At 41.5% G+C, this 144,179-nt stretch overlaps 2 protein-coding genes across 4 annotated transcripts; one reads left to right on the plus strand and one right to left on the minus strand.

Moving 5' to 3' along the window:
• The first annotated feature begins 4,661 nt into the window (after positions 1 to 4,661).
• Positions 4,662 to 90,926, plus strand: EIF2AK3 (eukaryotic translation initiation factor 2 alpha kinase 3). Of its 3 annotated transcripts, none has more exons than XM_037806782.1 (17): positions 4,662 to 5,149; positions 25,438 to 25,567; positions 51,054 to 51,248; positions 52,684 to 52,814; positions 54,399 to 54,633; positions 54,837 to 54,999; positions 55,994 to 56,134; positions 56,751 to 56,873; positions 58,024 to 58,244; positions 59,899 to 60,011; positions 62,576 to 62,698; positions 68,364 to 68,513; positions 69,483 to 70,263; positions 74,356 to 74,523; positions 82,597 to 82,698; positions 88,479 to 88,541; positions 89,710 to 90,926. In XM_037806782.1, exons 1-17 carry the CDS (start codon positions 4,857 to 4,859, stop codon positions 89,908 to 89,910), a joined length of 3,333 nt encoding a protein of 1,110 aa, XP_037662710.1. In that variant the 5' UTR covers positions 4,662 to 4,856; the 3' UTR covers positions 89,911 to 90,926. The 3 variants fall into 3 exon arrangements, with proteins under 3 accessions (XP_037662710.1, XP_037662712.1, XP_037662711.1); XM_037806784.1 differs by lacking the exon at positions 89,710 to 90,926 and adding an exon at positions 88,785 to 89,703; XM_037806783.1 differs by lacking the exon at positions 55,994 to 56,134.
• Positions 90,927 to 109,642: 18,716 nt separating this feature from the next.
• Positions 109,643 to 113,651, minus strand: TEX37 (testis expressed 37). The gene is given in 4 exon segments (XM_037806430.1): positions 109,643 to 110,039; positions 110,041 to 110,063; positions 112,375 to 112,467; positions 113,625 to 113,651. Coding segments are annotated over 4 exon segments (540 nt in total).
• Between the last annotated feature and the right edge of the window lie 30,528 nt (positions 113,652 to 144,179).

Genomic DNA, 144,179 nt, shown 5'->3' on the forward strand with positions numbered 1-144,179 from the left:
ATCTTCATTTCTGCACTCTTCTCCAACTCTCTCTCTCCTGTCTTTTCCTATCAGCCTGTAGCACTCCCTTTAGTATTTCTTGTAGTGCCGGTCTCTTATTCACAAACTCTCTCAATGTCTGTTTGTCTGAAAATGTTTTAATCTCTCCCTCATTTTTGAAGGAAAGTTTTGCTGGATATAGAATTCTTGGTTGGCAGTTTTTCTCTTTCAGTATCTTAAATATACCATGCCATTGTCTTCTTGCCTCCATGGTTTCTGCAGAGAAATCTATACATAGTCTTATTGACCTTCCCCTGTATGTGATGGATTGCTTTTCTCTTGCTGCTTTCAAAATCCTCTCTGTCTTTGACAATTTGACCAGTAAGTGTCTTGGAGTAGGTCTATTGGGATCTATTCTATTTGGGGTACATTGTACTTCTTGAATCTCTAATTTTCTTTCATAAGAGTTTGGAAATTTTCAGTGAATATGTCTTCTAATACTCTTTCTGCCCCTTTCCCGTCTTCTCCTTCTGGGATACCCATAACACGTATATTTGTGCGTTTCATGTTGTCACTTAGCTCCCTAAGACCTTGCTCATATTTTTCCATTTTTTTCTCCATCTGTTCTTCTGTGTGTATGAATTCGAATGACCTGTCTTCCAGTTTACTGATGCTTTCTTCTGCCTGTTCAAATCTACTGTTGTGTCCCTCCATTGTGTTTTTCATCTCCTCCATTGTGGCCTTCATTCCCATGAGTTCTGCCATTTGTTTTTTTTTTAAGTTTATGAATTCTTTATGGTCATCCAGTGTCTTCTTTATGTCCTTCAGCTCTTTTGCTATATCTTCCTTCATTTCATCGAATTTATTTAGTATTAGTTGCCTCCGATCCTGTGTCTCAGTTGAGCTATTAGTTTGTTCCTTTGGCTGGTCCATGTTTTCGTGTTTCTTGGTATGGCTTTTTATCTTAAGTTGTCTAGGCATCTGATTTTCTTGATTAGTTTATTTTGGAGCTTGTTTTCTATCTGTTACCTAGTGGTTTTCTTGTTGGTTGGCTTTGTTCTCTGGCCTCTGTTATTCAGTTCAATTTATTCTAGACCTCTAACTTAGGTTCTATTTAGTTGATCAGAACTTTTCCCCCCTTGTTTTTTCTGTTTCTTGCTCTGCCTCTATGTAACCTTTTTGTGAGTGGGTCTCCTCAGATATAGTCGACCCTAGTCAGATTTTCCCAGTCTAGTGAGGCCCAGGTCTCATTGGGAGGGTATGGAGTTTTCCTGAGAATGAGACCCTCCTATGAGGCCTTTAGAATTGGTGCTTCTCCTCTCCTCTCCAGCAGGTAGCGCTGGCCAGCCCACAGCTCCCCCACCAGTGTAAGGAGGTATGGAGCCTTTAGTTCTCCTGGTGACTCCAATCCTGTCAGGGGTGTGGCTGACTGAAGCTGGAATCTGAATTCCAGCCCCTGGGGTCTGAATTCCCAGAAGGAGGACTGCCAGTTGAGCTGGACCTCCCTCCACTCTCCCAATCCTCAGAAGTCCAGTTGTCTCTCAGGGGCACTATTCCCTTCTCCCCTCTCCTCTTTGGGGCCTCTCCAGGTAGATTCCTTGGTCAGCCTGAGTTGCCAATTAAAGATGGGGCTGGAGACCTTCAGTAGTGAATATGGAACTCAAAGACACGGTGGGTACTCTGTCTCCCCCCAAGCCCAGCCTAGTCCCTCAATCTGGGCTTTCAGATAGAAAATAACCACATATATTACTTTTAGATAAAAAAAAAAAATAGAAAAGAAAAAAGAAAAAAAAAAGAGTCTCTTTTAAAAGTCTTTTCCCAGCCTGGAAGTTTTGTCAGTGTCAGAATGGAGCATTTAAAGATATGCTTTGGGCTATTGTCTGATATTTATTCTCCAACAGCTTCAGTTCCACCCCTGCTGGGGGCTATTAAAATGCAAAAAGATAAGGGATCAGTGAGAAGCCAGAAGGGACAAAATGTAGGGGAAAAAAAATGGCTTTTTTGGAGTCTGGGAATGGGTGCCCGCTTATACGTGCCCCCACTTCTCGGAGCCCAGCCCTTCTTTAGCACCTCAGCTCCCAAAATTAGTTAATTAATTTGTTAATTAATTCTGCAGTTGAGGCTGGGTTGAACCTCCCTTCTTGCCCTCAGCAGATTGCTGTTTTTTGGGTTTTTTTTTTCCCCCCCTTTCAGGGAGCCAGCAACAAGACAGTCTGTGAGGTCTGGGTGGGGTGCCGCGCCAGACCCCTGGTCTGGGGAACTTAACAATATTCGCTGTGATCTTAGCTTTTCCTCCAATTCCAAACTTGGGTCCGATGTGTGACTGGTTACTCGAGACCCCAAAAGCGCTGTTTCATATAGTTCTTGGGTAATTGCCAGCTGCTCTAGGGGAGAGACGAAATTCTGCTCCTCACCACTCTGCCATCTTGCCCCACCTCCCACAATAATTTTTTGAAAAAGTTACAAAACCATGAAGACCCAGTCCACTAAAGTGTATGTACTAGGTAATTTCAAATGGGCCATTATAAGTAGTCAACAATCACTTTTCATCTCATGTTAAATTTTCTGATTCCTTCCTCATATCCTCTGTTATAATCCCTCATTTAGGCAGTAGATCTTACTGTTTTGTAGAGAAGATAATGGTCAGTTGATTTGAGCTCTCTCATCTATTTTCTCTTCATTTCAAAATAACTTATCATCTAGGGGTACTAACCAATCTCTCCCTCAACATGGAAGGCATAACCCTTGTGCCTCCTATTCATCCACTCCGTCTACAGCAACTACAATGTCTTCCTTTGACTGTCTCTTTCCTATATCCTCATGTATTCATTCAACAAATCTTTATCAAATGCTTACTAAATATGCACTGTTTTAGGCTCTTGGAATACATCAGTGACCAAATTCTCACAGAACTCATATTCTAGTAGAGATAGACAATAAACAAAACAAATATGTAAATTACAGTATTTAAGGGCTAAGGAGAGAAATAAAGCAGGGGAGGAGTACAGAACATGAGGTGGGGGAGGAAAGGACTTCAATATTAAAACAGGTTGGTCAGGAGAGGTTTTGAATAGAGGGGTAAAGGAGGTAAGAACAAGCCTTGTGGGTATCTGGAGAAGCATTTCCTAATCAGAGGAAACCGCTAATGAAAACCCCCAATGTGGGAGCCACTTGGCCAGCTTTCTAACAGCAAGGAGGCCAGAGTGGCTAGGATGTAGTGACCATGCAGCAGTCATTAGATGAGGTCAGAGAGGTAATGGTAGCCAGATTGTGTGGCACCCTATATTCTACACTAAGGACTTCGGCTTTTATCCTGAATAAACTGGGGAACTATTTAAAGGTTAGGCAATTAATGCCATGATCTGTCCTATGTAGAAGCAGAAAAACCAGTAGAAAGTATTTCATACATGAAAGACTCAGTTACTGGGTCAAATGGAGCTGATACATAAGACAAACCCAGAATTATCCTTTTAATTTAGCAATGGTGGTCTCCGCATGCACGATTTTGGTGGAATCGTGGGTGTGAAAGCCTGACTATATTGTGTTTGAAGAGTGATTGAAGACAGGAGTCTGGAACATCCGCTGAGGAGTTTTGCTGTACAGGGGAGCAAAGAAACGTGGTGGAAGCTTGAAGGGAAAGTGGAGTTTTTGTTCGTGTTGGTTGTGGATGGGAGAAATGAGAGTACGTGTCTACGCAGACAGGGATAACCTAGGTATGTACAAATTGCCCACATCATGGAAAATCTTCACTGGGTTTGGAGGGGCCTTGAGCCACCCAGCCAGTCTCCTTAGTTTTGAAGCTTCTCCCTTTTCATTCTGAATACGCCGCTGACGGATGCCATCTTCACTTATCTGCTCAGATCGGAGTCCGCAACTGCGGTATGAAAAATTCAAACTCCTTAGCTAAACATTCAAGACCTCTTCAGTTAGGGCTATTGCAGTCTCGTCGTCCTGTTCGGAGGGAGCCGGACAACAAGCAGACGACTTGCGGCCTTTGGATAAATCACGCGGCCGCGCCGGCCCCGGCTCCTTCCCGCTTTCGAGGACAGCGCGCGGGGAAACCCAAGAGGCGCTCGTCCCCGCCTCTCAGGAACCACGGCACTCCGCGCCCCGCCGCCACCAGCAGGGCGGTCTCCTGTGACCGCCGCGGCCCTTCACCGCCGTTTGTTTGGCCACTTATTTTTCCTGCTTCGCGTCTGTCTTTCCGGGCAAGGCAGCGTCCGTGGGCTGCCGCCTCCACGCCACCAGGGACTCACCTTCTGCTGGCTCCCACTAGGGACCCGCCTCTTCACACTCAGAATCCGCCACGTAGTAAGCGCGGCTTCCAACCAATCAAAACAAAGACGCCTCAGCACTCTGACGGACATGCGCTCTCACCAATGCTTTTCCAACCTTCCTCCGGAGACTCGCCTTAAGGGGCGAGGCCGAGCGCCTCGATGGCCAATCCCCTCCGGGCAAAGGTAATCCAGGAACTGCTGAGCCTGCCAATCAAGCAAGAAGGCCGCAGGGAGCGGCATTTCTCATTGGGTAGGCTGTCCGGAAGAGGGCCAGGCTTCGGGCGAAGAAAGTGCGGGTTGATTGGCCAGCGTGATGTTGACAACCGGGAAAGCCCGCCTTCCCTGGTAGGGCCCGCCCGGGTTCCCGGAGTGGCGGTGGCCCCAGCCAATCGGAGGACGCAGGCCCGCAGAGTTGGCTTGATGGGCGATGTCCGAGCGAGGCTGTCACTCCGGAGGCAGCAGCGGCGGCCGGGCTGAGACGTGGCCCGGAGAACGCTGCTGGCTGCCCAGGCTATCCTCGCCCGGGTGGCGGCTCCGAGCCGCGGCAGACGCGGGTGCGGACGGCCGGGCCTCGATGCAGGCCCCCGGGGCGGGCCGCTGATGGAGCGCGCCGCGCGCCCGGGGCCGCTCGCGTGGGCGCTGCTACTACTGCTGCGGCTGGCGCTGGGGCCCGGGGCCACCGCGCGCGCCCGCGACCTCCCGGGGCCCGCTGCCCACGCGCCCTTCAGCCTGGGGGCGGCGGCCGCGCCCACCTCCGCTACCCGGGTACCAGCGGCGGGGGCTGCGGCGGAGGTGACGGTGGAGGACGCCGAAGTGCTGCCGGCAGCAACGGGCGAGCAGGAGCCGCGGGAAACCGGGCCCGAGGATGACTCGGAGCTGCAGCCGCGTGGCAGGTGAGGGGCGTGGGCCGGGTGTCCGGGCTGGGGACCGGAGGTCCGGGCCAGGGATCAGGCCGGGGCCGGGGTCGGGGCTGGGGGTCCGGGCTGGGGTCGGGCCTGGGGATTGGGGCCGGGGTCCGGCCTGGAGGTCGGGTGTGGGGTTCCGGGATAGAGGTCGGGGTTGGGGGTCGGGGCCGGGGTCCGGAGGTCCGAACTAGGGGTCAGGGTCGGGGTCTGGCCCGAGGTCGGGGGTCCGGGCCGGGAGTGCTTGGAGAGCCGGGCGCAGGGCTGGCAGGGAGCGTCACTTCCCCTCGATGGCTTTGGGCCCTCCTCGTCCTCCCAGGTTGGTGTTGATTTGACAGATGTTTGGGAAAAGGAGTTTTTTGTTTCCCTTTTAAACACACGCTGTAGGGCCCCCAGACGGGGGTTGAGGTCAGTATTTCTCTAATTGGGATGCGCCGAACACCTGCATCGAAATCACCCGGGGACCCTTGGTGAAAGGCACGGTTTTCTGGACTCCACTGCAGTTTTACGGACCGGGTTCTGGGCAGTTCTTGAAGTTCTTGAGAGCACTGAAGTTTGAGAGCTATGGATGGGTTCCTGAATATTGGCAGTTGTTTGATATTTAGAGGTTTGGCCATGTAAACATTTATAGGATTGTCTTGGCTGACTTGCTAAGCCTGCTTTAAAATGCTATTTTAAGATTCATGTTTTTAAGCACTTTTCAAAGTATAGAAACAAATGGAAGGCATTTTAATTGCTGAATGTTTTTCAGACGGCTAATTTCACTCACCCAGGGAGAAAAAGATGGAATGATGAAAGGAGCATTAGGTAAATTAAACCTGAGAGGGTTAGAATCTGCATTAGAAAATATTGGACATTTATAATGTAGTAATTACAAATTAGATTTAATTGTTAATAAAATATCAGAACCTTGACATATGTATACCTGGAAACTACTATAAAGAGTCTAGGCACCATTCGAATATTTACAAGTAGATTTTTCTTTTAAAAAGCAAATGTTTAACCAAGTTTTCTTAGATTTTGCTGATAAATCAACTCCTGCAAGAGTGGTTGTTTTTGTATGTGTGTGTGTTTGTCTTAGATAAACTTCTGAAGCACCTGCTCAAAGTAAATTGCATGAAGTAAAGTGAGATGCTTTGTTTTTCTTGGAATACAAATCCACTTGAGCACATATTATTGCCACTCACAAGGGAGCAAGATGTCCTGGTGATACAGAGGTTAGGCAGATAGTCCCTGCCCTCCAGGAGCTTACAGTGTGGCCATGGGGATAAAATGAGGTGACCTACCATTGCATTACAGAGCACAGGTGCTGCAAATTCAGGTTTCTGTGGGCTTCAGAGGGTGGGGTGTGAGGGTGATGTAGGGGAGAAGATAAGAAAAGGCCATGGCAGAATGAGTTGGTTCTTGAAAAGTGGGTTTAGCAGACAGGACTGAGGAAACATCAAGAGGCTGTAAAGTGTGTCCAGGGAACATTTTCTCTGTATGTACATCTCTCTGTCCATATATGTGTGGTCTTTGTGTAAGAGAGAGAGACACCCTGGAATGCTGTGCTGTGCAGAGTAGAAGATGAGTCAAGAAAAATAGGTTGGAGCCATTTTGTATATACAACTTTACTGATAACATCGGTATCATCAGGCAGCATGCTGGAATTCCGGAATCAGACACCACCCCAGACCTACTGAATGGAAATCTGCATTTTTAACAAGATGACCCGGTATTTCACATGCACCTTATAGTTTGAGAGGCATTGTGTAGAGTGTCTGGAAGGCCAGACATGATCAAAGTTGTCCTTTAAGAATGTTTCTCTAGCAACAACATATACTAAAAATTTGAGGTAGGAATACTAAAAGGAGAGTGTTATAGCCATTCAGATGAGAGGTTTAGTGTTGAGTGGATATAAGACACAGAGAGGACAGATCTGAGAGTATAAGGCAGACTCTTGGTTGCTGGCAAGTGAACCGATTCCTCCTCCCTTGGGACCCTGTCCAAAGATTTGCACTGAGTGACCAGGGGATGAGAGCTCCCATAGGAATATAGAGTGGTTGAAGGGGGCAGAGAAGAAGAGGTAAGGGATTTAGCATGGGCCTGGTAACTCAGAGGTGCAGGCTGGGCGGTCCCACAGAGACATTTGGTGAGATCCAGCGACTGGGCAGATAGTTGAAGCTGTAAGAAAGAGAAGACTCGTGACAGAACCTCAGGAATGCCTTATATTTGGGGAGGAAGATGAGTCATCAAAAGAGACAGAAATGTAGCTGGCCAGGCTGGAGGTGCTGGATGAGGACTGCGAAGAATGAGGGTTGTGGTGATGGACACACTTGAAGAACTTAAGTAAAACAGTAGAGACCATACTCAGATTGCCAGAGGTTAAGGACACATCTCTTTGTATCCTACTGCCCCTTTCCCTCACTGCCAGGCCTGATGAGAGACAATTTTTAGGACAAGGAACTTCTGATCTTATTTATAGGCTGAGAGGAGGGAAGCTGTATGGACAGGTTGAAAATAAAAGCAATGTACGAGGTGGTGAAGGGAGTTGGTGAGAATCTACTTGGTGAGCAGGAGGAGCACTTCTTAGAAACAAGAAGAGTGAAAATAGAGGGATTTTTCCTGGTAAGACAAAGTGATCTGCAAACAGAATTGGTGAGGTTTAGGGCTCTGGTCCTGATGGATCTGCCTGGAAGTGTGGACTTGGGAAAGTTTGAGAAACCTTGGGTGAGTAGATTGATAGTCAACCGGGGATAAATATGCAAAGTTTATAAAACCTTCTAAGTGCTCTTAAAAAACAAAAGTCAAAAACTAGAGACTATTGGTTCCATATTAATAGACCCGTATCCTGTTTGTTTCAAGAAGGAGGATTAGGGGAACAGATTTGAATTAACCAAGCGTTTGCTGCAAACATCTGTGAAGCTAGATTTGCAGACTTTTTACAGAAGAGGTGGGGAGTTAAGATCTTGATTTTTGCATGTTGTCTTTTAATGTTCAAGAAGTGATATGAGACTGGCTTGTGCTTTTTTTTCTCTTGATGTAATTCATTGCTTTCATTCTGACTGCTTACTGTGTACCTCAAATGTGTGAATGAGTGAATTCAGTAATTTTCATTTAAAAGTGGCTAAAATAAACTTGCTTTTCTAGTAGCAGTCTATGTTGGTGCTTCTATGAAACATTGCATTTAGTTGAAATTTAAATAGCTTGGTCACTGTAGAAAGTTGGAAAGAAAATCTCAATCTCACTTGGCTGTCAGGCCCTAGGCTCATTGGCATAATCTATGAAATGCCAGTTTTCTGTCTGGAACACAAATAGCAATTTGGAAAGTGTCACTTGGGGTTCTTGGCAGTAGGGTGAGCATCTGTAGATTGAGGACATTCTGACAATCTCGGAAGTTCTGAAGAATCAGTTTTATCCTGACTGTCACGCTAATTTGCAAAGTATACGTCCCTTTTCTCTCCGTCTCTAATTCCCCTCTAACAAAAGTGTTGCTAAATTTAACATTAATCTGTGGTGCTTCTTCAGTTTGTGCATCTGTAAACCTATTTTTTCTGGATTAAGTGAGATAACATGAAAATACTTTGCAAATGTTCAATAATTTAGGACCTCTTTATTCCTTTCTCCTTTCTGTCCTTTCACAAATTGATCTGATGTGAAACAAAAGTACAGAAATCTCGTCTTCATATTTTCAGATTTGTAATCATGCTTTATTTTAAAAAAAACTAACAGGACCACTGAATAATAAAATTTCAGAATACAGTGCTGAAAGGCAACTCAGTCATCTAGTCCTAGCGCTGCTCACTCTTCTGATTTCAGACTCTTAAAGTTGACTGAAAACCACACTAAAAGAAGACTTTATGTATAACTTTCAAAGCAAGTTGTAAATAAAAATAACATAGTTTGGGGTGAGTAAATGATTTTCCTTCCTCTCCACATTTGTCTTTTTAGCTTGGTTGATGCTTGGACTCTGGATATAATGTACAACGGATGGGGGAGACTGTGCTCTTTATTCGAACCCTCCTCAGTGCCCTTCTGGACATTTTGTCCAAGGGGCCTGTCTTCATCAATTGCTGAGAATTTAGCCTCAGCCTGGCTCTGCATTCCCTACTTCCTGTCTGAGAACTCCATCTGCTTTCTTCCTCTTGGTAAAGCAGGAGCTGCCTTGTACATTTTTATGATAAAATGTTTTAAAATAAACATAATTTAAAAATTATGTGTCCTATTGAAATTAAGTTGGTATCAAAGAAAAACAAGATTATGTTATGGATTTAAGAGTTTAATTTTAAGCCCCACAGTAAACACAAAGAAATTATCAGAGAATATGACCATAGAGATGAAAAGTAGAGTATGGGTTATGAGAAGTGGGGGAAGGGGCAATGGGGAGTTAAGAAATGAGTATAGGGTTGCTGTTTGAGGTGAAGGGAAATTTCTAGTAATGGATGGTGGGAAGGTGATAGCATTACAACATTCTAAATGTGATTAATCCCACTAATGGAATGGGAAGATTTAGTCTGTATATATGTTTCCACAATTGAGAGACAAAAAAAAAAAAAAAAAGACAGTCTAAACAGATGACAATTGAATGCCAAGGATGATCCTGGATGGGTTCTGAGGATGGAGGACAGGAGGCTCAAAGGGACACAGTTGAGACATAAGGAAAAGGAAATGTAGAATGTAAGCTTTGTGTCTGTTGAATCTCTTGTATTTCTTAGCTGCACTTAATGGGATTGCATAAAAGAATGTTCTTCTTCATGGGAATTGTATATGTGAATTATAGTGTTTGTTCAAGGATGTGTGCAGCTAGCTCCCATATGTTCAGAAGACAGAGCAATAGATGATGGATGATAGATAGGGAGGGAGGGAGGGAGGGAAAGAAATAGCAGTGTGACAGCATGTTAAAGTTAGTGGATCAGGGTATCGGGGATCAGGGAATGCTGGAGTTCTGTGTATGGGGTTTGTATTGTTTTTGCGACTATTCCCATAACTTTGAATTTATTTCAAAATAAAATGTAAAAAAAGATAATAATAAAATAAAAAAATTAAAAAAATAAAATACAGAGAGGAGAAATTATAGGTCACAGAACTAAATGTGAGGGGGGAGATTTTTTTTTCAGCTTGTTCTGTTTGTAAATAACCATTTTGATTAAAAATATTTTATAAATAAGCCAGACACAAAAGGACAAATATTGTGTGATCAGATTGATATGAAATAATTAGAATAAGCAAACTCATGGAGTTAGAAACTAGAATATAGGTTACCAGGGGCTGGGGTGGGGGTAGGGAATGGGGAATTGTTGCTTAATTGGTGCAGAGATTCCGTTTGGGGTGATGGAAAAGTTTTGGTAATGGATGGTGGTGATGGGAAAGCAACATTGTTAGTGTAATTAACACCACTGGATTATATACTTGAATGTGGTTAAAGGGGAATTTTAGGTTGTATATATAGGTATAATAAAAATTTTAAAACAAAACCATAAGACTGTACGATACAAACAGTGAACCCTAATGTAAACTGTGAACTATAGTTAATACTATAATTATAACTATAATGTTTCATCAGTTGTAACAAAGGTACCTCACTAGTGCAAAGTGTTAATAATAAGAAAAACTGTGTGTGTTTGAGTGGGGGTTATAAAGGAACTCTGTATTTTCTGCATGATTTTTCTGTAAACCTGCAACTTCTCTCATTAAAAATAATAAAATTCATAGACTACAGTAGGAAAAAATGCTTTAGAAATGTTTTACTCCAACAGGAAAAGGTTATCTGTCATTCCCATTTTGGCTGTAACTAGCTGCTATCTCAAACTTATGCAGTATCATTGGTAATTTTTGACATTATATTTATTTTGATTTGGGGCATGGCTAGTCTTGTCATATATTTAAATAAAGGAGGTTTGACTTGAAGATTTACTTAGGAGATGAGGACTAGGAAATAAACTCCAGTTGGTTTTTTTTTAAACAGGACCAAATGCTTCCTTTAGTGAGAGCAAATGTTTGGGTTAAGGAGAATTCATGGATATATACATTAAAAAATATATATAAATATATATATTTATGTGTATATAATATATATACACATATATATAATGTATATATAAATATATACATTAAAAAATATATATATTTAACTAAATCACATTTTAACTCTGGAGTGTTTTGTTTGTTTTTTTTTTTCAAGAAAGGAAATGCAAAAATTTAAAGTAAGCAATTGTTAATGTGAGAACTATTCAATTCATATAATCTCCTTTCACATACTTCTCTGCTTTGACATGGGAAATTTCTACAGGAATAAAACTCCTTTAAAATTATTTTATGAAGGCATTCAGCGTACACCTATCAGACCCCGATAAACGTAATTTTAGTGTATTCTGAGAGACTTAAGTAAGAGCAAAAGAATTTTAAAATTGGATCTTCCTTATGACATAAGGTCATTTCTGCTAAATCAAGGTCCGAGTCAGAGCAATAGTAGGATAAATGATATCTTGGTGAGCTTTCTGGAAAGAAATTAAAAGCTACCTGTTATAATAATTTACCTGTTGTCACTTATGCACACTTACAGTTAACAGAATGATAGAATTAGAATTAGAAAACCTAAATTCACGGTCCTGTTCAAAGCCTCTTATTTTGTGCATAACCTTGGGCAAGTCACTTCTTTTTACATATTTCTCAATCTTTTTTGTTTTTGTTTTGTGTGGATAATAGTGTCTGCCCTACCAGGGCTTATTCATTAAACAAACGGTTGTTGCTCTTTAGTGGGGTTAGGCCCTGTTAGGTGCTGACAGTAGATGAAGGGGATGCTCATCTAGTTCTTGAGAGGCTTGAGGCCTGGCAGGGAGATTGTGTTAAAGAATTTACTATGATGGGTAAGAAGTGACCTAAAAGCAGTATGAGAGTGGAGAGAATGGAAAAGCTCAGTGAGCGGGTCCTTGAGTGTGAAAAGTGTTCAGAACTAGTAGGCGGCAGGTATGTAGTGAACCAGGCGCAGAGGATGAGCACACCAAGCAATTGCTCCCAAGTAAAGCTCTGGGACCCCTGTGTTTGTGCAAAGGTAAAACGGAGATCCGTGAGTGTGATGGTTAGGTTCATGTGTCAGCTTGACCAGGTCATGGTGTCCAGGTGTCTGGTCATGCAAGCACTGGCCTAACTGTTAACTGCAAGGACATTTGTGGCTGGTTAATAAACCAGAATGCTGGCTGTTGAATCATCAGTCAATTGACTGCACCTGTGACTGCTTACATCAACAAAGGGCATGTCTTCATCAATGAATCAATTCAGTCAGCTGGATTTAATCTGATCAGTTGAATACATTTAAGGGAGAGAGAACCTTCACTTCTTCTTTGGCTAGCCAGCGAAGCGTTTTCTGAGGAGTTCATCAGTAATCTTTATCTGAATTGCCAGTTTGCTGCCTGCCCTACAGAATTTGGTCTCGTGTATCCTGCCCTACAGAATTTGGACTCATGCATCCCCACAGTTGCATGAGGCACTTTTATAAAATCTTATATTTACAGATATCTCTTGTTGGTTCTGTTTCCCTAGAGAACCCTAACTAATATAGCTTGGTACCGGGAGTAGTTCTTGAGAAACAGAATCTTAAAATGGTCATTTACAATTGGTTTTCTACTCTGATTAGATTCAGAGACACTAATGACTCCATTTCCAATAATCAAGATGGCACTGACAGTTCATGGCATGAGTTGGCAATGGAGATACGCAAAATATCACCGTTGGATTCTCCTAATCATACTCTTGTACAAAGCAAAGCTCTGGGTGACAGTGTTTTTGCAGAGTTAAGGGGTATAGTGATGTTGGCTGGTTGCTCTTAGATACACTGGATAAAGTTATAAGAGGAAGGGACGAGCTAAAGGCTTCTAATTTGAAACTTAAGGGCTGTATGACAGATGTAAAGGTTTCTATGTGTGCCCTGAAAGAAAATCTTATTTCCTGTGGCCACAGACTTGAGATTTCTGAAAACCAGACTCAGAGTCCCATTGTGTGAGTAGCAGATTTACAACGTAAACAAATCTCAACCTCGCAGGGTGTCTGTTGTTAAAGTAAAGGCACTGGTTAGAAAAGAATGGGATCCTGAAACTTGGGATGGGGACATATGGATTGATAATAATGGCAGTGAGGACACTGGAACCCTGGATTCTGCTCAGTCTTTGCTACATACACCTGTAATGGTCTGCCCTGTGGACACAGCCTGTAACCTCCAGTCTGCCCTGAAGAGCCTGCCATACAACCTCTACCTAAAGAGATTAACCCTTCAGTGCCTGCTAAACCTATAATCACCTCTCCTGAGGAAGCAGCCCTCACTTCTCTGTCTGCAGAGATTAATCCTGTTTCACAAGATGAAACTACAACAGAATGACCTGAGGTAAATGGCTTGAGGGATACTTCTAATTCTTTTCATGACCCACCACCACCATCACTCTTTTCTTCGAGACCTATAACTAGACTAAAGTCCCAACAGGCCCTGAAGGGTGAGGTACAAAGTGTGATCTATGAAGAAGTACACTATATTCTAAAAGAACTGCATGAGATTTCTAATTTATATAGACAGAAATCAGGGGAATACGTGTGGGAATGGATGGTATGGATGTGGGATAAGTGGAAGGAATATAAGGTTGGATCAGGCTGAATTTATTGATATGAGCCCACTAAGCAGAGATTTCCTCATTCAGTGTTGTAGCTTGAGGGGTTAGAAAGGGCGTTAACAGTTTCTTTGGGTGGTTGGCTGAAACATGGATCAGAAGGTAGCTGACACTACCTGAGCTAGAAATGCCGGAACTGCCCTGGTATAATGTAGAGGAGGGGATTCAAAGGCTTAGAGAGATTGGAAAGTTAGAGTGGATTTATCATAGAAGACCTGCTCACACACCCCTGTAATGTCCAGAGGACACACCTTTTACCAGGATTGTGAGGAATAAATTTGTGAAACTAGCTCCATTATCCCTGAAGAGGTCTGTAGTTGCTCTTCTCTGTAGGTCAGATATTACTGTGGGAACTACTGTCACTGAACTGGAATCCTTAAACACAATGGGATAATTGGATCCTGAATCGCCAGTTTTTTCTAACTGTAATAGACAGATATTCTGGATATGGGTTTGCCTTCCTTGCACACAATGCTTTTGCTAAAACTACCATCTGTGGACTTATGGAATGCCTTATCCACCATCATGGTATTCCACACAGCGTTGCTTCTGACCGAGGAACCCACTTCACAGCAAATGAAGTGAGGGAATGGGCACATGCTCACGGAATTCTCTGGTCTTGCAAAGTTTCCCATCATCCAGAGGCAGCTGGGTTGATAGAACAGTGGAATGGCCTGTTGAAGACTCAATTACGGCGCCAACTAGGTGGCAATACATTGTGAGCTGCAACAGTGTTCTCCGGGAGGCTGTGTATGCTCTGAATCAGCGTCCACTCTATGGTGCTGTTTCTCCCATAGTCAGGATTCACGGGTCCAGGAATCAAGGGTGGAAGCAGGAGTAGCACCACTCACCATCACTCCTAGTAATCTAGGAAAATTTTTGCTTCCTATCCCTTCAAGCTTAAGATCCGCTGGTCTGCAAGTCTTAGTTCCAAAAAGGAAGAGTGCTTCTACCAGGAGACACAACAATAATTCCGTTGGACTGGAATTTAAAATTGCCCATTGGCCACTTTGGGCTTTTCATGCCTCTGAATCAACAGGCAAGGAAGAGGATTACTGTACCGGCTGGTGTGATTGATCCTGACTATCAAGGGGAATTAGCACTGCAGCTACACAGTGGAGGTAAAGAAGAGTTTTGCAGGAATACAGGAGGTCCCCTAGGGCGTCTCTTAGTACTACCATGCCCTGTGATCAAAGTCAGTGGAAGACTGCAACAACCCAATCCAGGCAGGATTACCAGTGGCCAAGAAACTTCAGGAATGAAGGTTTGGGTCACCCCACCAGGCAAAGAACCACGGCCAGCTGAAGTACTTGCTGAGGGTAAAGCGAACATGGAATGAGTGTGGAAGAAGGTCGTGATAAATATGAACTACGGCCATGTGACCAGTTACAGAAATGAGGACTATGATGGCATGAATATTTCTTCCTTGTTTTGTATGAGTATGTTTGTATTTGTCCATAAAACAAATATCTTTGTTTTCTTCTCTATCTTATCACCCTTATCATATGGCATAAGCTGTATTGTTTGTTTTGCAGTATTTAAGTTAAGGGAAATCAAGTTTAAGAGTCAATATCACCCCAGGACTTGTACCCTATTCTGGAGAGATTTAGTGCTTTTCCAGTTGTACGCAGGTCAGCTGAGTATTGTCAGGCAAAATATATGTCTATTATTGTGCTCTACTTAGAGATAAAGTATGGCTTAAGGTGATGTGTATAACTGCCAGGTTGACAAGAGGAGGACTGTGATGGTTGGGTTAATGTGTAACTTGGCTGGGTGATGGTGTCCAAGTTTCTGGTGAGGCAAGCACTGGCCTAACTGTTACTGCAAGACATTTGTGGCTGGTTAATAAACCAGAAGGCTGGTTTATTAAATCATCAGTCAGTTGACTGCACCTATGAGTGATCACATCAATGAAAGGCATGTCTTCCACAATGAGAGAATTCAATCAGTAGGATTTAATCCAATCAGTTGAAGACTTTTAAGGGAGAGAGACAGGACCTTCACTTCTTTGGCTAGCCAGTGTCTCCTGAGGAGTTCATCAAACACCTTCCTCGGAGTTGCCAGTTTTCTGCCTGTTCTATGGAATTTGGACTCATGCATCCCCATGGTTGCATGAGACACTTTTATAAAATCTTATATTTACAGATATCTCTTGTTGGTTCTGTTCCCTGAGGAACCCTAACTAATACAATGAGTTTGTTGGTATTTTAAAGAACCTAGTGGAAATTGGACATTTAATGAGGCTAATTAAAAAGTCAAGTTTCTTTGCTTTGAGCTAGAATTATATTAAACCTAATATAGTAATTCTATTATTTCTGTTCAGAAATCTTGCATATTTTGATTGGCACTTAAATGTTTCCTCTAAAGATGGTGGAATTAATTATAACTGATGTTCATTTGGCAAATGAAATCATTTAAGACATGGAACAAAAAAATAAAAAATAAATTGACAGGGTAACTTTGTTGAAAAGGCTAGAAAACTGGCGTGTGTGTGTGTGTGTGTGTGTGTGTGTGTGTGTGGTGGCGAAATGGGATAGATAGAGAAAGAGGAGATTGGGTTGGGAGAAGAGGAAGCGGCCAGGATGAGAAAAGTACATTGAGACCAAATGATGAAAGGCTTTGTGTCCCATTCCAAGTAGCGTGGACTTCATCTGCTGGGCACAGAGGAGCTTCAGAAGTTTATCAGATCTCTATCATAGAAACATAACTGTTATAAGGGAGAAGGAAAAAGAGGCACGAGGCAGGAAGATATGCCAGAAAACCTTTTGATGGTGTTCTGATGAGAAATGAGAATATGTTCTAGGTCAAGGGCAGTGGTATTGAAAAAGAGGGACAGATTTAAGAGAAGCCTCAGAAATAGAATCAGCAGAACATGGCTTTTGTCTGAATGCACAGGGTGAGGGAGAAGGTAGTTAAGGTTTGGTTTAAATGTTAGGTGACAGTGGATGGCTATATTGTCAGGGAAGAAAGAAGGAGGAGGAATAGGTTGTGGGAGAGAAGAGAAGTTCTGATATGTTATAGCAATAATAGCAGGTAGACCCTGATGAAAATGCGGAACTAAGGTCGGGAGAGAGATGGTGAACTCTGAATACTGTGTAGGTTTGGGAGCTGTCACAGTTCAGGTGGAGTTGAAGTTGGGGTATTGGGTATCTAGTAAGAAAAAGTAGAACAAACAGAAAAGCGCCCACGCTGGAGCTCCATGGGCTCCTTGCTGGTCTGAGAGCCGAAGATGGTAGGTGAGGCTCCAAGGGGCTGGTCCTGTAAGAGCGGGAGAAAGAAGACTGTCCAGAATGAGGAGCTGGCAAGTCAGAGTCACTGAAAACCTTTCTTGAGAGTACCTTGGAAGAATTGGATTGTGGGCGAGAGAACAGTGCTTGCTCCTGAAAGATCCTAACAAAAACTTTGCAAACTGAAGCAAGTTCCAAAAGAGTTAGCTGACAAGGTTGGTCAATATGCCTTATTCGTCCAAGAAATGTTATGATTTTTACTCCAAGGAAATAGCCCTATGAGGTAAATCAGTGTTTGCTGAATGGGCCTTATCACCTGGGCCTAAGACCCTCACCCAGGCACTCATTAAAATACAGACTCCCGAGTCGGGCAAGATGGCGGCATAGAGAGGAATGGAAGCTAAGTAGTCCCCCTGGAACAACTACAAAAAAACGGAAACAACTAGTAAATAATCCAGAATAACTGCGGGGGGACAAACGAGACCATCCATTCATCATACACCAACCTGAATTGGGAGGAATGCCCGAGAACACAGCATAAAATCTGTAAGTAAAACCTGCAGATCCAAGTCGTGAGACCCCCTCCCCCATAGCCCGAGCTGCAAAGCCTCATAGTGCCAGAGAGAAGCTCTCTCCCAGCAAGCGAATATAGCTCAGCTGAGCTCCAACTGGGGTTTTAAGTAGTGAGTGTGAACTGCTCACTACAGGTACGCAGCCCCAAAAAACAGACAGAGGCTTTGGGTGACGGCTGACCTGGGAGAGCTGGAGGGTCACCTTGGACTGGGTCGGAAGGGGACTATCTGTTTCTTTTTTGGCTCAGTGGAGAAAGCCCCAGTCATTTTCAGTTTCCAGGGCTGTGACTCCGGGAAGGGTGGAGACACCACAAGCAGAGAGAGAGACCATTGAAATGCTAATGACCTCCACCTGAGGAGTCTGTCTTCTCTAGGAGGAAAGGGATGGGGCCCTTTCCATTCAGAACCAGACCCCAGAGCCTGGGGGAACATGGCCATACCTCCTCACACCAGTCAAGAATTACAGGCTAACAGGCATCACCTACTGGGCAGAAAAGCACAGTGACCTGAGGCATCAAAGGGTGGAGCAATTTTCTAAGACACACCCACAGGGAAACCAGATACTGAACATTTCTTCCCTCTGGGACCTGAGCCTGTTCTGGTCTGGGAAAACCTGATTTGGATAACCAAGGAAACCATGCCTAGACAACAGAAGATTACAACCTACACTAAGAAAAACAAAGTTATGGCCCAGTCAAAGGAACAAACGTACACTTCAACTGAGATACAGGAATTTAAACAACTAATGCTAAATCAATTCAAAAAGTTTAGAGAAGATATTGCAAAAGAGATAGAGGCTGTAAAGGAAGCAGTGGGCATGTATACGGCAGAAATCAAAAGTTCGAAAAAACAACTAGTAGAATCTATGGAAATGAAAGGCACAACACAAGAGATGAAAGACAAAATGGAAACATACAACAGCAGATCTCAAGAGGCAGAAGAAAACACTCAGGAACTGGAGAACAAAACACCTGAAAGCCTACACGCAAATGAGCAGATGGAGAAAAGAATGAAAAAATATGAGCAACGTCTCTGGGAACTCAAGGATGAAACAAAGTACAATAATGTACGTATCATTGGTGTCCCAGAAGGAGAAGAGAAGGGAAAGGGGCGAGAAGCAATAATAGAGGAAATAATTAATGAAAATTTCCCATCTCTTATGAAAGACATAAAATTATAGATCCAAGAAGCGCAGCGTACTCCAAACAGAAGAGATATGAATAGGCCTACGCCAAGACACTTAATAATCAGATTATCAAATGTCAAAGACAAAGAGAGAATCCTGAAAGCAGCAAGAGAAAAGCAATCCATTACATACAAAGGAAGCTTAATAAGACTATGTGCAGATCTCTCAGCAGAAACCATGGAGGCAAGAAGGAAGTGGTGTGATATATTTAAGATACTGAAAGAGAAAAACCGCCAACCAAGAATCCTGTATCCAGCAAAGCTGTCCTTCGAAAATGAGGGAGAGCTCAAAATATTTTCTGACAAACAGACAATGAGAGACTTTGTGAACAAGACACCTGTCCTACAGGAAATACTAAAGGGAGCACTACAGGGTAATAGAAGACAGGAGTGTGTGGTTTGGAACACAATTTTGGGAGATGGTAGCACAACAATGTAAGTACACTGAACAAAGGTAACTGAATACAGTTGAGAGAGGAAGGTGGGGAACATGTGAGACACCACAAGAAAGGAGGAAAGATAAAGACTGGGACTGTGTAACTTGGTGAAATCTAGAGTATTCAACAATTGTGATAAAATGTACAAATATGTTTTTTTACGAGGGAGAATAAGCAAATGTCAACCTTGCAAGGTGTTAAAAATGGGGAGGCATTTGAGGAGGGATGCAATCAGCATAAACTAGAGACTGTAACTAATGGAATCATTGTATTATGCTTCCTTTAATGTAACAAAGGTGATATACCAAGGTGAATGCAGATAAGAGGGGGGGATAGGGGAGGCATGTTAGACACTTGACATTGGTGGTATTGTCTGATTCTTTATTCTACTTTGATTTAAGGTTATTTTTCCTTTTGCTGCTTCCTAGCTGTCATTTTTTTTTCCTCTTTCTTCTGCCTCTCTACCTTCTTTGACTCTCCCTCCTGCCTTGTGGAAGAAATGTAGATGCTCTTATATAGATAGTGGTGAAGGTGGTGAACACATAAATGTATGACCATGCAGAAAACCATCGATTATTTACCTGGTATGGAATGTATGGTGAGTGAACAAAACCATTTTTAAAAAAAAATGGGTTGATGACAAAACCTCGAGGACAATATACTGAGTGAAATAAGCCAAACACATTAGGACAATTATGGCAGGGTCTCACTGATAGGAACTAACTATAATATGTAAACTCATAGACATGAAATATAAGGCACCAAAATATAGGACATGGCTTAAGAATGGGGAGTGGTTGCTTAGTATGAGCAGAATGTTCAACTAGGACGAACTTAAATGTTTGGAAATGAACAGGGGTGTTGGTAGCAAGATGTGAGAATAACTAACAGCGCCGAATGGAACGTGAATGAGGTGGAAACGGGAAGCTCAGAGTCAGATATGTTACCAGAAGGAAAGTTGGAGGTCAAAAGATGGGAATGTATAAAACTGAATCCTATGGTGGGCAATGTCCATGATTAACTGTACAAATATTAGAAAACTCTTCCATGAACCAGAACAAATGTACGACAATACAACTAGAAGTTAATAATAGAGGGGCATATAGGGAAGAACTATATACTTATTACAAGCTATATACTACAGTTAGTAGTATTTCAACATTTTTTTATAAACAGTAACAAATGTACTATATCAATACTAGGAGTCAACAATTGAGGGGGGTTGGTTAGGGATAGGGGAGGATTAGAGTTTCCTTTTCTTTTTTTCTTTTTTCATCTTTCACTTTATTTCTTGTCTGGAGTAATGAAAAGTTTCTAAACATTGAACAAAAATTAAGTGTGATGGATGCACAGCTGTATGAGGGTACCCAGGGGCAAGTGATTGTACACTTTGGATCTTTGGATAATTGTATGGTATCTGAACAATCTCAATAAAAATGAAAAAAAAAACAGACTCCCAAGCCCCCTCTTGGGATGGGGCCTGTGAACCTTTAATGGTTTTTAACGGATTTAATAATCATAAGATTATCCTTATGATCAGGCAAATTTGGGTGATGCTGAGATAGGTGAAGTAGCCGTATTTTACCCATGAGCAAAACAGGCTGAGTGAAGCTAGAGGAGAATAGGAGCAGAGATATGGGGATTGGACCCAGATCTGCCTTCCAGGTTCCGATTCTTTCCACTGGAAAAGCTGCCTCTGCAGTTCCTTTGATTTTTGAATAAATTAAGGGTCTTGCATCAACTTGGTAGAGAACTCGGAATAGGGTGAGTGGATGATGAAGAAAAAAATGGCTTTCTTTTGGCCCTATTTTTTGGTGGGGTGGGTGAGCCCATTTCTCATTTCTGATGTTTGTTCTAAATGCCGTCCTCTGATTTCCCTGTGCTCAGCCTGAGGGCTTTGTTCTTCACAGTGTCTGACTACTTGGTGCACTTTTCAGTCTATATTATGCCAGTGAGCATCTCTCTCTTAGACTCTGATTAGGTAGTCTAAATAGAAGCTTATCTTTCTTGTCCTGGTGGTGATGCTCAGTTAAAGCCACAGCAGAAGGGGCACCTCCCATGCAGAGGCATGCTTGTTAGGGGACTCGCTGCTATTCCCATTAAGAGTGGTTAAACTAATTAAGGGTACCCCACTCAAAGCTAATTAAGAGCCAGATTACATTAAGTATCAATAGCAGTTACAAAAGTGAGGTACTTAATTGTTCCTGTCCATATGTTTGTATTTCTTTTAAATATTGCTCAAATTTACACATACTCTCTAAATGTAGTAGTTGATTTGAAAATACCTTGTTTATTTTAAAAAGCAGAATAGATGAGCTAAAAAGAGTACTCTTTGACTTAAATACTCCCTATGATAGGTTTTCAGTGAAAGAATAGATATTAAACCCTAAATTACTCATTCAAATGTGTTATTTCATACACATAAGACATAGATATGAATATTTTGTTGGATTTTCCTTGTTTTGAGGGTGAGAGCTAGAATTTTATTATTTTCGTCTGAATATACCTCTAGCACACAACTAACCATATAGTCAGCAAAAGTATGGCTTTTTGTTGTTGTTGTTATGAGTAGAATATCTAGAGTGATAAATGAACAGTGTTAGTTCCAAATCTTCAAAAATAATATCTGAAGTGTTCCAATGGTCTCGGTTCTCGCGGGTTAACACTGTTTGCTTATGTTTAGTTTTGTTTCAATTGGAGTTTTTTCATTCAGCCGTTTATTTGTGGTAATGATTATCAAACAAAAAAATTAGACATGTCTGTAATGGGACTAGGAAAGCGTTAACGTGGCTCTCAACCCTTGCTCTCAAACTCAATTAGATTTTATTCCTTTTATTTGTAAAGCAGCACATCTGAGGTATGACTATTTTATATCCTTCATTATAAAATAGTTTTCCTACTCAAGTATCTCCCTCTTTCCCCACCACAACTTCCAATAGATGCATTTAACTTAATCTTCAGAAAACAAAAGGATAAAATGTGGGGAGGGGAGTTGAGTTGTTCCCTTTCTTTTCATTAATCGAAAATTATTGGAGTTTGTAATTTGACAGAAGTCTTTGTTTTCACGAATTAGACTAAGTTATTTGAAAAATTCAAAATTAGAATTAATGTACAGTTTGGAAACTAAATGTAGTTCGTTATTTTATTCACTTGACAAATTGCTCTTTGAAATGTTTCAAATGGGTTTACTTGAGCTGGTTTGTTTTGTTCAAATTGTAGCTTTGCTTTAAATTTGTGTGCATTGTATATTCAGTAAAATAGAAAATATAAAGTTGTATCTTATAATCCTAACCAGAAACATGACTATACACGGAAGGAATTTACATGGTCTTTGAAGCCAACGAATATAACTAACAAATTCCTAGAACAACTCATTTTTTCATTTGCCAGATATTTATTGAGAACAACTATGTGTTTGGAGGAGTATGTTCCAGGAGAAGGAACAGCAACTTGTGAAGACCCTAAGGGCAAATAGAACATCAAGTGTGTGAGGAATTGGGGGAGTCAATAGAGGACAGTGATTCTGGACATGTTAACTTTGAGATGCCTGTTAGACAGTCTAAATCTGGTGAAGAGTTCAGAGGAGATGCCTGGACCAGAGATACATAGAGCTGGGGATTGTCAGCATATAGATGGCACTTATAGCTAAGACTGGATGAGATCACCAAAAAAATTACCTGTAGGTAAACATTCTTATAAGAAGTAGGAGAAATGAGGAAGAACTAGAAAATGAGACTCAGGAGTAGCTTAGAATGAAGAATTCAAAAGCAGGGCAGTACGGTGTCCTGTAAGCCACGAGAAGACTGTTTTTTTTATGGAGGGAGAGAGAATAAGTCTGTCAGATGCTGCTGGGTGGCCAAGCAGACTAAGAACTGGGTGAGACCTGACCACGGGATTTATCAGCGTGGAAGTCATTGCTAACTCAGACAAGAACAGCTTCCTTGGGGTGGTGGGGACAAAAGCTTGATCAGAAATAGTTCAAGCAGAAGGAGAGGAGGGCATTTGGAGAGAGTGTTTAACAACTCTTTCAAGAAGTTTTGCTACAAAGGGAAGCAAGAATGAATCGGGGGAAAGCGATTTAATCTGATTTGGTTTTCAAGTTGAGGAGGAATGCTGAGGCAGATGCTTCAGAAGAGAAGGAATAATTGATGATGTAGAAGCAAGAGGGGAGAGATTTGCGGGAGCCTGTCTTCAGTGCTCTCGAGGGAAGGATCTGCTGCCTAGGAGGAAGTGTTGGTGGACAGTTCACTGTCAGTAATAGGAAGGAGGGGAGGTAGGATAACTGATAGATATCGTGTGGGAAGCAATCTTTTTGATTGCCTTTGTTTTCTCAATGAAATAGGAAGCACAGTCACAGATGCATGAGCTTGGAAAAGGTAGTGTTGGAAGCTTGAGTAGACCCAGGCACTGGGATGGGGTATTACGATTGTTGAGCACCAGTCATGGCCTTTCGAAGGTTGGTGTCATGAATTTAAAGTGAGACCAGTCAGCCAGGTTATGTTTCTCTTCAGCTACATTCAGCTGCACAGATACAGGAATGGGAAAAGGCAGAAAGTTGGATTTAACCAGGGTTAGAGTTCTGCCAGGCGAGTGTGTCAGTCCAAGAGGGGATAGGAAGGTGAGGGTGTAAGAAGGAAGTGCTTAAAATGAAGGACTGTGGAATTTAAACCAGATCAGAAGTGTGGGCGTGGTGGTGGTGAAGGTCAGGGTAAAAGTGATTGGACCAGCGTAGGTTCTGGTGGGAAGGGGTGTGTTGAGTCAGGGATGTAGAGGAAATAAGCTAGAAAGAGGGGACTTTTTGAAGGAGGGGACTTTTTGTCTGGGTGTATAATGCTTGAAATTTACTGGGCAAGTGGGTTGTGGTGACTGGTAATGAACAAGGTCTGGAGTTTGACCATGGGAGGGCTGAAGCAAGGTAGACAGATAATTATAGAACAGAGAATTGAGGCAGAAGTATGTTGGGTAGTGATAGTAAACCAGGAGCTGAAATCTTCAAAGAATGGGGGTAGTGACAGATGACTATTAGATGGCGTAATAGATGGAACAATCTGATCACGTGCAAATCAAAGCTGAGTATTTTTAGGGAGGAGAAAAGAAAATGGTCTTGAAATGGCAACAGGGAACAAGGAGTGTATCTGCCCCATCACTGGACCCAGTGGTTAGGGGTTATGGGAGAAAAAATTTCTTTTGCTTCTATAGGAAAGCAGTGTCCTCAGGGAGAGTCAGGTTTCTATAGGAGGAAGAAGAGAGAGGCGATTCCATGGAAAGTTGAACAGAGAATTACCATATGACCAAATAATACCACTTCTTGGTATACCCCAAAGAATTAAGCAGGGACTTGAACAGATATTTGCACACCTATGTTCATAGCAGTGTTACTCACAATTGCCCAAAGATGGAAGCAACTCAAGTGTCCATTAACAGATGAACAGATAAGCAAAATGTGATATATACACACAGTGGAATATTATTCAGTCGTAAAAAGGAAAGAAGTTCTGAAATGAGACAACATGGATGAACCTTGGAGACATCATGTTGAATGAAATAAGCCAGACAAAAAAAAAGACAAATGTGTGATCCCACTGATATGAAATACCTAGAATAAGTAAATTCATGGAGACAGACGGTAGCTTATAGGTTACCAGGGACTGGGGGTTGAGGAGAATGGGAAGTTATTGCTTACTAGGCACAGAGTTTCTGTTTGCAGTGATGAAAAAGTTTGGGCAATGGATGTTGGTGATGGTAGCACAGTATTGTGAATGTAATTAATGGCACTGAATTGTATACTTCATTACAATTGGGAAGTTTGAATTGTATATATGTTACTGCAATAAAAAGTTTAAAAAAAGAAAAGCAATAAGTGAACATTCAGAAAAGAATGCATTTTAGGGGGAGGCTTTCCAGAGTTGGGGAAGAGGTGGAAGAGGACAGATAAGAGGACATTGAGTTCAGTGTGGGAATTGAGAATGGGAATGAGGGTGACCTAGGAGTCTGGAGCTTTTAATAAGTGACATAAACAGAAAAAGGGCATTTCGAGATTGTCTTGGTAGTCTAAAGGCATGTAGTGGTGGCAAGACTGAGTGTTGGGGGAAGGTGGGGCCACTTCTCTCCCACCGATAAGAGGCCTGGGGAGGAGCCTGCTTTCTTTTAGTATGTGAAGTAAGTGTCCAGAATCTTAGATATCTTTTAAATAAATCTTTGTCCTATTGATTTTTAAATTTACAGGTCATTGGTAATTATCAGCACTTTAGATGGGCGAATTGCTGCTTTGGATCCAGAGAATCATGGTAAAAAGCAGTGGGATTTGGACGTGGGATCTGGTTCCTTGGTTTCATCCAGCCTTAGCAAGCCAGAGGTAAGAATGTTCTATTCAGTGTTGACTGAAAATCTGCTATATCAGTAAAGCTTATTTTTTTTGCAATTTCGTTGAGATATATTCACCTACCATATAATTATCCAAAGTTGTTCGCAGTATCATGATATAGTTTTGCATTCATCACCGCAATTTTTGAACATTTCATTACTCCAAAAGAATAAGAATAAAAATTAAAGTAAAAAAGAACACCCAAAACATCCCATACCCCTCCTACCCCCACTGTCCATATAATTTTTTTAAATATAGTTTTAAGGAGATATATTCACACACCCTTCAGTTATTCACAGCACCATCACACAGTTGTGCGTTCATCACCATAATCAACTTTTGAACCTTTTCCTTACTCCCCAAAAAATAAAAATAAAAGTAAAAAAGAACACCCAAAACATTCCATCCCCTCCATACTACCATATTCTTCATCTAATTTTTGTCCCCATTTTTCCACTCATCTGTCCATACAATGGATAAAGGGAGTGCGAACCACAAGGTTTTCACAGTCACACTGTATAAGCTACATAGTTACACAGTCGTCTTCAGGAATCAAGGTCACTGGGTTGCAGTTCAGCAGCTTCAGGTGTTTCCCTCTAGCCATTCCAGCACACTAAAGACTAAAAAGGGATATCTATATAGCACATAAGAATACCCTCCAGAGTGACCTCTCAACCCCATTTGAAATCTCTCAGCCATGAAACCTTATTTTGTTTCATCTCTCTTCCTCCTTTTGGTCAAGATGTTCTCAGTCCCACAATGCTGGGTCCAGGCTCATCCCCAGGAGTCATTTCCTGAATTGCCAGGGGGTTTGCACCCCTGGGAGTCATGTCCCACGAAGGAGAGAGAGCTTACAGAGAGAGAGAGGCCACATCTGAGCAACAAAGAGGTCCTCTGGGGGAGACTCTTAGGCACAGTTATAAATAGGCTTAGCCTCTCCTTTGCAGCAACAAGTCTCACAAGGGAAAGCCCCCAGATCAAGGGTTTGGCCCACAAAATTGGCAGTCCTCAATGTTTGCATGAGTATCAGCAATAACCCACGTGGGGAAGTCCAATATTTCCACATTTCTCCCCATTTCCTCGTGGGGGCCCCACAAATACACTTTTTAAAAAAAATTCAGCTTTATTGAGATATATTCACATATCATACAATCATCTGTGGTGTACAATCAACTGCTCACAGTACCATTTGTCCCACAAATATACTTTTACTCTCTGTCCAGATCACTTTGGGAAGTATCAAGATTTCACGTCAGCTTGTACCAACTCACCAAATCCCACTTCCCATTCAAAGCTCCATGCTCCTGTGGTGTTCAAACAAACTGACTTACAAGTTAAATTATCTAGTGTGCTGCAGAAAATATAGATCCTGCACTAAATAAACATCTCCTCCTTTGGTCTCACATAAAAGTTGTAGTTTTAAAACCCGATCATTATCGTCCTTTACCCTTTGGCCTGATTTGCCTTACTCCTAACCAGATCCGCTTCATTCATATCTCTAATTGAAGTCTGAAATCTTTTTCAGTTCTTTTAACGGTTGCCGTATGAGGTAATACTGACATTCCTAGCTGCCGAGCTCTAACTCTGAGTCTCAGGTGTCACACAGATATCCAAAGTTCCAGAGACTGACCAGGTTATACGGAAAGAATTTATCTCAGAATTTAAGGATAACCATTACAACTCAGAAATAGATGTGACTGCTATGAGAGCTTACAATCTAGGGACCTTTACATAGAGCTTTCCCCTGATAACCTGTGCTCTAAGATTCAATTCTCAGAGTTTGCACATTATAGTTAGTCCATATTAGATGAGGAGTTAAAATGTTTGTCTTTTCATTTCTGGTGTACTTCACTCAAAATGCTGTCCTCAAAATCCATTCACACAGTTGCATCACTCACAACTTCATTTCTTCTTGCAGTTGCTCAATTTTGTATTGTATGCATACACAGCAGTGCACCATTCTGTTCATCAGTCAATGAACCCTTAGGCCACCTCCATCCACTGCAAAGCACAAATACTGCCACCATAAACACCAGTGTGCAAATGTCCATTCGTGTCCCTGCTTTCAGATCTTCCAAGTATAAACCCAATAAGGAGGTTGCAGGTCTCTGTGACACCCACATACTTAGCTTCTTGTAGAACCACCACACTGCCCTCCAGATGGGCTACACCATTCTTCTTCCCCACCAACAGTGAATACATACATCCCTCTTTTCAAGTTCTCTCCAGCACTTGTATTCCTCTATTAATTTTTTTCCCTGCAATTTTATAGGGATAGATCCACATACCATACAATCACCCACAGTGTATAATCAGTTATTTATAGTATCATCATAGAATTGTGCATTCATTATCATAGTCAGCACTTACACATACTCATTACTCAAAAAAAGAATTAAAAGAATAGTAAAAAAGATAAAAGAAAAAATTAAAATAAAATACAGCAATAAGGTGCTACTCTAGGTTTCACTAAGTTATACAGTCCCAGTCTTTATCTTCTATCCTCCTTCTGGTGTCCTGCATGCCCCTAACCTTCCTCTTTCAACCTATACTCACAGTCATCTTTGTTCAGTGTACTTACATTATAGCGCTACTATCTCCCAACATTCTGCTCCAAACCTCTCTCCTTTTTCTGTCTATAGTGCTCTCTTTAGTATTTGCTGTAAAGCAGATATCTTGTTCACAAACTCTCTCAGTGTCTGTCTGGGAATATTTGAAACTCTCCCTCATTTTTGAAGGACAGTTTTGATGGGTAAAGAACTCTAGGTTGGCAGATTTCCTCTTTCAGGTATCTTAAATATATCATATCCCTGCCTTCTTGCCTCCATGGTTTCTACTGAGAAATACACATGTAGTCTTATAGAGCTTCCCTTGTATGTGATGGATCACTTTTGCTGCTTTCAGGGTTCTCTCTTTGTCTTTGTCATTTCATAATCTGATAATTAAGTGTCTGTGTAGATCTGTTCTGATCTGTTTTGTTCTGTGCTTCTTGGATCTGTAATTTTATGTCTTTCATAAGAGATGGGAAATTTTCAGTGATTATTTCCTCTGTTATACTTTCTGCCCCTTTTGCCTTCTCTTCTTCTGGGACACCCATGACACGTACACTTATACACATCATATTGTCATTCAGTTCCCTAAGACACTGCTCATATTTTTCCATTCTTTTCCCTGTCCTTTTTTGTGTAAGATTTCAGATGATCTGTCCTCCAGTTCATGAATCTTTTCTTCTGCCTCTTCTTATCTGCTGTTCTGTCTCCATTGTGTTTCTCATCTCTTGTATTGTGCCTTTCATTCCCATAAATTCTGCCAATTGTTTTTTCAAACTTTCGAGTTCTTCCTTATGTTCACCCAATGTCTTTTTTATATCCTTCATCTCTTTTGCTCTATCTTCCCTCAGCTTGTTGATTTGATTTTTGGATTGATTTAGGAGATTTGTTTGATAATTATTTGTTTCAATTCCTGTATCTCAGTTGAAGTATAAGTTTATTCCTTTGACTGGGCCATATCTTTGTTTTTCCTAATGTGACTAGTAATTTTTTGTTGTCTAGGCATCTTGTTTCATTGATTACCCCAATCATACTTTCTCAGATCAGATAGGCCCAGGTCTCAGGAGGAAGGTGTAATCAGTATCAAGTTTCCCTGAGGAGCAGGTTGCCAGACTTTCCTGTGAGGCCTCTAGACTCAGTGCTTTTCCTATCCTGCCCAGCAGACGGCGCTTGTCAGCCCACAGCTCCCCACTGGTGTAAAGACGTATGGTCTGTTTAGTTCTCTGGGGTCAGGGTCCTGGCCAGGGCCAAAGATGTCAGAAGCCAAGCTTAAGTTGTTTCTGGTGCCCACCCCCCAGGCCCTGGGGTCTGAATTCTCTGAGGCAGGGCTGCCACTTGAGCTGGGCCCCACCCCATTTTTCTTAGGGAAGATACACTCTTTAGGGAGTTATCTTCTTCACTTGAATTCCTCCTTTTTCTTTCTGGCTCTGTTAACTCCACCCTTGCCTGGATAAGCCCTGCCTCCTCTCTACCAGGAGGAACCTCAGATTTCTTTCCTACTTTCTCCGGGTTTATCTGTGCTTGTAGCTTGTATTCGGTAGTCCAAATTTGTTAATTAAAACTGCAGTTGGAGCTTGGTTGAGCTACATTCCCTTGCTCTGGGCAGGGACTGCTTCTTTCTCCCACAGCAGTTTTGCAGCTCAGCCTGCCATGCCAGTAGGCGTGGGGCACTGGCTCTGCCGTTTGGGGAGCTTCACTTACAGTTTTTATGCTGCACTCTCAGCTGTTCCACCGATTCCAGGCTGATGTACGATGTGTGAGCAGCCACGGATGTCCCCCAACAGTTGTTCCAGACTATTTACTGGTTGTTCCTGGCTATTTGCTAGTTGCTCTAGGGGACCAACTAAATTCCACACTTCTCTATGCCGCCATCTTGCCCTGCCTCCCAGTATAGCTTATTAAATATAACATTATCATCATTGTTTGCTCTTTTTCTTAGTATTATTATCATATGGTTCCTAGGAATAATAAAATATAAATGAGTTTTACTAGTTCAAAATCCATGCTGCAAAACCCTTACATTATTTCCTACATTTTCCCTCAAGTATACCTCCTAATTGTAAGTTTGGTTCATCTGCATTTTTCTTGGAATGTGATTTTAGACAAATTTGATTTGTCTAAGAAAATCTTTGCTTAATACTGAGATCTGGAACAGTAGTGAGGAAGGAGCATAGATTCAGGGAGACCTTGTTTCCCAGACTGTTCTGGCACATGGCTCAGGTGCGGGCAAGAGTGGCATAGCCCCTGAGGGCCAGTGTCCTCCCCAGCCAAGTGTGTGGTCAGCCTGCCTGGGTGAGCTGTGGAGGGGGTAAGGTGAAGTGAACTCATTTTCCTTGCCTCTCGTCTTGACTGTGCTGGGTTACACCTCTCTCATTTCTTGGAACCTTTGCCTGTTCTTTAAATCTTTTAAAATAATTCCACCTTCTGAGTTGTGACTGCTGATTGAAGCAGTTACCTCTGTCTTCCAGATACCCTCAGCCTTCTACCACGTCAGGCTTTTCCTGTAGGACACTCGTAGGGGTAGCCTGCTTTTCTTTCATTATCAGTCTTTTCCTTTCAAACAGCTTCCTAGCTGGCATAAGTTTGGAAAAGATAAAATGTAGCACAAGGGGCTTGAAAATGACCTGCATAGTGGTGAAAGAGCCTGATGAGAAAACTGCTCCCAGTGACCCATCTGTTTCCTCCAGGAAACCCAGCCTGAGTACCTAGGTGGATACTTAGCAGAGTGGCACTGCCAAATCTCCACAATTGCTGTGAGCTGAGCCCTGACTAGACTTTAGGATGCTTGTTACTTGTCAGACAGTATTCTGAAAATATCTTCTGAGAATAGTGAACATTCTATTGTACTGTGAGTTATTAATACAAATAGCAATTTGAGTGTAAAGTACATTAAATTTTTTAAATTAGTTGTACTCAAATTAATTAGTACTCAAACTAAGTTTTCATGTATTTGTGTTCTGCTGGGATTATGGTTAGTTATGCACATTTTGCTTTATTTTTAAACTAGTTATCAGGGTCTCCCTGAGCTTCTGGGAAGTAAGTCCCCTGAGAACAAGGTTTCATGTGAAGGTTTAACTGAACAACCCCTTGCTAAAGAGGATGTGGCTGAGCATGATCCTGTCAGCTATTTCAGAGGAAGTCAGGATTGGGAGCACAGTTATCTAAGGAGCATTTGTGGAAAGTCCTATGTTCTGATGGTTTGGACAACCATGAACTAGATGCAGGGCTGACAAGGTTTTTGCAAAAAATTTGAAAGAACAGAAGCACTGCCAGACTGGACTGAAAGGGACAGAGAAGGGACAAACGGAAGGAAGAATGGCTTCAAGGGCTGAGGCATGGAAGCCAAGGTCTGGACTGACTCTCCCAGGTGTTTGGGGAGAGTTGAGCCGCCACCACCCTGCTTGGAGAGCGTGGGGGCCTACACACACCCTGGTTTACAGGCAAAGGAAGGCCGCCACTCCAGGGCTTGGAGAGGGCGGGGGCCTACACCCCAGCATTGGTGAGAATGTGCTGCTGCACAGTGCGTGAAGGGTGGGGCGGCCCGTGCAGCAGGCCTGGAGGACAGTGTTGATTCATGGATGACATGCAGACCAGGGGATCCAATGGAATTTGCCCTGCTGAGTTTCTGACTTGCTTGGGACCCATGACCCCTGTTTTCTTTCCCATTTCTCCCTTCTGGAATGGGAATGTCTATCCTATGCCTGTTCCACCATTATTATTTTGGAAGCAGATGACTTTTTTTTAAGGTTTTACTGGTCCATAGATGGAGAGGAATCTGTCCCAGGATGGACCATACCCATAAATGATTTTGAGGAGACTTTGTACTTACAGTTGTTGCTGAAATGACTTAACATTTTTGGGATGTTGTGATGGAATGAATATATTTTGCATAAGGGAGTACATGTCTTTGTGAACTTGAGAGGGCAGACTGTGGGAAATTGAATTGTGCACCCCAGTTTAGACATGATCTTCATCCGCATTCCTGTGGGTATGAACCCATTCATTGTAGGTAGCTACTCTTTCAAGGATGTTATTTTAGTTAAGGTATGACTCCCCTGAATGAGGGTAGGCCTTAAACCAGATTACTGGTGTCTTTATAAGTAGAAGAACTTCAGACATAGAAAGAGAAGGCCCCGGGGAGGAGCCAGAAGTCAACAGAACCCAGACTGGAAAGGAGAGGACATCGCCATGTGACAGAAGGGTAAACCAAGGAACCCCAAGGATGCCGGCAAGCCAGCACCAGAATACTACCTATCCCAGGAAGAAGCAAGCCTTCCAGCTTCTGAAACCATAAGACAGTCAGTTCCTGTTGTTTAAGCCAACCCAGTGTGTGGTACTTGTCATAGCAGCCTGGCAAACTAAGACAGTAGACATGAAAGGTGATCAAAATCAGAAGATTGTAAGCTGCTTACAACTGAGGTAACAGTACACTGTGTTGCTGTGTTGCAGAGCATGTGTGTGTCTGCAAACTAAAATATACACAGCCACAAAAGGATACATTGCATGGTATGGGGAAGTAGAATGTTAAGAGTTGTAATAACGCGAGCTGTTGAGTGTGTTCACATCATTAGCGGCTAGTCTTCCTAAGGTTTTCTTACAAAAAGCGATTGTATTAGTTCAGCTTTCTCATTGTTCCTAGTCCTTACCACTCTCTGTGGTTCATTAGGGCTCTCGTTTTAAGTGTCCTCCCTCCCACCCACCCCCAATGCTAAATTCTTTGGATAAAGTGCTTTGTAATGTTGAATTGTAAGGGAACTCAAAAAGTGTCATTGTTGCTTTTCACAGCAACCAATGAAAACCTCACTGACTAGCTTTTCTTCCATATGAGAGAAGAATCTGGAGACTTCTTTGTATTGTCTAGATACTAATTTTCTACCCTAACAAAAAAAAAAAAAAAAGGAGAAAATCTAAAGATATTGTACCATCTGTGATAGATTTACTAGCTTTTGCTGCTGCCTCAAGTTCTTGGGATCATTTTCCGGGACTGTGTGTTTACTGTATATATGTGCTAAGGACAGCCGCGTTGTCCTGACGTTGTGACATACACTTGATGTACACTGTGCACAAGAAAGTCCTCAATTGCCCCTCCTGAGGCTAAGTTGGTCCCATTTGGTATGAAAGGAAGCTGAAGGTCAGAGAAATTTGCTTGAAGTTGCTGATCGACTACATGGTAAAGCTGGGATGAACCCAGCCTTGCCTGGCTGTATTCCACTCTGCCTGCTCCGGGGCCCATTCCCATTTTTTCTGTACTTCTCCTTTACAGACTCAGGCTGTTCATCTAGTATGTCGGATCTCAAACCTTTTGGCCTCGGGCCCCTTTACACTGTAAAATTATTGAGGTTCTGAAGAACTTTTGTTTTCATGGGTTCTGTCTATCAGTATTTACCGTATTAAAAATTAAAACAGATTTTTGAAACTTCTTATTTAAAATTAATTTAATTCATTAAAAATAACCATAAACCCATTGCATGAAACATAACATTTTAATGAAAGAACTGCTATATTTTCCAAAATGAAAAAAAAATTAATGAGAAAAGTTGCATTATTTTACATTTTTTCAAATCTCTTTGATTTCTGGCTTACTAGAAGACAACTGGATTCTTATATCTGCTTCTGCATCCAATCTGTTGCATTACTGTCTTGATTGAACCATATGAAGAAGAAAATTCAGCTACATACGTATGTGGTTGGAAAAGGAAGGAGTATTTATAAGCCTTTTCAGATAATCAAGGGTGTTCTTTTTTGGTACTATGCAAAAACAAATGAGAATTTCTTAAGTGTTTGTTGCACTGTTGTATTTGAAACTGTATCACTGAATGTTTTGTACTCGGTTGCATTAACATCATTGGTCTGTCTTGCCTTTAAATGGACCCTTTACCCATGCATGATTTTGTAACATCATTTGGAAAATACTGGTTCTCTGAGTTACACAGATCTTCCAATGTTGACACATTTCCCTATAGAATATCAAAAAAAAAAAAAAAAAAAATCAAATTTGTTGCTGTCACCACAGGATTTCATCCGTAAAGCATTGGGTAGCTGTCAAGCCCTCATTAGTAGGCACAGATTTTCCAAAATTCTAATTGTCACTTGAAAATTTGAATTTTATCACAAGTGCTGTCTGTTACTTTCTTTGAAGTGAGAAGTTTACATTGTTTATTTTTGAGAAAATGTTTGCAAACTCCGGTCCCATAACTAGTTTTTCTTTGTTGACTTTTCAAATAAAAATGCAGCTCTGTGAATAAAGCAGCTAGTGCAGCTCCCAACTCAATCACATAATTGCTTTTCCTCAAGACTTCCTTTAGTATGTAGCGGTGCTAATTAGTCACAGATATGTGTTCAAGGGTTGAGATTTAGTAAAATTAGTCATTTTCACTGCTTCATGAAGGACCTTTTTTGTTCCTATGTGTGTGTGACAGTGGAGGCTGCAGTGCCTGCCAGTGCATTTGGTGCTGGGGTCAGGCTAAGGTGCCAGCAGTTTCATTCACCGTCAGTGCAGACCTCAACACGATGGAAAGGCGCCTCACGCCCTTGTGGACCTCTGAAAGAGTCCACAGACACATTTGAGAATCACTGGTCTAGTGTAAGATAGAAATATCATAAGTAGGTTTTGTAAGTTTATAAACATATTAACAGGGAGGGAGGAATGTGTTGTAAGCTTGAGTCATGTGTAAGTTTATAAACATATTAACAGGGAGGGAGGAATGTGTTGTAAGCTTGAGTCCTGTGTAAGTTTATAAACATATTAACAGGGAGGGAGGAATGTGTTGTAAGCTTGAGTCATGTGTTTTATGGTGTGTGTTGCTGAGCATCTAGAAGTTATGTTCAGAATTTGGACATAAAGCTCCCAAAAGAGAATTAAAAACTGCCATTTGACTTGCCCCAAATTGGATGCACATAGTATTCCTTTCTAAATGTGTCTGGTACAGTATTTTATGAGGATCCCTAACTTTTTGTGAGAAGTAGCTGATTTTCACTGCCTGAAGCCCAGAGTTTGGCAGGAAAACGTGGTGTTGGGAGAAGGGCTGGGTGCAGCAGGCACTGGTGTGGAGAGGGAGTGTGTGCCAGCTGGGTGACAGTCAGTCAGTCCCTGGCTCCATTTGGGAAATTCTCCAAGCTCTCATCCAGAGTGGTGTGAAGATGAAGCAGATTAAACCCAGAAAACCAGACTGCCTAGCAGATCTGTTCTGTGCACCGCAGGGTGTGAAGTTGCATATTCATCTAATGAGAAGAAGCCAAAGGGTAAAAGATTTGGTAGACTGTATAATAATTTTTATGTTTTTAATGATGGTGGAATTGCTTATGGGACACAAGTGCTTTTGCCAGGCTAATAAAGTAGAACTAGCACAGGAACTTTTTAGGCATTGTGGTATTCTGGAAGCAGGACTAGGGTTCAGAAGGCTTCATTTCGAGCCATGATTCTTCTATTAATGTGCTGTCTTACCTTGGTCAAACTATTAATCCAGTAGAGCTTTAATTTCCTTCTCTGTAAAATTATGGGATTGTACTAAATCTCTAAAAAATTGTTCTAACTGCAGAAATCATGTGGCACTCAAATAAACTATCTAGAGGAATTTTTGAATTTCTCCCTTTCACTACATTTAAGGATTCTTTTAAAAATAGAGCACACATCCTTTAGAAATTACATTTAGTTGCTTATCTCCTTGCCTCTGACTTACTCTGATGTTGTCCTTAACCTTTTCAAATCCAAAAGGCTTATAAAATAGTGTATTATCATGCCGTTTTAAGTGGTGTCTTGATAATATTAATGAAAAAATAAGTTCCCAGAGGATAAGGGAGACTGACAGTTCAATTTAATCCAGTGTTTTATGTTACATTTAGAATGAATTGTAAGCCACAGAAAAGTTGAGGTGCCTTGGGGCGCAGATCTTATTTGCCTGTCTTTCCTGCTGACTGTGTATTTGCAAACTTCCTCAAGAGAACACTGACAAAAAACCAAGCTAAAACTGTGCATGCGTGTGTTAGAATAAATGATGAATCTAAGGGTCACCTTAGCTTAGCTGTTGTGCCTTAGGTTCTAAGCTAATAAATTTGACAGTTAATAGAAGCAAAGAATTTTGTTTTTAATTTTTCAGAAGGACCACCAGAGGCAAAACCTGATTTGCTTCCTTTGGTAATTTATATGCAGATTCAACCTTGAAAAAGCTGTGGGAAGATTTGCATGTGGTTCCTTACTGATTGTCTTAACTTTTTGCTTTATGATGTATTTACATAGGTTTTCTTTGGGGGTCTCTGGGTGACATTTTGATCAGTTGGCCCCAAATCTAAGTAGATCCTTGAACTGTCTACTTCTTCATGTCCTTGAACACATTCATAAATGCAAAGACCATATTGTAATTGTGTATATAACTAATTTGTCCATAGACGAATACCTTTAGCTTTTCTTTACTGAGAGATACTATGTTTGTTTTCTGTTAAAATGCAGATGTGTTCTTTAATTTTTTTTCTCTCTTAAAAAGAACAAACAGCTCTCTTATAAGTCTATAGTTAGAATTTGCGGTTTTGTTTTATTTTAGTTTTCTTTCTTCCCAAGGGACACTGCCTTTCTGTTTCAGACAGGTGCAGAAACAGTCAACTAGGGTGGTGGCTCTGCCCTGCCTTCCTCCCCACCCCACCCCCCACCCTGGGTTTCAGACTCCATCATTCATCGGGACTGGTACAAGGGCCTTAAAAGCTGGGGGGAGCCTTTGAAGAGTACACCTTTCATAGTTACTAATTTGTTTCACAAAGGGTCCATTAGTAGACTCTTGAATATTGCTTTGAAAAGAGAATCTGTATTCTCTTTGCAAGTTCTCTACCTTACACTGAAAGCTGTATTGATTATTTTGCAGTTTTTCATTTGTGCATAAACTGGCATATTTTGAGTCTGGCTGTGTCATCTAAAATGGCAATTTATTTTGCATAGTGACTGTCAATCATGTAGCAAGCCAATATTTAAATACTTGGTTAATTGCTTTTCTTTTAATTATAGAAATGAACCAGCTCTGATTTAATTTTGTTTCATTAATCCCTTAGCATGGCTGAAAGCAGTGCTGTGAACCAAACCAGTGTATTCCAGCATGCATGTGACCAAAGGAGAAATTGATTAGACCCTGTTATTTAGGAAATTGACTTCTCATGCACATTGTTCATCTACTTCATGGATGTATATTACCTAAGTGAAGGCAGAGATGGTTATTAAAATCAGTTTTCTTTCATCATGAGTATGAAAAGTATGCTTGAAAAGCTAGCCTAGTAATTTTCCTTGAAGTATTTTGTTTTGTAGGTTGACTATAGGTTAAGGAAAGAAAGAACTAAGCAATTGTTAACTATTAGGTATCTCTCTGCTCTCAGGCATTAATTCATAATCTTTGATGGTAATAATTACCAAATCACTTAAGGGTTTTTTGTTTTTTACCTGTATTTCCTTTTAAGCATTTCACCTGGATTCATTGTCCAGCTAACATCCAGATCCGCTGCAGGCTCTCAAACCCTCAAGATGGATAATCTAAGCAGCCGTCAGTAAGGATGCTCCCTTCTCTGACAGCCAAGCTTTGAGGCTTGTGGGATTCCCAGGGACACTTTATTTCAGCTGTCTCCCTTTTACTCTCCCTGTCATGGTAATTTCAGTGTTTTCAGTGAAATAAAAAAAGCATTTCCTCATCACAGCAGTGTTGGAGCTCCCCCCCTCCGCCTTTTTTTTTCAAGTCACAAATAGCCAATTCTGGAATCTCATATTCTAGTCACTTGCAAAGACATAACCTTTGTATGTTCCATATATACTGCATCATTTTTGAAGAATTAGAATATACAAAGATATACCTAACCTTTTTTTCAACTAGAGAAGTTGTATAATTATAGAAAAATCATGTAGAAAATACAGAGTTCTTGCAATTGTGCAATTCACTGGTGTTAACTACATTCACGATGTTGTGCTACCATCACTACCATCCATTAACAAATGATTTCCATTACCTCAAACAGAAACTACTGATTAAGTATTAACTCACCATCCCTACCCCTCCTCTGGTCCCTGGTAGCCTGTATTCTAGTTTCTAGTTTTATGAATTTGCATATTGTAATTATTTCACATCAGTGAGATTGTACAATATTTGTCCTTTTGTGTCTGGTTTATTTCAGTCAGTGTGATGTCTTCAAGGTTCATCCACGTTGTTGCATGCATCAGAAACTTATTCCTTTTCAGAGCCCAAGAATATTCCATTGTATATATATACTACATTTTGTTTATCAGTTCATCTGTTGATGGACACTTGGGTTGCTTCCATCTTTTGGCAATTGTGAATAATGCCAGTATGAACACTGGTGTGTAAATATCTGTCCAAATCCCTGCTTTCAATTCTTTTGAGTGAATACCTGGAAGTGAAATTGCCAGGTCATATGATGAGTCTATAGTAAACTTTCTGAAAAACCACCAAACTGTTTTCCACAGTGGCTGTACCATTTTACATTTCCACCAGTGATGAACGAGTGTTCCTGTTTCTCCACATCCATTCCAACACTTGTAATTTTCTGTTTTTTTAAGAGGCATTCTAGTGGGATGACATATCTCATTGTGGTTTGATTTGCATTTCCCTAATGACTAATGATATTGAGCATCTTTTCACAGGCTTGTTGGCAATCTGTATATCTTTGGAGATTGCTCTTAAAATCTTTTGCCCATTTTTAAATTTAGTCAAATTTGTCTTTTTGTTGTTGAGTTGTAGGGTTTCTTTATATATTCCAGATATTAAACCCTTATCGGATATATGGTTTCCAAATATTTCCTCCCTTTCTGAAGGTTGTCTTTTTCATTCATGATGAAATCCTTTGGTGCACAAAAGTTTTTAATTTTGATGAGATGCCATTTAGCAATTTTTTCTTTGTTGTTCTTGCTTTTGGTGTAAAGTCTAATAAACTATTTCTCAACATAAGTTCCTGAAGATGCTTCCCTGTGTTTTCTTGTAGAAGTTTATAGTTTTAGGGTTTTGATCCATCTTGAGCTAATTTTTATATATGGTGTGAGGTAGGGGCCTACCTTCATTCTTTTGCATGTGGATATCCAGTTTTCCTGGTACTGTTTGTTGAAGAGTGTTCTTTCTCCATTGATTGGACTTGGCACCCTTGTCAAAAGTTACTTGGCCAAAGTGTGAGAGTTTATTTCTGCACTCTCAGTTCTATTCCATTGGTCTATATTGTCTGTGCTTGTACCAGTTACCTATTAACTTTTGTTTAATATTGCTTATCTTTAGTTGAATGATAAAGTGCTTTAGGATCCTTTAGAGCCTTTGTTATAATCAAAGGAGAATTTGAGGGCTGATAGAGATTTCTGATAAATCAAAGGCTGCTAACAGTTTGATATATTTAATTCGTACATTGAATTAATTTTTATTTGGTTTCCAGGCTTTGTTTTTTTAACACAATTTTATTGAGTTGTAATCACATAACATACAGTCATTCAGCATGTACAATCAGTTGTTCACAGTGTCATCATATAGTTGTGTTTTCATCACCACAAACTTTGAACATTTTCATTATTCCAAAAAATGAAATGAAAATTAAAATGAAAAAGAGTATCCAAAACATCCCATTCCCCTTCTCCCCCCATTGTTCATTTACTTTTTTTTTTAATACGGTTTAATTGAAACATATTCACACACCCTACAGTCTTCCACAGTGTACGGTCAGTTATTCACAGCACCATCATACAGTTATGCATTCATCACCAGAATCAATTTTTGAACCTTTTCCTTACTCCAAAATAAAAATAAAAGCAAAAAGGAACACCTAGATTTTTCCATCCCCTCCATCCCACCCCATTCTTCATCTAATTTTTGTCCCCATTTTCCCACTCATCTGTCCATACACTGGAGAAAGGGAGCGCAAGCCACAAGGTTTTCACAATCACACTCACGCTATGCAATCTACATAGTTATACAATTGTCTTCAAGAATCAAGGGCACTGGGTTGCAGTTCAACAGCTTCAGGTATTTCCTTCTCACCATTCCAACACACTAAAGACTTAAAGGTTATGTATCTATATAGAGCATAAGAATACCCTCCAGAGTGACCTCTCGACTCCATTTGAAATCTCTCAGCCACTGCAACCCTGCTTTGCTTCATCTCTCTTCCCCCTTTTGGGCAAGAAGATCCTTTCAATCCCACAGTGCTGGGTCCAGGCTCATCTCCAGGACTCATTTCCTGCATTGCCAGGGGGATTCACACCCTTGGGAGTCACATCCCATGTAAGGGGGGAGGGTAGTGAGTTCACCTGCTGAGTGGGCTTGGAGAGAGGGGCCACAGCTGAGCAACAAAGAGGCTCTTTGTGGGGGACTCCTAGGCACAGTTGTAAGTGGGCTTAGCCTCTTCCTTGCAGCAACTAGCCCCACAGGGGAGGGCCCCCAGATCGAGGACTCGGCCCACCAAATTGGTAGTTCGAGGCTTTGTTTTTAAATGGATGTTGTGAATCCATGGGTGGGAAAGAAATAACTGACCTAGTATAATTAGGCATTCTGTCTTCTTTCCCCTTGAATATACTTTTAGAGCACCTATTTGAATTCTAAAAGCTTTTATTATTTTTGAAATTTGGTGTTAATGACCCAGAGTTCTTTTCTGGAGTTTCCTTACAGAGAATTAAAGAAGGCTCATGATGAATTATGGTAGTCAGATGTTTCTGAATTGAGTTTATAGTTGTTGTTTTTTTTTTTTAACATTTTCTTTAAAATGTGTACATATGCATGCACACACACAAATTATATTGGAGGTTCAAAATAGTAGCTCTGGATCATTACATCTGCATAATTATTGTGTGCTTAGCACTTTATAGTTTGCAAAGTGATATCAAATCCATTCTTACTTAATCCTTAAAATAGCCTTTTGAAGTAAATTTTCTTATTAACTGCATTTATCAAATACGAAGATCAGGGCTCAAAAAGGTTCTTTGATTTGTCTGATGTGGTAAAGCTGAAACTCAGCCCTAGATCTTTGAACTTATTCTTTGCCCTCTTTTCAATATTTCATGCTTTTGAAATGCCTCAGTACTTAACAGTGTATTTGCATTTTCTCTACTGAGTCTTCATGTGCTTTATGAGGAATAATTACTCAAAGACATAGTGTATATAACATACTTAGCATGCTGCTTTCCACATTGTAATTGCTTACCTGCCTCCTAAACAATCCCAATGGGTTAGTCAAAGGTTTCTGAATTTAACATGTCCAAAATTGAACTCGTCATTGTGGGGTGGGTGGTCGTGAGAGTTGTGCACTGGGGTGCAGTAGTGCCCAGCATAGATGAGGTCCCTGCCCTCACAGAACTCACATGGCACTTTATGGGGCCAGCTGGAATGACAGGTGTGAAGCAGAGTATTTATAATGTAATCGAGCTGTGGTGACTGCCACAAGAAGTACAGCGCACTAAGAGGGACTGCAGCTAGGATACCTGGCTTGCCTGGTCTGGAGGATCAGAGAAGACTTCTCAGGAGAAATAATGTTTACACCTGAGATGACATGATGAGCAGGAGCTGCCTAGAAAAGGGGTGGGTAGAGATGGGCAGGACCACTCTGGGAGAGGAAGTCACCTGTGTCAAGACCATGTGGCAGGAATTACTGTGATGTGACTCAGGGATCTGAAAGGTGAGAATGGCAACAAGGGTAGGGGCTGGGGAGAGGCAGCAGAGACAAACCCACTGAGGCAGGCCAGGGCCAGGTCATGCGGGCCTAGCGAGCTGTGCTAACCAAGTATGGGAGCCATGAATGGATTATAAGTGGGGGAGGACATGCTGACTATAGGGAATGAACTGGAAAAGGGTAAGAGCAGAAGTGGAGAGACCAGATAAGAGACATCGTGGTAGTCTAGGCAGGGATGGTAGTGTGGACTGGGGGGACAGTGGGAATGGAGCAAAGAAAAGTGATGGATTCAAGAGATGTGTAGGGAGGGAAGACTTCATGAAATAAAAAGACCTTCCAAAGGAGGAGTTGTTGTGAATTAAGAACAGGTATAGAGGGCAAGGACATGAGCTTGTTTAGATTTGATGAGTTTGGAGTGACTGAGAGATCTTCAGTCAGATGTTACATCGACATTTAACTATATGGATCTTGAGCTCACAGAGGAAAGGTCTGGACTGAAGATACAGCTAGGATTGCAAGTATCATGGGAACTAAGAGCAATTGTCTTGAAAGAGAGTAGAGTGAGAAGATGACCTAAGAGCAAACTTTTAGACTCTAACATGTTAAGGTTCAGATAGAGGAGTATGAGTCAGCAAGTGGCTGAGGGTCAGACAAAACAGAAAAAAAGTGTCTCAAGGATACATTGGTTTTAGTAGGATTTTAGGGATTTTCCTACTTTCCTCCAGATTTCCCCAATGGCTACTTGGTATAAATACCTTATGAATATTCATAAGCTTAAATACTTCCACAATTAGGGATAAGTGGTTTATAAAGCAAATGCTGCACAGAGACAACCTTTTGATTCATTGGAGTCTCACTGAAAGTGGACCTGTTAAAAAAAAAAAAGTCAAAAAACTGTTGTGATTATGGAGAAATTGCAGGAACAGGGAAAGGAGTGGGAAAGAAAAGCAGGAGGCCTATGGATACCTAAAGTGGTGGAAACACTAATCAGTAGTTTGGGGACAAAAAGACATCCCTTTTAAGGTAGTTGTGGGAAGTGATTGTGAGGCTCACCATTGTGAGCACTGGTTATTGTACCATGCTAGAGATGCTCCTGGTGTGCTTGAGATGGGAAAGGAGATGTGCCCCTTTGAGAGGTACGGTAGGAGACCTGGTGTTTTCCCCAGCCTGATTCCTCCTGGTCTGCAGTTACTCTTCATTATCTCTCTTTCTCTGAGTCTGCATCTTGCCACAGATTTTTCCTCAGTTACTCTCCCCATTCTCCCCTTTTAACTCCTGCTGCTTCTTCACTTGCACCTGGGGCTTGGCTTTTGTAACTCTCACAACCGGTGGGTTCTTTTTCCCACTTGTCTTGTTAGAGAACAGACTGGTCTCAATAATTCCCCTGAGCAATTTTTTAATGCAGTTTTTTTTTAGATATATTCACACACCACATAATTCATCCAAAGTATACGATCAGTAGCTCACAGTTTCATCGTATAGTTGTGTATTCATCACCACAATCAATTTTAGAACATTTTCATTATCCTCCCCCCCCCCAAAAAAAGTATACCCAAAACATCCCATACCCCGTATCCCCTCCCCCTATTATTTATGTATTTTTTTTCTTTATTACCCATCTGTCCATACACTGGATCCAGGAAGTGTCAGTCACAAGGTTTTCACAATCACATGGTCACACAATAAAAGCTATGTATTTATATAGTCATCATTGAGAATCAGGGCTATTGCATTACAGTTCAACAATTTCAAGTATTTCCTTCTAGCTATTCTAATACACTAGAAACTAAAAAGGAATATCTATATAATGCATAAAAATAACCTCCATAATAACCTCTCGACTCTATTTGAAATCTTTTAGCCACTGAAACTTTATTTTGTTACATTTCTTTTCCCCCTTTTGGTCAAGAAGGCATTCTCAATCCCATGATGCCAGGGCCAGGCTCATCCCTGGGAGTTGTGTCCCATGTTGCCAGGGAGACTTACGCCCCTGGGAGTCCTGTCTCTCTTAGAGGGGAGGGTAGTGAGTTAATTTGCAGAGTTGGCTTAGAGATACAGGCCGCATCTGAGCAACAAAAGAGGTTCTCTGGGGGTGACTCTTAGCCATAGTTATAAGTAGGCTTAGCTTTGCCATGGGAGAGATAAGTTTCATAAGAGCAAGCCTCTAGATCAAGGGCTTGGCTTGTTAGACTGGGAGCCCCAGTTGTTTAAGAAAATAGCAGGAATTCCCCAGGTGGGGAGGTTTAATAGTTCTGCATTTTTCCCCATTCCCTCAAGGGGACTTTGTAGACACATTTTTATTTTCTCCCCAAATATTCTGGAATGTGTTAGGGTATTACATTAGCCAATAAAGAATAGCAAGAACTCATTCCCTATTCTAGGTTCCCTGTAATTATGTTGTTTAAATAAATTGACCAGGCAGTTTAAATTAGTGTGCTTCAGAAAATATAAATTTTGTACCAAATAACCCTCTTTTCCCATGGTCTCACACAGAAGTTGGAGTTTTAAAATACAGTCAGTATCACCCTTTACCCTGTATTCTAATTTACCTTAGTCATAATCCAGTCCATTTCATTCATATCTCTAATTGTAGTCCGATCTCTTTTTCAGCTTCTTTAGCAGTTGCTGTATGGAGTAATGCTGATTTTCAGAGCTGCAGAACTCTAGCTCTGAGTCTCAAGTGTCACACAGATACTTGTGTGTCCAGGGAACGACCAGGTTACACACAAAGAGCACAGCGTCTCAGAATTTAGAAATAACAGTTGAAACTCAGGAATAGATGTGACTGGTGTAAGACCTTACAATCCAAGGAACCTTTACAATTAGCCTTATTGAACATTCTGTACTCCTTAATCATTGATTGCCCAATCTCTGTCCCTATTCTCTCCCCAGATAACCTATGCTCTTGAATTCAATTCTCAGCGTTTGCTCATTATAGTTAGTTTATATTAGTGAGGCCTTACAATAGTTGTTCCTTTGTTTTTGGCTAAGTTCATTCCACATAATGTCTTCAAGATTCATTCACCTAGTTGCATACCTCGTGACTTCATTCCTTCTTGCAGCCGCTCAGTATTCCATTGTATGTATACACCAGAGTTCACCCCTCCATTCATCCACTGATGTACCCTTAGGCTACCTCCCTCCGCTGCAAATCCTGAATAATGCCACCATAAACATCAGTGTGCAAATGTCTATCCGTGTCCCTCCCCTGAGCAACTTTTGGTTTTCAGTCTTTCTTCTTGATGTGATTTTTGGGATAAATGCAGAAAGAATGATAGAATCAGAAATCACTCTTGTATTCCCCTTAATGTAATAGTAGATGATCAATTGATACAAAAATGATGAAAAGCCGATGGGGTGGGACACTTGAAAATGGAAGGATCAGGCTGACTGCCCTGAACTCACTGGTTGATAATCACATCACTAAAAGCTGGGCAGCCACAGACCTTATGCCTCCTAGTATGAAGTAATACAGGGGTTCAGCAAACCTTTTCTGTAAATGGCCAAGTAGTATATATTTTAGGCTTGTATACCACACAGTTTCTGTCATAACTAATTGTATCTGCCATCCTCGAACAAAAGGAGTTCAAACAGTATGTAAATGATTGAGCACGACTGTGCTCCAGTAATGTGTCACTTACAAAAACATTCAGTGGGCCAGATTCGGCCCTTGGGCTATAGTTTGCTGACCCATAGATAATAGCAAGTACAAAGCACCACCTGTGAGGTGTCCTTGTCAAAAAAGAAAGGAAACTGCATCAGATCAAAGCTCCAGGTCTAATCACACTTTTCAGGAAATACAGGGGATAAGGGAGCAAATTAAATAACATGCAAAATCTAAACCAGGGCATTTTATGAGACAGATACCCTGGTTTCTCAAGTAAATCAATACATGCAAAAGGAGGTGAGAGAGGTTCTTATAGGGGGAAGGGGGACTCAATGAACTGTAATACGTGGATTTTGAATTCTTCATTGGAACAAAACCAATTGTAAAATATATCTTTGAGGCAGTCAGGGAAATGTATTAGATGATTTTAAGGAATTATTGTTAATTCTTTAGATGTAATAGTGGCATGGTAGTTAAGTTTTAAAAGTCCTCAGCAGTGAGTGCTGATGTAGTTATATGTGCAATGTCATGATGGCTGGGATTTGCTTTACAGAGCTTTGGTAAACAAGTATTTGTGGGTGGGTGGAAAGTCGATGAAACGGTAGGCAAAATGTTGACAATTGTTCAAACTGGATGTTAGATACTTGGGGTTTATTATACTAGTCTCTTTATGTTTGGAAAATTTCCTCATGTTAAAGGAAAGTTGAATGTATCTCCCAAAAGCAATTGGGTAGCTGGGGGGTGATAGTTGAGTAGAAAAGGGATGGACCACATGAAAAAATATTTTTTCATACAATTAGAGAGATTTTTGTTTTCACTGCTAGTAGTATTAATTTTAGTAATAATACTTCCTTTATTTTCTTCCTTTACTTCCTGCTGCTTGAAAATTAGAGTCCTTGTTTTCATATTCTTATTTCAGGTAGCAGTCTCTGGTATTCATTATGCCACTTAAATTTTTGATCATAAATAGAAATGGAATACTTTGTTAAACTGCTTTGTGATTGTATGGCTAAAGAGCCTGATTGGATCCTTGGTACTGAGTTTGCTAGGCAATGAGACAGGCCTTTTATTTTAAAATTAGGACCAGGAAAAGAAATAGAGGAAATGAATCTCTCTTTTTTTAGACAAAATAACAAGAATTTATATTTGTTAAAATGACTGAAGGTCATTTTATACCCAAATCATGCCCTTGGTTTGAGATGCAGAGCAGCGAGTCAGAACAAATAGCTGCTTACATGGCCAGATCAGTGGGATGTGAACATGCTTCACCATAACCCACATTTTTTTTCTACCAAGAGATTTGCAGCTGACTCTCCGGGTGACTCATTCCTCTGCTTAGGGGTGAGGTAATGCTATCATGAGGGGTGATGTCATCCTTTACCTGAGCTGCATGCAGACATCGCTGCTTGTGGCTCTCAAGGAAGGGCACCATCTGCTTTCACATGCGTAGCTTGAAAGATTTTATGAAGATCGATGCAAAGGTTAGCAGCCATTTGTGTGACTCATAAGCAGCCAATGAGGGGAGAGCAGCAGTTTAAAAGTGAACTTTAAAATTCATAATCCAGAAATATGACATGATGATTCGGTATTGTGAATCATAATGCTTTTAAAAAAATTTTTCTTCTTGTTTTTGTTTGCATTTGTCTCATTGAGTTAGTACTGCTGAAGAGTTATTTCATAAAATGAGGCAATTTTCTCTTATTCCTCAATTTGGTCAGTCATTTCAAGAGTTCTTGGTTATGTAACCCATATTTTTAATTGAAAACAGTAAGTTTGCCTTGTTTTACTTTGAAGGTGCATAAATCATTTTTAAAGAAAAGACGGTGAATTTTAGTCTGTATTGGTTTGACAGTTGTTTTTTGCACTTAGTTGCCATTGTGTTCCCTAAGGATCTGCTGCTGCTTTAGGGAAAGAGAGGTTAATGGAAGAAGAAACGGTCAAAAATAAATGCTTTCTGTTTACAGACCCACTAACTCTCCTTCCTCTTTCTTTTAATGATTCACATCTGCTTTCCTTGTTTGCACCTTAACCTGGTGTGATGATTGAGATCACTGCATAATTGAAATACCTATTGTTTTACTTTACCATAATTTGAATTTACTGTTCTAGCAAATAGAATGTAGAATAGCTAACATACTGTGAAAGGTAGGGAGCAATAAATATATGATTTTCAAACTGACGTGTAACTCAAAATGGGAGATCCTATTGGATAAATACTACATTGTTGTTATTTTGGAGTTTGCATACTAAATTTGTTCTTAATGACAACCTCAAGTTGGACAGTCTGAAAAATATAAATATTCTTTCTATTTCTAAATATACATAGTTATAAATATAAATACAGTACAAAGGAAAATGCCTATATACCCAAATTTGCTAACCCCAAACTTTGTTTGCCAAATCTCATCTGCTTTATCATTTAAGCATGAGTGCATCCCCTCTGTCTTCCTTCCTCCTTCCCTCTTTCTCTTCCCCACACACATACACACTTTTTTTTTTTCTGAAACATTTGAAGATAAATATATGTCAAGGTCCTTTATTCCTAAATACCTCTTTGAGTGTTTCCTAATAAACACAATCCCTGATGTAATCACAGTACAGTAATCAACTTCACACATTTATATTGATAAAATACTTTACTCTCCCGTCTATATTCCAGTTTCATCAGCTGACCTAATGATGTACTTTATAGCATCTAATCTAGGGTCAGGGAGTGCATCTTTTAATCTGGTTTTGTCCACAGCCTTTCTTTGTCTTTTACAACATTGACATGCTCTAAGGATAGTCTCTTTGCCCCAATTTTTAAACAGAAAGAGAAAGTTCCTCGTTTTGTGCTTGTCTGCTGTTTCTTTGTGATTGGGTTCAGGCTGGAGTGCTGCATGGGCAGGGTTGTGTCGTGGCCTCCCCAAGGAGATCACATCTGTCGCTCATGGATGATGTTAGTTTTGACAAAAGTATTGTCCAAATTCTCCACTATATGGTTACTGTTTTCTTTTTTTTTTCCTTTGTAACAAGCCGTCTGTGGAGAGGCCTTTGAAGATTATGTAAACATCCTGCTACTCATAAAAACTTGCACCTAGATTTTGCACCCACTGCTGATTCCTGCCTGATCCATTCTTTACTATGGTGGTTGCAAAATGCTGATTTTTTCCAACTCAGTACTCCCTCCATATTTACTCTTGTCATTTTATTGAAGTAAGAGTCTTCCCTTCTCCCTTACAGATTATTTTTTAATCTATTTTTTATCAATGTAGGCTCATGAACTGTTTTTTCCAATGGTTTATAACTCATTACCATACTTAATTATGGTGCTCAGATTTTCCCAGGTTTGGCCAGTGGGATCACACCAGTCTGCCTCTCGTGTCCTTGTGACATGCTCCATCGTTTTTTGAGCCCATCCTCACTTTCTGGAATAATAAGATGCTAAAGGTTCATCTTAAACCTGCTCTGTCCCAGCCATTTCTTCTAGGAGCCCTGGTTCCTTTTAGTGGGGAATGGGATTAGAAACCAAGATCTGGGTGCTAAGTTTGAGTGCATTTCTTTAATAGCTGCTGTATGAACATTAGCATACCTGGTAAATATTTATTTGAAGCACAAAAAATAATTTTTGAGAATTTAGTGGTGTCTCAGCTTCTCGTTACAACAAAAAGTGGGGTACAGTATTAAGGAATGGAAAGATTTTTGCCAGCAAATGTACACTGCCAAAATTTTCTTGGATTTCAAAGAAAAAACATAATATACTAGCTTGAAAGTCAGATAGGATTTCAGTGAACAAGAGTGGGTGCGAGAGGGTGTTCCAGGGAGACATGACCTTGAAAAGGACAAAGGAGCCTGCGCGGTCATAGTCACATTAAAATCCACTGAAGCCGTGATGCTCAATTTCCCTCCACATGGGGAGAGGTGAAAGACAAGGGCAGAAGGGTTGTTTGAGGCCGGGTTTAGAGGACATTGAATGGCAGACCTAGGACTTGGGGTCTTTAATAAGAAGATAATAGAGAGCTGTTGAAGATTTTTCAGTAGTGTAATAAGCTTAACTCTGACTCAGAGATTAATCTAGAAGATACGTAGTGGTAGGATTGAGGACGTTTCCAACTAAGAATTGTAAAGAGGCTATTATAGTAGTTCAGGCAGGAGATAACAAGGACTTGAAGTACAAAATGACAGAGGTTTTCAACCTGTCCCCCAGGACCCCAGGAGTGTGTAGTGAGAGAGGGGAGGAGGAGAAGGTTTGAGTTGGGCACCAAGTTAGAACTCCTAGCAGCTGTGTGGGAGTTTTCAAGCAAGTATCCCTTTAAAGAAAGGATTCTGCTGCTTAAGGAACAAAACAGAAAAATGCTTAGAGACATTTTGTTTAATAAAAAGTTATAGGACTGACATTTTTTTTTTTCTTTTTCTTTTTTGAGTCCTTTTCAACAACTCCCTCTTTCATTATTCCCTTTTTTCAAAGATCTGAGCTGGTTGACCAGGGAAATAAATGTGTCACTAACTGAAATAAGTCAAACTGTATTTTTTTAAATGCCAAAAATCAGTGTCCAATGCCATACACAAAAACTTGTGCATATTATTCAAGAGAGAAGTTCTTGGCCAAAAACATTGGAGTCATCCTGGACTGCCTTTTGCTGCTCATGCCCTGTGACGAATCCACCGTGACATCCTGCTGACTTGACCTTCCCGCTGTGTCCCAGATGTCAGCATCTTCACCATCTTCACTGCTGTGGGCCTAACCAGAGACCCTGCCCACTCTCTCTGTCTCCACCCCTGCCCCCGGCAAGCTGTCGGCAGGCTGTCACCTCGGGGTTCCACCAGGAAGGGCACCCTTTCCCCTGATGGCTTTTTGGAAAGGCTCTTCCCCAGCTATCAGCATAATTCACTGATTCATCTTTAGGTCTTTGCTCAAAAGTTCCTTTCTCAATTGGGCCTATCCTGAGCTCCTTATTGACAATTACCCACCCACCCATTTTTCAGTCCCCTTTTATCTTGCGTTATTTTTTCTCTTATGCCATTTGTCACCTAACATACCATAAAATTTATTGATTATGTTGACTCCCATCAGCAGACTTTAAGCTCCAAAAGGGCAGTGTTTGTTTTAAATTTCTTTTGCTCATGGATCTATACCAAGCACTGGAATAGTGTCTGGCACACAGTATGCCCTCAATAAACATTGTTAAAGGAAAGACAACTGAGAGCAGAAAACCGACAAGCTTACTTACCAGGCTCATAGCAGATTTGAGAAAGCAAATAGATGAAGGGTTGGGATGTTGCTTGAATAAACATTTTCAAACCTGTGTTCCATGGATACCACATCTATGATTGTAATTGGCCCGGATAAAATAGACCTGGAAAATACTGCATATGCTATCCCTTTACTAGAAAATCCTCTTGTACACTGGCATATTAATGGATATAAGTCCTATAACCTCTTCTTGAACTGAATTGATCACAAAATTCTCTTTTGGTAACTCACCTGTCAGTATGGGACACTGTTGCCCCATGGAACAGAGGTTGAAAAAAAAAAACCGAGTATTATGTGTAGGTCCTGGGAGCAGTTGGCAGTTCTTTAATGTTTTGATTGATGGACTGTGCTGCTTTGGGAGCTAATCAGCAGGAAGCGGGAGGCTGGCAGGCTCAAGATTACCGCTTTTGGTTGTTACTCTTATTTTACATTTGTGACCCTTTTAAAAGTTAGCTTTTGTTCTAGGTATTTGGGAATAAGATGATCATTCCTTCCCTGGATGGAGACCTCTTCCAGTGGGACCGAGACCGTGAGAGCATGGAAACAGTTCCCTTCACAGTTGAATCACTCCTTGAATCTTCTTATAAATTTGGAGATGATGTCGTGTTAGTTGGAGGAAAGTCTCTTACTACGTATGGACTCAGTGCATCTAGTGGAAAGGTGAGTGCAAATGCTGAATTTATTTTGGGGGAAATCAGAATCATAAATGACTCTGGAGTTTATTATCATTTGCCCCCTGAAGATCTCATTTATTTTAATAAGACATCTGTGAAGTAGAAAGAGGAAAATATTATTTTGAGAAACTAAATTAATCTAAGATAACAATATGAACAGCAGAGCTGGGAACAGAAGGAGGAAGAGAATTAGTAAGTGTGGACGTCTGTGTGTCAGGTGCTTTTTCATCCATTATTTTCAAGTCTTCACAATATTCCTAAGTGCCACATACTTTCATCCCCATTTTGACAGGTAAGGAAACCTCTGAAAGTTAATAATCATCCTGATAAGAATAATTGCTGCTCTTTGTTTCTGTATCCAATTTGATCATATAGTACTCCAAGAGGAATGTTTGAACTCATTTTACAAATGAGAAAACTGAGGCTTTCTAAGGTTAAGAAACTTCCAAGGTTAGATTAGATCTTGTAACAAAGTCAGATGGCCTAGACATTCTTTAATGTTAGCTCTTGAAATACACTCATTATATAATGTTCTAGAAGATTGGATCTTGTAATATAAATCCATGATTAGGAGTGAATAATTAAAACTACTATTTTTTAAAAGAGGAGAAATCTTTTTTTTAACCCCTAAACAGTTTGATAGGTAAACATTTTATATATACTTGTAATAAATGAGGGAAGAATAAGAAAATGATATTTTTACTCAGTTTTTCTGACTTTAAAGATTCCCTAAGGGCCGTACCGTCCTCTCTGCCTCCCCTATCCCCGCATCTCCTCGTACTGAGGAGGCCGTGCCGTCCTGTCTGGCCATTTTTTTGAGCAAACACTTCAAACTGTGTTTACGTCAGTATTCTCAACCAGTAAAACAATAAGATTGAACCCTATATCAGGTTCTCTGATTTGATGTGCTGCTACAAAATTGTGGTCTTCTATCAGGTATGCCTCTATTTAGGAGGATTTTAATTTGGATCATACTACGAGTCTTCCTTTTTCTTTTAATGAAAGTTTGAAAAAGTTACTTTTAAATACTAAAGCTGTTAGAAAAAGCTCAAATTTTAAAAAACCAAATACATCTATTATACAGAAAGTGTAAGGATGATTTTTTTAATTCTCCTGGAATTTTATTAATGATATTCTTGCTAAAATTCCACAATTCATTACCTGTTTTTTCTTGTGTATCCCCTGTACTAAAATGGAAAACTGAAATGATCTAAGTCCTTAAAATCATTTCCTGAAATAAATGTTCTTTAGTATTTTTATGGTTCTAAATAACTAATTTTAGGAATTAGTAATCTAACTGAAGCTTCTTATTACTTGGGTACTTCTTACATATGTTTTACATCTTACAGGTTTTCTTTCACTTTTTACAAACTGCAGAGATTATTTTAATGTCTCTGATGTGCTGTAACTTGTCTTTTCAGGTGAGGTATATCTGTTCAGCTTTGGGTTGTCGACGATGGGATAGCGATGAAATGGAGCAAGAAGACATCCTGCTTCTGCAGCGCACCCAGAAAACTGTTAGAGCTGTCGGACCCCGCAGTGGCAATGAGAAGTGTGTATTCAGAGAACATTGCTGTTAATACTGTTTAGAAATACACTTGCAACAAAAGTCATCATACTTTTTCTTGTGGATATTTTCTGAACTATTTTGTACCCTAAAAAAATACTACTCTTAAGAGAAATGTGGGTCCTAAGTTAAAATTGGCCTCTTGATTATTAATAAATCTCGAACTTTTTCAGTGTAAGCTTCAGGACATGGTAAATAGAAAGAGTCCTGTATAGTGACTGTATATTAGTTTAGTTTTAGGTTAATGATTTTTTCATGGCAGCCTCACAGATCAAAGTTCTGTGAACACAGAGGTTCTTAAGACAAGGTTAATGTGTTTTCTTTCAGCTTGGACCTGTTTGACTCTGTAGCTCCATCTAGTAGGTAGTTCCATACTTTGTGTGATTATTTTTAAAATAATCATTTCAGTTTATTTTCTTTAATAAAGCATTATTTATTTGGTCAAATAACTTTTTGTTCCCTTTTCCAAATTATGAATTCTGTACGTAATTTTACATTTAAATATGTGATTAAAAATAAGATAACTGGACTAGATATTCTGGTTCTGAACCACATGCTTTTTTTAAAAAACTAAATATTTAAATTTTAAACTGATACATAATAAAAATATTAAGTCCCAACTTTATTTTTTGAAATGAACCAAACTTTCAGATTATGTCTGATCTAATGCAATGTAATTCAGTTTCCTCTCCCAAAAACTGTTTTTTCAAACTCAGTTAAGAATGTGTTCTACTTTCCCTGGACTTTGACAACTGACCTTCCTTACCCTGATGAGATTGTTTCCCGAAGTGTGTAAGTGCTTTCTGAGTGTGCAGCCGCCATATGAACAGCTTAACAGAATTCTGAGGTTCAGGGTAGTAAAGGTCTACAGTCTAAGATTCATCCTCAAGTATGTTTTTTTCATTAGAAGTTGGAATTCTTGGCTATGCCATTTTTATATCTTAGTGATAAGACATTATACTGTCAACAGTTAAGTGATTTTTAAAATATTTACTAATTAATTGTGGGGAGGTATCTGGTTGCTCTTTTCTGAGGCTCAGTAGAGGTTAAATGGTTTGCCAAATCTCAATCAACAGATTTAAATTGGCGCTGAGGTGGCGTGCCCCTTGGGTTTAGTGTGCTGTATCCCATTGTCTCTTCCAGGCTGTGTTTTCCTGTATATCTAAAATTGGGATACATTAATATCCCTGCACTTGAATGAAGTATATCCAATCTTTCATTAAGAGGTAAAGCAAACTTACGCTACCTCATTTTAAGGTAACTTTGATGTGTGTTTTGAAAACAGTCTGAGTTGAAAGTGTAAACATTTGTTTGTTTTTGAGAGAAAATGTGTCCCATAGCTGTTGTCTAGTCCATTCCACTCTCAGAACCAGTTACTAAAGGCCCAGGACAAAGTTCTCATGGGCCCTCTTGTGGCCTAAGTCAGCAGAGCAGGCCTTTCCAGATGGTTGTGTTTTTCTTTTTCTTTTACAAAATTTTACTATATGCTTCTTTGATTTAGAAGAGCTCTGTATTATTTGGTCTCTTTTTTTCAATGTAATTTCTGAAATACAACTTTTTGAATTTAAGGTGGAATTTCAGTGTTGGCCACTTTGAACTTCGGTATATTCCAGACATGGAAACTAGAGCCGGGTTTATTGAGAGCACCTTTAAACCCAGTGGGGACAAAAAAGAGCCTAAAATTATTTCAGATATGGAAGAGCAAGAAGCTGCTACGATGGACACAGTGATAAAAGTCTCCGTTGCTGACTGGAAGGTCATGGCGTTTAGTAAGAAGGGAGGACGTCTGGAGTGGGAATACCAGGTAGTTAAACCGTGGAGAACTTAGTATGTTTCTTCCTCTCCCAGTTTGACCAAACTCATTGAGTAGAGGGATCTAATTCCATTTTGCATTCTTGACTTGTTTGTTCTCTATGCTTTACAAAATTTGTGATTTTTAACTGTATGAGTTGAAACTACATGAAACATTGTTTAAATTACTTAAAATCTCTTTTCCATTTTCATTAGTTTTGTACTCCAATTGCATCTGCCTGGTTGGTTAAGGATGGCAAAGTCATTCCAATCAGTCTTTTTGATGACACAAGTTATACATCTAACGATGGAGTTTTAGAAGATGAAGAAGACATTGTAGAAGCTGCGCGAGGAGCCACAGAGAACAGTGTCTACTTGGGTGAGTAGACGTCTCTTACTGAGGGAAAGTACACAGTGTCATCTGGATTACTTTCCCACCTTGCTCCTTCCCACCTCAGGTGTGCCTGTGATTGTTTAATTTCCAAGTACATTCTGTGTCTTAGGTGGCCCTTACGATTTATACTTCGATTTCCGTTTCTGCTGTTTTTCCATTTGTCCAATTCTGAAACTTTTAGTTACTATAGTATATTGCTCTTCCCTGAGGCCTATATTAGAAAGGCTTAGAAATGTTCTCATTTCATAGCATGATTTAAAATTACTTCTATATCCTCAAAGTCCACAACTTTCTACATTTGTATTTGCATCTACATCAGTTTGCTCTTCCCTTAAGGATTAGGTTTATTTTTTGTGTGTATCTAATCAAGTGATCTGAAAAATAAGAACAAAATCCTGGTGTGCATCTGAGCAATTGGAGATGTTTAATATAATAAAATGTGAAAACTCTTGAATCTAATCACTTGAACTAGTCTCAGTGGTCAAATACTCATAAAATTCTTTCAGCTCTGTCAGTGTGCTACCCACCCTTCAGTCTCAGCAAAATATAAGAATTTTAAAGACTAACATGTTACACATATTTAACTGAATTGTTAGCAATAACTCTGGAATTGTAGGTGTTTAGGTAAACCTTCTTTAAGGAGAAAGTTATTTCATCTAAGCTGTTAGTGTCATAAAAGTACAATGGCTTCCTACTTTTGAATTTTTCTACTGGGAAAGTTTTCATGTAATTACTGAGAATCTGCTGCTATTCCATGAGAAACATTGTGTATAAATTCCCCCCTATTTTTGTTGGATAACCCTTGAGTCAAACCTGAATGTGTCAGGCATAATTTGGCTTTGAAAAGAGCCACAGAAAAAATAGCACACAGAAGTAACTCAATCTGATTTTATAAATTAAAATGAACCTTTTTTGCTAAAAATCATTGGTGCTTGATAGGGGATTCTAAACATATTTGATAATGTTCTGGTTGATTCAGGAATGTACAGAGGCCAGCTGTACCTGCAATCATCAGTCAGAATTTCAGAAAAGTTTCCTACAAGTCCCAAGGCTTTGGAATCTGTCAATAATGAAAAGGCAATTATTCCTTTGCCAACAATCAAATGGAAGCCCTTAATTCGTAAGTGAATTATAAAATTTTATAAATATTATTAAAGTATTCAGAGGCCTAATCATGACTCTTTGCCCTAATTTTGAATATTTCAGGGATCAGAATTATTATATAGTTTATATTCTGGTAGTAAATGAGGTATTTCAGATGTAATGAATTTTAATTATCATTTAGAGCATTATTTTCCTTGACATAACAGTTGCTTCTAAAGAAATCAACATTAATAAAATATCTCTCTAACAACTGAGAAGAACTCCTAACCAAATTCACTAACTACTGCAAAGTAACATTTAGCTCTTAACTTATTTATATTAAGAATATTTAGGTAAAAATTACTGACCATCCCATCATTTTTTGAGACACTTAAATGGATGAAGTTCAAATATTAGGTCACCTACTTCCCTCAGTTATCCTACTGTATCTTGTGTATATGTTTTTTATTGCCCATGTCCCATCACATTTTAATTACTTGATTAAATGAATCATCTTTTCTGCAAGACTGAGCTTTGCAAAGGCAGAAACTTTGGGCCATTTGTTTGGTTTATGTGTTTGAACTGAACTGTGGTTGAATGTCTGTTTATTCACTGAAGTCACAACAGTCAAGATTTTACCATTTTTCTTTTAGACTCTCCTTCCAGAACTCCTGTCTTGGTTGGGTCTGATGAATTTGACAAATGTCTTAGTAACGATAAGTTTTCTCATGAAGAATACAGTAATGGTGCACTTTCAATCTTGCAGTATCCATATGGTAAGTGTGATTACCACTAGGTTGAAAATACTGAGTTTTAAATTTTAATTTATTTTAATTTATCTAATTGATTACTTTAAAATTAAATAATAGAATTCAATTGAATGGGTAGTTGATTGGAGTGTAGAAAATAAAATATCTTGAAAGGCGATGTCATGAATGGTGGCCAAGAGTACAGGTTCTAAAGTCAGATTGCCAGGGTTGAAATCCAACTTGCACCACATACCAGCTCGACCACACCTGTGTAAGATAGTCTGTAATACCAGCCTGTATAATAAAGAAAATAGGTGTTTTATTACAGTGATGTGAAAATGCTGTAAAATGAGGTCTTCAAAATACTGTCCTCAGACGAGAAATTAGTGCAAAAGTTAAGAGTAGGTGAAATATGATATGAAAATATACTCCTGTGTAATAAGCAGCAATTTTTTAGAGTTAGGATAAATTCAGGTATGAAAGTCTTTTTGAACAGTTAGGCAAAAAAAAAATGTTCTCACATCTGTATTAGAAAAACCCCTCACCTTCTCATCAGTTAGCCTAGATGCTAAACATGGAAAATTATTGTATAATTCAAAAGGTTAGAAAACAGAAGGCTCTGTAGAATCAGCAGCCTTTATCTGATAGTGATCGAAAGGGAAGGTAAGAGAGAATTGTGTAATCTGCCCAAGTAATGCAAAATAGAAGGCAAAAAAGACAGCTACTTTTTAGGACAAATTCATTATTTTTGACAGCCTGAAATAAGCAAATGAGTGGTTAATTGTAAAATTTGGTATTTTATTGATATCAAGTGAAAGGAAGGCTTAAAATATCTTGAAGGTAAATTGAGTACTGTCCAATTCTTTTTTGCATTTAAAGGACTGAATTATTAATGAGGTAGTGAATGGGGTGACACATAAGTATATTTCTAGTCTCATTATTCAATTTAAAGAAAACCTAAGATGCCCATGGAGTAAAGGAGAATGTATTTGTCTAGTATAAAAGAACAAGTGAAGTAAATGAGGCAGACTGTGCAAAATATGTTAAAGAAGAGAGATGAAACTGGATAAAAAAAAGGAATTAGTAATATAAGTCATAGGAAAAAATTTTAACAATTAAAGATGGGTCTATTTTGATTTATCTTTTTAAAAAAATCTTTTAATATTTGTTTTTTAAGATAATGGTTATTATCTACCATACTACAAGAGGGAAAGGAGCAAACGTAGCACGCAGATCACAGTCAGGTTTCTCGACAACCCAAATTACAACAAGAATATCCGCAAAAAGGATCCTGTTCTCCTCTTACACTGGTGGAAGGAAATAGCTGGAACTATTCTGTTTTGTATCATAGCAACAACTTTCATCGTGCGCAGACTTTTCCATCCTCATCATCACAGAGTAAGACATTTTAGATTCTAATTTATTTCAAAGTTTGGAATAGAGAGAACATATTGTGTGTGTGTGTTTTTTTAAAAGGTATTCGGGTTTTACTGTAAAGTCATTGTTGCCTACACTGTTGTTTCTAGTTTCTCACCTCCCATTCATTCCTCAACCCACTGCAATCTGATTTCCACTCCTACCACGCCACTGGAGCCGCTCTTGACAAAATTTTCAATTATCTTCTTTTTTTCACTTTAGTGGGCATTTCTCAGTCCTTATCTAGTGAACCTGCTAGCTCTTTGACCTTTTTTACCTGGCTTCCTTGACCCTGCACTCTCTGATTTCCTTCATTGGCTTGGGGTGGACACCTACTTCCTACCTCCAAATCCATTGGTTCCCAAATCCATCTCCCTGGACTACCTTCCTACTAGAGGCTGACAGGTACCTCACATGAGACTTATCCCTCAGACTTTACTCATTTCCACACCTGTTCCCATCCCCAGCCTGTTCCTCTGGTATTTTTCTTTCCCAATGAAATATACTGCCTTCTTCAATCACCAAAGCCAAAAATCATTCTTCCCCCCAGCCCCGTCTAATCAGTCGCCAAGTTCTGTCAGATTCTTCCTCCTAAATATCTTCAGATTTGTCTACTCCTGTATATCCCAACTTCTCTTTCCATTTCACAGACACCATCAAACATCTCCTGAATGGCTGAAATAGCCTTTATCTGGTTTCCATGCTTTTAGTCCTCTCCCTGTCTCCAGTCCATTCTCTACACCCTGTCTTTCTAGCTACATTTCCTGGCTTTAAACCCTTTAATAGGTGACTCCCCATTGCTCTTAGGTTAGTCCAACCTTCTTATAACATACAAGGTTCCGAATGCTTTGGACCCTGCCTGCTCCTTACTCATCTCTCACCACTGCCTTAACCCTTTTCTCCCCTCTGCCCCATGCTCCCCTGTGCTGAACTTCTTTCAGTGCTTCTGATGCTTTATGCCCTCTCTGAGCTGTACTTTGTCTCAGATCACCCTGTATGCATCTTACTGAAGTCTTTAATAGGTACTTCCTAACTCCTTATCTCTCTCTGCCACTGAACTGGATATTCAAGAGGACAAGGACCAGGTCTTCAATGTTCCCCACCATCTACCCAGCCCCTTCCCCAGCGCCTGACGTGGGTGCTCAGTGCAGGCTTGTTGGAAGAATCAGTGGCTTTGCATACGAACCCCAGTAACCACTTTAAGCATAATAATTGTTCACATCTTCTGGAAATCTTTTAGGAGATAGTCGTAAATAGACATTGCACATGAGAGGCCATATTCAGTTTTAAAGCACCTACAAGATTGGTTAGGAAAGAAATTACTCTGGTCTTGCCCAAAAGTTTGCACTTGTACTTACATGTACACGGTCTTTGACTTTACACTTAGTTATGTATATACTTATACTGCATATATAATATATCTACATTATAAAGAAACAAAATCCTCTCAAAGACTAGAGGGAGGGCAATGGTGAGATAAACCTTTTCCATTAATGTAATAAAGAGAAATGCTGTATTGTGCTTTTATAAATGTTATTTATTTATTTTTCAGTGTTATTTTATAACCTAAGATTGTTAGGTAACTTCAAGTCAGCATTGAACTGGTGGTGACTTTCTTTTTCCCCCAATTTATCAGCAAAGGAAGGAATCTGAAACTCAGTGTCAAACTGAAAATAAGTACGATCCTTTAAGTGGTGAAAACAATGACAGTAGCTGGAATGACGTAAAAAATTCTGGATATGTATCAAGGTAAGGGTCTTATAAAATGTGTGTGTGTATTATAGCTTCTGGTGTCAACCATTTAATGAAATGAAGAAGTGATCTCTAAACTAGGATCTTGTTTAATTCTTTAAATATATATGAATATCTAGGTAAATAAAACACAGGCTCAACCCTCCATAAACTTAAACATACTCAAAGTAGAATAAGAGGGACAGAAATAGAGTTTTATAGGAATTTAGAATTGCAACCACCAAATTAAGTTCTTATTCAGGTAATTTAGTTATTGAGGGCTTCCCATATAATGGGCTTGTCATTATTAATAGTACCAAATAATTACTGTGTTTATTAGAGTATGATATAAGCCTTCATATATTGCTTATTCCTCAGTTATTGATTTCATCTTTTATTCTATCTGAAACAAGAAGTAAAAAAAATAGAAAAAATAATTTTTGAAAGCAGAAGAGGGAGATAGATTAGCCAAAAAGTAGGCAGTTCAAATAATGTAAAAGTAAAATAAAAGTGAGAAACTATTAGCAACCTTTGATACCTGTGGCACAGGAAATATTGCTGTGGTTAATTTTTCATGTTACATGGTACTTTCCCTTTTGTTTTGATATCATACTTCTTATCACTTTCTTAATACAGGACAAGGAAAAGACATGTAACCTTACTGTTTAATATCTAGGATAATGGTTTTATGACAGAAAAGATTGAAAATAACCAAGATGTAAGATATTTTAGTATCAGTGTATATAATCATCTAAAATGCATTCATACTATATTAATCAAAAATTGAGTGTTGGCTGTAATCAGTCTGTTTTAGCTACCAGGTTCCCAAAGCAGAGTTTACTAGGAGACCAACACTGGTAAGGGTGACTTCAGTGCCTTGCTAGTAAAGATGCTGATGGGTAAGTCAGTGGTCAGTAGCACCATCGGTGGCGAGAGAGGCGGGGGAAAGCCTGGGCCAGATAACTCCTGAGGGTTGAGTCACAAATGAAGCCCTTCATTGTTCATTCCACACTTATTCTGAACACCTGAGTGTAGGACAATAGTTCAGGCTTTGGGGAAAAAAATGCTGAGCCTATCCTGGAAGAGCTTAAAGTCTATGGGGGTAGATAATACTGAGTAAAACATAAACATAAGGAAAAAGCCATGAACCAAATGACTAAATCGGGTTATGATGATTCAGGGGGGCCATCCTAAATGAAGTCACGTTTGAATTGAACCTTCAATCATGAATTAGTAGGAATTAGACAGGTAGAGATGGGGAGGAGTGGGGTATGGCAGTTAAGGATAGATTTATAAGGCTTATAGTGAAGAGAATTTGAATAGTATACTCTAGAATTGAATTTGACTTAAATCAGTTTTAACTTTATTCAATGTGAAGAGTATGGCTAATTTTTTAAAAATAAAGAACATCTATAATAATATCTGATACTTACTGAGTGCTTACTATGTCATAGATACTATTAAGAGCTTGAACTCTGGATTCAATTATGAGTGCAAATGCCAGCTTTGTCATTTATCAGCTGGGACCTTAGATAATATGATACTTACATTTATAGGGTCTGTAATTACTATATAAGATATTAGTCATTTCAGAATATGTATCCATTTTCATCTGGGCATTTTCCTTAACATAGAAAGAAAATTCAAAAGGCCCTCCAGGATTCATGGGCTTTTGCATTTGGGGAGATGGATTTGTTCTGAAGTACCATTACTAGCTATTTCAGGGACATGGATTACTACTCTTCATTCTGTGTAGGATATATTACATCTCCTCTTTAGTCTTTAATTCCATCTTCTAACCAGCTGAACCAACTACTTCTAAATTAATATATGTGCAAATCATAAAGTAATCAACTTAGCCTTCTAAGGGATACGTAAGATAATCTTACTAAGATTGCCATTCATTTATACATTCATGCATTTACTCAACAGAAATTTGTTAGACCTTCTGTTTTGCTAGATAGTACCTGGGTTCTAGAAATGCAAAAAGAAACAAGAATACTTTCCTACGTTCCAGGCCCCCATGGCAGTGGGAAAGTGAGCTGCATACAAATAACTGCAAAATGTTGAGATTAAGTATACATAGTTCAGAGTACTTCGTGCAAAGTGCTGTGCAGGCATTAAGGAAGGCCTCCACAGGTGGTGACATGAGCAGAAGGAAGCAGGAAGAGGGATTTCATTGTGCACAAGGAAAGGCCATCCCAGTAGAGAGCAGCAGAAGCAGAGTCAGACCCTATAGGGAGAAGGAGGCCACAGTACGGAGGGCTGTCCATGAGCATCAGATGGTGATTCAGCTTCTGGCTGAACCCCTTTTTTGACGAGCACACTGCTCACAAGACCCTCGGCTGGTGCAGGACAGCTTGGGTTCCTAGAAAGGTTTCTGACTAAAAAAGTACTTAAATATAATAGGATTGTTTAAGTTCTTTATGTAATCTTTATAGGGAATATATAAATATAAACATATATCATAGGCAGTATATAAAAATTATGTATTTTATTATAAAATTTGACTGAATGGATTATTACCTTACTACAACCATTTAAACTATGTGCAAACTTTTTTACCTTTTTGTTTTTTTAAGATATCTAACAGATTTTGAACCAATTCAGTGCATGGGTCGTGGTGGATTTGGAGTTGTCTTTGAAGCTAGAAACAAAGTAGATGACTGCAATTATGCTATCAAACGGATACGTCTCCCCAATAGGTAATAAATGTTACTTTTAGTAAACTTGGAATTAGGACTATATGATCTAATCTCATAGGCAATATGTCCTCCTTACTTGAAGCTAGCCCATTTTAAATCATCCTTATGTTGAAAACCTACACGCTGTAGAGACTGTAGAAAACATAGTTTCTGATCTTTAGAATCTTAAGGTTCTAAGCGCTATCAGGTAACCAGCTGTCTAAAAGTGATCTATTTAGATTGCTTTGCATCTGCTTAAAACATATGCCGTTCTTTTTTTTTTTTTTATTTTGAAATAAATTCAAAATATTAGGATCAGTTGCAAAAACAATACAAACCCCATACACAGAACTCCGTTCCCTGACCCCCCTCCCCTGATACCCCGATCCACTAACTTTAACATGTTGTCACACCACTATTTCTTTCCCTCTCTTCCTTCCTATTTATCATCCATCATCTATTGCTCTGTCTTCTGAACATATGAGAGTTAGCTGCATACATCCTTGAACAAACACTATAATTCACTTGTACAATTCCCATGAACAAGAACATTCTTTTATCCAATCCCATTAAGCGCAGCTAAGAAGTACAAGAGATTCAACAATGATACAAAGCTTATATTCTGTATTTCCTTTTCCTTATGTCTCAACTGTGTCCCTTTGAGCCTCCTGTCCTCCATCCTCAGATCCCATCCAGGGTCATCCTTGGCATTCAATTGTCATCTATTTAGACTGTCTTTTTTTTTTTTTTTTTTTACCTCAATTGTGGAAACATATATACAGCCTAAATCTTCCCATTCCACCCCCTTCCTAGTCTTCCATTAGTGGGATTAATGACATTAAGAATGTTGTAATGCTATCACCTTCCCACCACCCATTACTAGAAATTTCCCTTCACCTCAAACAGCAACCCTACACTCATTTCTTAACTCCCCATTGCCCCTTGCCCCATTTCTCTTAACCTATTCTCTACTTTTCATCTCTATGGTCATATTCTCTGATAATTTCTTTGTGTTTACTGTGGGACTTAAAATTAATCTCTTAAATCCATAACAATCTTGTTTTTCTTTGATACCACCTTAACTTCAATAGGACACATGAACTATGTTCCTATGCTTCTCCATTCCCCCACCTTTATATAGTTGTCAAAAATTACATATTTTACATTGAGTTCAAAACCACTGATTTGTCATTAGAGTTTGTGTATTTTATATCATGTAGGAAGTGAATAGTGGAGTTACAATTCAAAAATTATTGACTTCCATTTGTATTCCATTGTGGTCAGAGAATGTGCTTTGAATATATTCAATTTTTTTTTTTAATTTATTGAGGCTTGTTTTATGTCCCAGCATATGATCCATTCTGGAGAAAGATTCGTGATCACTAGAGAAGAATGTGTATCCTGGTGATTTGGAATGTAATGTTCTATATATGTCTGTTCGATTTCTCTGTATCTCTCTCTCCTTTCTTTCTTTCTCTGTCAGTAGAACTCCCTTTAGTATCTGAAGTAGGGCAGGTCTTTTATTAGCAAAATCTCTCAGCATTTGTTTGTCTGTGAAAAATTTAAGCTCTCCCTCAAATTTGAAGGAGAGTTTTGCTGGATAAAGTATTCCTGGGTGGAAATTTTTCTCTCTCAGAGTTTTAAATATGTCATGCCACTGCCTTCTCGCCTCCATGGTGTAGTCACCACTTAGTCTTATGTTGTTTCCTTTGTATGTGGTGAATTGCTTTTCTCTTGCTGCTTTCCGAACTTGCTCCTTCTCTTCAGTATTTGACAGTCTGATCAGAATATGTCTCGGAGTGGGTTTATTTGGATTTATTCTATTTGGAGTTCGCTGGGCATTTATGCTTTGTGTATTTATATTGTGTAGAAGGTTTGGGAAGTTTTCCCCAACAATTTCTTTGAATACTCTTTCTAGACCTTTACCCTTCTCTTCCCCTTCTGGGACACCAATGAGTCTTAAATTTGGACGTTTTATTTTATCTATCATATCCCTGCGATCCTTTTCGATTTTTTTTATTTTTCTCTCCATTCTTTCATTTTCTGTTCTGTGGACTTCTAGGACACTGAGTCATTGTTCAATTTCCTGTAATCTTGTATTATGAGTATCCAGAGTCTTTTTAATTTGGCCAATGATTTCTTTTATTTCCATAAGATCTTCTATTTTTTTATTTAATCTTGCAATTTCTTCTTTATCCTGTTCTAGGGTCTTCTTTATGTCCCTTTTATTCTGTTCCATGGTCGTCTTCATGCCTTTTATACCCTGTGCCATGTTTTTGTTCCTCGATTGTGATTGATTAATTGTGCCAAGTACTGTGTCTCTTCTGATATTTTGATTTGGATGTTTGGGATTGGATTCTCCATATCATCTGGTTTTATCATAGGCTTTAAGATTTTCTGTTGTTTTTTGCCTCTTGGCATTTGCTTTGCTTGATAGGGTTCTTTTAAGTTGTAAAAAAAAAAAAATACCAATCTAATTTTTCAGAAATACAAGTTGGTGGCGTACACTTTCTCCAACCAACCAGCAGATGGCGTCTGCGAGTCACCTATACCCCTCAAGTCAGTTCTTCCCAACTCTGTCTCTGTGGTGTGTGGGGAAATGATTTTTGTGGGGTTCAGTTGATGAACTCAGTTTGGGTTTGTTTTTGTAGCTGTCCGCTCTGAACGTGGTGCGTGTGTCTGGGTGGTCAGGGAGGCAGGGCCGCTTTAATATTCAAACCTCCCAGGTGTTCCCAGAGATTCAAGGCTGTTGCAAGAGTCTAAGCCTTCATTTCAGTTTTGCCCCAGATTTTCTCTGTCACTGACACACAAACCACCAGCATTGACGTAGCGTCCCTGGGTTTTCCGAGCGGGCCCCCCTGCTCAGCTGTGATCTTCCAGGACCTCTGCTGAGGGAAGGCTGTGCTACATCACTAGTGCGTGTCATCCCTCAAGGGAAGGCCTGGGCCGCCGGGCCATGCAGGGGCACTCTCAGCCTGATGCAAAGATTAGCCTATAATTCTTGACTGGTGTAAGTTCTGAATGAAAGGCAGGTAGTAGAGCTGGGCCCCACCCCTTTCCTCTTAGAGAAGATAGACCCCCTAGGGGGAGGTCATTAGCATTTCAGTGGTCTCTCTCTGCCTGTGCCACACCCCTGTCTGGGTCACAGAACTGGGAACTGAAAATGGCTGAGGCTTTCTCCACTGAGTCGAAAAAGGAGTAGAGCTAGTCCAAGGCTACCCGCTGGCTCTCCAAGGTCAGTCGTCACCCAAAGCCTCTGTCTGCTTGTTGGGGATTCGTACCTCGTAGTGAGCAGTTCACACTCGCTAATTAAAACCCCAGTTGGAGCTCAGCTGATTTGCTTGCTGGGAGAAAGCTGCTCTCTGGCACCAGGAGGCTTGTAGCTCGGGCTGTGGGGGAGGGGTCTTCCAATTTGGATCTGCAGTTCTTACTTACAGATTTTATGCTGTGATCGCAGGCATTCCTCCCAATTCAGGTTGGTGTATGATGAGTGGACGGTCACGTCTGTCCCCCTGCAGTTATTCCAGATTATTTACTAGTTGTTTCTGGTTTGTTTTTAGTTGTTCCAGGGGGACTACTTAGCTTCCACTCCTCTCTATGCCACCATCTTAGATCCTCTGCCCTTCTTTTTTATTCTTAATAAGTTCGGAGTAGTGTAACATATATAACAACTATAACTTTTAATAAATAGCACCATTTAAAAATAATCTATATTTATTGTGGACAATCAGGAAAAGTATTAAAACAAAAGCCATCTGTATTCCTTCTTCAGGAATAACCACTATTAACGTTTTAGTGTATTTTCTTTTGTTTTTTTTTTCTGGCATAAATTTACCTAATTGATAGCAGTTATCAATTATGTATAGTTTTGTATGTTGCTGTCTTTCTTTCATCCTCAGCATTTTTCATTTAAAATGTATTGTGGCTGGATAATAGTCCAATTTATATGTGTACCATATTTGTGTAACTGTTTCTTATTGTTAAACACTTAGCTTTCTAATTCATTGCAATTAAAAATAATTTTGCAGTGTTCCTCATTTATATAAAATCTTGTCCACATCTGCTTCCTTAATATAGATTCTTAGACTGAAATGACAGTCTCAGAACAGAACACAGAATGTTTAAGGGGATGGGCTTTTGGCAGTACTTCCTTTCAATTAGGTAGAGGCCTCTTATTGACCTTTGAGTAAATGTACACTGTTTGCTGTGTTACTGTTCTAATTGGTAGTTAAGTGTTTTGTCAATAGATAGGGACACGGAATTGGATGGTTTGGGTATTCTGGCACTAATTCTTTTCTTTAGGTATATAACTTTTGAGTAGTTTAAATATTCATATGAGCAAGGCACAAAAAAGGATATAAAAATTAAGCAAAGCTGCTTCTATCCTGTACTGTTGGGGGCCTTTGTACATATACTCAAATAATTATATTGCAGGAAGGATTGTGGCCTGTGTCTCATGTTAGTAAATAGCATCTCGAAGAAGAGCAGATACAGCTGGAAGACAGTCGGGGAATAAAGTCAGGCTTCATGGAGGGGATGATGTTTGTGCTGGGTGTTCAAGAGTAGCCTGTCCCTTGGTCAGCAGGCGAGTGGGAGGGATGGCCAGGAACGTGAAATGGTCCAAGCAGAGGCCCTCGGCAGGTGCTCCGGTACAGCATGGAGAGTCGTGAGCGTTCCAGAACGGGTAGTGTAAGAACAGGGGAATATGGGAGAGAGGTTGCAGCACCTTAAATGTCAAGCAGAGGAGTTGGATTTTGTTCTGTGGGCAGTCGGGTCTCTGAGCAGAAGTCGACCCTGGTGCATGTACAGGTGGCGAACACCTCGCATAGGGGTCAGAAACAGGAATATGACGTAGGTGAGGTTTTTTCCAAAAATTCAGTCCTACGAGACATGTTGGTACAGCAGCAGTGGGGTCAGATGAGAAAAGGAGGAGCTGATAGGATTTGGAAACTTAATGTGGAGACCAGAGAAGAGTGAGAATTCAAAAGCTTCTCAGGATTCTTACATTGGGAGAGTGAGTGACCCTAGCAGCCACTACAAAGTGCAGATGAAAAGGCTGGAGGAGCTGATCCCTGGGAGGGGAAGAGGGTACAATTCATATTTACTAATGTCATTTAAGGTCATGGATGGGATCCCTAGCAATGTGAGGTTAGCTGTGTCAGAAAAGCTGTCCAAGCAGAAGATAAAATCAGGTGTTTTTCTAGGTAAACTTCATTGCCTGTGACATTCGGTAATTGAGGCTTGCGATAAATAAACACGCAAACAACCAACGAACGGACAGGATTGTACAAGCTTTTTGGATTGTAATACAGACCCTTTTGTGGTAGTTGTTCTCCATCCTCCTGAGCTTAGAAGGCTAAGCTCTCTTTTCTGAACATCTCATTTACCCTGTTCATCCTTGCATTGAGTCTGTAGTGATTCCTTTTAGTCAGTGATTGCTTTATTTGAATGAGGCAAAAGATGTGCTTGTAAAACTTATTTCCAGAAGAAAAAAAAATCATTAAAATACAGGCACTTTTTAAAAATACTGGACTTCCCAGACTTCCCAGAATTATGCCACTAAACCAACTCATCTATTTTTAATTTTGGATTCAATGGAGAATTTTAGTATTTTTCTGTTTATTCACTGTGATTACTTCTGCCGATATGAGCAACCTTCAGTGTTGTCTTTTTCCCTCTGTTTCAGGGAATTGGCTCGGGAAAAGGTAATGCGAGAAGTTAAAGCATTAGCCAAGCTTGAACACCCGGGAATCGTTAGATATTTCAATGCCTGGTTGGAAGCACCACCAGAGAAGTGGCAAGAAAAGATGGATGAAATTTGGTTAAAAGATGAAAGGTAACTTTGATAGACATTGACTTAAATACTAATATTTTTCTTTTAGGCTAGTGTTTTTCTTATGCAAATGAAATACTTCTACAACTTTAGGGATTTTTTTATTTTAAAGAAAAAGAACAGATTTCTGATCTCTGTCATCATGTTCTGCAAAGTTCTGTAGCCACTTGTAGAATGAAATATTGATTTAGGTTTGAGAACATGAGTTTTAAAAATTATTAAGAGATAGAGCTCTATGAATTGTAATTCATTAAAGAATTAATAATGGCTTTTCTCAATATGAGGTATTGTCTACTTTTATTTGTCTCCATTCCTTTGTAAAAAAAAAGAAAATAGTTTTTCTCTCAACAGTTAACAATTTACAACTCCTTTAAATGTTTTTAGACTGTTTGCAATTAAAAATGCACAAACTTAGTTAGGTTAAAGACCTTTCCAATATTAAATATGGTTGCTATAATAAAAAAGACTATTTGCCAAACAGCTGGAGTAAAACTCTTGTGTACGAGACCCTTTGCAGTGCAGGATCTGTGTGAGGTTCCTTGTGATAGTGATGTTGTTCCAGTTGCAGCCAGTAGCTGATCCAGGAAGTGCCAGGTGAGGCACCCCTTGTCCTGGGCCCCGTCAGCTGCTCCCTAGTTTTGACAGGAGCTTCAGAACCACGGCCACCGGGGAGTCCTCTCCTTGCTGTTCTTTCAGTGCTTTGTGGTTTGCACAACAGACCTTGGCTGCCCCAGCTCGGCAGTCCCAGAAAACGGTTTTGAGTATAAAATCAACCCTTAATTTAATGTTTTCAGAATGAATGGATGGAACATACTTTGTCTCATACAGCATGTATTTGTTTAACCTGTATGTTTTTTTGTCATTTGGTAACTGGTTTTATTACATTTGAAGCTTTTTAAACAAAGGGTACAATTCAAAGAATTTCATCAATATATATTAACTGTCATGCCTCTGTATTTCTCCTGCTTTTAGCACAGACTGGCCACTCAGCTCTCCTAGCCCAATGGATGCACCATCAGTTAAAATATGCAGAATGGATCCTTTCTCTACAAAAGAACGTATTGAAATCATAGCTCCTTCACCAGAAAGAAGTGGATCTTTTTCAGTAGGGATTTCGTGTGGCCAGACGAGTTCATCTGAGAGCCAGTTCTCTCCGCTGGAATTCTCAGGAATTGATCATGGGGACACCAGTGGGTCAGTGGATCCATCGTGCAACCTCCAGGACAGTTGCCTTACAGACTGCGATGCGGAAGATGGTACTATAGATGGCAATGATGAGGGGCACTCCTTTGAACTTTGTCCTTCTGAAGCTTCTCCCTGTATACGGTCAAGGGAGAGAACCTCCTCTTCTATAGTGTTTGAAGATTCTGGCTGTGATAATGCATCCAGCAAAGAAGAGCTCAGAACCAACAGACTGCATATTGTCAACCATTATGATGATAAACTAAATGGTTTCAAGCATTCCAGTAGCAAATCTTCCTCTGAAGCTACTTTGTCTACTTCTCCTTCAAGACCAACCACTTTAAGCTTAGATCTTACTAAGAACACTGCCGAAAAATTCCAGCCCAGTTCACCAAAGGTGTATCTTTACATTCAGATGCAGCTATGCAGGAAGGAAAACCTCAAAGACTGGATGAATAGACGATGTGCCATAGAGGAAAGAGAGAGGACCATGTGTCTGCACATCTTCCTGCAGATAGCGGAGGCGGTGGAGTTTTTGCATAGTAAAGGACTCATGCACAGGGACCTCAAGGTTGGTATTTGGAGACCATCACATAAGTTAGGTTTCCATCGGATGTTTTGTGATTCAGAGCAGTACCTGCAGTTCTCAGTTTTTAAATGAAGAACCCCTAAGAGCAGAGGAGAATAGAGGCATCAGGGAGCATAGGTTTGGAAAGGTAGCCTGAAGGGGCCTGCTGCAAAAATAAGAAGCCTCTTGTTTTGAAAGTACGAGGCAAATTGCTCATTCTCCTCTGTAAGTGCTGATGTTCATTTTGCTCTAAAAAGTATTCCCAGGCCCCCTCATGAAGCAGAAAGGAAAGAAAGAAGAAAAATCCACCATGACCACATTCCCCATTTTTCCTTTGGCCTTGAGTAACAATGACACGATTACACCCAGGGCCCTGAAATAGCATGGTGAAAGGAACTCAGGTTGGAAGGAGAGACATGTATTCCTGAATTAGGGAAAATAATTTAACATCTCCATGCTTTTTCCCCCTATTCTTAAACTGTTCAGGTTTGGGGAGGGAGTAGGAAACTTGATGGAGAAAGGGACCAAAAGGTTGCTCAGGTGATAACTTGCAGCCTAAAGTTTTTGACTCTATTTTTTAATATATACAATACTGAATATTGTAACAATACAATATGCTAAGTTGCATAAGATTCTTACTAAGATATGTAGCATTTTTCTTAATATGTATTTTTGAAAATAAGTATATAGAACTTGGATTTAACTACTTTTCTGATATATTCCATATACTTATAGCAGATGGTTAAAAAATATACATTTTTCTGATGGAAGTAGGTCAAAGATTCATTCTTGATAGATTTGAACCCATTTTATGTATTTCAGTTTCATTTTATTAACCACATACTTTGTTTCAGCACTAGATTTGCTTACTATTTTTACAAATGTTATTTTCTTCTAAAATCAGCAGTGGTTTTTTTTGGTTTTTTTTGGTTTTTTTTTTTTTTTTTAAATCCTGGAAATAAATGTATTTTAAGGATTTGGGAAAGCAAGGATAAGAATTAGAAATAATTCCTGTTTTCCAAAGTAATTGCTGTTCAGTGGTAGCTTTAAAAAATCAAAAGGTAAAAGGAATTGACTGAGCAGTCTGCCTACTGAGTTGTAAGAAACACGGAGGCTAACTATAAGCTGGGTGTAGATACAACACTAGGCATTACAGGAAATACAGAGACCCCACCACACCCTCAAGGAGGTGACGTGGGGGAGGAGGAAAAGCAAACACATAAGCAACTCTATTAAAAAATAGAATATTCCTCTTGCCTCTATCTTCTTGCAGGGGTTCCCACATGTGTCTTTAATAAATTTTCTGCCTGGTTACTTGAAAAAAAATATATATTAAAATTAGAATAAGAGAAAACAAAAATGCTTTGGGGATGAGACTATACAGGTCACTTAATTCTGCTGTTTTAAGGAACTAGAAGACTAAGGTGTTTTAATAGGTCTTGTCCTATTGTGAGTTATTCAGAACATTTTGTTCAGCACTGGCCTTACCACTACAAAAAAAAAAATGACTTTTCCTGAAATACATCCGCTTTCTTAGCGCCGGGTGTGAAGCTCTCTACTTACTGCAAGTCTTCCAATGCATCTGATTTTGAAGTGGGCCCAACCCGATTGCCGGGAATTATTCTGTGCTGAATGAAAAGTCAGAGATGAATTATTTTGGTTGGAAGGGAAAAGACAACTTACAGGAGGCCAGGGCTCCTTACTCTGAAAGAGTAATGGCTTTTTCAATTTAAATATGATAAACGTTCCTCATTTGGTGGGAAACAGCTGGCCGATGTTCTTGTACTTAACATTAGCTATACATTTGAAATGCCAAGTTCAAAGGAAGTATGTTTATGTTTTCGCTAATAATGGATATTCTTCTTTTGATTTTATAATGTGAATGAGATATTGGGCTATATTTGTTTAATGCTACAATGTTGTCTGAAGATTTTACTTCTTTGTGTATGAGAAAATTTCAAGAAATTAATTTTCTCTTTAGTTTTTCTAAACATCAAAGGTTTCTCTTTCTTTCTAAAAACAAATTCATTTTAAAGCTTTGTAGTGTGCAGAGGAAAATACCCCCCAAGATTTTTATTCCCATTTGTAAAAGCTATGCCTTGTTGCATTCTGACCTAAGTCTCTCTGACTTTAATGTTAAATTTTCTAGCTCACTCCTACTTTTATATTTTGGTCATGTTTTTGTCCTCAGCCCTCTCAGCCTCCTGCCACTCCAGACCAACTTCGAGTATGTTTTTCTCCCCACTCTAGCCGTACTGGACTTTTCTTGGTTCCTAAAATATAGTGTCCTCATGGAACCTTGTACTTCTCTTCTGTAATTTTCATCATATCTGTATCATTTATCCTATAGTTTCCATGGGGACAGGAACTGTGTTGCTCTCCCATTTTATCCTGAGGACATGCCTGACACATCCTAGATGCTCATATCATTTTATTTTCAATTTTCTTTTGTTTGCAACCCAAAGTGTTTATACTGGTTTAAGCAGAGAAGGAACTTTGGCACACTTAACTGAACTTTCCAGGATTCAGGTAAGTAATGTGGCCAGAACCTGGTTTCTCTCCCTGCCAACCCCATTTCTTGTTTTCATTCTCAGGCAGGCTTTCTCATCACTGTCTCAGGATTGGTTGCCAGCAATTTTCAGTGCTGCATATTTTTTCTTTTAAGTTCTTTGGAGATTGTGAGGCAAGGAGAAAAATATTTCTTTCACCCACTATTGATCAAAAGTCCTGGGTTTTATTCTGATTGATAAACTAAGGACATACCCATCTCTAAACCAGTCTCCTGGCCAGGGGATGGGATTATGCTGACTGACTTAGGCAACCTCTGGAGCCAGGAGGAAGAGGGGATTTCACAAAGTAAAGTCAGGATACTTCCAGTGGGAGCAGAATGGGGTACATGCTGGAGAGCCAAAAAGCTATCTGTTATAGTGTTTGGTAAATAATGGCTAACATGAGATAGGCAAGGGGAGGAAAGATGAAATTTCAGGCAGCTTAATCAGTCATCATCTCTGGTGCACAATTTGTTTGGGGGACAGCTGCAGGTTATCATAGATTCAGTTTGTACACAATGATTTCATTGTTTCAAAGTCAAAATTGTATCATGCTATTTTGGAGTTGGGGAATAAAATTTTATTTGTCTGGCAGTGTTTGAACCTTGATGAAATCCAGCTTCGTAAGCTAAATGGCTTCCTTTTTCCTTATCTCCAGGCTTATGAGTGGTCATGCTAGCTGGGGGTGGAAGAGGCTTTGAAGGAAGGGTGGTGTAGTTCATGTGGGGCCCTTTGGGTTGAGGAGTCCATGAGATATTTGTTTAGATACTTTGTATAGAAGTTGCATATGAGAGTTTGGAACTTGGGACAGAGGTCTGAGAATCGATAAAGACTTGGGAGCATATGACTATTGGAAGAGGCAATGTAGTATATTGGTCAAGAGCTCTTCTTCCTTTTGATTGTCTGTTTCCCCCTCTCAGACACAAACCAGATCAGTCTGTTTCATTCATTCATCAAAATTAGTGACTAGCCACTGTAAGGCAAGAACTGGCCACGTCCTATTCTCATGGAGTCAGACTGCCTGGGTTTGAGTCCCTGCTCCACCATTCCCTAGCTGGGTAACCTTGGGATTTATTTAACTTCTCTGGGCCTCAGTTTCTACATCTATAGAATGGGAAGTAATTGTACTCATCTCCTAGGGAGATGACTTAAATAAGTTAGTGGTAAACTGCTTAGAACAGTGCCTAGCATATCACAAGGGCCATAGGCACTTGCTATTGTTGTTTCTGTTATCATTATAATTATTGTAATTATTACGGTCTGCCCAGGCAGCGTATGTAGAATAAGATTAAGTACCTTGAACTCTAGGGAATATGGATCTCTCATTGTTTAAGTGGATGTTTAGTAAATGCTAGTTCTCTTTGCTACCCTCTCCTTTCTTCGCTCACAGTACATATCTGTCATTGAGGAATTATTTTTATTTTCACATTAGCCCACTCAGAAACATGCTTGAGAATATTTCCTTTCCATTGTCATTTAAATCATTCTTTTCACTTTGTCTCCTCCATGCACACCTACCATATTTTTTTCTGCTTTCTCTTTCCAGCCTTCAAACATATTCTTTACGATGGATGACGTGGTGAAGGTTGGAGATTTCGGGTTAGTGACCGCGATGGACCAGGATGAGGAAGAGCAGGCAGTTCTGACGCCAATGCCAGCTTACGCGCGACATACGGGACAAGTAGGGACCAAACTGTACATGAGCCCAGAGCAGGTGAGTGTACTGTTTTCCTTCTGAAGGAATCAACAGAGTGTTAGTTAGCATGAATCTCATTCAAATACCCAAATACTATCAAGTATGCAAATGAGGGAAACTGGCAGTCGTGTTCCTCGGGGAAATAGCTGGGGTCCAATTTCTGCTACTTGAGCTGGGAATGGATTAGCAGAAATATTCATATGGCATACAGTGCATCACGCTCTGAACCAGAACCTGACAGCAGCCAGAACTGAGAGACTCTGAATGTCCCTCTCCTGAACTTAAAGCCGGGCCACACGCAGCCTTGTGAAAACCATGTAGGACCTGTTTGCAGAGCCACCTCGAGCCTGAGGTGCTGCACTGTTCTGGGCTGCCCTGTTCGGCACTGCACGGGTCACTTCCAGCATGTACCACAGCAGGAAATAGACAGGTAGGCTGGGGTACGTAGCTTCTAGGATGCTCAGTCTCCAAAGGAAAACCATCCTAAACAGGGCAGGGAGCAAGGAGTGACAGGAGCAGCGCATCCTGGGAGCACTTTCTCTTTTTTTCCTTGCACTGTTCAGAGTTGGGTACCACCAGGCTAATCGTGTTCATGAGCTTCTACATGCTTAGGTCAGTGGGTCTCAGACTTTTTGGTCTCAGTACCTATTTACACTGGTAAAAATTATTGAGAACCCCAAAGAGTTTTTCTTATGGGCTTTTATCTATCAGTATCTGCCATTTTAGAAATTAAAACTGAGAAATTTATAAAATTTTAGTTTGGTTAAAAATAATAATATTAAATCCACCACATCTTAAGATATTTTTATGAAAAATGTTTTCCCAAAAAAAGAAAAAATGAGTAGGAGGACTGGCATTTGTTTACCTTTTTCAAATCTTTAATATCTAATTTATAAAAGAACTGGATTCTCATATCTGCTTCTTTATTCAGTCTGTTGGAATATGTTGTTTTGGTTGAATATATGAAGAAAATCTGGCTTCACGTGGACATATGGTTGGAAAAGGGAGGAATACTTTAATAGGCTTTTTAGGTCATTGTGGATATTTGATACTATATCAAAACTCAATAGTAATAATTCCTTAAAGAGTGATTTGCAGTGTAGAGTCTGAAACCATGTCAGTGAACATTTTGTACTCTGTTAAATTAACATTCTTTAGTCCAGCTTGTACTTTGAATGGTTCTTTTACCCATTTGTGATTTTGTAGCATCATGCATTGATTTATTTGGAAACTATTGTTAGTTTCCAAGCTATAAAAGCTGAGTTATGCAGCTTTTCCAAAAGCTGTCACATCTCATTATACAGTATAAAAAGTCACACTGATTAATATCACCATGCATCTTGTCAGAAAAGGCTTTAATACTTGCTTTAAGTATTAATAATGTGCTTAAAATTTGTTTCCTTTAGGTAAATTTTGGAATTTTATTATATTAAAATTCCTCTTTGGAGTATGCCATGAAAGTTAGGAAAGTAGTGTTTTGTTTTGTTTTGTTTTTTTCCTTGGAAGAGGATGTGGCTCCTTGGAAACCTAGAACAAGACCTAGTGATAAGAGTAAAGTTTCATTATCACAAGAAATAAAAACCATAGTGATTATTTTCTTAGTTTGTAGAGGTTGTTTTACTGGCAATAAATAATATTAGATTTATATTTCAGTATATAAATGTATGAGTTTCAATAAGAATTGCACTCCCAAAATTAGATTTTTGCTTCAGTAGGTTTGTTTGCTGTAAGATTACTCCTCAAAAGACGAATGTTCATATTAGCTTAACTTTTGGTTTAAAATGTTGTAAATGATATGTTTCTTTTGAGTAAGCATGGAAAATAATGAAAAGTTTTTAAAGGCTTTGGCTGGAGGCCATTTTTGCAAAGAAGGTATTTTATATGTTTCCAGTATAAATTGTCAAAAGAAATTCACATACTTTAATTAAATATTGAAGAAAATAATATCTAAATACTGCACTTGTGTGATTTCTTAATGGTAGGTGGGGTGGAAATTGTAATGTGCAAATGAATAGTGAACTCTACATTCATTTAACATAAAACTGTTAAATTTTAACACATTGTTACTTTAAATATGTGTATTAAGAAATACTGTTGTTTGTTAAGCTGCTGTTTGCTTAAATCAAAAAACCCAACCCTGTCATTTAAGTATTTTCTGTACATTGTGCCAACAGGTTAAAATATTAATTTAATGAGTGTTAAAAGTTAATTATCTTGTACTGATTTACAGTTTTTTTCTATGAAATGATTTATTTACAAACATCTTCCTCCACCCTTACCTCTTCCAACCCTCTCTTATATAACATAATCAACCAAAATGTTTCCCTATCTGAAATCTGAATTCAAATCAATGATAAAAGTTTAAACTTTGGCAAACCACACCTTGAAGTACTTGCATTATTTTGTAATTTAATTTCTAAATATACCACATAAATCTATAATTTAATGTCTTAATTTTAATGCTCTAATATAAATCTAGCAAAAAGTAATATGAATTATAACATGAAGGGATTTTTGTCTTGTTAGTTTTTTGCTGTATGAAGGATAATTGTTATATTACATGTTGGGGGTAGTAACGGCTCTTTTGCACTATGTAAATACTAGGGGAGATTCTTCTGTAACTAATAAAATGATTACTGAATGTGGGGGAAAAAAGAAATATGAGTCAGATACCGCAGTTTAAATAACCGTAGACTATCTGTAGCCCTTACATCAAATCAATATGGTATTCCATGAAAAGAGCAACTAGTTAATCTTGTAAGTCAGACAATTGCACGAGCTCTTTTTCTTGAGACAACCACTGCATTTTGGAATGGAACAGATATGCTTTATGAAAACTTCCCATTTTGTCATGCAGAATATTAGAAAAGTGTGTTCTTAAGAGTTGAGGTTTAATATGACTGATCATTTTTACTGTGTAGTCAAGGACATTTTAAGTGAAGTTGTCTTCATTCATGCTCAAGACCAGTTATGCAAGTATCAGTACAGTGAAAAGACAACTAACAACTTAGTACTAATATAGGATTATGTCCCAGCCTGCGGGACGTTCAACGGAGGCTCCGAGTCCCGTGAGGGAGGAATGGTATGGGACAAGAGACACGAGGAATGACAGCAAGACAGGTTTCTGATCAAGCTGCAAAACTTTATTGAAGAGGCAGAGCATATATACTCTAGGAGAAGGGGAAGTGGCTAGCAAGGGCTCGTGGCGGTCTAGGATTGGTGGCTGCTGTTGCTAGGGCGGATGGCAGATGTAGGGTTAGCATTTTTGGCGCAAACTAGCACTTTTGGCGCGAACTACTTCCGTAAAGAAGGCTGAGGGTAACTTAAGCTATTGTTGTATCAGCCCTGGCGGCCATGTTGCACATCTCCGGCATAGCTGAAGGTGGGCTTCATGCATGCTACCTTAATCGCCCTCTACATCTCCTCCCTTTGTTTTTCAAAAGGATGGAGGAAGAATGCTGATCGAGCATTCTTTTGGCATTAACCTGCTGGGGGAAGCAGAGGCCTCATTCCCCAAGTTGTTTGTGGCTTCTGTTTTTCTGGGGAGGGGAATTTGTGCAGAGCGAACCCCTATGCAAATGAGGCATACTTCTCAAGGAGCTTGAAAATGGCCTTTAATTGTTTTGGCCCTCCTTTGCAGTGCTTTGCCTCGCACCCAGCGGTACCAATCATAGCATAAGCTAGAAGCATACTTTCGAGTTATATGCTGCTCCCGTAGGAGGGGGCTTTCTTACCCGAAAGGGTGGGTAGCAGGCAGATTTTCTGGATCCACACCTTGGTCAGCGAGGTGAAGCCGGTGATAATGCACTTGAATAGGCTTCCCTAGGGCAGAATCAACTTGGTCCTTAACTAGCTGTATTATTCTTTTTATGGCCCAAGGTGCAAAAGATATTATAAGGAGTATGGTTATCAAGGGGCCTAATATAGGGAGGAGGTAAGGGAGGATTCCATTAAGTCCCCAGGAGGGGCCTCCTTGGGCTTCCCGCTCACCCTTGCGGTTTGCAATTCCTTCTCTAAGTTTGGTCATGGAATCTCTAACTACGCCAAAATGGTCAGCGTAAAAGCAACATTCCTCACCTAGCGCAGCACAAAGCCCTCCTTGCTTAAGGAAAAGTAGATCTAAGCCTCTCCTGTTTTGGAGAACAACTTCTGATAGAGATGTAAGGGATTTTTCAAGATGGGTGATAGAGGTTTCAATACGGGCTAAGTCTTCATCTATTGCAGCTCTCAGGCTGGAGAAGCCTTGGTTGTGGAGGATAATAGAGGTGGTTCCGGTGCCTAGGCCAGCAATCCCTAAAAGAGAGGCAATAGTGACAGCCGTGATAATTTCTCTTTTGTTTCTTAGCATGGTTGGAGATTGCTCGTTCCAGTGTTGATAAAGGTCCTCTTCTTTATGAAAGAGGACATGTGGTAATACAGTTACTAAGACGCACATTTCACCTGTTTCAGTGAGGGCTTTTGCTGATACGCAAGGAGTAAGCCCCGTGGAAGAGCACAGCCATCTTGCCCCTGTTGGGGGAATATAGAATTTACCTTGCGATGGAAAGGACGACTGTGCACAGACCTTTTTTAAGGAGGGGGAAACGTTACCAATACAATGCCCAGAGTGAATAACAGATTGCATGGTGAGGCCGATTTTTGTTGTATTCCAAGGACATTGGGGAGGATTGTCCTCGTCAGAAATATTAAATGAGGTATTAAGGGCTACAGCATCATAAAAAGGGGGGTTGACAGAGAAACATAGCCAGCAACTACGAGTAAGGTTAGGCTGGGAGGAGTTTAGGGAGAGAAAGGTGGCTTGGAGTATTGACCAAAGTGAGTTATAGATTGGCTCTATGAAAATAGGCTTGACTGGGGCCCCTCATGGGGCTCAGGACCCCAGGGGTCCATGGGCCACACTTTGAGAACCACTGGCTTGGGCTATCTTTGGAAGGGTTTAATCAGAGACAGTAAGGATCGCCTTTGAGGAAGGGGCTTTATTCTGCTGTTGTGCAGTACCCTTTTATACTGTTTGATTTGTTTGTTCAAGTGTTTCTTTTTCATATTTAAAATTTTATTTTTTCATTCAACTTTTTAAGAATTTTAAAGGAACCTTATATTTAGATATCTTGAGTTGCAAAGATAAAGAAAAAACACTCTTAAGTAGTTAGATGGAAAGCAATAGCTATGACTAAAGGGCTTGTTTTCTGTGGTACAAAATCAGAAGACAAGCAGCATGTACAGTTTTGAAGAAAAATGGTTGTGATCCATCAATGTTGTATCTGGTTCTGAAGTTATTCATGTATTTAAAAAATTAGACAATTTTAGACAGGAGTTTAAAACAAAACTCTTAAATTAAAAAAGCAAAGTACAGAAATGAGTGCATACTGAGCTGCTTTTTGTGTAAAGAAGAGGTAGGTAAATATGTATTATTTATATTAAAAAACTCCAGAGAGATGTGCAGGAAATGGATGGTTATGGGGCCAGTGGGCAGAGGGGAGGTAGGTGGTGGGGACTGGGTAAATGAGGGGCAGAGTGGGAGGGAAACTTTACCATATACTTCCTTATGAACCAGCTAAATGTGTTACCTATTAAAATTGAATTGAAGAAGTAAGGGAAGTTTACAATATTAAAAATATTGGCAATGGGTATCAAGACCGACTGACAGCATGTATCAGTGGCTTTGTAAATATGGATACTAAATTGAAATTGAATGCAAACTCCAAAATGTGTTCTTAGTAAAATATTTATATTTATAAATATGGTCATTATAGTAAGCTATAACCCCCATATTAAATTAACAAAGATTAGAAAGTGGAAGAGGGTAAGAGCAGGGAAAGTAAAGGTGGGAGTAGGGATTTATATTTGATGTGATTAAATTCAGCTAGTAGAATTAAAAACATTTCTATCTTCTCTGTCACTCCAGAAGATAAAAGCAAAGCACAGCAGAAGGAACAGGTGTGGAAATAAAAAACACAAAACAAAACTTAATAGAGAGTGTTGCTAAGGCCAAATATTAGTTATGACAATAAATAAATAAATAAATGTGTTTACATTTCACCATGAAAGGGAAAACTTCAAGTTGGGTTAACGTTTTTTTTTCCTAAAATGAAAGGTTAAAAATGAAAGATGGAATGCACAGCTATATAATGGTACTGTGAACAACTGATTGTACACTGTGGATGACTGTATGGTTTGTGAATATATCTCAATAAAATTGAATTAAAAAAACTAAAAAATGGGGAAAAGAAAGATAGATGAAAAATATTCTAGGCATTATATAGAGTTAGCATTTGAAAATCATTGATGACCAAATTAAAATAAGATACACTCTCATTTCAAACTTTTAGGCTACAAGGAAACAGTGGAATATTTGCAAATAAGAAATTATTTGTTTATTTTGATTTTGCCTTTATTTTGGTTAGCTGGACATATGAAAACCCTCCTAAATGACTGTTGGATCAATATTGAAGTAAAAATACTAATGAAAAGTATTATAAAAATAATGAAAGAAATGAAAAAGATTGAAATTTCTAGGAAACTATCTAAGTTGGAGATAGACTTATCTTAAAGGCCTTCATTATGAAAGCCCATGCGTTATTGCATGAGTGATTTGGCATTCTGCTCAGTACCCCCAGGGAGGGAAGAGGGCAGAGGCCAGCAAGAAGACGGGAGGAACAAGGATAAGGAAAAACAAGGTGAAACAGTTAAAAAAGCAACATTATGGTTGATTTTTTAAGTTTTAAGTAAAACAGATAATCCTATCTAGTGAATTACTTAAGAGGGGAAAACACAGATAAATTTAGAAACTAGAAAAGAAACAACAGAGATTTTAAATTATGAGAGACCATTATACACAGGGTGAAATGTTAATAGTCATTGCTTCTGGGTAGCGGGATTTTGAATGATTTTTAATGTATTTTGGACTTTTTTGTATTCTACATTTTCTACATAATCATGTATGAGAATTGATAGTCAAAAAATACTAATAGGCATTATTTTAAAAATTCATCATTATTGAAGAGGCTGGAAATACACCTTCACCCTTTAAGTCTTACGAAAACAAAACTGGAATGACTAAGTGAAAATGCCATCTGGCTGCTTCTTGAGGAAGAGCTAGTTTCTCTCCCAACACCTGAAGCAGTGCAGGTATTCACAGATGTTGATGGGAGAGTGACTCAGGCTGTCAATGTACAGGCAAATGCCAGAGATCCTGCTCACCCCACGCCCTGCTGAGCTGGCTGTGCCTCACTCCTGACTGAGGGTGCCTGTGCAGAAGGCGCCCCAGTCCCCAAAGGAGAGCTGTTCCAGAGGGACTCCCTTTTGCGGCAGTTTGTCAGGTATCAAGTGATGTGCCTTATGTAATGTTCACAAATAAAAGGGTTCTTCTGAGTCCCAGGAGGTCACTTTTAATTTGAATAAGACTTCGGTTAATAGAGTAGTTCACTTGTAATTCGTTTGTTCATTTTTAAAAATAAGTGTTTATTGAGGGCCTTCTCTATACTTAGGCCAGTGTTGGATGACAGGAGTACAAAAGAAGCAGTTCCTTTCCCTCCAGGACTTTATAATCTGGTTGTGAAGAATAAGAAATATACACATGAAAAATACAACTAGGAATGCAAAGTGCTCCATAATTAAGTGCCATAATGAGGGCTAAGCACCACTGATTAGTGCTTTGGAGTAATGAAGATTTTCTCATAAAAATGGGTAAGGACAAAGATGATTGGAAATGAGAGATGTGCTTGCGATAGTGCTTGCTTTGAAAAACTTCACCTGGGGGGTAGATGAGCTGCTTTTACTGGCTCCCACAAACTTTTTTTTAGCATTGCAAGGCTCCAGGTTTCTGCCAGGCCCATTTTACTGATGCATATCTCAGAGCTATACCTGGGCTTTCCTTCTGTAATGCTGAGTAGTTTAATTACTCCTGGTTATTGGGTTGGAGAAAAGAGACTTGAGAGATGATTAACTCTTTGCTAACCTTTTTACAGGTACAATTACATTTAAACCAAGAAGTGACTAAGTAAATTTGGGGATTCTGTAATGCCATGTTATGAATTGTACTATCTCTGTATTAATTTTTTTTTTTATATTTCTTTTTATATGGGATTTCAGATTCATGGAAACAACTACTCTCACAAGGTGGACATCTTTTCTTTAGGCCTGATTCTATTTGAATTGCTGTACCCATTCAGTACACAGATGGAAAGGGTCAAGGTAAGTACCCCTCTTCTCCAAAACGGTACAAAAAGAGCATAGTCTAAAGTTTTCAACAGGAAGAGTTTTAAAACAATATTATTATTTTTAATGCCAGCAGACTAAGTAGTAGTGAAAGAGGTCACGTGAGCCACACAGGGAGGATTTGTATACTGTCCATTTAAAGCTTCAGTCTCAAAAATTTAGTTGAATTGTTCCTTGTTGCTTAAATTCACCATAATTTAACAGTGTCTCACACTGAGTGTTTATGGGAGGGGGATTGATGGTTGTGGTTGGTCAGAGAATTTTCCAAAGGACAGGTGGCCACATACTCATACACTTAAAAGCTGAAAAATGAAGCATAACTAGCTTTCTTCCCCCCCTCAAAATAAACCATAATCATAGCTTTAAAGGCGGATCGTACTGAAAGTCTTCTAAAAGTAGGCCTCTGTCATATTCTCCCCTATCCTCCATAAGTAATTACCCTCACCTCTTCTAGCTGTTGTCCCTGGTACTTAACTCCACATTTCCAGAATTTATGCCCTTATCATCATTTCTTATTTTATGGATTTGAGATCTTATCTATTGACTTCTGACCATGGTAGATGAATATGTAGAACCAAAAATAGAACCAAAAGATTCACGTCTTCTAACTGAAAGGAACTACCAAGTTTTCTGTATGGAAAAAAAGACAAATCAAAACAACGAAGTTTCCGAATACTGGAGATAAAGGTCTTAAAAGGGCTTCCAGAAAGGAAAATAAAACTGTACCAACATATGTAGAGGGTCAAGAATCAGATGGCATCAAAATTTATGTAGTTTTAAATGTACCAAAGGATGCTATCAAGAATGTGAAAAGACAACCCACAGAATGCAAGAAAATATTCACAAATAATATATGTTAGGGGTCTGCTACCCAGAATATATAAAGAATGATTACAACTCAACACAGAGACAAACAGCCCAATTAAAACATGGGCAAAGGACTTGAGTAGACATTTTTCCAAAGGAGATATGCCAATGGCCAGTAAGCACATGAAAAGTTTTCAATATCATTACTCATTAGAGAAATGCAAATGAAAGCCATAATGAGATACTACTTCACACCCATGAAGATGGCTATAATAAACCAAAACATAAAAAAAAATAAGTGTAAAGTGGATGTGCTGAAATTGGAGCCCTCATACATTGCTGGTGGGAATGTAAATTGGTGCTATGAAAACAGTTTGGCGGTTCCTCGAAAAGTTAAACATAGTTACTATTTGACCCAGCAGTTCCACTCTTAGGTAGGAATACACCCAAGAGAAATGAAAATGTATGTCCACATAAAAACTTGTACACCGGTGTTCATAGCTGCATTTTATGCATAATAGCCAAAAAGTATAAATAACCCAAATGTCCATCAACTGATGGATGAGTGGATAATAAACAAAATGTTGTATATCATACAATAGAATGTTATTTAGCCGTAAAAAGGAATGAGGTACTGACACGTGCTACAACATGATGAACCTTGAAAACAGTACACTAAGTGAAAGAAGCCAGGCACAAAAGGCCAGGTATGATTCCATTTCTATAAACTGTCCAGAATAGGCAAATCCATAGAGACAACCCTTGCCCACCACTGGAGAGGTGAATGGGAAGTTTCTCTTAGGGGTACAGGTTTCCTTCTGGGTGATGAAAATATTCTGGAATTAAATGGTAGTGATTGTTTGTACATGTGAATATAATGAAAACTTTGAATTGTACACTTTAAAATGGTGAGTTTCATGTTATGTGAATTTTATTTTAATAAAAATATTTTATTTAAGTAATTATCTAAAAAATTTTGGTTAAATTTATAGTCTTTATCTTGACCATGCAAATATTCTTTCTATTCTAGATCAAATAATATACTCTGACTTTCTTTTTTCTTATATAAGTCTTCTTTTTCCTTTCAGAAATGCTTTTTCTCAATTGCTTAGTTTTTATGAACCTCTGTGGTTAATTTTTAACAAATGTTCAATATCTTCTACATGTCAAAAAATATTGTCTGTGTACTCAAATATAGCCTATAGCTATTCTATATATATTTTCTATTGGAAGTTCTCAAAGGATCTGTCCTAGAGTCCTTAGGTATCTGAAAATGTGTTTTATTCCATCCTTTACTTAAGTGATAGCTTGGCTGAGTATAGAACCCTAGCCTGGAATTAAGTTCCCTTCAGAATTTCAAAAGCATTGCCGCAATTCCTCATAGCGTCCAGCGTTGCCGTTGAAAAGCTGATGCCATTCTGATACCTGATATTTCGTGTGGGACCTGTTTGACCAGCCTTGTTTTTCTTTCTGGAAGCTTTTAGAGCTCTCCCTTTATCCATGGTGTTCTCAAATTCAGTCCTTTCATCGATAGGTGTTTTGTTTCCCTCACTTATTGCACTTAACATTTGATAGTTCCTTTCAGTTAGAAAATGTGAATCCTTCAGTTCTGGCACATTTCTTGCATTATTTCTTTGATAAAGTCTTTAATTTTTCTGTTTTCTTTTCCTGGAACTCCTGACTTAATCCTGTCAATGCCATATTTATTTTTCCTCCTGTTTTCCATCTCTTTGTCTTTTTGAACTATTCATTCTAAAGAGTTCCTTGACTTGTTATTCCAACTTTCCTAATTACTTTTTTTATGTTGACCATACAATTTTTACTGTCCAAGATGGTTTCTTTGTTATGGCATCCTATTCTTTTTTCATGGATTCAGTATCTTCACTTCTCTCTGAGAATTTCAGTTATGTGTATGCTTTAAATTTTTCTTCTCCCTGTATTGTCTCTTTCCTCTGGATACTTTAAAAAAAAAAACAAAACTTTTTTTTATGAAATTATTATAGATTCACAGGAAGTTACAAAGATAGTACAGAGTGGTCCAGTGTACCTTTCACCCAGTTTCCCCCAGTAGTTACGTCTTACATGATTATAGCCTAATTTCAATACCAAAAGTTGGACATTGGTACAATGTGTGTATATAGTTCTGTATTATTTTATCTCATGTATAGATTTGTGAAAACACTGCTGCAGTTAAGATACAGAACTGTTGCATCACCACAGAGATCTCCCTCCCTCCCTTTAGTATTTTTTTGGTCTTCCTCGTGTTGGAAATCCTTAGCTGTCCATTCATATTTCAGAAAGGGGCTCTAAAATGGTGACTGGCAGTGACTTCACCATAAGGGTTACAGTCCAGTTCTTGTCTTGGGGTGTGGGGTGAGAACTTGCCCCTTGTCGGTATCCATAGGCCTTTCCTGTGGAACCAGCCATCTTCTCCAGAGACGCCTTCACTGTGCGGCCTGAGAAAGGCTGTAGGAGGGGTGGGGAGCAGCTTACCTTTAGCACGCACGTTCCCATTTCTTCTCAGTTTTCCACGCCCACCCACCAGCATACACTTCCGTTCCTCTCTGTGGAGTGACCCTAAGTTTGGACTTCCTTCATTTTCACCAAAGCATAAACCCCACGTGTTTACATGGGGATATATCACGCCTTGTATAAACTTTCAGACGACTCTGTTTTCGTCCCGGAGTCTGCCTCTGCCTTCTGCTGCTTCTGCACGTCTGCCCGAGTCCCTGTTCGCTGGCATCAGCCCCTTCCAGCACGCTGGCTGTTTCCCTCTGCTCTGCTAGGTTAGTTGCCACTCTTCGTCCACTTTCTCTCTCCAGAATTTTATCTTTTCTTCCGTTTTCCTCATCCTTTGGACTTAAACATTTTTCATTCTTTTGCAGTTGTTCTAGTGAAAACATGTACTGGAAATATGGAAAATCTGCCACATTGTGCTACAACTCCTCTGAAGTTTCCATTAGTCAGTTTTATTGAGATACAATTTACACACAATAAAATTCACCTACTTTAAGTGTACATTTTGATGAGGTTTGACAAATTTATATATGCACGTAACCACCAATACAATCAATATATAGTACCCTTCTGTCACCCCAGCAAGTTCCCTTGGGCTCCTTCCCATCAATACCTTTCCTTCCGGCTCTGCCTCTGCCCTGGCAACTACTCCTCTGCTTTCTGTGTTTCCTGGAGTTTCATACAGGTGGAGCCATACAGTAGACTCTTTTTTTTTTTTTTTAAATTCAGGTTTATTGTACTATTTTCACATACCATACAGCCATCCACAGCATACAGTCACAGTCACAGGACCATCATATAGCTGTGCACTTAACAGCACAATTTCAGAACACTTTCCTTACTCCAAAAAAAAAAAAAAAAAAAAGAATTAAAGTAAAAAAGAATGTCCAAAGCATTCCACCCCCCCATCCCGTGCCATTTTTCATTCAGTTTCTGTCCCCATTTTTCTGTTCATCCATCCTTACACTGGATAAAGGGAGTGTGAACCACAAGGTTTCACAATCACACAGTCACACCGTGTAAGCTACACATACAGTATACTCTTAAGCCACTCAGTGTACTTCCTTGACTCACCATAAAGTTTTTGAGGTTCATTAATGTTTTCTAATTTACCAGTAGTTCACTCCTTTTTATTACCAACCTGGATTCCACTATATGATCATCCCATTCGCCTGTTTGGGAGCTTTGGGAGGGCTGCTAAAATCAAGTTGCTGAGAACATTCATGAGCAAGTCCCTGTGTGGACACGTTTTCATTTGTCCTGGGCAATTACATAGAGGGGGATTGCTGGGCCAGATGGTAAGTAGTTTAACTTCATAATAAAGTGCCATTTTCCATCCCACCACGGCGGTCAGTGTCCAGTTCTTCTGCACTCTTGCCAGCCCTCAGGCTCTCAGTCTTGGCAATTTCAGCAATTCTAATAGGGTGTAATGGAATCCCACTGTGTTTTTAGTTTGCATTTCTCTGATGGTTAATGTCCTTGAGCCTCTTTCAAGTGCCTCTTTCAAGACTGTTTTCCCCCCATTAAATTATGGCTGAGGTGTTTTTCTGAATTCTAAGTTTTAAATGTTATTATGTGTTTAAAAGTTAACTCTGTGAGCCCAGAATCTAGCTTTTATCTGCTCTTAGTTTGGTGCTGATTGCCCATTAGCAAATGAAACCTTCCCTTCTAGGGCCTTACAGCATAGATTCTTCTAGAGAGGTTTCTGTTTTCCTTTAGGATGCCAACCCAGTCCCTGTTTTTGTTTAGGTACACTCCAGCTTATTTCTCCATAAATGTGAGACTTCCTTGCTTTATTTCATTTCTAGAAACTGTAAAAGGAGTATCAGGAACTGTGCTAAATAGTTTACTTGAATTACCTCATTTAATTCTCAAAATAATCTTATGAGGTGGGTCCTACTATCCCTGTTTTATAAATAAGGAAACCAAAACAAACAAAAAGTAATGAATTTTCAGAAGCTTAGTTTGATACTGAGTATATAGCACAGTTGACTTGGTTTTCTTCACACACACACACACACACACAAAGAATAAAGAATGCTTTTTCCATATGAAATACAAAGAAGTTAGAGACTGTTATAAAAGGTTATCCACTACAGGATACAAAGATGTATTCATGAATGGTTGAATTATATTATTATTGAATCCATTTTTAGTTTAAAATCCAGATATCAGTATCATGTATGATTAAAGCATAATTATATTTGAGTTATTTTCTAGATTTTGATGATTTGATAGAGTACACCTGTGCCTAGAAAGCACTTATAGAAAGAGATTATCCTATCAGGAAATGCTATTGGTAAGTTTTCCATATACTGTATTTAGTAGACAACCTTCTTAGTCATTCTGTTAGTATCAGAAAATGTTGTTGTTTAAATAGATCCATATATCAAAATAAATTTAATGATAGGTAACGCTTTTTTTCTTTTTAGACCTTAAGTGATGTCAGAAATCTCAAATTTCCGCCACTGTTTACTCAGAAATATCCACGTGAGGTATGTAGAAGTTTTCATCTTTTATTTTCTTTAGAATCATATTTAGAACTTAGAGTCCTTGGCAATCAGCTGGCCAGTCTCCCCCTTTTACAGATAAGAAAGGCACAGGACTAGAGAGGAAAGGAAACTGCCCAAAACACGCAACTTGTTAAAATCAAAGCCTGGACCTGTGATCCTGGGTTCTGTATTCCTTGCTGAATAACCACCTATATGTAAATTTTTGCACCTTTTGCTTAAAAATAGGCACGTGGGTAAGGCTGAGCTTCAGGAGCAGCACACCTCATGGGGGAGGCTGTTCTCTGCCTTGCTCCAGCTGCGCCTATGATCCAGACACTGGTCTCTTCATCTTACATCTTCTTTTGTTTGTTTTTCTTTCATAATATGTTTGGTTCAGAAACATACTATATCATTTTAAAATTTATAAATTGGTAAATCATAAGTTTTCTTGAAAGTTGAAGGAAATTAATGTGTCAGTTATCAAATTGGAAAAAGTCAAAATTTGTCTTTCAGCAGTATATGATCAAGGACTGTATTTAAAATGGCTTATATATAATAATATGTTTAGAAATACACAAACCTAAAATGAAATGTTTCACCAAATATCATTTTATCGTATACTTTGCAAACTTGATGAATTGATGCCCATGGTGGCTTACAAGAGTATATGTTTTATTAAAAGTAGTTCAAAAAAAAATCAAGAAAAGGTTATTAAATGCTGAACTCTGATATGATTATTTTTTAATTAAAATTTGTATTGAGATAATTGTAGATTCACATGCACTTGTAAGATGAAGTTATTTTTAACGTCAGATTATGTCATTGCTTCAGGGATGTGATTAAACATCCGTTGTTATGTTAGAAAACAACTGATTACCCAAAAATGGTCCATGTTTATTTAAAGCAGATGTTGGCAAACAATGGCCCACAGGTCAAATCTAGCCTGCTTTCTATTTTTGTAAATAAAATCTTATTGGAGCACAGCCATGCCCATTTGTCCACATGTTGTCTATGGTTGCTTTGATGCTTCAGTGGAGAATTGAGTAGTTGCGCCAGAGACTGTTCTGAAGCTCCCAAAGCTTAGAGTATAGAAAAAGTGTGCTGAGGTTTAGAAGACTGTTTGGGGGTCTGAACCTAGCCCCTTTATCACAAAACAGTTTTCATATTTCAGTATGTGATGGTTCAGCACATGCTCTCTCCATCCCCCACGGAACGACCTGAAGCTACAACTATCATTGAAAATGCTGTGTTTGAAGACTTGGAGCTTCCAGGAAAAATAGTGCTCAGACAGAGGTCTCGCTCCTTGAGTTCATCGGGAACAAAGCATTCCAGGCAGTCGAGCCACTCCCATAGCCCTTTGCCAAGCAGTTAGCCTTGAGTTGTGCTCACAGCCCTGACGGGTAACACGGAACAGCCCACTCCGCAGAAATGTGGCTTTCCAAAACTGTGGACTTGAAAATTTGTTCTTTGCTCAATTTTATTTTAGGCTCCTTTTTCTAGTCAAATTTAAACTGGATTTGGGAGCAAAATCTAATTTGAGCCAACTCGGCTTTTTGCTACATTCAAGCAGAAGCTATTGCTAAACTTTTCATTTGTGGTCCTTTTTCTTCACTGGTCTTCTGAAGCTGGCTGGCCAAGCCCTATGCCCTGACCTTTTGCCTAGGGAGGTAGAAGCAATTCTAAAATATATGGAGAGAATTAAATAATATTTTTATAGTAAAGAAGAATGAAAATCCTCACAATCTGGAAGCTATAATGTTCTAGAAATGGGTTTTCTAGAGATTTGATGGTGATTTTGAAATTGATTCCCAAAGAAGCTGATTCCGTTTTTGTCCCTGGTGGGTAAATCAGGAATCTGCATTATTTTGGAGGACAAGTAGCACAAGTTGTTTAACAGTTTATGTCCATAGCTAGTTTTGTAATGATATTTGTAGAACTAAATAGCTATATTCCTTAGGTAGTTCTAGGGAGAGTTTAATAGCTTTTTCTACTTTTACCTCCAGTAAAGAGAAGTGAAGCTTTTTATGTACATTGGTCAAATGGTCTGCTTTGGGGATTAAAAAAAAGCTGTAGTAAGAAATGAATCATATATTACAACTAACTTCTATTATGGACTTTTTAAGCCTAAAGAAATCTTAGGTGTCTTATACGTAATCCTTTAGGTTGATTCTCCCCACAAATTGATTGTAGGTAACAGTTTAATCATCTTGCCTAACACGGTTTTTTGTTTTGTTTTGTTTTTCTTCACTGTAAATACATTTATTTTTATTTATAAAAATTATGAAATCAATCCATTTGGGTTGGTGGTGTACAGAACACACTCAAGTGTGTTAACTATTGTGACTTCTTTCAAGTCTAAATGATTTAATAAAACTTTTTAAAAAATTATTTATGGTTGACTCTTTATTTAGGGAAATCAGTCCCAAAATGGTAGATTTTCAAATTTATAAGATGGGATCATAGGGCTATGAAGAGTTGTAATCCTACCTTGAGAAAACTTATTCCGTACAGTTGTCTTCTCTGTTATTTCCCAAAGGCTTGGCAAAACCAAGTCCTTTTCAAAATTCATAGGACTCACAACCATGAGACATTTACTGAGTGCGTCCTCTGCCACGGACAGGGAGTGTAAAGGGAACTTCACCGAAGAAAGGGCTGTGGTGATGTTAGTGTTATTGCTGTCAAAGTGTGTCTGGTAGCACCATATAGAAGCATGTGGCATGCAGGGCTGGCTTGGTGTTCTGGTTTGCTAATGCCGCCGTTATGCAAAACACCAGAAATGGATTGGCTTTTATAATGGAGCGGGGGGGGGGGGGGGGGTGGGGGGGGGGGGGAGGGGGGGGTGGGTGGGGGGGGGGGGTATTTGGTTACAAATTTACAGTCCTGAGGTCATGAAAGCGTTCAGACCAACGCATCAACAAGAGGTACCTTCACTGAAGAATGGCCGAAGCGTCTGGAACACCTCTGTCTGCTGGGAAGGCTTGTGGCTGGCATCTGCTGGTCCCTTGTTCCTGGCTTGTTTCAGCTCCTTCCTCAGCTCCTGTGTATCCTTGCTTCTTTCTCCCAGGGCATTTCTCTCTAGGTATCTGGGGGTCCTCTCTTAGTTTCTCCCAGGCAAACTCTGGGCTTCATCTCTTAGCTTACCATCTCCAAACATCCTTCTATGCCCATCTCCAAGAATCTCTAAGCATTAGTGCCTGTGTCGGTTCTTATCTTCTCTCTTAAATACTCCAGTGAACTAATCAAGATCCACCCTGAATGGGCGGGGACCACACCTCCGTGGAAATAATTTAATCAAAGATATCACCCACAGTCAGGTGAGCCACATCTCCATTGAAACATTCAAGCAAAATGTTCCACCAGACAAGATTGGATTAAAAGCTCATGGTTTTTATGGGGGACACAATATATCCAAACCGGCATACTTGGGTCAAAATGCATGTTTCCAGTCTCCAGACAGTGTGCACTTGACCTGCTCACAAAGAAAGCTGGGTAAACACTCCACAAATATTGAGCACTATCCAGACTCTTACACTGCAGTGCTGTTTGCATGGTGTCTTTCTTACCAGGGTTCTGTGTGGCTCCTGGACGTATCATCCCCTTGGGCTCTTCCTTTATTGATCTGCCTCTTACTCCCTTCCCCTTCACCCCAGCCAGGGATCCTGTTGATTTCTTCTCAGCACAGCCCATTTGATCTGAGCAGAATCTCTTTGCATCTCACAACAGCTCTGGGAGATAGCCATGGCAGGTGTTACTACCCCCATACTAAGGTTCAGAAAGATGCTGTGATTTGCTCAAAAGCCAGAACTGGAACCAAAACCCAGGAATTCTGATTCCTAGTCATTGTTTTGTCTACTTCCTTGTTCCAAGCTGCCTAGGGATTTGTAAAGTTTTATATGATATAATCAGATCTTTCCTTTTAATCCCAGGTATTGCTGGTTCCCAGTAGGAAGGCAGGCATGGGCAGGTTAAGTGCTTGGACCAGCAGCACCTATCCTTTGTAGTCTCCTGCATTCTCACCCAGATCCCTTACCCCTGAACGCACATCCGACCTGCCCCTTCAAGCACTGTTGCCTTTCTGACATCCTCTCAAGCCCCCTCCTTTCACACTTGCTTATGCTTTCAGCATTTTGTACTTAATAATGCTTGTTGGCAGGTCAGTACTTCTAATGCAAGTCAGCCTTCCTTGCTAATGTCTGAGCTCCTGGATAGAAGAGAAAACCACCTTGTAAATAACCCCAGCAACCTCTAGAATAATGCCTGGTACTTGATTAAATATTTGCAGAATTAAATTTGGGAAACATAACATGTACCCCCCCCCACACACACACACACATAGCTGCTGCAGTCCTCAGGACATGAATAGCCAAATGGGCAGAAAAAATAGGTGCCATTCACAGTAAATATTTGGTAAAGTGAAGGGGAAAGAGTCTAACAATCCTAATGCTGTAAACAGATAAAAATCTCAAAATCTAGATGTTTTCTAAAGGAAGTGGACCATATATATAGCTTAAATGAGAGGAGAAATGAGATGGGAAACTAATGAGAACCACATGGTTTTGCCTGATTCTATGCTTAAGTCTAACTCCCTCTGGCATGTCTCTTGCTGGAGGCAGCTGGTGGGCCCAGCTGGGAGGGAGGCAAATGGGAGCCACACGAGCCCGTTGAATCATCCCAAGAGAAAGCTTTTTTTTTCCATCTGATTCCACACACGTCCTCCTGGTCCCAGCTTCTGTACCTTCCACAGGCCAGAAACGGAGAGATTCTGAAGATTAAGCCACCTTCTCTGCCCTCTGCTTCCAAGTAGCAGTCAGATAGGTTGACATTTTTTTGATGCTAGGAAGGGATTTTTTTTCATATGATTTTCTCACTGACCCTGTTCTCTAGATGCATTTACAGCAAAACCTGTTATATTCTGTGTGGTTTTTCTCCAAAGTGGAGACTTAACAAGCTGCCAATCGAGCAACAGGCTGTAGCATCACTCAGTCTTACTCCTGTAGAAATCAAGGACTAAGAAGGAACTCTGGGTGTTTTCTGGACTACCTACAGGGATATTCTCTATCCCTGTAGCTAGATTTGCAAGGCACTCCTTAATGAGATTTTCCCCCGGGAGATTCTATCCCTGCACTACATTAGATGCCACCAGGGTGGTTCCTTTTCATCTTTTCTCAAAAAAGAGGTAGGTAACCGAAGGCTGAGAGAAAGATTCCACACATAAAGGTATTTGCCTCTCTTAAGTTTCCAATACATGATTAGAATATAACAAGCATGTCAACAAGTGACTAACCTAAAACAGTCCAGATACTGCAAAATTCAACTGTACCAAGGCCCAACTGAAGCCATGAACTGCTTTAAATTCGTCATGAGGACAATGATGTAAAGCAATAAGCACAGCTTGCAAAGTGTGTGTGAAGCTATTTCTAATAACTCGTGGTATCCCTAGTCTTACAACTCAATTGCAAAACTATTTCTGATATTTACTCTGCCAGAGTAACTTTTCTGCGCTGTCCTCTCTGACTCAGCGCCCTCTCTTTGGAACAGCAGAAGCTTGCTTTTCTGATTCCTCTTCATGCTCTGGCAGGCTAAGAAAGGATTGGAGAAAGCAGAGGGAACACCCTTGCGAAGGAGTGGGGGGAAGAGGAGTGAGAGAGCTTTCAGTGTTGGGGGTGGAGAGAAGACCACTGTAGACTTATTTTTGAGGCAGAAGGGTTAAGACACTGCAGCTAAGAATCAAGGATGGTTCCTAGGTTTATGGTATGGAAACTTTGATGGAATCCAGAAGGAGGAAGAGGTAGTTTAGGAACAGAAGGAATAACAGGTGTCAAGAAAATGGGAAGCCATTGAAAGCTTCTGATCTAAGGAGAGACACCATGACAGATGTTAAGATCACCCTGGGAAGTGGTGGAGAGGACTGACCAGAAGAAGCTGCTGGAGACAGGGAACCAGCCAGGAGGCCCTAGCCTTTACCCAACAGTAGGTCAGAGGGCTTGAGCCAGGAGGTCAGTGGGAGCCAAAAGACGTCCCTTATCCAGCAGGTAAGTATGTGTTGACCCCCAGCAACCCGGGGAGGAGCCTCCATTTCTGCTCTTCAGTGTTGAATTTGGAAGGGTTTCTTCAAATCCTGGGTAAAGACCTACCACCTCCGGAATCATGCTCGTTTCTAGAAAGCACCCAGAGGAGACTGAGAAACAATGACAGCAACTTTGGGGTCAGCTGCTCTTAGTGGCAGCAGGAATGTGGGAGGGAAGAGAGAGCCAGAGCGCTGGTAAATTTCACAAGCCCAGCCAGAGGGAGGGAGAGGATTTGACACTGAGAAGTAATAAAGGAGAAAGGGTATTCTCTCTTCAAAAGGGTCTTTTGAAGAAATATTCAGGGAAATGGCTGAATAAATGAAGATACATTCATACTAGGGATATTATGCAATTGTTAAAGCAAATGTGTCAGCAGCATAAGTGGAATTATTAAATGGTCTTTAAAGCAGGTAAGTGCCAGATGCAAATTGCAGAGAAATGTGAATAATTGTAGCCAAACAAAACAACATCTATGTCTGCTTTAATGAAATATTTTCATGAGCATAGAGAAAATTTTGGAAGGATCACCACCAAGCACCACACCTGTTAGGAGTGGAGTTGGGGGCAGGGGCTGTGCAGTGAAGTGAGAAAGGAGATTATCAGCGTTAATAGGCATCTCAGCATAGTTTGATTTCTTCCAACAGGCATAATGCTTTTGTGATTAATAAATATTAAATTAATAAAATAAGGAAAAAGAAACCAACAAACAGCTATTGCCATATATTAATCAATCTTATATTTGTGTCCTGCTTTATAGCATAGAAGAAATTAACATGGTCTTGTTTAATTCTGTCAGCACCTCTGAAAGCAGATATATTCATTGCTGTTTTCCATGTGAAGACAGACAACACAGCTATTAAAATAAGTTTACAATACCTTAATAGGAAGCTTGTAGTAATCCATTATCATTCCATCACACTCTTAGCATGAGAATTCCCGTTTTCCTGAATTCCCGTGAATCCAGAGGGCATTTTGGAAGCATGAAGGATGACAAAGTAGCAGTGGGCTTTGGAATCCCGACCTGCCACGTTACTCCTTACAAATTTACAGTTTCCTTGAGCTCTGATCTGTTGCTCAACTGCAAGTAGCAATGTTCCAAAAATTAAACAACAAAATATATAATGTTTAGCATAGAATCTGGAAAATTGTAAGAACTCAGTAAATACAGGTTGGGAATCACAACCTCAGTTTCCTCAACTAGAATGGATTAGTAATTGGGAGGTTATTGTGAGGATTGAGGGACCTAACTTGGGTTAGAGTCTTACTAATAAATGCTGTATGATTATAGGAAGAGGGAGAAAGTTCTGGGAGGATCTCCTGCATGTTACTGACAGTTACCCAAGGAGTGGAAAGGAAGGACACAGGAAAAGGTGATAGAAGAAAGCAAGAAAACACACACACACATAGTAATATATATGCCCATAAGATTTTGTAATGTTCCTGCGAGAAAGTAGACACTGACTTTGCACCTGGACAAGGCCTGAGAGCAGGTGAGGATGACTGTCATGCAAGCATGAGCGCAGGGTTTTTGTTCAAGTAATCCAGAAACGACCTTTGTTACACATGGGGGGGCGCTGCTGGGGGGTCCTGAGAATCCCTCTTTTCTTCGCGGACTCCGGTCGGCAGGGAAACCTGCGAGCCCGTCGCTGGTGTGACTGCGGGGAGCCCGGGCGCCCGGTGGCCCGAGCGCCTGGAGATGAAAGCGGAGGCTGCAGGCGGGGGCCGGCCCCGCGCAGCTGGGAGCGGCGCCAGGAGCTGCGGGCGCGGACGCCGGGGCCGGGAGGGCGAGGAGCTCGGCGCGGCCGCGCGGGGGCGCAGGGTCCGGGAAGAGACGGCGGCTCCGGGGCCCGGGCGTAGGGGCGCGAGCCCGGGGCCGGTCCCTGGCTGAGGCAGAGGCGCGGGTCCCGAGGGGGTTTCCAGGCAGAAGTTTTGGAGACTCCTGCTGCTGCCACGTCCGGTTCCCGGCACTTTACATTCCTCGCACAACTTAAGGAGCTATTTGCGCCCCCATTGTACAGAGGAGGAAACGGGCTCACTGAGTCCAAGCGCTCGACCCCAAAGGGTGTAACTGGGCAGATTCAAGGAGAATTGCAAATATTAAGTAAATAAGCGAAAAGAACTCAACCTCGCTAATTATCAGGGAATACAAATAAAAGCAACAACGGGATCCCATTTCTCCACTATCAGAGGACAACATTGTTAAAGAATTATCCGTGTGGGCAAAAGCGTGATGGAAAGAACAGTCTTTCAGAGACACAGTTTTTAGAAGTGTGCATTTTTTAGAAGTGTGCATGCATTTTTTAAAGAAGTGTGCACTGTTAGAAGTGTGCACTGTTTGTAGAAGTGTGTATGCATTTTTGGTGAATTTGGGGGGAGGGGTGTCAGTATGTATCTAAAATCAAAAGCTACTTCCTCTTAAGGAAGCAATTCCACTTTTAGAAATAATCACACAGGCTTCTGTAAACCTTAGTGGGAAAGGCAAATAAGGGAGTTTTTTTTTTGTTTTTGTTTTTGCTTTTGTTTTTGTTTTGAGTGAGTGAGTGACTGATTTTTTGGGATTTACCCTTACCGGACTGCTGGGACCCAGTACCGCTTTATCTGACTCCAAACCTGGGTCTTCACTTCCCCACCATCACTGCTATTTGGCATCTCAATCACAGGGTCAGGCTTTTTCAAGTGTGACGACTTCTACCTGCCGCGGAATATCCAGGGGTGCTTGCTGAAGTGCGCATTTTTGTCCAGTCCTCTTCCAGGATCTAAAGAAGCAAAAGCTTCAGGGGCGGGTGCCCTGGAACTTGCATTTAAAATCAGTTCCCCAGGTTGATGCCAAAGCATGGCTTCTCAACCTTGACAGTAAGTTAGAGTCCTGGGGGCCTTAACAAACCCTCTGGGTGTGACGCCCTGGCATCTGGGTTTTTAAAGCTCTCGGGGGATTACAAGACTGAGAACCACTGGCCTCACGGCTCCAGGTGTGGCCCCTGGAAGGCTGTTAGAAACGCACGGGGCTGAGGGTGGGGGGAGTTTCCATTCCAGACCTACTGAGTCATTTTAACGGACGCCCCTGGTGTGCCTATGCACATTAATGTTTGAGGTCAACGTGGGCAAGGTTTTCGATTTCTTTCAACCCTCCTGCAGCCTGGCCTCGCCCACCTGCTTAGAAAGAACTGCGGGCTGGCACTAAGACAAAACGCACTGGGCTCCTGATCAGCTCCTGCGGGGAAGGGGCTGTTCTAGAGGGAGATAATCCTTCCAGATCCCTAAAATCTAAGGATGAGTGAGGGAGCACTAGCTTGGGAAGCAGTACAGGTGCAGACAATCAGAACTCTAGGCTGATTGAGAGCTTAATCGTAAGTCAACAGTGTGAGACACTGACTTCTTCAGAAGCTATCAGGTTGTGTTCAGTGGTCTCCAGCGCCTCTCAGGGGACCTCGGATTGGCGTCCCCACCTCCAGCACCTCCAGTCTTGAGCCACCTCATCTGTTTCACAGATCAACGTGGCGTACTTTCCACCACCACCTGGCCCAGCCAGGTCTCAACCCTTGATCCCTGCCATCTGCATGCTCTGCTGTTCATGTTTAGTGAAGGATCCACCAGCCTGTCCTCAAGCTACTCTGCCTCTCAGCTTCTGTGCCTCATCACACCCTCTCTGTCATCCCCCCTCCCCCCACCTCGACCCCGGACCCTCTCCCCACTCCATCGTCTCCCTCCTGGAAGCTCCTCCTTCCAGATCAAGTCTCAGGATCGGGGTCTCTGTGATTCCTCGACTGGCCAGCATCACCCGCCCCCACCCCCACCCCAAATGAGGAAGGGCGGGACAAAATGCCATTAGGAGGGGGCTTGTCACCGGATTTAGATCAGGAGACCTGTCCATCGGGAGCAGGACTGTTCCCCAGGGCACAGCTTTTGCGAGCCGAGCCCCAAGCTCTGGACATGTCAGGATCCAGGTTTAGGTTTGCATAACAGGACCCCAAGCTAACAGTGTCTTCAACCAATGCTGCTGGAGCTTGGCTGCTGCATGTTAGATCACCTGGGCATTTTTTACACATCCAAGGCCCAGGCTACAATTAAATCAGAAACTGAGCAGGAGAGCGGGCAGGCTGCAATATTGTTTTTAAAGCTCCTTGGGTGATTCAATTCAGCCAGGGTTGAGAGCCATTGGCTTAAAAACTGGTGGTTTTTTTCTCTCCCACGTGGTGCTCCACTGCTGGCGTGACTCAAGAAATCCAGGCTGCTTCTGTCTCGTCACTTCACCATCCCTTGGGTCCAACTCGGCTCACGACTCATCCAAGCCAAGCAGCAGTACGGAGGAGGGGTACAGCCCACTGGCAGTACCGTGGTCCCCAGGCACTTCTACTCAGAAAATGTGATCTTTGTTTCCAGTAGCCATGGACCCAGCTAAAATGCAGAGGCTCTGCTCACATGAAAGAGAAAATGGCTATTAGGGGAAATCTAGCAGCTCTCAACCCAAGGAAGAATTTCCTGAAGAATAGAACTGCCATACAATGGAACAGGCACCAGGAGGCAATGCACTCCCGCCCTGAAGAAGTAATCATGCAGGAGAGGACTACTGTTCTAAGGCAACCAGATGTTCTGTGCGTCAGGCACTCGCCCATTCCCAGTTCCTGAGGCCACTGGCACACAGGCCTCCTTCCAGTCCCACTGGCTCTCTTCTCCATCAGAGGGTCCTATGCTTCCATTCCCTCCAGGAGCCTCTCGCTCTGGGTCTCAGCTCTGCCGTCAGCACCGGATCCACCCTGTCAGTACACAGGCGAGAGGCCACCAGGGTTCAGATCCACTTACTGGCTGTGGGACCTCTCTGTGCCTCAGTATTCTCATCTATAAAATGGGGAGAATAATAGCGCCTTCATAGGGTTGTGAAGAATATTAGCTCTTTTCTAGAAAAACTAAAATAATGGTTGGCTCAGGCGAAAGTCTCCACCGGTGGCAGCCGTTCTGTCCTCTTATCAGCTGTCTCTTCTTATCAACATCAGTGATGTTTCCTGGGGTCAGGAGTCTTGCCTGACTTTGTTCACTGTGGTAAAAACAGCCCTTGGAACAGAACTTGACACTCGGCGGTGGGGGGGGGGTGTCTCAGTTTCTTCAGGGAATAAATAATAAGAGGCTGTGAACTTGGGGCCTGCTGCGTTGTTCTGCCTGTGTTTCAGAATGGAGAGCTAAACCAGTGCTGGGACAGGGAAGCCGTGTCCTGACAAGTGCCCAGGGGATTTTGACGCAGCCCTGCCACGGACTTGAAAGTCTCCTTCAACTCTACATGATATGACTCCACTGTAGAAGTTTTCACTTCAAATTTAATTCTAAAGGCAGTGCATGTGCATGGCTAAAATTTCAAACTGTGCAAAAGGATGTGAGGTAAAATGCATCCCTCCCACCCTTGGACCCCAGCCCTCCTTTCTGTCCGCAGCTTCCTGTGTACCCTCCCGGAAATCTCCCGGACCTGCCCAAGCATGCACGTAGGTGCTCCCTTTTGACACAAACAAGAAGAGGTGGTAGACACAGCTCCACGTGTCGCTGTCTCATTCGCTAGTTCCTGAGGATCACTGCACATCTGTGCAGGCAGCTGCCTGTGTGGTGTGTGGCTGAGCAGTGGGTTATTGACGCAGACCTGGGGGTGGACATTTGAACAGCCTCTGATACTTTGTTGTTACAAATAATACTGTGAATATGCTGAGGTGGTCATCGAGTACGTGTGTGCCTGTGTCCAGCGGTACACATTCCTAGCAATAGTAGAATGACCGTGCTGAAATGTAAGTGCATTTTTACCATCCTAAAAAGGCCGTAAATGTACTTAAAGTCCTAACAACAGTGGATGCCAGTTTGCTTCTCTGCTCCTTCCCCCACAATATAGCATCAACTTTTTAATCTCTTCTATACTGATGGTTGTGAAATGGTGTCTGCCTGCTTTGTTTTTCTCCGTATGACTTAAGACCTTCTAACCTAATATATGTTTTCCTTATTTAGTTTTTGTCACCTTTCCCAACTAGAATGGGATCTGGATCTCCTTATCTTTTTCTTTTTATCTCTGAATTCTCAGCACTTAGAATTGTGCCTGGCACATAAGGGTTAAGTTTGCTAACTTGCTATACGAGTGAATGATTACATGAAACCTTACATTTTCTTCTGAGTTGTTGCTCTTCTTTTTTTGGTTTAAGGGACTCAGGTGCTTTTGTCATTTGTGTTGCAAGTATTTTCCCCATTTGTCCTCTGCCATTTGACTTCGTTTATGGTATTTTTTTTCCATGCAGAAACTGATTGCTATGTAAGCAACATTAAAAAAATTATAGTTTCCAGGTTTTATGTCATACTGAGAGAAACTTCCCTTTCCTCTATTATTTCTTAATGTTTGGAAATTAACAGACACTTTCTGGCATGTTGCTCATCCAAAACCATTCTTGAGATATTTCAGTAGGTGCATAATCTGACCTTCCCTTTCCCCTCACTCCTGCCCGGATATAAATTCATCTCCAGCAGAGATTCACTGCTGGCTGCTCCCAGCCTCTGAGAACCCTGCGTCACCTTCCACAGCTTCTCAAAGTGTGGACCCCAGAGCACCACAACCCCAGTGAACTAGATAAGAATGTGGATTCCTGGAGTTAGCTCCAGACCTCCTGAACCCACAGTCCCCCGGTGCACCTGGGGCCTGGGCATCTGACCAAGTACTCTGGTCACAGCTGCCCTTTGCCGTCACCCTGGGCCCCTTCTCAGAGCTGGTGAGGGCGGGGCACCCAGGCTTATCTGGAAGAGGCAGTTGCTCCCAAAACCTGGGGTCTGAGCGCGCACTCAGCCCCTTTCTCCTGCGCCCAGTTGGCGTTACTTATCCCCTCTGTGAAATGGGGTAAGAATTCCTCTGTCACAGAGACGAAATGAGAATTAGAGGAGATACCATCTGCGGTTGTGTTTTGTAAACGCTGAAGGAATATACACATGTAAGGGCTGTCAGCGATGCTTGCAAGCCCAAGGCCCTGTTTCTGCAGGATCCTCCCCAGGCCGCGGAATGACAAAGGACCCCACCCAGGGGTGACATAATGGTGGGGGTGGGGCACGGTGCTGGGGAGAGATGAAGCTATCAGCAAGTGCAGCAAAACGAGTGTCAGTCCTCTTTTATACAGAAAGGAGCATTCTGTTAGCCTTTGAAGAAATTTTTTGAAAGTGAATTCACACACACTCTAAATCAGTACCTGGTTTGGTGGGTGTCATTATCTTCTTTTGCAGATGGAGAAAATTAAAGGTCAAAGGTGAGATTTCATGGAAAGCAGAAGCCAAGCCATCACCTGTGTGACAGTTGGCCAAATCACTGAGCCCTGGGTTCCCTGACTCTAAAACAGGAGTGAGAGTCATGTTAATTCAGTAGAAGCAGTGGGTGTTTAGTAAGATAAGCGTGTGCTGCCCCTGACTCAGGCTGGCCCACTGTGCTGGTACATGGGTGCACCTCCCTTCAGTGTCTGCTCCAGATTCCAAGCTCTCATTGCCTGACCCGGGCATCTTGGGGCTGTAAAGAATGCAGAAGGGATGAAGCCAGATGGAGCTAGCTGCTGGGATCTACAGAGATTACATGCTCTGCCCCAGCAGTCAACTGGGCGAGGAGCTAGCGGTCTTGTTCTGTAGACCGAAGCAGGAGTGTCCTGGCTCTATGGGTTAAATTCACAATTACTGGGCCAGGCCAGAGGCTGGGCCTAGGAGGGCCCTGGGGGAAGATGGAGACACTGCCCCAGCCTCAGTTTGGAGTTCCCACACACATACCTGCTCTCTTTCCAAAGACTCCTCCACTTAGTCGGGAGTATGATTAAATGGGTCAAGTTTGGGGCCATCCCTGGGAATGTCTGGCCAGGTACCCGCAAGCTTCCCTTGCTGAAGGTCAGCTGCAACCCTGCCTGGAGCTCGCTGCTGCTGGAGGCAAGAGCCTGCAGAGCAGCTACAGAAACTCCTGGAGGTCTGAGTCTGGGTGGGCTCTCTCCAGGACCACCTCACCCCCCACCCCACCCATACCCACACCTTGGAAAGCCCTTCCTCCCTCTCGCCTCCATTCGTTCCTTCCAAGTTTATGGAGCACCTGCCAAATGCCAGGTTCTGGGGACACAAAGATCAATGAAACTCTTAAATAAAACAGTCATAATTCTAAATTTTTTTTGGAAATAGAAACAAAAATAAGAATTATCTAACAGTTATTGAGTACCATCTACCTACCAGGCTCTGTGCTATGTGTACACTCATGTTCTCCCGAGAGACACAGGGGTGAAGGGATTTGGGAACTCACAGGAAGAGCCAACTGTTAGGAAGCTCTCAACACAGGCTTCTCCGAGGAGGCAGCATTTCGGCTGGGGGAGAGCAGAAGAATTTCATAGCGTGCACGGAGAAGCCGCAACAGGGGCTGGGTTGGGAGTAGGAGTTGGGGAGTTAATGCTTAAATTGTACAGAATTTCTATTGGGTTGATTGTAAAAGTTTGGAAATGGATGGTGGTGATGGTGGCACAACATTGTGAATGTAATTAGCTGTGCTGAATTATGTATGTGAATGTCGTTAAAAGGGGACATTTTAGGTCATATACATGTTACTAGACTAAAACTTAAAAGAAAAAACAAAGGACTGTGCAATACAATAAATCCTATTGTAAATGATGGACTGTAGTTAATAGTACAATTATTAAAATGTACTTTCATGAATTATAACAACTGTACCTTACTAACGCAAGGTGTTAATAATAGGGTGGTATGTGGAAAGTCTGTTTTATATATTTTGTGCATGATATTTCTGTAAACCTGCAACTTCTTTAATCAAAAAAATCATTAATAAAAATGTAGGTTTAATCAGGAAAAAAATAGTAGCTGCAAATACATTGCACGGAGGCGGAGAAACACTGAATTTGCTCTCAAGGATGGTACGTGTGGAGGAGAGGGTTGGTGCCACATGTGAACGGATGCCATGCAGGGAGATTATATGGGGTCTGCGTCTAAGGAGATTCTTCTGAGGTGGTGTGGGGGGCTGCAGGAGGCATTCCTGGATGTCCAGAGGGGAAGTCCTCTGCAGTGGGGTCGGAATGGAGGACCAAATCCAAAAAAGATTTCGGAGGACAGAGCCCATTTCATCAGCGTCCCTGTGGGAAGCACCCCAGATGCAGTGTGTCTGGGTCTCGACTTACCATCCTCTCTGGAGACTGATCCCGCCCTGAGGACCTGGGTCATAGCTGGCCTTGCTCTGTCCACTCCCAGGGCACTAGAATGCTGACCACAGTGGCACCCAGACACGTCTCTGTATCTTTTTCCATCTGAAGCACCTCAACTTCTGCTCAGCCTTTTTTGGGGGAGGTTGGGGTCACAAACCCTAAGACTGTGATGAAGGCTGTGGAGGCTCTTCCCAGAAAATGGATGCGAGAATCTGGGATTTGTGGAGCTCTGAATACCTCAGATGAAGAATGACTGAAGGAGAGCTCCAGATCTGGCTCATCTTCTTGGTTAACCAACAAAACTGTTGAAGTAAGGTTTTTCCATCATCTATTCAGAATAAAAATGACAGGCAAGGTTTAAAAAATGACTGAAACAGATAAATCTGGGATCCAAATTCTGGCTTTGCCGTGGGTGAACTTGGGAGTTACTTAACCTCTATGACCCTCTGTTTCTTCATCTACATATGATGAAATGAAATAATGTGATGTGTGTAGCGCAGAGCCTGACCCATAAGTGATCAAAAAGAGTAGCTATTGTTATTAACCTTTTCACCTCGGCTAAAGCGTTTTGTAGAAATAACTACATGTTAAACCTGTCAGCTGATCCACGTGACCCACCACTGAGAAAACAGTAACAGGCATTGAGAAGCAGTGAACTTTCCTTCACAGACACCCTAGAAGGCACTAGGGATAAAACAAATTCACCAAACCTTGTAACAGGATGGGGAAAGAGCCCAGGCTAGCAAACCAAGTTTTTCTTTTTCCCTCCCTCCCTTCCTTCCTCCCTTCCTTCTTTCTTTCTTTCATTTCTTTCCTCTCTCTCTAATGAGAATAACAGGGATGTCAAGGTTTCTATAAATTAGACACTCATAAATGGCTTGTGGTAGTCCAAAATATTACATCTTTTCTTTTTTATCTTCTTTCCTTTCCTTCCTTCCTACTTTTCTACCCCCTCCTCCCTTCTTTCTTTCCTTCCTTCCTGCTTTTAATGTTTTATTATGGAAATGTTCAAACATACACAAAAGGAGAGAGAATAAGATAATGAACTTCCAAGCACCCATTACCCAGCTTCAACTTTTTTTTTGTCACTGATACTATTTCATCTATTCCCCTCCCCTAACCAACACTCTTTACCAGAGCATTTTTTTTTTTTTTTTAGTTTTGAACTAATTTTGAATGTACAGGAAAGTGGCAAAAACAATACATAGAACTCCAAAATGCCCCCTCACCCAGATACCCAGATTTACTATTTTTTGGCATTATGTGACATTTATCATATCATTGTGTCTTTATCTATCTACATATCCATCCATTGCTCTAAACATTTGAGAGTAGGTTGCTTACATCATGTTCCTCTAACACTTGACACTTCCAGGTACGTTTCCTAAGAAGCAAGACATGCACTGTAAAACCACCTTAAGTACCACCATCAGGATCAAGATATTTAACGTTGATATAAAGTGTATAGTTCATATTCCAGTTTTTTCAGTTGTGCCATAATGTCTTTTTTTTTGTTTTGCTTTCCGGATTGGAAGATTTTTATTTTTTTTTTTATTTTAGTAACACATATACAACCTAAAAATGTCTCCCCTTTAACCCCATTCTGATATGTAATTCAGTGGTGTTAATAATATTCACCATGTTGTGCTACCATCACCATCAACCACTACAAAAATGTTTCCATCACCCCCAACAGAAATTTTGTACCAATTAAGCTCTAATTCCCCCTCCCCAGCCCCTGGTAACTTGTATTCTAGTTTCTGACTCTAAAACTTTGCTTATTCTTATTATTTTGGATCAGTGAGATCATACACAATTTGTCCTTTTGTGTCTGGCTTATTTTGCTCAACACGATGTCTTCAAGTTTCATCCATATTGTTGCATGTATCAGAACTTGGTTCCTTTTCATGGGTGCATAATAGTCCATTATATGTATATACCACATTTTGCTTTTCCTTTCATTTGTTGACTGATACTTGGGTATCACTAGAGCATTTACAAGTAAATTCCGGACATCTCTCCTGTAAATATTTCACAGTAAAGTATCTCTAACAGGTAGGACTTAAAAAATAAACCAAATGCCATTTTTACACCTAACAAAATTAGTAATCATTCCTAAACATTAAAAGTACACCTGCTTAGAAAGTGATTTGGTAATACAGATTAGGAGCCTGTTCATACACTTTGACTCAATAACTTCACTTCTGGTTCTCTACCTAATTACTGGAAAAGTTTATGCTATAGATCTATTTAAAAGAGAAAATATATAATTGGAAACAACCCGAATGTCTAACAAGAGTAAATTATAGTCTGACCATGCAATAACATTTCTAAAGTTTTAAAGTTGAGTGGCTATGTTTATAGTTAATGCAGCTAAAATCAAGCAGGGTTTAAAATTGCATATTCAGTTGAGAACTTTGTAAATATGCCCATGAACGTTCCCCTGAGCACTGACCATATCTCAGGCACTCTGTGAACAGCCTTTACTCCATAAGATAGGAATGATTACTAATGCCTCTTACAGATGAGGAAATTGACATTCAGAGAGCTTAAATGACTTTTTAGTAGAGAAAAATTTAGTCATGGGTGGAACCCCAGTTTTTTCTGACTTCATAGTCCAAGATTTTAACCACTCTCCTGCCAGGTATCAAAATTTTAACAGGAGTTGTCACTGACTGAGTAGTGGGATTATGGGTAGCTTCTTTTCCTTCTTTACACCTTTCTTCACTTTACAACATTGTGTACTGTAGTTATTAATTTTGTATTACAAAAAAGAAAAAAAAAAGTCCATATAACATATTTAAAATTTCTGAATGGCCAAAAAAAATTACCGAAAAATAAAAAGAGGGTATATCTGGATCATAAAACAGACAAAGGGTTAACATCCCCAAAATGGAAAGAGCTCCTACAGATTAATGAGAAAAAAGACTACACAACTCAAGAGAAACAGACATGACTAGGAAACCCAATGGGTACTGATTTAAGAAAGAGCCTAAACTTCACTAGTAGCCAAGTAATTGCAAATTTAAACCATGAGGAGATACCACTTTCCATCTGTGCTGGTTTGAAGCTGTTATGTACCCCAGAAAGGGGCATATTCTTTTAATCCGTTCCTGTGGGTGCAGATCTGTTGTGGGTGGGAACTTTTGATAAGGTTTTTCAACTGAGAGGTGACCCACCCAATTCAAGGGTCTTAATCCTTTGCTGGAGTCCTTTATGAGGTTAAAAGATGGAAAAAGCTTAGAGAGAGACACCCAGAGATGTTTGGAGAGAGCTTAGAGAAAAAGCCCCCAGAGAGAGCTGATAGGGAAAAGCTCTGGAGATGCTAGGAGAGGACCCACAGAAGCTGAAAGAGCCACTGAAGCCTGAACCTGAAAGCAACGAAACCTGGGAGGAAGGACAAGCAGACGCTGGCCATGTGCAGGTGACAGAGGTGCCCCAGATGCCTCAGCCTTCCTTCAGAAAAGGTAGTATCCCATCGATGCCTTAATTGGGGCATTTTCATGGCCTTAGAACTGTAAATTTGTAAACTAATAAATCCCCATTGTAAGAGCCAACCCATTTCTGGTATGCTACATTTTGGCAACTTCAGCAAACTGAAACACCATCCATCAAATTGGCAAAAATTTTTAAAAATTGATAATATCCATGTGGTGATGAAAGACTGGGAAAGAGGCACAGCCATCCACTGCTGGTGGGCTGGAGATCGTTCCCACCCTTAGGGACGAATTCTGGTCCTATCCATTAACACTAAACATACACGTTGGACTCGGCAGCCTACTTGTAAGAGTCTGTCTTGCAGAAATGAAAGCACCAATAGGTAAAGATATATGCTCTTGGATAGCTACTGCAACATTATTTGTAGGGGAGAGTCTTGGAAAAGCATGACTATCCACCAGTAAAGAAATAGTTGAATAAATCAAGATGTATCAACTCAATGGAATACCAGACAAACACTGAAATGATTAAATCTATAAGTAATGACATGTGATGGTCATGATATACCATTTGGGGGGGGTGAAGATGTATTGTGTATACTCTTGCTACTCATGTATGGTTGAGTCCAGCAGCCGTAGTGTCTCCTGGGAGTTTGTTGGAAATACAAAATCTTGCCCTCACCCCAGACCTACTGAGACCCAGAATTTGCATTTTAACAAGCTTCCCCAGGGGAAGCACTGGTGTGACCCCAAAGGGAAAGTCTCCTGTATTGTGGCAAAGATGGCTAGTCATCCACCAAAGTTTATTTTCTCCATCTAAACTAATAAACCCCTAGTATTTAGTTGGGCATGTGGCCACCCAGAATAAAGATCACATTTCCCAGCTTAGCTTGCAGTTTTCTGTGGCCATGTGGCTAAGCTCTGGGCAAGGGAATATGACTGGACAACAAAAAGAGCATTTCTGCTTTGTGCCCTGTTCTAGTTTGCTAATGCTGCTGGAATGCAAAACACCAGAAATGGATTGGCTTTTATAAAAGGGGTTTATTTGGGTACACAGTTACAGTCTTAAGGCCATAAAGTGTCCAAGGTAACACATCAGCAATCAGGTACCTTCACTGGAGGATGGCCAATGGTGTCCAGAAAACCTCTATTAGCTGGGAAGGCACGTGGCTGGCGTCTGCTCCCAAGTTCTGGCTGCAAAATGGCTTTCTCCCAGGATGTTCCTCTCTAGGCTGCAGTTCCTCAAAAATGTCACTCTTAGTTGCACTTGGGGTATTTGTCCTCTCTTAGCTTCTCTGGAGCAAGAGTCTGCTTTCAACAGCCGTCTTCAAAATGTCTTTCATCTGCAGCTCCTGTGCTTTCTTCAAAGTGTCCCTCTTGGCTGTAGCTCCTCTTCAAAACATCACTCACAGCTGCACTGAATTCCTTCTGCTTGTCAGCCCATTTATTTGGCTCCACTGATCAAGGCCCACACTGAATGGGTGGGGCCATGCCTCCATGGAAATTATCTCATCAGAATTATCACCTATAGTTGGGTGGGGTGTATTTCCATGGAAACACCCAAAGGATTCCAATCCAATCAGTACTAAAATGTCTGCCCCACAAGATTGCATCAAAGGATATGGCTTTTTCTGGGGGACATAATACATTCAAACCAGCACATGCCCCTAAAAGGGAATGTGCCTGTGTTCCCTGGTTGTTTCTGCTTTCTGCAGACTGAGAAATTTCAACTTAATCAGCCACATTGGACCCTGAGATGGAAGCCAGAGCAAAGATGCCCTACCCTCCTCGACTGCCTCTGTCTGAACTGTTGTGAGAGAGATACCTAGTATGCAGTTCAAGCCACTGTGTTTTTGGTTCTCTTTGTTACAACAGCTTAGCCTATTTCTTAACTGACTCATATATATATATATACATATTCACTTACATATGCTCCAATGAACAAGTAGAAAAGTATGAATTGATACCCTCCTAACCGTTACCACTGATTGTAGTAAGGAGTGGGAATGGGGGATAAATTAAGACAGGAGTGTTAGGAATATTAAGGGGAATAGTTATCAAATGACACTACAAGTTTTACAGTCACCCTGAACATCCAGAGGACTGCAGGAAACATGATTTTTTCCCCACGTTGTAAGTGAATGCCTGAAACAGTAGGAATCTTTACATCAGGACTCTTAATCATAATGCCACATTAAACAAATTTCAGTCCTCCATTCACACCATTTTTCCCTCCCTCCCTCCTCCTCTCCTTCCCTTCACACCTCCCTCTGCAGAGGGGACGCTGTGCCCCAGAGCCGACCAGGTAGAACATGAACAGTCTTTCCAGTGCTTTATTTTCAGCTCCCCTGTCATACTCAAAGGGCAGAGGTGCGGGTGTGGAATTTCCACAGTGCCCTTGGGAGGGGCGTTCACCCTTCCTACTGGTAATACGGCATCAAGGGTCCCCACCGGTTCAAGATGGGGACCTTGACCCTAAGGTGACGAGGGCAGGAGCAGCCGGGCAGCAGAAAGTAGCCCTTGCCCTCCTCTGTCGCAGGCTGGCGCTCAGGCTCCAGGAGGCACGGGGAGTCAGCACTCTGGTAAACGCAGTTGGGGTCCCCCTGGGCCAGGGAGAGGGTGCGGGAAGCTGGGTACGCGGACGGGCAGGTGCTGGTGAACTGGCCGCTGTCCTCCACTGAGGCCTCGTGGTACTGGGGTGGGAAGAAGCCAGGCCGCCCCAGGTCTCCGGCGGTCATGCAGGGTCTTCTGAAGACAGGATATCCGTCTGCGAGCGTGGGGTTGGGTCTGGGGATGGGCCTGTAAAACTTTGGCTCAGAGCTGAGCGTCGAGCTTCACCTGCTGTGGAACCAAATGACACGTGAATGGAGGGCTGAGAGAGGTGAAAGACAGTGTAGCTCCTTTTGGAAGTATCCAAGGCAGAGCACACTTTTTTTTTTTTAATTTTTTTAATTTAGTATTTGAATGGTAATGCATGTAGCATGGGGAACTATTGAAATAATACAGAAGGATTTATGGGAAAATAAGTCTTTGCACTCTTCCCCTCCCTCAATTTCCATTCTCCAGAAGTAACCACTACTAGTAGTATTTTCTAGAAATATTTTACATACATATATAAACATATATGTGTAGATTCCCCTTTGTTGGCACACAGATAATACATACTCGGCCAGTTTGGATATATTATGCCCCCCAGAAAAGTCATGTTCCTTAATGCAATCTTGTGGGGGCAGACATTAATCTTTTTGATTAGGGTGTGACTTTTTAATTAGGTTGTTTTCATGGGGATGTGACTCACCCAACCGTGAGGGAGGCATTTTGATTAAATTATTTCCATGGAGGTGTGGCCCTGCCCATTCAGGGTGGGTCTTGATTAGTTCACTGGACTACTTAAGAGAGCTCAAGAGCTGACACAGGCACTCACGCTTGGAGATGCTTGGAGATGCAGACAGAGGGATGTTTGGAGAGTCTAAGCTAAGAGATGAAGCCAACAGTTTTCCCTAGAGAAGCTAAGAGAGGACCCCCAGACGCTTAGAGAGAAACGCCCTGGGAGAACAAGCAAGGATACACAGGAGCTGAGAGAGAGAAGCTAAGAGGGACAGAAGCCCAGAGACATTCTGGAGAAAGCCACTTTGAAACCAGAACCTAGGAGAAAAGGACCAGCAGATGCCAGCCACATGTATTCCCAGCTGACAGAGGTGTTCCAGACACCATCGGCCCTTCTTCAGTGACGGTATCATCCTGTAGATGCCATACTCTGGACTATGGCCTTAGAACTGTAACTTTGTAACCTAATAAATATAAAAGACAATCCATTTCTGGTATTTTACATAACAGCAGCATTAGCAAACCAGAATACATACCATAATTCTATTCTGCACTTTGTTTCCATTAAATAATGTATATTAGAAATTGTTCCATCTTTGTATAGATCTTCTTATTTTTAGCAGGAATACCTCAGGACAGGAAAGAATTTCTTAAACAAACTTTAAAAGAACAAACAATAAAGGAAAAGACTGATGAATCAGACTATTTTAAAAGTAAAAATTTCTATTTGCCAAAAGACAGAGTGAAAAGAAAAAAACACAAACTGGACAAATGAAAGACGTCCAGAATATTTCAAGAACTCCTATAAATTAATAAGAAAAGGACAGGCAACCCAATAGAAGACTGGACAAAAGACATGAACAGGCATTTCACAGAATAACAGATCTCCATATGCAAATGAAAAGATGCCCAATCTCATTAACAATGGGTGAAACGAAAATTATGACCACCTGGAGATATTATTTCACATCCATCAAATTGGCAAAAATTAAAATGCTTGACAATACCGAGCGATGGCAGGATTGCAGAGACAGAAGTGGCATCTACTGCTGGTGATAATGCGCATGGGCACGACCGCTTTGGGAAACAGCGATGCCACTGAATCCCTATGGAAAAAAATCCCACTCCCTAGGGTGGATGAACTCTTACATTTTAGGATGAGCCTCATGATTGCAGTGGCATTTGGGGGAAAATTGTAAATAACCCAAATGTTCATCAACAGGGGAAGGAATCAAATCATTGAGGCATGCATAATACTATACAGCAGAAAAATGACAAATATGCCACGATGTTCAGCAAAACATGAAAGTCTCACAGGAGTACAGATAGTATGATCCCATTTATTATAGAGTTCAAAAGGAGGCAAAACCAAACAATTTATTTAAAGGGATACATATGTATAGGGTAAAACTATAAAGAAAAGCAAAAGTCAAGTTAGTGGCCAACTCTGGAGATGGTGCTGGGAGAGGGTGGAGGGTTAGAGTCAGGGTTAGGGAGAGGCACACAAGGAGCCCTAAGGCATTGTTACTGTACTGTCTTTTTAAGCTGGCTGATGATGGGTGCATTGGTGTTTGTTTTATCAATATTATTTATAATGTAAGTATATATTATTTATAATCTTTTCTATACAAGACATTTTTGATGTACCTTTCAAAATACACACATACAAAAGTCCTCTAAGTCAGGTCTCATGGCATTGGAAGTTGTTCTAAATATACTTCCCCACCCCACCCCCAATATCCACACTCAAAATAAAAAAGAAATAAACCTGATGGATCATTTCAGTGGACGACCAAACAGATGGGAAGGTGAGTGGCTCTCTTACCTCTTTTGGTGTGATTTCAGAGTATTTGTGCTCCCCATAGGGTTTATAGTCGACCATGTAGGAGCTTTGGTATATGTCTAAATCCACAGGAGCCTGGGGGGAAAAGGGAGAATGCAAAGCAGAGATCCCATCTGGCCATTCAGTCGCCTTGCATCCTCTGTAGGATTAAGTCTAACTTTTGTGCCTGGCATTCTGGGGATTTATGATCCAGTCTCCTTTCATCTTTATTGTCCCCTTCCCCTTGGCTTCCTCCATGCCCTCCATTCTCCAGTCACACTTCTTTCCACTCATCACGCGGGCCAGGCATGTGCTCTCATCTCCTGCTTGAAATGCTAGTTGCATTCCTCACTGACCAACAAACTCCTATGTATCCTACAAGACCCAAATTAAAATATGCCACTTAACCCACAACATCCTTCCCACCCTTTTGTTCTCCACCTCTGAAAAATTAAACTTTCTCTTCAGTGCTTTCAGAGCACACTGTACATTCCCCCACAACACTTATCCTGGGGTACCATCATTGATTTAGTGAGGCTGTAGATCAGGATCACATCTCAGGCATAGCTGAAGCTCTAATGCCCACCTCCGTACCTGGCCTAATATATGCATGCTGAATAAGGGAACCCCAGAAAATTGCAAACACTTAGCCCTCCTCAGCCTGCTGTAAAAGTCCACCATTTGAGAATGATGACAAGAGGGAACCCAAAAGAGTTTGGCACCCCCACCATGGCCGCTAGCTGGGGGTGCCTTGGGGGGCGTACCCCAGAAAAACATGTTCTTAAATCTAAGCCATTCCTGTGGCTGTGAATGCATTGTAAGTAGGACCTTTTGATGAGGCTACTTCAGTTAAGGTGTGACCCACCTCAATCAGGATGGGTCTTAATCCTATAACCGAGTCAAAGAGTGAAATTCAGACAGAGAGAGAGAAAGCCACAGAAGCAAGAAGCTGAAAGCAAGGAGACCCAGAAGAGAATGGAAAGACCAGGAGAGGCTGCCATATGCATTGCCTCGGGACAAATTAAGGACCAAGGATCGCTGGCAGCCAGCTCCCGAACGCCAGTCTTCAGGGAGAAAGCATCGCCTTGATGATGCCTTGATGTGGACTTTCTTTTAGCCTCAAAACTGAAAGCGAATAAATTCCCATTGTTTAACCTGACCCATTGCATGGTATTTGCTTTGAGCAGCCTAGGAAACTAAAATAATGCCTAACCCTGAGATGATCACAGGGGAAAAATGTCTACAACACTCACCTGTCTGGGGTACACCACACCTGCCATTGCAGAGGACCTAGACAGGAAAGTAGATTAACACTGCTTTTGCCACTGACAGGGAGAATAGCCATGAACCCAGAATGCTGCCAGCCAAGCACGGCTGCCCCACTCTGCTCAGCCATTCTCCCCACCCCCTCTGAGCCCCCAGTTTGGAATCACGCAGTCATCTGAGGGGTGCTGGCGAAAGACGGGGGCCTTGGGTCTCGGGAGCTGGAGCAAGGTTCAGCAGGAATTAGGGCTACTTAGAACATCAGATTTGCCTCTCAAGTGATAGCAGGCCAGTGGTGTTCTTGCAAATGTTCAACAACCTGCTTTGGGGGCATAGGAAGGAACCCCTGGTTTATAGCGCTTGTGAATTTCTATGGAGCAGATGCTCTCAACCTTGGCCCACAGAATGGGCTCCCACGAGCCCCTGAACCAGGGCTCTGAACTGCCTGGGAGACCCTGATTTAGAAGCACAAAACTTTTCTGGTGGGTGCTGGGGCATCCAGTGCAGGGAAAAGTGTGAGGCTCTCATTCCCCCATTGGAGAAAACCAGTTTGTGGGTCCAGCCCTGGCCCTCATCCCCAGCCCTGAGGTCCCAGGGGGGCCCCTCCACCCAGGCACCTGTGAGCTGCCTGGGCTGTTGCCTCTTCTAACCCACCTTGTGTGCACAGATCCCCAGATTCCTGGTCTCCTTCCAGGACCCCTGCCCTGAGCCCCATCCAGTTCACTAGGGTGGTTCCAGACCTCAATCAGACCCCCGTGTCCCTCCTCTTTGGGGACGGGCCACTCCTCTCCCTGGTTGGGGACCCTACCCTTCCTTCTGCCCAAGGACGATGATGCTTCTGCCCTGCCAAGTCCAGGTGCTCCTGCAGTGTGGGGGTCCTGCTGCCTCTCCACACACACCTGTCTGAGTGAGCACTGACCTGCATGTGTGGGTCACAGGCCGGGGTCATTGTGATGTGGGGGGCAGCCAGCACCTCCACAGAGCCAGGCTGCCCACCTGTTAGTTTCCCTGTCCCTGGCTCACTGTCTCCTAAACAGCGAGCTGCTGGTGTCCCTGGATGCATGAACTGTGGCAGCTTTGGAAGGTGCCACAAGGCACCAATATGCCAGAAAATCAGCCCATTTCCAGGAGAAACAGGTAAACAGAATCTTGTGAGGATTATGAAACCAGATTGTGTGACTGAAGCCACCTCCTGCTGTACCCACTCCTTGCCTGTGTTGCGTGAAGGGCTGGTTTGTCTCCCCTCCTCCACTGGTCCACAGTCCACCCTCTCTGAGGGCTCCCTCCTCCAGGCAGCCATCCTTGATCTCTCACTAGACTCCTTTCGCTTGTCCAACAATGATTATTGAGCACTTACTTTGTGTCGTGGACATTCTGCAGCTTGCAGATTCAACAGTGAGCAAAAGAGATGGAAATCCTTGTCTGCACAAGGAGTGGAACAAAGTAAACAAATAGGCAACCATATCCCCTTTAGATGTAGCAAATAAATGCAGCAATGCATGGGAGAAAGACTCCGTGGGTACTTCAGACGGGGTGCCCAAGAAGGCCCATGTAAGTAAGTGGCATTAAAGCTGAAATCCACAGCATCAGAGAGACCCAGCCACACAAAGATTATGAAGACACTGTTTGAGCCTCTGGATCCAGCCATGCCTGAAGCTTGAACTGCCACTAGACTTCTCATTTTTTGTGAGCCAGTAAATTCCTTCTCTTGCTAAGGCCAGTTTCAGTTGAGTAGTTACAGATGAAATAGTCCCAACAAATTCAAGGTGGAAATCTAAAGAAGTAATATCCCCTAACAATCTTTTTGTGCCCCAAGTATATTTTCAGGAAAATATTACTAAGTAGATTTTTGGAGACCTGTATAAAAATCCTGATTCTTACTATCCTCATGTCCTTGGGGCAGATCTTATAAGTTCAATAGATGGGAGTTTCATCATCTATAAAATGCAGACACAGTATCTACCTGAAGAGAGTGTAAGAAGTCAAATGGATATGTCTGTGACAGTTCGTTGTATTTATTCTCCATCCTAATAGTCATCAATATTTTTTGAGTTTCTGCTCTATGCTGCTGTGCAAGAGCCTGGGATTACAGTGGTGATAATCTGTCTCTGCCCTTTTGGAGTTACAGTATAATGGTAGATAAATACATAAATTATTATACAGTGAGTCTTTAATTGCAATCAAAATTACAACTATGACAAATTTGGTGTGCAGGGACCTGATTCAGTCTTGCAAAGTGGTCAGGAAAGATTTCCCTTGAGTTGTGACATTTTAGCTCAGTCCTAAAGGGTAAGTATAAGTCGGTAAGGCTGAGAGGCTCTCAGGCCCCGGCGGCTGCCCCAGGGCTGAGGAGCCTGCCCACGTGTGGAAGACAGAGGCTGCTCGGGCTGGAGCACTGCGGAGGGACCAGGAGGGCTCCAGATGAGGTGGAGAGGGAGGCGGGGCCTCGCGGAGCAGGGCACAGAGCACAGTTGGCTTCATCCCGAGAACCATGGGAAGCACTGGGAGGTGAAAGCAGAAGGACGATGTGATGAGATGTGCACGTCAAACAGAACCCGCTGCCTGCTGGTGGACAGTGAGCTGTGAGGGAACGAGAGGATCTGGAGACAAGCTAGCAGGCCTTTGGCTGGTGAAAGTGGCGGGACAGATTGAACAAGATGGCAGTGGGTGAGGAGAGGAGGAGGCAGATTCAAGAGGCACTTTGGAAGTTGTGTGCACAGAATTTAATAAATTTTAGGAAGAGGTGGGGCAAGACAAAGAGATTTCAAAGATGATTCCCGGATTTCTGGAAGGAGCCATTGGGAGTTGATCCTTTGGTGGGGAGGGAAACGCTTTAGGAAGAACTGTTTTGGTTTTGGTCATGTTCCGTCTGCAGAGCCTGGATGGCTTCCAAGTGGAGAAGCTGAATAAACACCTGGGCAAAAGGATGGAGACGTCGGGGAAGAAAGTTCTGGGTGTCTGATAAAGGTGGGGTTTCACATTCTCAAAGATGATGGTGGCCAGCGAAAGGGAACCAAAGGAGAAGAGAAACAGCCCGAGACCCAGGCTCCTGGATGCACCAAAGACCACAGAAGGAGCCACCAGGGTGTGCAGAGCAGCCAAGAAGCCCCTCCTCCTCACCAGGGGAGAGACAGAGAAGCGTCCCTTAGAGCAAGTCCCCGGGCATGGGAACTGGAGGCGAGGAAAGTGGAAGTACCCACTGCACCTCCAACAGACAGGATGCAGAAACTCCAGAGACGAGCTCCTTTAAGGCAAGAACGGTAACTGGTGAAAGCTACTGAGAAATCCAGTAAGCCCAGGACACAAAGCTGTCTGATTTATTTTAATTTGATTTAAATATTATTTAACAAACATATATAGCACTTGCTATGTAACAGACACCATTCTAAGCACTTCTCAAAGATTGTTATTTTATCCCCCTAACACCCTTATAAATGTAGGTATTATAATTATTTCCAATTTAAAGATGTTGAAACCGATGTACAGAGGAATTAAGTTACTTGCCCAGGGTCACAGAGCTAGCAGCTTAACAAATTGTGTGTCACTGGTGATTGCCAAAAAAGCCTTTTTTGACACAGACATAGGAGACAGAAACTTGACTAGAATGGGCTGAAGCCAGCATAGCTTAAGTGGATGTAGGGAGCAGGGAAGACGTCATTTTTTAAGGTGAGAGAGACTAGAACATTCTTGAAGGTCGACGGAAAGGATTCAAATAAGAGGGAGAAACTGGTGATACAGGGGAGGTAGAGGTGTCTTTCCTGGAGTAGATCTTCAAAAAAGAAAACCGAAGGAGGGACTTGCCCTAGGCTTTAGGGGAGGAACGCTCAGGCAGATTTCAGCCAGGGGAGGCTGAGAGAGCTCCTGCCCCTCTTCTCTGGGAAGTGCCAGGCATGAGCTGAGGGAGGGTGGGGGACCTGGGGGGGCGGGGGAACTGTGGGTTTTCTGTTACTGCTGCCACCAAGCACCGCGAATTTAGGGGCTCAAGACCACACACATGCATGATCTCACAGCTGCGTGGATCAGAAGTCCGGGCACGATGTGGTTCAGCTGGTTCTTTGCTCTGGTCTCACAAAACTGAGATCGGGGTGTCAGCTGGGATCAGCTCCTCGCCTTTCCAGAGGCTCCGGGAAGGATCTGCTTCCAGGCTCCTTCAGCTGTGGGCAGAGTTCCGTTCCATGTGGTTCTGTGGGACTGGGGGCCCCGTTTCCGTGCTGGCCGTCCACTGGGGCTCATTCCAAGCTTCCAGCACCTGCCCACCTTTCCTGCTCGCGGCCCCCTTCCTCTGTCTTTAAAGCCAGCAGCCGTGGGTCAAGTCCTTCTCACGCTTCACATCCTCCCCCTGCCCCCCTTCTCTTCCCCCTTTCCACTGCCTCTCTCTGAGGGACTCTCTACCATCCTCCTCTGCATTGAAGGGCGCGTGGGATTACATCAGCCCCCCCCAGATAATCCAGGATAATCTCCCTAATTTAAGGTCAGCTGATTTAAGCTCAGGACACAAAACAGTCTGATTACATCTGCCAAGTCCCTTCACAGCAGCACTTTGATGAATGTTTGATTCAATAATCAGAGGACAGGAATCCTGGGGGCACAACTTTAGAATTCTGCCCACCACAGGGGATAACAGGGAAGGTACGAGGTAGCTGGTGTGAAGACTAGAAGAGGGAGTTTACCAGGTGATTAGGAAATTTTGAGTGTCCCCTCAAGGTTGGTGATCATGAATTTACAACAATTCTCAACGGCGGAGGATATTTTCTCAGGGTCTTCAGGCCTGGAGGTGCAGGCATGGAGAAGGCAGATGGGTGAGGCTCACTCATGGATGAGATAACCTGTGCTATGCACCTGGCACGTTGTTGTTATTACAAACTGTAAGGCCACCATGTGCTCTTCTGAGGACATTGGCAATTATACGGAAGCCCCCCACAATCGTCTGGCACATAACAGATGCTCAGCAAATGCTGGTGTACTCTTGCCTTGAAACTTGCCTGGCCACCGATGTGTTAATACTTGCTAGTTCTGAAGCTGCCCAGCTCAAATTTACAGGTTGTTGTTTACTTTTACAACTTCTCTCTTTTTCTTCTCCCCTCCCGTTTAACATCGCTTTGGACACTTTTGAAGCATGGGAGAAAAGGAAATTGGCCTCCCACACTATAAGCGTCTCAAAGGGGAGTTGTCCTTGGTTTCAAGATGGGGTATAGAGCTAAGGCTCTCCAAGTGGTAAATGCATGATAAGATGTAGACCATGGGTCCAAGGAGCTGCCCCTTACTCTGGGCCTTCTGGAAAATTAAGAGGCAAAGTCTCAGATGAAACTTCAAAAAATTAGCCTTTATCACAGGGCACAAGTTTGACTTCCTTGGACTGACCTCCTTATGTTTGAGAAGCTCTTCTGACTCCATCAATTAACAAGAACAAAAGCTCTTTCATCCATCTGTGTTCATGATTGGAGTTCACGATTGAAGATCTTCGGTCGATTGGCAGTCTTTCTTGCTTGGATTAGTCAAGGACAGGAACACAGCGTCATACTCCAGAAAGAGCACTGGATCAGGTGAGAGAACATCCGATTTCACTCCAGGCTCCGCCACATAAAACCATAAAGATTGTGACCAGTTTCCCACCCCCTCTGGATCTCAACTTCTTCACCAGTAAAATAGGAAAAGAAGTCTCCACCTGGTTGCCTCCCTCATGTGACAGCTTCGTAAATTGTGAACTGTTTGACAAGCTGAGCCTCCAAGACGATGAGAGAAGCCTGAGTCACATATTTTGAAGAAGTTGGTATATATTAAAAATGAGAGAAAAACCAAAACAGAGTTGTAAACATTGCATGCTTTTAATATTTGAAACAAACCAGCACTCTTACCACATATCCACACATGCAAAAATACAAATAACTGTAGCTTTATCCTCATTTGGAAATCTCGTTAAAAGCCTAAACGTGAGGCCCGTGCATGGGAAGGGTTATCTTTCTTGGTGTGAATTACCTGTGCTGGGGTCTGAGAACTGATTTTTCCCAGGCAGGCGATGGCTTTGCTGTCAGGCATCCAATGGCTTCTTGCCATGGGCCTGGGACAGGCAGAACCAGCTGGGCCCATGCTCCTTGGGTCAGAGCAGCAGCCACGGGGGCAGTTCAGGCTGGTCTCGGTGCTCGACGTGCAGCGACCCCCGAATCCTGCTCCTTATTCGTTGCTCCCAGCCTCTGGCCTGGTGGAAAACACTTGAACACATGCCACTCTCCCACGCCAGTTTCAGGAAGAACACTCAAGTCTTTTGAAGGACATGAGTTCAGATTGGTGGGGGTTTATTTTGGGAATGGGAAGTGCCCCTCTCCATAGCCTGCATTCATTTATTCATTCTTTTGTTCCCAAATGTTAATTAAGCAACTACTATGCACCAGGCACAGAGACAGGCGTGAGTCTAGTCTTAAAAGGCTGTGTTGTGTAATGGCCTCCACTCTGGAGTACATCAGTTCCTGCACTTTTCTAAGCTCACACAGAAACACTGCAAAGTGTAGTGCTGTACTAGCTTTTAAGTTTTTACAATGTAATACACGTTATTTTTCTTTAAGCACAAAATGCAGCTAAGTTTCAATTTTTTTTTAATTACAGAAATTGTAGGTTTACAGAAAAATCATGCAGAAAATGCAGTTCCCATATACTACTACCCTCCCCATTATTAAAACCTTGCATTAGATTGGCACATTTGTTATAATTGAGGCAAGAATATTATTATACTTGTACTATTAACTACAGACCACCTCCTGGTTCTTGCTGTATCCTTTAGGAGCATGGGAGGGAAATCTTTTCTACCTTTGTAAGGGATGAAAAATACAACAGAAAGCAAATACTGCTTATTAAGTCTAAATCACATACAAGTTTTGGGTTCAAATTGTGTAGGGTAACATACATTAAATTGCATCATAGAAACCAAAATCAGTGCATTTCTAGAAGCATGATTATGTTAAAATAAACTTTTAAAAGGCTCCAAAAATATATTATGGGGAGAGGATTCAATAAAATAGTGTATTAAAAGGCGCCAGGCACATCATGGGCTCTCAGTAAGCAGATCCTGTCTATCTCTCCTTCCCCCAGTGAGAAATTATGCCTCTTAATCCTCATTTCCTCATTGATGAAATAGTTGGCCGAATACACATTCACAGGGCTGGGTGTGAAAAGTAAAGGGGAAAAAACGTGCAATCGCCAGCACCTGGCCTGGTATGCTGTAAGAGCTTAATTGTTGTCACCTTCATTCATTTGCATGCAGACTCCTAAAGCAGGTCTGGGAGACTTGGTTTGGCCGCCATTCCCTGGAGGGAAAGCTGGGCCCCCAGTTTCTGTTCATGCAAATTCAGCATGTTAATATTGTTAAATCACAGGAGGAAATTCTTCTCAGAAAGGAGAAGCCGGTGAGTTCCTCCAGGCTTATATTAAGGGGATTACAATCCATTTCCTTCCTAATGCCGCTAATGCTCTATGGGAAGCCCTCGGGCTGGGGATTAAAGCATTTACGCCTTTAATTAGGAGCGAACCTTCCCTTAGAATCTGAAACGCAAACAGCAAGACGACACTACAAAGGCCTGTTCCCCTGAGCGGTGGGGATATCGATCCCTCTCCAGGAGCCGGCGGCCTCTGAGGGTTTGGCAAAAAAAAAAAAAAAAGGCAGGGTGAAACAGAACCCCTTCCCGTGAAGAACAAACAAGCAAACAAAAAGCAAATCCGCAGAGCGGAGCGGGAGGAGGAGGCCAGCGGTTAGACGGCGGGAGCGCCACACCCTGGCGGGGGGCGCTGGAGCCCCCCAGCCTCGCTCCTGCAGGTCCTCCCCGTGGACTCACGCGCCGGGTTATTAGCTCTCAGGGGGCGCCTCTGAAAGCCGAGGTGCGTTTGTCACCCCCCACGCGGGTGACACCCAGCTGGGACACCTGGTGCAGGGTCTCTGGAAGGGCAGATTCTTCCGGAATCTTCATCAGCGGCTCTGGGAGGTGAGCCAGCCCTGGAATCTGCCTTTTAACAAGCTTCACCGGCGAAGCTCATGCACACGGAGGAGGACACCACCGCTGTCCTACAATAAATGCTTGCTGACACCCTCTTAGGGAGGCACCCCACGCCCCCCTCCCCTGCCCATTGTGAGTCTTCTCTTTCTTTGCAACTAGAAACAAAACCACCTTGTTCAACTCTGCATGGGTTCCTGGTCTTTGGCTGGGAAATCATTGACACCCTGTTGGAAATTACAATATTTCACAATCCAGACTATGTTTCCCGGACTGCCTCTCTCTGTCAGAAGCTGCACCAAAGTCTTTTGTCAGGCTGCGCCATGGGACGGGGCATTGGATGCGGTTGCTATAGTGATATGCACTTCACTTTTACGTGTGTCTGATCTCCTTAGCAGAAAGGGCAGAGAATTATCTGTAAAAGTGGGGTGAAAACCATACCAACCCCAAAGAATTGTTGAGAAGATTTAACAGTAGAACATGTGGCTGCAGGGATTTCCAACTGCAATTCTTAATCCATTTTATTTTATTGTTCAGAAGAGCTTCGGTTCTTTCAGCAATGCTCAAAAACATTTTTTTTTAATTCATCAGGATCATCATCTTTTCTCTCTTGACTACAGTGAAATTCAAATTATGTGACATAGGTGAGGATTGAGGGGATCCCATACCTGCTTATCATCGATTTTCCTGATGAATGAAGCTGACCATTTAAAAAATGAACTATTAAAAGAAAAAATGAAGTTCATCTTAAAAAGTATAATCTCTTCATATCATTAGCACAGGATTGGGCATTTCACAGGAGAAAAATAAAAGGAATGCAAATAAACATAATATCTAATTGTCTATGAGAGTGCTCAAAATGTTTTAAATATAATTTCCAGTACTGATGTGAGGAAACAGGCTCTTGCTCATACACTATTGGTAGGAGTGTCAACTGCCACCACATTTTAGAAGGCAAAGGGAGGTAACTCTCAAAACTTTAAATGGCCATACCCTTTGACCTCGCAATTCTATGACTATATCAATGGCATGCACATATGCACAGATAACCATGCCATTGTCCATCGTGGCACTGCTTGAATCAGCAAAAACCTGCAAAACCCAAATCCGCATCAGCAGGAACTGATTAAATAAATGAGGGTGCATCCACACTATGAAACATTAGTATGTCTTGAAAAAAAAGGTAGATCTGAATAAACTGAAATGGAGAACATCTACAATAAACTGCTGAATAACATTTTTTTCAGAAGAATATTTAGGGTTTGATTCGTTATATATCAAAACACATATAGGTTTTGTAAACACCTGTTGAGAAAAACTTATGAAGGGATAAACCCTAAACTGTTAACAGGGAATAGGTTTTGGTAGGGAGTATTGTGGGGTGTACTTTTAAGTAACTTAAAACACTTCCGTATTGTTTACTTCAAACATTTCAATTGCCCATCGGAATAAAAACTATAGAGATGAGAAGGAGAAATCATTTCTTTGAAGACACTGAAGAATAATTTTGATAAGTTTATCAAAATTTGGGGATGGCTAGATGAAGTCCTTTTGCCAAAAGACCTGGGAATAGGGAATGGAAAATAATTCCCAGGGACTTAATGATAAATCTAAGCTGCATCCTGTGGTGCTCAGTAACTGCTAGTTGTTGCTGTTGCCGACGATGATGGTGGTGAAGATTCTATGCCCAGAAGAATGGAGAAGAAGGAGAATGTCGGTCCTTAAAAGAGCTTGCTTTGACCCTTTTAAGGTTTTAATGCATTAGAATAGCTAGAATACCTGAAACTATCAAACTCCAACCCAGTAGCCTTGACTCTTGAAGACGATTGTATAACACTGTAGCTTACAAGGGGTGACGGTGTGGTTGTGAAAACCTTGTGGATTGCACTCCCTTTATCCAGTGTATGGATGGATGAGCAGAAAAATGGGGACAAAAAAACTAAATGAAAAATAGGGTGGGATGGGGGGAACGATTTGGATGTTCTATTTTACTTTTATATATGATGGTACTGTGAACAGTTGGTTGTACACCACAGATGATTGTATGATATGTGAATGTATCTCAATAAAACTGAATTTAATTAAAAAAAAAAAAAAAAAACCTGCTTTACCTAACAGTTAAAGCAACCTATTAGCAGGGCTGGCTCGGTCTCCTCCTACCTCTGTCAACTTTCCCAAATTCTTTCAGCTGCTTTTTGGGGCCTGAGTCTGGGGTCAGTGCTGGGTCGGACCATTTAGATGTTGAAAGCGCAAGGTGATCAGTAAGTAACACCCCGTGTCCCCCTGCCTGACCTGGCACCGGCGCTTAATCTGCCCGCGGATCTCCCCTCACGCGGTCACGTTGGGGTAAGCGCGGAGAGCAGCGTCTCCACCCAGGGTCCTCGCTGACAGATCGGCCAGCTCCGGGTCAGCCACCTCTTACCTCATAAAGCAAACCGGGCGCGGGAGGGTGGGAAAAAGACGGGCTTCTTGGGTCACGAACACTTTTAAGATAAGCTGGTGGATCTTAAAGAGTGGCCCTTGGACCTCCGGGAGTGATGGCTAAGAATATAAAGTCTCACGGCCACGCTCTATATTTTCCAAATCAGAATTTGATGGGGAGCTTGGAGTGGAGCACAGGAATCAGCCTTTTAAATAAGCTCTCAAGCAAATTCTTTTGTTCCCTGAAGTCTGGGAACAACTGATGAAGACTTTGGTGATATTTTGCTCGGGGGTGAGTCTTTCATGATCCCATTATGTCTGATAATATCTTGGTGTGAAGCAGTTTTGCAAATAGTCAAAATACCCTCTATCTATTCTCACTACCTCAGTGTAGAAAATAAAGAGAAATAAATGAAGCTTGATTTAAGAGGGTCCTCTGTTGTATAGTCCAGCAATATTAGATACAATAAAACACCAAAAACAATAGCAATAATATTAGGAAAAGAAATAAAGCTTCAAGACAAATTAGGTGGATATGTGCATTTAGAGATTCATTTAACTAGCAAACATTTATTAAATATCTCAGAAATATTCAGTTCCCAGAGATTTCCTTCATATTTGTATTCATTTGTAACATATATTTCACACAGGTAAAATTTCCCTTTTCTCTACTCTTCCTACCAAAATCTTAAGTGTAACTATTTCATTGGTTAAAATCAACTAACCTCCAAAGTGTAACAACACCTGGAAACTTCTACTCACTTGCTCCTTCCTACCTTTCTTTCCTTCCCTCCTGCCCATGTACAAATATTTATTGAGTACCTGCTATAAGCCAGGCATTGGGGATATGTTAGTGAACAAAGGACATGGCTCTACGTTCATGTAGATTGTAATCTAGCCTTTAATTTATGACTTTGTGACTCTACTCTCTGGGATGGATTTTATATTTATATATAACTATAAAAAGGATTAGAAATAATGCAAGAAAACACCTGTTCCACAGCACTCTCTATTGGTGGCTGTGGCTTGGAGAAACTGTGTGGAAACACAGACATAGGTTCAAACACAGCTGCTTTACCTGTGTTTGACTAGTGTGGGTCCTGGACAGTTGTTTAGCTCTGCAGATAAAAATTCTTACCCTATAGGATAGTTGAATGGATTGAAAATAACATATAAGGCCCCTCATATGTAGCAAGATGCAACAAATTGTAATGCCTCCCCCCTAACAAAACCCACTCCTATATTAAAAACAAATTACATAAGCAGTTCATTGTAATTCTGGTTAAATCTATTAGGTCATAAATGGAGCTTCTCTCCCCAAACCCTGCTCTCCCTCATCTTTGAAGGGGACCATACATGAGCAAAGCCAGAAAATCAGAAGCCACCCAATTAGCCCCCAAGTCCTGTTTCCCTCCCTGCTCATCATCCCTGCCCTTCTCCCAGCTACCATCATCTCTAGCTGGAACCCTGCGATGGGGTCCTAATTACTCTTTCTACCTCATCTTTCTCAAGGCCAAGCCCAATCTGTCCAAAACCCAGGTTAGAACCCTCCCTCTTTGCCCAGACCATGGGCCCTTCTGGGTCTGGCCCCTGCCCACCTCTCAGCTACCCCTTGCTTCTTTGCACCCCAACATCCCTCTGAAATCACAGGTCCTCCAACGTGCCAAGTCCTCTCTGGACCCCTGGCTTTGCACGGTCTTCCCTTTCTCCTCTCCCAATTGGCATACTCCTTCCCAGCCTCCTTCAGGATGCTCTCCTAGGCCCCACTGGAGTGGACTCCGGAGGCAACTGGACCTCCTGTGGTGATGCTTATCACCTGTTGTGGCAGTTTATTAGCTCACAGCCTCTGGGGTCAGTTTGTGGGAATTCAAGTTCCAACTCTGATGCTTGGATGCAAAGTTTTAAATAAATAACTTTCCTGCACTGGCCTTAGGTTCCTCAGCTGCATGGATGACATTGGTGCCTCCCAAGGTCATGGAGAGACTGAGCTATCATATATACCGAGTGTCAAGCATGGTGAGCTGGCGCATAATACGAATTCAATAAATGTTGACTACTGTGATAATTGGTATAATCACCAAGGGAAATGGTCACTATGATTGCCCCCCACCCCCAATATCCCTTCCGTCCTTCTGCTACTGCACAGCAGTTGTGCAGTTTGGGTAGACTAAGCTCTACCACCAGTTGCATGGATGGGTTCTGAGTAGTCCAAGGCACAGTTCTGGAATCACCTGGAAGGCCTGTTAAACGCAGATTGTTGGGCCCCACCCCCAGAGATTCTGATTTAGCAGGTCTGGGGTGGGGCCAGAGGATTTGCATTTCTTGAAAATTCCCAGATGATACCAGTGTTGCTGATCCAAGGACCACATCTTGGTCATGAGGCAAAGGAAATGAGATGCCCTGATTGTTCTGCCTCATTTCCTTCACCTTATGATTAAGCAGCGTGGGGCACATGCAACTAAGAGGTCCAGTGGTTGCAGGAAAGAAGTTCTTTCTCTCCCTGAGTGTAAACCAAGCAGCCTGTCAACCATGAGCAAAGAAGAAGTCAACCAGAAGAGGGAAGACCCAGGAGCACCAGAGAGAAATGAAGCAGAGTCCTAGCTGAACGGAGCTGGGGGCCTCAGACCCCTGAATGATACAGTTACTAGGGCTACTACATTCTTTTTATGTTTAAGCCAACTTTCTGTTTCTTGTAATCAACATCTCCCTGATGAATACTTGACATCAGCTGTGTGAGGCTGAGAACTGCATTTGTCACCCTGATATTCCAGCAGGTGCTCAGAAAATCGCCAATTGTGCGAGCACGTCTGATCTCTTCTCACAAAGGACTTGGTGACAGCCCTAACCAGCGGGTTTGGGAAGCAGTCCCGAGCCAGCCGGGGTTCACTTCTTGCCTGGTCTCTGTCCTGCCATCCCTCGTCTCAGCAGCCCACTCCGCCTCCCTGCGATGGGATTCAGGCTCTGATCACCACCACCTTAGGCTACATGCTCACAAAGGCTCTGAGTTCACGTTAAATTATGAGTCTTGACCATCTGATTTCCATAGAAATTTTTGCTTTCCTCTAATAAGCTTTGCAAAATGAGGCTTTGATTATTAATGCTTTGATTATTAATGAATGGGCACGTGTCTGTTATAATACTCTGGCCCCACCTAACTTGCTAAAACCAGCTGTCCGTGCACGGTGGTGATGGCCCAAGCAGTTTAAACCCCCTTCAGTGGGAAGTCCTTTGTGTTAGTTTCCTGGGGCTGCTGTAACAAATTATCACAGACTTTGTGTCTTAAAACATGAATTTATTCCCTCACAGTTCTGGAGGTTAAAAGTCTAAAATCATGGTGTGGACCGGGCCACGCTCCCTCGGAAGGCTCTAGAGAAGGATCCTTCCTGGCCTCGCCCAACTTCTCGTGGCCCCGGGTGTCCCTGGGTTGTGGAGGCATCTCTCGAGCTCCTACCTTCCTCCATCATCACATGGCCTTCTTCCCAGTCTGCAGCGTGAATGCAAAAAACGGAGACCAAGACACAGTTCCTGAGAATTGCCTGCCAGCCCTCCAACCCCAACACAACGGTGCCCCTCTAGGCATCATGGCCACTGTGCTTTGGAGCTGGACTCTCCCCAGGGGCATCTGCAGTGAGGGCCATCAAACCTAAGGAAAAGATCCTGTCATCCATACCCTCTATTCTGTCATCCTGGATTTGGACCATTGATTGCTGGGTGACTTCGTTCAATGTTGCTCGGATAATGAGTGGGGGTTGAAGGGGTACATCTCCCCTTACTGACCAAGCTCCTGATGCAGGGCTGTGCCTCCCTCTCAAACTGGACTTCTTTCTCCACTCAGCCCCTGGATGTGTTCCAGGCACCAGCCTCTTCAGCTGTGTTTCTATACCACTGAGTGACCACCCAAGGAAACAGGGTGATCAGCCTGATGGACAGAGGAACAGGCTGGGGGACCCTCCCCAAGGGAGGACGTGCTGATACAGGGTCTTGGAACAGAGCTCAGTCCTCGAACCAGAGGGCTCAGTTGGGAGCAGCCAGCCAGCTGGCTTTATTAAGTGTCTGCTGTATGCAAAGCCCGGTGGGAGGGAGGGGGGTCTGGGGGAGAGGTAGAAATTCTGGTGCCTGGGCCTCACCTCAGAGATTTCGATTCACTGAGACTGGAGCAGGACCAGGGAATCTGCATTTTAACAAGCACTCTGATGACTCTGTTGCAGGTGGTTCCTGAACAGCACTTGGGGCTCAGAAGTCGGAATGTGTGAGTGTGGGGGTGGGGGCACGAACGCTGAGGGTGCTGAGGCTTCCAGCAGGAGCTGAGCCCGGGGGTGGCTGGCGAGGGCTCTGCCCTTCATGCACACACCCTCAGCAGGCAAACCCGCTCTGCCGAGGCATCCTCTGCCAGCCTGCCCTTGGCATTCCTTTGAACTGGATTTGCCTGACAAGCAAAGGTCCTGGGGCCCACACAGGCCTGTGGTTGGTCAAGGCGATGCCTCTTACAGCTTAAATTCCAACACTCGATTCCCCCAGGCATGGGTGCTGGGGGCCAGACATCTGGACCTGTTTCCTCAGCGGCTTGCCAGGCACAGCTCTGCTGCTCTGGGCAGGTCGTTTCATCTTTCAGGAGTCAGCAATGAGGTGGAGAAGGAGGAGGCATCAATTTCCCCACGACACGGAAACTTGTAGAGGGCAGGGGCCTTCTCATTTTGTTCTTCTTTTCTTTTATTAGAGAAGCTGTAGGTTTACAGAGCAATCATGCATAAGCTGCAGGATTCCCATATGTCACCCTATTATTAACACCTTGCATTGGTGGGGGACATTTGTTGCTATTGATGAAAGCACATTTTAATAACTGTACTATTATCTATAGCCCATGGTTTAACTTAGGGTTCTCTGTTTGGGTTGTACAGTTCTATGGATTTTTTTGAATTTTTATTGTATAAAATAAAATGTATGCACCCTAACATTTCCCCTTTTGACCACATTCAAATATATATTTCAGTGCTGTCAATTACATTCATAATGTGCTACCATCACCACCATCCATTACCAAAAGATTCCCATCATTCCAAATAGTTCTTCGATATATCCTTAGGTTATGGCCATAACAGACCTTTCAAAAAACCCTTTAATGCAAAAAGAAAAATATTAGGATCCATTGTAAATTTTCCCCTCAGTTCTCAGAATCAGGAATAACCGATTCCTCTGGGGGAAAAATGCATTTGTTTTTAATTTCATGGATATTGCAAACAGTGCAAATGTGTTTTGGTTTTCTCACACCCCTCGTCACAACCTGAAACCACCTTGCTCACGTGTTTTTGTGGTGGTCGTTGAGCCTCGGCACAGGGGTGGATACCTGGGGAGCAGGAAGCCTGGAACCCAGCCTGTCCTGCATCTCCCCAGCAGGGTGTGGACCATCTTTCTCCTGGTTTCGCTTCTTCCTAAACTGATTTTCTCTACTTGTTACTTCTTCTCTCATTGCCTTGTCAATGCTTCTGCAAGCCACCCTGAATCCCTTTTAGGGACAAGGCCAGGGATAACCAAGTCTATGAGTAGTACGTGGCATCTCTTTCGGAGGCCAGTTAATTCCTTTATTCAGCTCATTCCTTTGTGCGGGTCTATCACACACTGGTCCCTGCTAGGGGAGAAGGCAGCAGACAGGAAACATGTAAATAAACAAAGAAAATTATCACTGTGCCCACCTGGTGCAAGGAAAGAAAGAAGCAGGTGCTTTGGCAGCGAACAACGGGGGTGCAGAGAACGCCTCTCTGAGGAGGTAGCAGAGACCTGAAGGGCAAAGAGAGGTGGGGGGAGGTCAGAGCAGGAGAGTAGCACGAAGAAACCGGCTGGGTGGGTTTAGGAGGGACAGGAGGCCAATGGGGGTGGGTGGAGGGAAGGCAGCAGCCAGGCCAGGCACGGCCTTGTAAGCCAGGAGTATGGATTTTGTTCTCAGTGCAAGGGGGATGCCCCATTCGAATCAGGGAGTGACAGGTTCTGATTTGTTTCAAAAAGATCGCTATATATTCGTACCTTGTAATGATGCTAAGCAATGAAAAGGAATGAACTATTAATGCCCACAACAACTTTTTGTATGGATCTCAAGGGCATTATATTGAATGAAAGAAGAAACATTCTCAAAATGTTACGTAATATATGATTCCATTTAGACGACATCCTCAGAATGACATAATTGTAGAGATGGAGAGAAGAGGAGTGGCTGACAGGGGTTATTGCAGATGAGGCTGAAGGGGGTGGGGGTGACTATAAAGGATAGCCGAAGGAGGTCTTTGGGGGGCGGAATAGTTTTCTGTCTTGATTGTGGTGGTGGTTACACAAATCTACACTCTCATAATAAAATTGCATAGTGCTACAGATACACAGAAATAAATGCATGCAGCACTGGTGAAATCTGAGAAGCTCTCTGGATTGTGATGCTGTGCTTGAGTTATGCAGGGTGTCACCGTTGGGGGAAAGTGGGTGACGGGATCGGGAGATGGCTCCCTACCACTTCCTGTGACTCTAGGATCATTTCAAAATAAAAAGTTTTGGAAAGTGCACTCTGTCTTTGTGTGGGGAGGAAGGGTGTCTACCCATGAGAGATGACAGCAATTGAATAGAGAGAACTGGAGGGCTGGAGGGAGGGAGACTCTTTGGCATCCAACTGTGATGAGGCTGTGGATGGAAAGGATGGAGAGGGAGAGGGAGAAAGGGGAGGAGAAGGGGAGGAGAAGGATGTCCAGGGCAACGCCCAGGTCTCAGACTTCAGTGATTGCACACACAGTGGTGCCACCAGTTAGAAAAGGGTTGGAGAATAGGGATGTCCAGGCTTTATGTGGGTAACGAATCAGAGACCTTTTCTTTCTCCTGTGGAAAAAAGTTCACATGAAGAAAAAATACTTAAAACATGCATAAGGAATTCTTCCAATGTATTGTACGCAGCCACTACCCTGGTCAAGAAATAGAACCCTCGCCAACAGCCTGGAAACCACTTGCCCTGATGTCCTTCTTCCTCATCACAAATATCTCTCCTGGCAGAGGAACTGCTGTCTCGATTTTAAAGTAATTGCATCCTTGATTTTCTTTCTAATTTAATCACCCAAAGATGCATAGGCCCCACTCATTTTGAGATACCGGAAGAAACCCAGGTGGATGTTTGAATTTAAAGAGCGCCAAACTGCCGACACATGTGTCAGTCATTTGAACACCACCAATTCTTCATTCCCTCCATGAGGCTCGGAGAAGAGGAGGTATACACGACAACATCATATATGCTTTAATATCATGAACATTTGAAGAAGATGGTAAAACTTTAAAAGCTTTTTTAAAAAAAGAAAAGCTTTTAAAGCTGCCAGCTGTCCTTTTGCTTGCTATTTCCTTTCCTTCATCCAGTTACTTGTGAAGTTTTAAATGCCAAGTTTATTTTGATGCGTATTTCCAGAATAACCATCGAACATGATTTTGTAGATTAGTGGGTGTGCAGGGCATCTATTTCTGCAGAGTTGTGTGGGATCTTTTGCATCCCAGGACCAGGGAACATGAGCGGGTGAAAACAAAGGCTGTTTCTGCCCCCAGAGCCCCCAGGACAGGAGCCCTCTCCAGTTCTGACAGCACTATCTCCTTGGAATGAAAACGCCCACCCTTGGGGCCAGATTCTGGGCTTCTGCTCTGCTGAGACCAACTCAGGTAAGCCATTTACACTGATACTGCCTCTAATCACCATAGAGATAGGATTGCTGGGCTGGGCAAAGGAGAGCTATCTGGCTGTGAAAAGGGGTGGGACTTAGCATCCGCAATTCTGAGGCTATTCCTTTAAAACCTCCCTGAAAACAGTGGCTTGGGCGAACCCTGTCATAATGGTTGGCCCTTACTTGAGGGCTGAAGGTTATCTTTTTCCTCAAAGCACGTGCTCTGGCCCCTTCACAGCAGCACTTTAGGTGGCACTCCCCTCCAAGTTCCTCCAACGTGCTCTGCTTCCAGGAAGCCCTTCTGGGTTTACAGTCCTTCTGCAGCCCTTACGCTGGGATGTCCAGAGTCCTTTGCATAGCTGTGTACGGTGCAGTCGCAAGCTTGGGTCTGCATGGTAGCAAGAGCCCCCAGATAACTAGAGATGCCCAAACACGGATGCATCTGCTATTGCATGGATTTGTCACAATGTACATATGCATAAATCTTAACCACATCATTTAATGTACCCACACATAGAAAATGCTAGATAAACTTGGTATCACATTTTTGTGTGCATTTTTGTCCATTTTGTGAGACCTCAGCGACCTAGAACAGTTTCCTGGATCTCCCTCCTGTTCCCATGCACCCTAAATGTAGAGGGACTTGGGGATCCCAAAGCCAGTGGTAGGTCCATGGGGATTCTTTGCTCCAACAAGGACCTGGCCCGGGAATGCAGTGACTGGGGTGGGGACACTGGCAGCTGAAGCTCACTCTCTAGCCTCCTCCTGGGGCAGGTTTCTCATACTCTCTGTGCCCCAGATTCCTCATTTGTGAAACAGGGTGGTTACTAGCACCTACCTCAGAGGTACTTTATTCAGGTAAAAAATTTAGCCCAGAGCCTGGTGCGCTTTTAGCACTTACTACCCCATGCTACTTAATACCTGCTGTTTAACGCTGCACAAAGCACCCTCAGGGGGGACTGCTCCTGTTATCAACCCCATCCTATTGGTGAGGATATTGGGGCTCACAGGGTAAAGTAATTTGCCCTAAGTTACAAAACTAATGACCTGCCAGCTGAGTGTCAAACTGGGGCTGCCCTGCCACTCTGCTTCGAGGCCTCCCCAGCCACCCTGGAATTCTGTTGAGTTACTGAGCTCTGAGGGCTGGGACGGGTGGCAGCTGCACGTGCTGGTTGGAAGCGGCACTGCACTGGGCTGTTAGAATCCCTTGTGGGCTAAAACAGAGCCGTGCACGCGTTCCCAAGGCTGCCAATTGTGGTGCCTGCTCCAGCAGGGACACTTCGAGTTACAGACCACATCGTGAGTTTATTTGCCCTACAGTTAAACAACTGGTAATACCCAGCTCCTAGGCCCTGGAGCTCCTAGAGGGTGTGAAGAGGAAAACAACCTGCGATTTCTCCTGGGGACTTCCTGCAGAAGTTCTTCTCATCTTCTTTACAGAGGCCACAGTGTTGACTTTTATACACGTTAACTCTGAGCCAGAAACTGTTCAGGAACCCACCGGCATTGCCCATTTCCTTCTTGCAGTGTTCTTACACGGGAACCAGCTGTTGCTATCCTAGCAAGATCAGGGCGTTGTCCCAAATCCCACAGCTGATATGTAGCAGAGACAGGATGTAAATGCCATGTTCTTGGCCACCAGAAAAGAAGTGTGTTCATTGTGCATGTATCATCTTACGTGTCAACAACAATCAAAAGCCCTATTATGTTATTTTTATCTTTTTTTTCCACTTACAGCATACTGTGTAAGTGGTGAGTCAAAATTCTGTATGAAAGCACTACCCTTATTATCCCCAAATTCACTGGACTCGAGTTTAAAATTAGGGTGCTAACTGATGAACTGTTATAGGAAGGCCGTTAGCAGTCAATTTTAACAACACTTTCCAACAGGTAACAAAAACCCATTTGAAACATTTTAAAAGACTCAATATTTAAAACAGCAGTTATTGACCCCCAAACTTTTTTTTTTCATAATCCGTGGACCCCTTTCTCTAGAAATGTGGATATTTACATGCATAAAATCATACCTGCATCTTCAAGGAGTTTGCAGAGCCCTGATGTCCATTCTTTGACCCCATGATAAGAGGAAATTCAATAGATTCACAAAAGCAGAAATCTTTTGTGAAGCAAATGTTCTTCCTCTGATCTGCATTTTATAGCTTTCTCTCCCCTTGCACACATATCAGGGTATTTCTGCTTATTAGCTGTCACCCATCATTTTTACTTATTATCAGCATGGTTTCCCCTTTTTATATCCTGTGTTTAAAACACATGTCACCATAACAAACCCTTTAGACTCAAAAAACACAAATTAAACAAAAATTTAGCTGCATTATTGAGCCAAACTGATACCACAGTTAATAGGCAGACCTTTAATTTTCAACCAATCTGTAGATTTCCTGTAGAATTTGCTCAGTATTGCTAAGTTCTAGAGCTACAAAGCCAGATCCATTTTAGAGACCAACTGGGGTAGGTTACACCTTGCTAATAAATCAGTTCATTTGTTCACCTAAGAGAAATACAAATCATTGATAATATAGTCATATCCTCTTCTGATTACTATTTGCAGGGAACTTGGAATTTGAAAATATTCATGCACATATAATCCCGAGAATGTGACATTGATTGCCACAACCTTGTTTTCCCAAAGTCACTTAAAAAGCAATCATTGCTGCCAATTCCATGTATATTATCACCAATCCTCATAATGCCCTGTAATGGATTCAAATTCCCATTTTACAGATGAGGACACTGAGGACCAGAGAGTTTAAGCACCACGGTAACAGATGGGAAGTAGAGAAGCCGAGAACGGATTTGTGTGGCTTAAGATCCTTTTTCAGTTGCCACGTTGCCTTCCTGGCTTTGGACTCCTCTGCATTCAGGCTCAGGTTTATGGAGTCCCCCCTGCACATTGAGACATTTACTTCTATCTCAAACAGGCTGCTTTCTTGACTCCCATGTCTTTCTGAGCTGGCAAAAGGGGATGTTCACGCGGAACTAGCAGAGAATATTTTAAGTTGGTGTTTTTAATGTTGCCACATAATCTGTTTGTTTTTAGAGCAAAATAGCTGGCAGTTTAACTGTAGATTTTTTTTAAACCTAAGCTTTCAATTAGTATTAGATACTAATTGAAAGTGCCTACCTTTTTGTTGCTGTTGCTGTTGTTGTTTTGTTTTGTTGCCCATTGAATCATTCCGAAATGGAAAATTAAATCCAAGATTGTGCATGGTTGGCCATTTTACTGTTAGATAACATAAACCTGTCCGGGGAAATAACAGCCACAGAACTAAATAACCGCACGTCTACACTGACAGATGGAGCAAAGCAAGACGCAGCCTTTCCCATAAAGGGATAATTAAATGACTGGACTGTTTCGGTTTGTGTCAAAAGTCATCGTCTCCCTTTGATCTGTACTTCAGCGAAGGCGCATCGGGGACCTCAGGGGTCATGGGAGAGAGGGCTGGGGCAGGAGAGAAATTTCAGTCCACCTTGAAGTGTGAAGTGTTCGCTCCCCCCCTTCTCTCCCCCCACCCCGTCTCACTTCCTCTGGAGTGAAGACCCCGCCCCCGTATTCCTTCACGAAGCTACCTCTTCAGCTGCCCTTTCCAAAGCTTAAGACGCCCAGAATGAAGTCATTGCTTTGTGAAAGGCTTCCCGTAATAAATGTTACTCTGTCTGCGTGGTCTGAGATGGGCTGTGGGTTTTTTGGAGGCTCTTCTGTTGTTTTGTTTTGTTTTTTAAACATAGCAAAGTTTCAATCTTTTGATACCAGAATCTAAATATAACATTTCTATACAACTGAAAATAATAAACATAATAATATTAATTAAAAGTTGCAGCATTTTTCACACTCCCTTTATCCAGTGTATAGACAGATGAGTAGAAAAATGGGACAAAAATTAAATGAAAAATAGGGTGGGATGGGGGGGATGGAATGCTTTGGATGTTCTTTTTTACTTTTATTTTTATTCTTGTTTTAATTTTTTTTATCTTTGGAGTTAGCAAAATGTTCAAAAATTGACTGTGGTGATGAAAGCACAACTATGTGATGGTACCGTGAACAACTGATTGTACACTGTGGATGATCGTATGGTATGTGAATATATCTCAATAAAACTGAATTTAAAAAAAAAACAAACAAGCAGATATTGTGTACAGTGGTGGTTACAAGAATCTATCCATGCGATAACATGGCATAAACCCATGCCGGGACATTGTACTGATGTCCATTTCCTGATTTTGGTAGCACTATAAATGTCATTTATAACCAGTGGGAGAACCTGTGTGAAGGATACATCATGGAAACTCTCTGTGCTATCTTTGCAACTTCCTGTGAATTTTTATTTAAAAATAAAAAATAAAAAGATCTACCCCCCAACCCCCAAAATGTTGCAGCATTTTGTTTGACCCTTCTTTGTTCCTTACTCCACGAATATTAAAAAGGGCTATTATGGAACTTGGGAAGCTGAGCTATAAGGCTGATGGAGAGGATTTCTAGTCCTTTTTTTTTATCTTAAAGCTTCCTTCTTATCTTTTATTTCTTTCCCATGACTTCATGCCATTGGCTATGCAGAAAAATTCCAAATTATCTCCTTGTGCCACCGCCAACTGCAAGACCCTGAGGTTCTATTAATTCCAAAGTGATTGGGCAGGACAGAGATAAACCACAGGAGAACCTGAGTCACTATCCCAGGAATCAATACCCAACCCTTGCTAATTTGGTTAAGTCATGAGTACTTTTATCTAAATTTTATAAATCAGAAACCCTAGAAAAGAAAGATTGTCACTGGTATCATCTTAGAAGCAGCAACCTGTAGAAAAAGCAGTGGCTCCCTAGGACTCAAACCTTCTATTTCTCACTTGGAGCAACCATGAAATAAATATTGCCCTCTGCCACCATGACTTGAAGGTGATACTGCTTCAAGTGCTTAGCTCCTCATTCGTGGATCTAGCTGACTAAAATATGCAGACACTGCTCGTTGATTTGCAGATACTGTTTTTTTGGAATATAATAATGTGATTGATATTGCCTCATGCCCTAGTTGCTCAAAGAGATGAGGCATTCCTTTTGGGACATGTTTGAATCCTGGCTTCAGCATTTACTGGGCTATGTGGCCTTGTAGAGGTGTCTTGACTTCTCTGAACTTCAGAGGCCATCAATAAATGAGGGTGATGATATCCATGACCAGGTTGTTGTGGCGAGAGGTAAATGAGTTGGTGGACCTGGCTGTATCGTCTGCGTGCTTTTTCCTCTTCAGCATCACCTCATAGCAGAGAAACAACAGGACTCCTCTGGAGGAAATTCTCTCCCACCAAGGCCTCCCTCGCAGCTCACTTTAGCCAGAAACTGGAGCAGCTCATCTACGGGGGCAATTTGGTGGGACCAAGGGCCCTTATAAGATGCATTCCCATATATCATGGAGCTTGAACACAGTTTTTTGTTTTTTTTGGAACCTGGGAAAAATACTTATTTTCTCTCCATGGGTTCCATTTATCTCGCAGACCTGGTCACTGTAATTTTCCTCACTCAAATCCCCTTCAGCTTGTGGCTTAGACTAATAACACCCCTGAATTTTAGTGCTTACAAGCTTTGACTCGGCACCTCTTCTCATTTTTCACTCAGTGACCTGGAGAGCTTGGTGAATTTTATATTATTTCATGCCTAGCACCATGTAGGCCACACAGAAAGGCATTTCAAGATCCAGTTGTTTTTCTGGGTGCATCCAGAAGTTGGATGAGATCAGGCTTACAGTGTTTTTAAAAAAGTAATTCTCAAGAGATTCCAAGTAATCTCCCTGACATTTTGACAGAAGCTTGTTTTCTTCTTATTAATAAAGATTTAAAAACTTGTGTGTAGAAATAAAAAGTCTGAAGGGATATGACCAAAATATTAACAATGCTTGTATTAGGTTGGTGGAACTATGTGTTATTCTTTTTCTTTCAACGCTTGAGTATTTTCTAAGTTTTGTATAATGTATACATATTAGTTTACACTATTTTATCAACTTTCCTTTTCTAAAAGACAGTTCACTGATGATCTGAATCAATATTAATTATATAAAATATGCAAGCCTCCATTCTGTCGAGCACTCTCTCTTCCATAGGTTTTCTCATTTTAATTTCCATGAGGGATGCCCAAATATTAGGCATGGATTCAGATCCCATCATGAGAAGTCTTTTTTTTATTTGACTATTGAGTGTGCAGTCTGTGCCTTTTGTGGGAAATATTGAGCTGTATGAGGACCAAAAAGGACTTGGGCACTGTTTTGAACAATGACTGAGAAGATGCTACCTTAGGGGCACACATTTTAGGGATGCAATTCAGAAACTCAGCTAACCCCATTTCTCTTATTGCATTCATTCCTGGGTTAAATTTGGCATAAACCTCTGCGCAAAGGGATACCCTGAAAAGACCTCTGCGTTAGTGTCCTTCATACAGAAAACCAAGCATGCACGCAGCGGCAGAAACATGAAAGGAGAAGAACAAACAGGATCAAGAGAGTTAAGAGAAGCCTTGCCAATTTGACTGTTGCCTGTTTCACCTGACGATTTTGCCTGTGCTTCCTTCTCCATCACTGCGGGTTGCGGAGGTGTTTGTGTGTAAACAGAGCCCCTTCCTTCTCTTGGTGATCGGTCTTTTTGCATTGCTTGGTTAGTGCACTGGTCAATGTCCACCCTTGATGAAATGGCCTAGAAACTTCCACAGGCATAACAACACTAAATGCTGTTTCAATCGTTGTACAATGTAAGGTGTTGTCTCTCTACCTGTCTGTCTCCCACTAGACCAAAGGCATTGCCTGGATGAGTTGACAGGGCCCCATTGCAGAGAGGAAAGATGCCGACCTCTTAAGTCTTTTAAACTTTGATGTCTAAGACCCTTCATGATCTGTTCCCAGTCCAACCTGCCACCTTTCCAGCCTCGTCCACCAGTTCTGTCCATCTTTGCAAAACCATCCTTTCCCTCACCAGTTGTCGCCCTCTTTCTTCCTCCGTGCTGTTCATTCTGTCCAAAATGCCCATCCTTCCTTCTTTAAAGGACACCAGCTCACATGCCACCTCCCTCAGAAGACTTCTCTGACTTTCCCATGTTTTCTCTGCATCCCGACTTGTGTCCCAGCTGGGTGGTGATTACTGTAGCGATCTCCTATATGGAGATGCTAAACGATTCCTTGCTTCTTGAATATCAAAGACAAGTTTACTGAATTCACTTACATATATATTTAATAGTGCAAGGGAAGTTTTGTTTTTAATCTTTAAGGCCTCTATATTTGGTGGCACTCTCTTCTCACGCTGTCAATCCTTCTCAGTGCCTGCTCTGATGGGTGGGATTTCTCAACCATCCTGGCCCCAGGAAACCAGTATCTGAGAATTTTGTTTTTCTCTTTATGGGCCCAGCATGTAATCTCTCCTCCTCATTTGACATCTGGCTGCCAAGGTTGATTTGTTATAACGTCATGAGCCCAGCAGGCCAATTGACTGAAAGTCAATTTACTGAATAACCAGTTTGCTGAATCAACTCTAGCTTTATAGTAAGTTGGAATGGCAGACTTTTGGGAAAGGCGTAATTAGGCTGGTGTTCTGGTTTGCTAATGCTGCCATTATGCACAATACCAGAAATGGATTGGCTTTTATAAGGGGGGTTATTTGGTTACAAAGTTACAGTTTTAAGGCCATAAAGTGTCCATGATAAGGCATCAACAATCAGGTACCTTCACTGGAGGATGGCCATTGGTGTCCAGAAAACATCTGTTAGCTGGGAAGGCACATGGCTGACGTCTGCTCCAAGTTCTGGTTTCAAAATGGCTTTCTCCCAGGATGTTCCTCTCTAGACATCTGCTTGCTCCTGGGTTGCATTCTCCAAAATGTTTCTATAGGCTGCACCCCCTCTAAAATGTCACTCTCAGTTGCTCTCCAAAATATCATTCTTAGTTGCTCTGAGGCCCTTCTGTCTGTGAACTCCTTTATATGACTCCAGAGATCCAATTAACACCCACCCTAAATGGGCAAGGTAACACCTCCATAGAAATTACCCAATCAAACATTTCACTCACAGTTGATTGAGTCACATCTCCATGGAAACACTCAATCAAAGGATTCCAATGTAATCAACACCAATACATCTGCCCCCACAAGATTGCATCAAAGAACACGGCATTTTGGCAGACATAATACATCCAAACTGGCACAGCTGGGTATTGAGGTACGGGCAGGATTCGGGTCAGCCATGATGGGGGAGAGGCAGATAGGGTCATTCCAGGGGAAAGAACCAGCATGAGCAAAAATGATGCTCTTTGCTTGAAATTTCTACAAAAAAGAGAGAAAGATAGTTTCAAAAATAGATGATTAGCAAATACAGGATACTTTAATTCTGTATTCTGTTATTGCTGTAGTTGCATAACTTTTCCAAACCCTTGGTCTTCATTAGGTTCAGACTTCACTTGAATAGCTGCCTTCTTTTCTTTCCCTTTTTGGTAACACAAGTTCTGCTAAAGAATGGAGAGCTATCCCTGAAGAATGCATTTGCCGTCCTAAAGGGTCCAACTTATGTCAATGGAAATTGGTTTGAGGTTAATGAAAACTGACTCAGGCTGTCGCACAGCTGGGAGTGGGACGACCAACCGCAGTATATTTGTTCAATATTTTTAACAACCTCAAAAAATGATGGCACTAACAACTGCAAACTGACCCTACAAAATGATAAGCAGGGTTTCAATTGCTTTCTTACATCCAGTGGGCCTGCCTGCTTTCCACCATGTGAGAAACACACAAAGCTCCTCCAGCTGTGATCCTGCGTTGGTGGTGGGACATCATTGGGTTATTTTAGTTCCTAATGAAATAAATCAAGGAAGATCTAATAAATGGGGTCATACAATGTGTCATGGATTAGAAGACGTGATATAGTTAAGATGTCAATTTTCTCTAAACTGATCTCTACCTTTAATGCAATTGCCATCAAAATTCCAGCAAGAGATTTTCTAAGGATTGACAAACTGATTATAAAATTTATATAGAAAGGCAACAGAACTAAAATAACCAAATCAATTTTTAAAAATAACAAAACTGGAGGACTCACACTATTTGATTTCAAGACACTATAAAGCTACAGTAATCCATACATATCAAAGGAACAAAATAGAGAACATAGAAATAGATGCACAAATACACAGATCATTGACTTTCTGCAAGGGTGCAAAGGCAATTCAATGGAGGAAAGAAGAAACTTTTCAACAAATGATGCCAGAACAATCGATCATCCATAAGTAAAAGAAAGAATCTCAATCCATACTTCTCACACCATACAAAAATTAACTCAGAATGGAACATAGACCTAAGTGTAACACCTAAAACCATAAACCTTCCAGAAGAAATGATAGGAGTAAATATTTGTGACTTTGGGATGGGGAAAGACTTAGATAGGACACCAAAAGAATGACCCATGAAAGAATTGCTTTACATCTTGATTGTAGTGATGGTTACACACCTGTATGTGTTTGTCAAAACTCACAGAACTGTACACTTAAAACGGTGACTTAAATGTATGAAATTTTAACAACACAAAATTTTAATGCCAAAAAAAGTCTGACACATAAACACAAAAGCTGTGTAAATGCAAAGATTATTAGGACCTGAGTATCCTGTAGGTGATACATGGAGTGGGATTGGACAGGTTTTGGGACAGACACCTAGGGAGAGCCTGAAAAAGGTGAAAGACAGATTGGTAAGAGTTTAGAAGTCAAGTTAGGATCTGGGGAAGAGAGACTCTGAACAAACCACCAGTTGTGAGAAACAGGGAACACGGAGGCAGAGACTTGAGATGGAAGACTGGGGCTGCCAGCCCCAAGCTTAATTCTCACTCAACAGGCATTAAAGAGAGGCCAGCCTGGTTGGTGGGGTTGGTGCGGGAGGCCCGAGAGCAGAGCCAGGTAGACAAGCCCAGTGGAGGGATCACTGTGCACTAAGCCAAACACGCTATCATTATTAGGTCGGTGTGCAATGGGAAGAATGCAGAACTAGGAATCGGGACATCTGGATCCAGTAACGGGCTCAGCCCGTAATGAGCTGTGGAAGCCAGATGAGCCCCATGGCACATCCACTATGAGGAGTTGGAATGACGAGGTCTCCAGTCTCTTCTCCTTATAACAATCTTCTAGTTGCATACATCGCCTCCTAAAATGAGTCCCACTGGAATATCCATCACACAGTCCTTTACGGTTTCTTAAGCACTCAGCACCGCCTTCAGGCACCTCCAAGGCAGGGTGGAGTGTGTGCTGTTATCCCCTTATACAGATGAGGAAACTGCACCCGGAGGAGTTAAACAGTCTTGCTTAAAGTCACTCCTCTGTCCTTTTGGCCACACCACAGCAAGGGACAGGGCAGCTCATGCATTTTCCAAGACCAGGATTGATGGGATGACATGGGGTAAGGTTTTGGGTCCAGGGTCAGATGTAAAAGCTCCCTTCTTGTGTGAGCCACAGTGAGGAGAGTGCTCCAGGTGTGCGAGTCCCTCGTTCTCTGCTGTGAGCCAGGTGAGGAGAGTGCCCCAGGTGTGTGAGTCCCTCGTTCTCTGCCTCTCGACTCTTACTTATAGAAACCACATTTCTTATTCACAGGTTTCTAAATACTTGTGACAGCAGATGTGGACAGATGTAGAATATGGTCCCTGAAGGTGTCCACAACCCCATCCCCCAAACCTGCAAACACGTTACCTTACGTGGTCAGAGGGGTTTTGCAGATGTGACTAAATCAGGGATCTTGAGATGGGAGATTATCCTGGATTATCTGGGAGGGCCCCGTGTAATCACAAAAGTCCTTATTAGAGAAATGCAGTAGATTCAGGGAGGGAGTAGGAGACAGGACAAATAAGGATGCAAGGAAGGGGCTACCAGCCAAGAGGTGCAGGCAGCTTCTAGGACCCAGAGGAATGAAGCCCTGGGACACATTGATTTGGGGCTTCTGACTTACAGAAGAGAAGTGTGTGTTGCCTTAAGCCACTAAGTTTGTGGTAATTTTTTACTTAGTGGTAAGCCACTAAGTTTGTGGTATTAGAAAACTAATACGGGAGGGAAGGAGATCAGTGACACTTTGAAATTGGGTATATTCAGAAAACATAAAGCCAAAGATTCTTTATTTTAATCATTTCCCCAAACTTAAAGCAAAATGTAAGCATGCACACACACAGACTTCTCTATGCATTTTAATCAAAATAGTCCATCTGTCATATAACAAAATGACCATTATTTTGCTCTGTTTAGGAGAAGTATCTTTTTTTTTATCTTCATTTTATTGAGATATATTCACATACCACGCAGTCATACAAAACAAATCGTACGTTCGATTGTTCACAGTACCATTACATAGTTGTACATTCATCACCTAAATCAATCCCTGACACCTTCATTAGCACACACACACAAATAACAAGAATAATAATTAAAGTGAAAAAGAGCAATTGAAGTAAAAAAGAACACTGGGTACCTTTGTCTGTTTGTTTGTTTGTTTCCTTCCCCTATTTTTCTACTCATCCATCCATAAACTAGACAAAGGGGAGTGTGGTCCTTATGGCTTTCCCAATCCCATTGTCACCCCTCATAAGCTACATTTTTATACAATTGTCTTCGAGATTCATGGGTTCTGGGTTGTAGTTTGATAGTTTCAGGTATCCACCACCAACTACCCCAATTCTTTAGAACCTAAAAAGGGTTGTCTAAAGTGTGCGTAAGAGTGCCCACCAGAGTGACCTCTAGGCTCCTTTTGGAATCTCTCTGCCACTGAAGCTTATTTCATTTCCTTTCACATCCCCCTTTTGGTCAAGAAGATGTTCTCCGTCCCACGATGCCAGGTCTACATTCCTCCCTGGGAGTCATATTCCACGTTGCCAGGGAGATTCACTCCCCTGGGTGTCTGATCCCACGTAGGGGGGCGGGCAGTGATTTCACCTTTCAAGTTGGCTTAGCTAGAGAGAGAGGGCCACATCTGAGCAACAAAGAGGCATTCGGGAGGAGGCTCTTAGGCACAATTATAGGGAGGCCTAGCCTCTCCTTTACAGCAACCGTCTTCCCAAGGGTAAAACCTATGGTAGAGGGCTCAACCCATCAAACCACCAGTCCCCTATGTCTGTGGTCATGTTAGCAACCATCGAGGTGGGGTAGGCCAATACCCCTGCATAGGAGAAGTATCTTTAACACAAAGAAATTATTACAGTATATACTCCAGAACCCCAAATAAATCAGGAACAAAGAAACTTAGAATCCTGTTTTACCTAGAACTGTGCCCAAACAGACAAATTGCTGGGGGTAATTATTATTAGTGCAAACTCATTTCAGGGTAGAAAACACTGAAATGAGAAAAATACATGATATAAAATTTGGTTGGAGGTTTTGATACTTATGTCATGATTTTTTGCCCCAATTTCAAATTTGCTACCTTTACTTCCATAAATACACTTGGGAAACTCAGAGGCAGCTTTTCAATT

Source organism: Choloepus didactylus, chromosome 17 (genome assembly GCF_015220235.1).
Source record: "Choloepus didactylus isolate mChoDid1 chromosome 17, mChoDid1.pri, whole genome shotgun sequence".
Taxonomy (NCBI): domain Eukaryota; kingdom Metazoa; phylum Chordata; class Mammalia; order Pilosa; family Megalonychidae; genus Choloepus; species Choloepus didactylus.

Excerpts from the sequence above, each read along its gene's own strand:
- EIF2AK3 (XM_037806782.1), top strand. The coding sequence starts at position 4,857 with ATGGAGCGCGCCGCGCGCCCGGGGCCGCTCGCGTGGGCGCTGCTACTA. Across the intron at positions 54,634-54,836 it reads GTCTGGAGTGGGAATACCAG|TTTTGTACTCCAATTGCATC; the intron begins GTAGTTAAACCG and ends CATTTTCATTAG. Across the intron at positions 56,874-58,023 it reads AATCTTGCAGTATCCATATG|ATAATGGTTATTATCTACCA; the intron begins GTAAGTGTGATT and ends TTGTTTTTTAAG.